General features: G+C 53.3%; 3 protein-coding genes across 3 annotated transcripts; 2 read left to right on the forward strand and 1 right to left on the reverse strand.

Annotated features, from left to right (window-relative positions):
• The first annotated feature begins 3060 nt into the window (after positions 1–3060).
• LOC130017955 (uncharacterized) lies at positions 3061–3354 on the forward strand. Its single transcript, XM_056108735.1, has one exon. The coding sequence runs from the start codon at positions 3061–3063 to the stop codon at positions 3352–3354; it is 294 nt and encodes a 97-aa protein (XP_055964710.1).
• An 18182-nt stretch (positions 3355–21536) lies between these two features.
• On the reverse strand, positions 21537–59312 carry OPN1LW (opsin 1, long wave sensitive). The gene is made up of 9 exons (XM_056108736.1): positions 59298–59312; positions 57987–58078; positions 30323–30372; positions 29667–29720; positions 27034–27330; positions 25290–25458; positions 23909–24074; positions 22902–23141; positions 21537–21730 (listed from the first exon to the last, which is right to left on the reverse strand). Exons 1-9 carry the CDS (start codon positions 59310–59312, stop codon positions 21620–21622), a joined length of 1194 nt encoding a protein of 397 aa, XP_055964711.1. The 3' UTR covers positions 21537–21619.
• A 9749-nt stretch (positions 59313–69061) lies between these two features.
• MECP2 (methyl-CpG binding protein 2) lies at positions 69062–110601 on the forward strand. The gene is made up of 3 exons (XM_056108691.1): positions 69062–69217; positions 108781–109107; positions 109412–110601. The coding sequence occupies exons 1-3, from the start codon at positions 69153–69155 to the stop codon at positions 110478–110480; spliced, it is 1461 nt and encodes a 486-aa protein (XP_055964666.1). The 5' UTR covers positions 69062–69152; the 3' UTR covers positions 110481–110601.
• Positions 110602–115408: the final 4807 nt, after the last annotated feature.

Here is a 115408-nt window from a genome sequence, read left to right on the forward strand (position 1 = left end):
ACAGCGGGTAGGGCGTTCGCCTTACACGTGGGCAACATGGCCGACCCGAGTTCGATTCCTCCACCCCTCTCGGAGAGTCCGGCAAGCTACCGAGAGTATTCGATATGCCAGACACAGTAACAACAAAGTCTCCAATGGAGACGTTACTGGGCCCGCTCGAGCAAATCGACGATCAACGGGAGGGCCTTTATTTTTTATTTATTTATACAACAAAATCCTAGAAACAAATATATCTCAATCATAGAATTACTGAAAGTTTGGGCTCTTTGCTTTTGTGAGGGGAAGGGGCAGTTTGAGCCACACCCAGTGGTGCTCAGAGATTATTTCTGGCTCTTTGCTCAGGAACCACTCCTGGCAGTGCTCAGGGGACTATATGGGGTGCCGGGGATCAAACTCAGGTTGGCCGCATGCAAGGCAAGTGCCCTACCCACTGTACCATCACTCTGGCTCCTGCTCTTTATTTTTTAATTTTTTATATTTATTTATTTATTTATTTATTTATTTGCTTTTTGGGTCACACCTGGCGATGCACAGGAGTTACTCCTGGCTCTGCACTCAGGAGTTACTCCTGGCAGTGCTCAGGGAACCATATGGGATGCTGGGAATCGAACCTGGGACCATCTGCAGTGCTGGGGATTTAAAGAGGCCGGCTTCCTCCCAGGCAAGTACATTGCTTGCAGTATCCCCCCTCCTGCAGAACAACTGTAGGGCATTCGCCTTACAAGCGGCCAACATGGCTGACCCGAGTTTGATTCCTCCGCCCCTCTCGGAGAGCCCGGCAAGCTACCGAGAGTATTCGATATGCCAGACACAGTAACAACAGAACAACTCTAAAGTGTAGAAAATATCGACAGAAACAGTGCAAGGCAAACACCCTACCCGCTGTGCTATCTCTCCAGCCCCTGCTCTTTATTTTTTGACAGAAAATTATAATTTAATGAGAAAAGAGCAAATATGTCAGTGCAGTTAGGATCAGAACTATCAAGCTTAATGAAGCAAGCAAAAATCCTCTCAGGGAGAAAAAGAGAATGATTTTGAAAGGTTGCCGAAAGGTCAGTAGGGTCGGTGGGTTAGAGCAAATGGAGAACAGGGGAATGCTGGGATGCGGGCAGGAAAGCTGGTTCAGATGAAGGGGTTTGTATTTTAATCAAGAGCGGCTTCTCCGTGAAATCAGCAGATACTGCTGCATTCAGCGTACTTGCACATCTATCATTTTTGGGTTTGGAGCCCACCCCTGGTGGTGCTCAGGGGCCATTTCCGGCCCTGTGCTCAGGAGTGATTTCTGGGGGTGCTCTGGGACCACCTGCAGTGCTGGGGACCTAAAGAGGCCGGCTTCCTCCCAGGCAAGTACATTGCTTGCACTATACCCCCCCCCTGCAGAACAACTCTGAAGTGTAGAAAATATCGACAGAAACAACAGCTTCGACTCTAACTCCCTGAAGTCATTGGAGCAGATAGCAAACCAGGCAGGCTGAAGGTGAGATTTAGCAGCGAAAGTGTATAAGCTCCGCCTTTTAGAGTAGTTTCTGCCCTGAGAACTAAACCTCCTGTAGAAAAAAAAAACTTGATACCTTCCTGGCCCTCAGGAAAGCGCAAATCACAGTTTGAGACAACTAGAGCCACAGAAATTATAACTTAATTTTTTAAAATAATGAGAGCTAGGAAGCAAGGTGATGGCAAAGTTACAACCAATTTTGTATGTAGACTATTCCTAAATATATTAACTAATCTCTGAATTCCACATGCCCAAGTCAGAATAAAACTTTCCAATGAAAGGCAAAAGAACTGAGTAGACATTTCAGCTTGTACCAGAGACAGATTTTTTTTAGTATGACTTCAACCGAGTTGAAGTGTGAAAATAAATCAAATACATATTTTAGGGGAATAAAATAAATCAAGACTCAGGATAAAATAGATAAATTATTTGGGATATATTCCAAAAATTTTCAACACAAGAATTAGGACATCATCCAGTATCAAAAGAAAAGAAAATTAATATAAATCAACCCTGATTAGAGCCAAATGTTGAATTGAACAAAATAATATTCAACATTTATTGCAATCATATTCAGTAATGGAAGGGAAACTGCCAATAATAAGTGAGCACAGCTGACAGCACACCAGAAATTAGCTCTATTTAAAAAATATATATGTACATATAATTATATATATGTATATATAATTATTAGAAGCAAGATGGCGCCAATGCCTGTCGAACCCCTCGCGCTCTCCCGAACCCAGCTCACCATCTCATTCTGGATGATGCATGACTCAGCGCACCAGGCATGGAGTTCCACGTGTGATCCCTGCTGGAACTTTGTGCATGATTCCTGCTGGACATCACCGGCTGCTTTGCGGGATTAAGACAGAGTGGCGTTGGCGGGATGATGAAATACTGCAGTGGCGTCCGCAGCATCACTGCATCCCCGGGCTGGGCTAAGTCACAACACCATCGAGCATGGAACAGTGACAGTAGCCCGCACAATGACTTGTCCACTGCAGGACGCTGTCCGCCAACCACCGAGTGACTTGGGACTCGGCACAGGTGTTCGACCTGGCACAAACCCTATGCGATGGGGTCTTGCTCTGCAAGCTACTCAACAACCTCCGGGCGCATCCCATCCACCTCAAGGAGATCAACCTGCGGCCGCAGATGCCCCAGCGCTGCCTGGAGACACAGGCAGGTGCGTGTTGTCAGCGTACAAATTATTACAGCAGGCCAGTCACCAGGAGCTTGCATTGGGTAGACTGGGAACACCTGCAGGGATGATTAGAGATCGACCCAAAAGACTCCATCTCTGCCCCAGAAAGCCTGGCAAGCTGCCGAGGATATCCAGCCCGCATGGCAGAGCCTGGCAAGCCACCTGTGACGTACCAAATATGCCAACAACAGTAGCTAAAATGGGTCTCATTTCCCTAACCCTGAAGGAGTCTCCAGCTGAGTTGGGAAGAACGAGAGGGCTCATACTAAGAGGATGGCGTGCAAGTCAACGGGCGGGAAGGCGCCCCGCAAGCAGCTGGCCACCAAGGCGGCCCGCAAGTGTGCCAGCCACATGTGGCATGAAGAAGTCGCACCGCTACCTACCCAACACCATGGTGCTGCGCGAGATCCACAGTACCAGAAGTCCACTGAGCTGCTCATCCTCAAGCTGCCGTTCCAGCGGCTGGTGCTCGAGATCGCGTAGGACTTCAAGACCCCAGAGCTCAGCCGTCACGGCGCTGCGGGAAGCCTGTGAGGCCTACCTGGTGGCGTTCTTCGAGGACACCAGCCTCTGCGCGTTCCCCGCCAAGTGTGTCACCATTATTCCCGAGGACTTCCAGCTGGCGTGCCGCATCCGCAGAGAGAGAGCATAAAGTTTACGACGCTAAAATCTCAGGGCTGGGTCAAATGGAGACGCTACTGATGCCCACTCGAGTAAATCAATGAGTAACAGGATGACAGTGATAGTGATATATAATTTAAAATCGAAAAATGCAATTTAAAAAATTTCTAAACTTCAACAGAATGGAGATAATAAGGAAAGAATCCATAAAGCTGAAAATAGAATCCCAGGGCTGGAGCAATAGCACAGTGTGCAGGACACTTGCCTCGCATTCGACCAACCTGGATTTGATCCATGGCATCCTATATGGCTCCACAAGCACTACCAGGAGTGACTCATGGCTGTAGAGCCAGGAGGAACACCCCCACCCCCAGCAGCCCCGGGTGTGGCCCAAAAACAAAACAACAGAAAAAGAAAATAGAATCCCAGTGATTAATCTCTTTGTTGTCCACATTTTATGACTTTTAGATATTATACTACCTCCATTGTGGAGCAGCACTTTGCTCTACCAAGCAGAGTGGAACAGTCGTCAGGCTTTTTGGGAGACTCAGCTCCAAGAAAGACTGCAGTAGGAGGGGCTGGAGTAATAGCACAGCGGGTAGGGCGTTTGCCTTGCACGTGGCCAACCCAGGTTCCATTCCCAGCATCCCATATGGTCCCCTGAGCACCGCCAGAGGTGATTCCTGAGTGCAGAGCCAGGAGGAACCCCTGTGCATCGCCAGGTGTGACCCAAAAAGCAAAAAAAAAAGACTGCAGTAGGAAATAGTTCATTGTCTAAACCAATACTAAGAGATTACAACATACTATAGTCTACAACACCAACATATTTTCTTATATTTACAGAGAAGTGGGGCTGGAGCGATAGCATAGCAGGTAGAGCATTTGCCTTGCACATAGCTGACCCAGGTTCGATTCCTCCACCCCTCTCGGAGAGCCCAGCAAGCTACCAAGAGTATCCCGCCCACATGGCAGAGCCTGGGAAGCTCCCCGTGGCATATTTGATATGCCAAGAACAGTAACAACAGGTCTCACAACTTGTTGTGAGACATTACTGGTGCCCACTCGAACAAATCGATGAGCAATGGGAGGACAGTGCTACTGTGCTACTGCTTCCATATGAGGTTTCTTTTCCTTTTGCTAGAAGTTCCTGAAGTATCTCTTGGTGGGCCAGTGGTGGTGAATTCCTCTGATGGTTGTCTGAAAAATGATTTCTTCCTCCATCATGTCTGCGTGATAGCATAGCAGGAGGAGTATTCTTGGATGCTGATACTTTCCATTCAGCACTTGCATATATCACCCTCTCTGGTCTGCCATGATAGTTTCTTGCTTGCTTGCTTGCTTGTTTGCTTGCTTTTTGGGTCACACCCAGCAATGCTCAGGGGTTACTCCTGGCTCTGCACTCAGGAATTACTCTTGGCAGTGCTTGGGGAAACATATGGGATGCTGGGAATTGAACCCAGGTCGGCCGCATGCAAGGCAAATGCCCTACCTGCTGTACTATCGCTCCAGCCCCTGCCATGATAGTTTTATGGAGAATCCCACTCTGCTTTTCCTCCAGTAGCTTTTAGGATTCTGTCTTTATCTTTGTTTTCCTTTTTGAGGGAGGAGGCACAGCCAGCACTGGGGATACAGTCCCCAGCCTCATGCCAGTGCTCTGCCCATGAGCACCCCTGCCACGCCCCACACCCCACCCCCAATCATTTATTGGCGACACTCACTTCCTTGTGCTAGTTGAGAATTGTCTAGTTCTCAATTGTATACATTTTAAAAAATTTTGAGGTCATAACTGTCTGTGCTCTGGGTTTACTCCTGGTTTTGCGCTCAAGGATCACTCCCGGTGGGGCTTGGGGAACTATACGCGATGCTGGGAATTGAAATTAGGTTGGCTGTGTGCAAGGCAGTTGCCCTACCACTGTACTGTTCAGTTCCTTCTATTTATTTATAATCTTCTCTTTAATTTATTTGCTAAATGTACATGGGAGAGGCATACCAGGTAGTGAAATGTATATATGTGGGCTGGGGGGATGCCAGGGATTGAGCCAGGGGCCACACACATACAAGGCAAATACTTTTGCACTGGACCAAATCCCCAGCTTCTACCAAGCATTTAAAAAGTTTGAAAATTGTGAAATCTAACACATGTTTCAGGAAACATCAGCATTGGGGAAGTAATGTAGTGAACATACATGTAACTAGTCATTGTCAAGAACCTCCGTCTCCATACTCTCTTCCTGGAAACTGTAAATAAAGCAAACCAAATTCTAAATTCATGACCCAATTTTCCCCACCCTCGCATCACTCACAGTCCTGACATTCCTGATGTTTCGCAGCTGTGCTGGGGATTGAACCCAGGGACCCACACATAGAAGGCCTGTGTTCCACCACTAAGCCACTCCGACCACCCCCCCCCAAGTGCCAGTGTTTCTGCAGCCTTACTTTCTTTGGATCCGTAAAACACCTCTTCCGTGCTTTCCAGGCTTCTAGGAATGGAAACTGTGCAGACTCCCCTGCACCTGGCTCCTTCTGTTCCCATTGTGGGAAATTCACTGATGGCATTCAAGGTTGTAGCTTGTTGGCGCCGCTGTGGGGTGCTGCACTGCTGAGTCACTCACATACGCATTTTGCTATAGGCAGTGGTGGGCTGCTTCTCGGGATGGGTTATTTTTTCTTTTTTAATTTTTAAATTTTATTTTCATAAAGTTGTTCACAGTAATTGTTTACATTCAATATTTCAATAGCAATCCCACCACCATTACATCTTCCCATCACCATTATTTCGAATTTTCCCACCACCACCCACAGGCAGATGCTAAATAGTTTATTTTGTATTGCTTGTTATGAATAGTATGAGATGTCATGCAGCCACTTTTGTGACCGCGCACTTCTGGAATTCAAAGATTTTAAATGTATGGGGTCTGGAGGCATCTCTGCGGTGTACTACGCTCTTCCAAGATTCATTCGTGAGTCTCTGAATCATGGCTGTTAATGCACTTAAATGGCGCCCAGCGGCAGTTCATGGGCATGACTGCCAGGAAACCGGAAGGGCAGGGAGATGGGAGGAGGTCTTCCATTCCCGACTCCGTGAAACCTGTAGTTTTCAGTCACCAGTCAGGTGTACCTGGGTTTTTCAGCAGATTTATTCTCATGTGTGGCAGACTCAGGACAAGCCTGTGAAGGTTGGCTGTGAGCATGGCAGAGATTGGGTTCTGGAGATTTGCAGCTCTAGGGTTCATTTGGGGCAGGTGGAGGAATACACCTGCCCCCTCTGAGGTGCCCAGTGAAGTCAGCCGGGCATGGGGTGGGGCGATATCTCTGTGATGTGCTGCTCTCTTCAAAGATTTGTTTGTGGGTCCTCGGGATGGCTTATTGGAGCAGTAGTGAACCCATCTCCTGCCGGTATGTCTAGTAGTACAGTTTGTGTGTTTTCAACTTGAAAGTGATACCAGAATGGTTGAGAGTGCTTGAGGCTCCATATACTTGCAACACTTATTATTTCCAGTCGAACTTTTGCCAGTTCACTGGAGTGTAGTGGTCGTACATTGTAATTATAGTAATCAAGGTGGGGTTTCCATATGATTCAATATACATCGTCAAGCTACCTATTAGAAATACTCTTGACTTACTGCCAGGAGAGCATTTTCACATCGTGGATGATCATGAAGGCACCTAATTTCAAAGGAGAAATGGGATAGTGGAGCCAGAGAGGCAGTTCAGTACAGGAAGAAAGGCTCTGTCTTGCATATGGCTGGCCCTGTCTTGCTCCTGATCCCCAGTACCATATATGGTGCCCTGAGCCCCGCCAGGAGTGAACCCTGAGCACCACCAGGTGCGACCCTTCCTCTCCTCAATCACTGCTGACAGCTCTCTTCGCAGAATCCCTCTGTTTCACAGATGAGCAATCTGACCCTCTTTGTGGTAGATTGGCTCACTCAGGTCCCAGAGGGGCCAAACCAGGGTTTGAGCAGGCTGTGTTTGTCTCTAGTTCACTCATGCCAAGACTCTCATCTGTGATGTAGTAGCCTGTCCGGCCTGGGCTGGGGAATTATAAAAGGACGGGTCTGTGCCTGGCTCTCTGCCACCTGCTGCCACTCTGGAACTTTGTATGGAAGGAGTGAGCCTGGAAGGATATGCATGACCCTGTCTGCATCTTCTTTTATTTATTTATTTCGTTATAACAGCATGATCTATCAAGTTGTACGTAGGGTTATTTCAGGCATGAAATATTCCAACACCAACCCACCACCAGTGTGACTTTCCCTCCACCAATGTCCCCGCTTTCCCACCCAGCAATGCAGCCTGTTTGCACAAACTAATTTGCAGCCTTGCAGCACAAACTAATTTGTTTTATATTGTTTGTTATAACACAAAGGCAAATGGAATGATTTTATATCAGAGGGCAGGAGTGATAGCACAGCGGGTAGGGCGTTTGCCTTGTGCATGGCCGACCCGGGTTCAATTCCCAGCATCCCATGTGGTCTGCTGAGCACCGCCTGGAGTGATTCCTGAGTGCAGGGCCAGGAGTGACCCCTGTGCATCGCCGGGTGTGACCCAAAAAGAAAAATAAACTTAGATCAGTCTGTAACTGTACCTCACGGTGATTCACTAATAAAAAATTAAAAAAAAAACTTAGGTCAATACGAGTCAATTTGTGATCATTGTTCTATCTCACCGTGATGTTGTTGTCTGAGTTGTTGTCTGAGGATCTGCTGTGTTGATTAGTGCTAGCTGAGCCTTCTATGTTTTTGTTTAGGCTCACTGAGCTTGCTGGGCTTCTTTGCATATTTATTATTTTGTATTAAAGAACTATGATTTACAAAGTCATTGTTAGTTGAGGTTTTGGCACATAATATTTTAACACCAATCTTCGTGGGCTTCTATGCAAACTTTCCAGTCAGATTTGCTGTGATACTACTGGGCTGACAGTATATGAAATCGAGAGGTATCGTACTGCAAGGTTCAGGAGCTATAGCTCTGGAACAATTTGATGGCTTGGCAATTTGATGCGGTTCACTTGTGGAGCTTGGCTGTTTCTATGTTGGAGGGTGTTGGGTGTGTCTGCGGGCTGTGTGCTTTCATGCAGAAAGGGGACTCTGCCACCCTCATTCCGAGAAGGCCCCAGAATTCTCAGCCCAAATCAATCTATCTGCAAAGAGTCGGCAGCGTCGTGTTGGGGCCATTGGTGGAGGGAAGGGCACACTGGTGTTAGGATTGGGCTTGGAACACTTAATACCTGAATTAACTGTACCATGACCAGCTTGATAAATCAAGTGTTATCCGCCCTAGTTCAGTCTCATGCAGTGCAAGTCCGTATCTGCTGTTCTTTTTTTCAGTTTTTTATATTTTATTTTCATAAAGTAGTTCACTGAATGGATGGAGACGTTACTGGCACCCGCTCGAATAAATCGATGAATAACGGGGATTAAGTGATTAAGTGATTAAAGTAGTTCACAATGGTTCATTGCAGATAATATTCAAACCCCAACCATATCTGCTGTTCTGTCTATGTGCCCCTCCCAGGTCCGTCCACTCCTTAGCTTCTTTCATGTCGGTTTCCATCTCACTATCAGTTGTTCAAGCTCTAATGTCAAAGTGATTTCTCTGAAGTGTATATCAAGTTCTCTAGTTTGCATGGTCTTTAGAAAGTCTTTTCTTTTGTTTTTTTCGGGGGGGGCACACCTGGGTGATGGTTACACTCTGCACTTAGGAATTCCTGATGGGGCTTGGGGGAACCATATGAGGTGCTGGGAATCAAACTTGGATGGGCCGCGTGCAAGCCCTACCCAGTGAACTATCTCTCAGGCCCGCATGGTCTTTAGAGATTCTAAGACAGTCTTGGTTGTTGATAAATGCAAGGGTAGAAATATTAGTTTGCAAAGCTATAGCCAGATATTGAAAAACATCAGAATTCATTCAAGTTCACAATTAAAACAATAACAATTTCTCCTCACCTGTGAGGAAAGAGGAAGCGCTGTGGCTCACCGCTGTGTGGATGGAAGTGGGTGGGGTGTCAAGCTGAACTCAGTGTCAGGGACAAGTACCAAATGGTCTCGCCCTTGTGTGGAGTAGAATGAAACACAGGAAGGAGAGAAGGACAGGTTACTGTTGACACACCCCGAGAGCTGGCCTGTAGAACTGAGTTTGCTAAGTGGGGGTGGGGCTGGGGGAGAGATGGGACCGGGAGACAGAGGCGGCAGGTGCCGTGTAGCAACAGTGTGTGCCTGGAATATCCCTGCCTTGCAAAAAAATATTTTAAGTCAAAAAGTTAAAAATTCCTGAGATGCTCCAGTCTGAAGTCCCAGGAAGATATACGGGTCTTAGGGAAACACAGTTTCCCTGTCTCCTTGGCAAAGACTTAGCGAATGATTACATAACATTCACTGCTTTGCAGGTGAAGTTTGGTTCTGGTAAACTCTGGCCCGTCGTTTTGCATCTGTAGAGGAAGAACAGAGGAAACCATGTAAGCTGTTCCCATTTTTCTTGGCTGGAAATGTCACAGGCATTCCAGGGCTACGGGGAATCTGGAGCCGCCTGGCACGTCTCCAGGGTGACAAACTACTCAGTGTTCCCAGAGCTCTTCAGAGGCGAGTCTCCTGCCTCTCTCTAGAGGGTCCCTAAATGTCCTGGGGGCTCTGCTCCGACCTTCCTTTGCCTCCTAAGCCCAGACCCCATAAACAAGGTGTCAGTCTGTTTTCTCTCTGTGCAGAGCCAGAGCTCAGGAATCAACCAGTTTCCAGATCAGCCCCAAGGAGCTACGTAAACAAGCCTAGTGCCCGCCTGGACAAAGACATCCTTAGACATCTGTAGAAAGTTTTCCCTGGTATCAAAGAGAAAAACATATAAATGCCGCAGGGGCTGGGAATGCGGTTCTCCAAGAGCTCACTGTGTCAGAGATTGGAGGTCAAGTCCCGCTGCCTCAGAGGTCCCCTGAGAGGAGCCCTGGGCCCCTTGAGCACCACTGTATGTGCCCCCCACAAAAGAGGAACCATTTCAATTCTACTCAGGAAAAGAGCGGAAGGTTACGATGGGCCAGTGCTCAGAAAGGGGAAAAACGCTCTTTCTGAAAAGCGGAACAGACAAGGCAAAGGGCGCCCCCCACCCCAGCCCTCTGCACCAGCTGCTCCCCGAACCGCTGCTGGGCCCTGGCTTCCAAGTTCCGCCTGTCCTCAGTCTCTTCCCTCGGAAAACGCTTCAGGTTCTAGGAATCCTGTGTTTGCGGGGAGCCCCTGGGCTGCTCTTGGCGATCCTCAGCCATCCAGGCAGGTAGCTCAGTGTCAGGACTGGAGGATCCTGTACTGCTCCAGCCGGGGGGGGGGGGGTGACACCCAGCTCAGCTCAGGGGGACTTTGCGGGGTGGGATTGCACCGGAGTTACCTGTGCCCATCCTCGCCCCCATATTGCCTCCTTAATCCCCAGTTAGTCATTTTTGGAGTCCATTTAAAACTTAGTTTTGTCATTTTATATTCTCCTTCAGTTTCCTGACATATTTTAGAGCAGTCTTTCTTTTTTTTTCTTTTTGGGTCACGCCCAGTGATGCACAGGGGTGACTCCTGGCTCTGCACTCAGGAATTACCACTGGCAATGCTGAGGGGACCCTATGGGATGCTGGGAATCGAACCCGGGTTGGCCGCGTGCAAGGCAAACGCCCTACCCGCTGTGCTGTTGCTCCAGCCCTAGAGCAGTGTTTCTTAACTGGGAAAAACGGGGTGCCTCTGGGCCCCAGTGGGCCCCTGGCATACATATTTCACGGGACACAGGTGAAAATGGCATCAGCAGGGGTGCACAGCACAAGCCTAGGGAGTAAGCAGTAGGAGAGGTGGACTGCCGAAAGTGCGGGGCGGCTGTTGGAGAAAGGCTAGGGAGCACTGTACCGAGGGGACTCATCCATGCACCCCTGCAGGTGGCCGAGCTTCATGGAACCAGGCCCTCTGCCAACAGCGTTCACGCCCAGAGTTGACCAGAGCATCACCATGTCTTAGGAGGACTGCCACCATTTTTAAATATCCATGTTCATATTCACATCTTTGTTAAGAAAGGTAAACGTGGTTCCTTATGTGACAATCTCCACCCCATCCCCGTGCAAGTTCAATAGACTAGTTCGGCCTAATGTTATGTATTCCTCCTTCCAGAAAGGTCAGAATGTTATTATGGGGTGCTTTAGGAGTTCTCCTAAGATTTTCCGGATTTGCTTTAATTCAATTAAGATTTTATTGTTTTGTTAGAATTTTTATTTCCAGGAAGTTTTGTCATATGGGAAGGTTTAAAACACACATTGTTAAGAAGCAAGACTTCGTCACCCATTTTATCAGGTTGACAGGGATTTCAAAAGCTGTGTAGTTTGTCATGGCTGCAAACAAAAGTGGGGTCACTTACTTTCTGGGCAGACTACTCCAACGATTTACAATCTTTTGAGCACTGCCCTAAAAATCCCTTTGCTCTTACAGTAGGTGAGAGGCCCCAAAGTTCGCCTTACACGTGTACGTTAGTGAGGAGGGTTAACTTGGAAGTCTTGTAATGGTGTGACGTAATTAACTAGACCTTGTAGCATTCTTTTCTCTTTTTCCTTGCTTTTGTTTTTGCAGGGAAGAGGGCAACACCCGGCAATGCTCCGGGGTTCCAGGGTTCCTGCTGGCTCTATACTCGGGAATTACTCTGGTGATGCTGGGGGCCCACATGTGATGTCGGGGACTAAAGCCAGGCTGCTGCGTGCAGAGCAAGCGCCTGGCCTGCCGTTCTATTGCTCCGGGCCCATGCTCCTTTCATTTTCGAGAGAGGCCACTTCTCGTTGTAATTGGGGGATCATGTGGCACCAGGGCTCCCACGTGCTCCCTGGCCTTGGGATCCTTTCTGTTTTGTTTTAGCGAGGAGGAACCCCTCCAAGTAGTTCTCTGGGAGCCTGGGGGTCACTCTTGGTTTCTCAGCCAGCTGGCCCAGGGAGTTCAAGGACAGGGAGCTGCTGAGGCCCTGCAGTGCTGGCGGCCAGCAGGGCCACATGGTACACTGTCTGTGTGGTGCAGAGACTGAATAAGGCACCTGCACATGCCAGGTACATGCTGCTGGCCCCTGGCCTAGCTCCCAGTTAGGGAAGACACTTGCCTTGCACATGGCTAACTTGGGTTCGATCCCTGACACTGCATAGGGTTCATCGAGCACTGCCAGGAACAATCCCTGAGCACAGTGCCCATACTAACCCCTGAACACTGCCAGGTTTGGCCAAAAAATGCTTTCTCATAAACTTCTTTCACGGGCCTTTTGCATTGTTTTGTTTAGGGCCACGCCCAGCAGTCCTCAGGGCTCAGTCCTGGCTCTGTGCTTAGGGATCCTTTCTGGCAGCCTCAGTGGACCATACACTTGGAGCTGAACCTGGCTCAGCCACATGAAAGGCAAGCTGTAATATCTCCAGTCCAGCTTTGGTCTTTTTCATTGATTTTTGCCAATGGGGACACACCCAGCTACGCTCAGGGCTTACTCCTAGCTCTGCGTTCAGGAATTCCCCCTGGGGGCCTCAGGGAACCGTATGAAGTGGTAGAGATCGAGCCCGGATTGGGTGTGTGCAAGGCAAGAAGCGCCCTACCTGCTGTACTGTCACTCTGACTTCCGCGTATGTTCCTTTTCTTTATCTGAAAGAGCCCGCTCTGGGCACCAGGAAAGATCCCAAAGGGCTGAGTGCAGCCTTTGCTTGCAGGAGGCGCAGAGTTGATCCCTGGCACCACATGGTCCCATGAGCGCCAAGGCACGTGTAGCCCTTGAGCACCACCCAGTAAGGCCCAAAATTGGAGAAAAGAAAGTAAAGCCCTTATCCAGAACACACGTTCCTTTTCCCTTCTTTTCTCTTCATTATGTCTCATGTACGTTAATTTCCTCCCATTCATCAAAATCCCTGGTTCTCAGTTACTGTTGTCAAAGGAGTTTTTCTGGCACTCTGTGGAATTCGGGGGCCATTCCTGGCAGCGCCTAGGCCTAGCATTGCTAAAGGGCACCGGGGGCTGGGAACCAGGGCCTCACGCCCACACACACGGCGGGAGCTTGTGCTTGGGCCCCACCTGGACCCGGCAGTCTGTGTTTGAAAGCAGCACTGTTCACATTTCTCCCTGCAGTCTCCAGGCACGGGTTCTGGTTTCTTTTCTTCTTTTTCTTTTTGATTTTAGGCACTGTGATTTACAAGCCCGTTAATGATGGGGTTTCATGCACACAAAGTTCCCATGCCACGCTCTGTACCAGTGTCCCCCTGGCCACCACCCACCCTGATTTTGCTTTCTTTCTGGGTATTTCCATTTCACATGACTGATTAGAATGTCAGCTTCAAGGGTCAGAGCAAACACTCATTCCCCTTGTAGGCGGCTCAGGGTGTTTTTTTGCCCCAGGAAAGTGAGTCTGCTTGGCCAGCTGCTCATATAAAGGCCAGGCCTTGGAGGCAATCAGCGAAAGGCATCTGGAGGCTTTAGCCTGGGCAGCTGCAAGATGACGATGATTTTTTGTCCAAATCTAAAGTTTCATGGAGGCATCTGTAGTCCAATACCTAATTCACACACGCAATGCACTGTAGCACTGTCCTCCCGTTGTTCATCGATTTGCTCGAGTGGGCCCAGTAACGTCTCCATTGTGAGACTTGTTACTGTGTTTGGCATATCGAATATGCCACGGGGAGCTTGCCAGGCTTTGCTGTGGGGGCGACATACTCTCAGTAGCTTGCCGGGCTCTCTGAGAGGGGCGGAGGAATCGAACCCGGCTCAGCCGGGCCAGCAGCACGCAAGGCAAATGTCCTACTGCTGTGCTATCGCTCCAGCCCTCACACGCAATCCAAATACTTAAAATAAGGTGTCAAAATGCAGTTTCTTTTTGAAGGGATGGGGGTGGGGTTGGATTTGGACCATAACTGGCAGTGCTCAGGACTTACTGCTGGCTCTGCACCAGGGGTCACTCCTAGTGGGGCTCAGAGGACTGTATGTGGTTCTGATAGAACCTGGGTCTGGTGCATGCAAGGCAAGGACCCTCCCCGCTGTCCTATCTCTCCAGCCCCTTGCCAACACACTTTCTCATGTGCTGGAGTTTTTCCCCTGCTGCTTCCCTTTGTTACTGTTGTGAAGATCAGAGTTGCACTACCCTTGGTCATGCACATTCTGCAGTGCTCACTGGGGGTCACACAGGGCCATCAGTGCTCTCCATGACCACACACTTTAATTTTGGGGCTCGCACATACCTGCTGTGTGCTGGAGAACACACACTCTGCTGGAACCTCCGGGATGGGGGAGCATCTGCCTGCGTGGGAGGTGGTTTGGCCCCTAAGCCATCCCCGGGTCTGCCCGTTACTGTGTTCCTATGTGAAGAGTTGGGAAGGAAGGAATGAGAAGCCCTAGGGGGATCGAGAGGCGCCACCTCAGGGCTCCAATGTGGCCGGCCAGCCTGCTGAACCGTGGGGGCGTCTCTGCAGCTTCGGCCTCTCACTTGTTTCCACATCCCCAGGCAGAGTTTTTGTCTGAGTTTCACTTGCAGGTCAAATATTCCTTTGATTTCCTTTCTCAACATTTTGTCATATTTTTCCTTCCCACTTCAGAAATAACCAGCTTTATCCAGCAACCATTTATTTTCAACAAAAGTTTTTTTTTATGCTTGTCCATGCTAAGAATACAGATTTTGCTTTCTTTGTATTCAGAGAAAGTTATTTTCTTTTTCCATCAACTTGAATTTTATAGACTCTTTAGAAATGTTATACCATAAAAAACATTCATTTCTTTTTATGTTTGTTTTTGAGCCACGCCCAGTGGTGCTCAGGGCTCTACACTCAGGGTTCACTCCTGGTGGGTTTGGGGTGCCAGGGATCAAAGCCAGGTCAGCCATGTGCAAGGCAAGTGCCTTATCTAGTGTACTATCTGTCCAACCCCTAAAATGTTAATGTCTTCATTTCAAAACAATAAGCTACACAAAAACAGCGATACATTAGAATTGTATAGATCGGAGACTTAAACAAAATTTTTTAATTTGGGGGCCGGCACAGCTCAGGGAGTACTTTCTCCCAGCAAGTGGCTCAGGGCTCTCTCCTGACAGTGCTCTGGGGAGCATGCCTGTCTCCCACATGCAAGGCATGAGCTGCAGCCTGCTGAGCTAGCAGCCCACTCTGAGAAATACATTTTTCAATCAAGAACAGATCCTTTCCTACAGGATGATTTTCTAGTTGACATAGACGCATTTTGTTTGTTTGCGGGCCACATCCACTGTGCTCAGGGATCACTCCTGGTGGGACTCAGGGGACGATGTGTGGTGTGGTGGGTTGAGCCTGGGTTGGCCGTGTGCAAGACAAGCACCCTTGCACTATATTCTCAACCAGATTTCCAGATTTTTCTTTTTTGGTTTTGGGGACACACCTGGCAGTGCTCAGGGCTTACTCCTGGCTCTGCACTCAGGGATCATTCCTGGCAGGCTCGGGGGATGATTTAGGATGCCGGGAATCGAACTTGGGTAGGCCATGTGCAAGGCAAATGCCCTACCTGCTGTTATATCGCTCTGGTCCCTCCAGATTTATTGATTTCCTTTTAATTTCTTTGGCAACACCTAGCTGTGCAGGGCTTACTGCTGGCTCTATGCTCAGGGATCACCCTTGACGGCGCTCACTGTATTTGGTGCCAGGATCGAACCTGGGTTGGCTGCATGCACCTTACATACTGTACTATCTCTCTTAGATTCCTTTTAGATTCCTTCTCTAAGTCCTCATGGCAATAAAAAAAACTGTCAGGTGTTCCAAACGTTAGGGAGTGTCCTATTGCACCTTGAAAAGCAAGTGCAGATGGGCTTCCCACCGTCAGGAAAAGAAAGGAAGCAGAATGTCTCAGTGGAACACAACTCTTCCTATTCAAACCTTCTTACTGAGGAATCAGCGAGGGGCCTCAACGTTTTGCCACTGCCTACTGGTCCACCAATGATCGCATACCGAGAACAGGATTTCTGGCTCTGCATGCCGGGGACTTTCCACTCTTGGAGCACATTAACTCCTTCCCAACTAAAACTGGGTTTCTCTGGCCTGAGCAATGGTACCGTGGGAAGGGCACTTGCCTTGCACATGGCTGACCCCGAATTAATCCCCAACCTCCCATATGTTCCCCCGAGTATTGCCAGGAGTAACCCCTGAGCATCACCGCGCATGGTCCCCCCAAACAAAACCCCACAGGGCCAGGTTTCCAGGAGATAAATGTGGCATGTGCAGCCTTGGCAACTGCTTCTGCTTCTGCTAATGTGATCAGGTAAGTCCCGAGGCTGCCCTAGCTGAGCGCTCCTATCCCCAGGGACCAGATGGTCCAGGCTGCCTGGCCCAAATCTGCTACTGAGCAATTTGGTGGCTCCTTGCTAACGGACCAAACATGACAGACAGGAGTCAGTGAGAGCAGAACAAGCTTCTTCAGGTGTCAGCAAACTGAGAAGAGGGTCACTTGTTGTCCAGTCCAGTCATCTTCCTTTTCAGACTGGGGGTGGTTCTTTGGAAGGGGCGGGGGAGAGAAGACTATGGTGGTGGAGGGGGGATCTGGATGAAGTCACTGGGGCCCTCCAGCCGGTTCCTTTCGAACAGAAGATACCAGGGCTGGAAAGATAGCACAGCAGATAGAGCGTTTGTCTTGCATGTGGCCGAACCGGGTTCAATTCCCGGCATCCCATATGGTCCCCTGAGCACCGCCAGGAGTAACTCCTGAGTGCAGAACCAGGAGTAACCCCTGTGCATCGCCAGGTGTGACCCAAAAAGCAAAAAAAAAAAGCAAACAGAAGATACCGCTGGGCAGCGTAGACTCTCAGTGGCCTGCCTAATGCCATTGACAGACGCTCAGGCCTCTTGTTACTTTTCCCTCGGCTGTGATTGGCTCCCTACTGAACACAAAACACATAGTTCACATTAGGGAGAAGGCAGAGATCAGGTGAGCGGAAGATGATTTAACCCTTTGTGGAGAATAAGGTAGGGTATGAGGCGCTTTCTCATGAACACAGGATCGGAGAGGGCACTCCTGAAAGGGTGGAATAACGCTCTTCTCCATATGCAAATACGCATTGGGCACCTTTCTGTTGACTGAACCCATAGCCTGGCCACTCCCACTATTTGTTTTCCTGTGTCCCATTGCAGAAGGCCTGCACCAAGGGCCCACGTGCCCGGACCCCATCGTGCAAGTGCCCGGCACCCAGTGAGGATGGCCGCAGAGTTTTAGAGGGACGGCAGCCCTGGGACTTGCAGGACAGCCTCAAGCACTGCACCCTCCACCTCTCAGAGCAGCTGCGAGAGGAGACGAAAACACCATGGACTACCTGAAGCTCATATCCAGAGCCGACCAGCACCAGGCGCCTCCCATCAGGTGGGCCTTCGAGAAGGTGAACCAGCGCGCCTCTGCCACCATTGCCCACGTTGAGCGCTGCCTCCGTCTGTGCCACCAGCAGCTCCACGGGCTGAAGGACTGCGGCTGGCCTCAGGGCAGTCTGCAGATGCACGAGCCTGCCAAGAGGAGGGGCAGACATGACCTGTGTGACAGGCCTTAGGCTCCAGGACCATTCTGTGTAAGGGACCGAAACCCTGGATAGGGTGCAGCTGGCCCGGCGGGACGGCAGATGCTACAGAAGATGGAGGAGGAGCTGAAGGAGGTCACGAAGCTGCACTCTGACCTGCAGGCGTCCTACCAAAGCCTGTCAGACTTTCACCTGTCACTGGAGACCCAGGCAGGAGGCAGAGGCGGGAGGCGCTTCCAGCTGGGGCTTCCCTGCGGCCATGCCTTGATTCTTCCTTCCTTTTATTTATTTATTTATTTATTTATTTTTTGCTTTTTGGGTCACACCCAGCCGATGCTCAGGGGTTCCTCCTGGCTCTGCACTCAGGAATCACTCCTGGCGGTGCTCGGGGGGCCATATGGGATGCTGGGAATTGAACCCGGGTCGGCCACGTGCAAGGCAAACGCCCTACCCGCTGTGCTATTGCTCCAGCCCCCTTCCTTCCTTTTTAAACATTTTGCATTTATTGTTTTTGTTTGGGGGCCACACCTGGCAGTGCTCAGGGCTTACCCCTGGCTCAAGCACTCAGGAGTTACTCCTGGCGGTGCTTGGGGGTCCATATGGGATGCCGGGGATCGAACCCAGGGTGAGTATGTGCAAGGAGGCACCCTCAGGCTGGACAGTCCCTCTAGATCCATAACTCAATTCTTCCTGCAGGAAGTAGGATGGTGGTGGGGCCACTCAGCTCTGTGTCCATCAGATGGGGACCTCTTTGAGGTTGGAGCTACCCTCTCCCCCAATCCTCTCCCCCAGCCTGGTGCGGCCCAGCATCAGGAGCCTGGAAATGACTGCCAGGGCGCCCCACCCCATGCCACAGACTGCTGTTACTGTGATCTACAGGAGCGCCCAGCAAGGGGCACGTGCCGCCCTGGTCCTCTGGGACCTCCATGTGGGGTTGTGCCAGCCTTACCCCAACTGTCTCCAGTTGGTGCTTATGGTGTGATGGGAAGCCTTCCGGCGGCCACACTGAGGAGCCCCGATTTTCAGCACGCCTAGAACACGACCGTGGGAAGGAGGCAAGCACCTCGGTTCCACAGGGGCCTCAGCTGCATGTGTGATGCCTGTTGGAGCCATCAAGGGCTGGAAGCCCACCAGCAGATATTTTCATGACCAGCACAAATGCCGAGGTGGGGGCCTGGGAGCACAAGAACTGGGGGAACTGGAGGGTGTAGAGGATTTCTCACATGTCTCTGGGATGGACCCCCTTCTCGAATGTTCTCATGCGTGTGGACCTACAGGCCCTCAGCTTTCAAGGCGCACACAAGAGTTGTGCACATAGCCAAGTGGGCTGCACGGGTTCGTTTGCATGCCTTTGGTTGTTGTGCTACGATGTACAGCTGGAGGGCACACTTGGGCCGGCTTCCGCTCCTGGGGGCATGACCGGGGATGGCCCTCATAGCTGCAAGGTGGGCCTTTGTGCCGAACCCCCAGGCTGATTTGATGCGGCATCAGCTTTGCCTTGTTCTCTTTGCTCCTTTCAGATGACTTATCCAGGCAGCTGCAAGAAGGTCCCCAGCCTTTCAGCAATTCACGTCCCCAGCTTCCTAGGTCCCTCCAGTGGCCCTGTCCTACCCCCCAGGGCCAGGCCTGCCTGCTGGCGCTCTCTCTTGTCTCCCTGTCCCTCATTTTCCCTCGGCCCGGGGTACCTCACCCTGACACCAGCAGCAGCGCTGTGCTCGCTGCTTGGCTGTGCCTTCTGCGGCGCGGGTGTCACACTTGGAACCCTCCTGTGGCCTCCTGACTGTCTGTCCCTGTCATGGCCCCCTCTGTGCCTGCTGCCACAGCCTCCCCTGAGGTCCCCACCGCTGTCCTGGCACCCAGCACGTGCGTTGTTTGCTCAGACCCAGGCAGCGTCTGATGTTCCGCAGCAGTAACAAAGCCGTCACAACTTGGAGGATGCTGGGGGGTGCTGAGCACTGTCGCTCTGTCTTGGTCAGAGCACTGTCCAGAGAGGGGTGCTGGAGCAAGGGGATCTCTGAGCTAAGGAGAGACAGAGATGATCCCCACGGAAATCTGACAGAACTAAGTGCATGCAGCATGTGGCAAAAGGCGGTGTGCTGGCACCCGGCACTCTCTGCAGCTCTGAGCCAGCCCGGCCTCATCTGCTGTCTCTGGGCAGAGCTGTGACCATCCACACTCCTTGGCTAGTATCAGGGTCCTCACTACTGGAATATTCCTTGCAAAGCTCTTAGGAATCAGCCGTGGACAAGGGACTTTGGCAAATGACCACTTTGCATCTTAGGGCCCCGGAGAACATTTCTGTGTGGGTGTCAGTCAGTCCTGGGCACAGGACCTGGTGTCCCACTGGGCTACCACACCCAGTGCCTCAGCTGCCAGCCAAGCCCCTCTGCCACTGTGACTGAACTCAGGGGCACCCACTGAGGTGCCTCCTACCGCGTGACAATGCTTCTGACCAAGGGGGGCAGAGAGAAGGGCGCAGCCTGCCTGGATTCTTCGTGATGACCTGTTTGCAGTCACTGTTCGATTTTGCAAGCAAGCTCACATGGGCTGGCTTTGTACGGAGGCAAGGAGGCCCCGGGCCCTCTACCCACTCGCCCCCAGAAACCACCTGGCCCCATGCCCAGCCAAAACCTCATTTCCAGATGCTGTGCAAGTTGTGGGAGTAACCCAGGTTTATTAAGCTTCATTGCCGGCCCTGAAATTCACCCCTTCTCGTACCCACTGCGTGCTCAGAGTGTGCACTGCCCCATGGAACGTCCGGAACAGCTCCAGGCTCACTCCAGGCCCGCTCCGGGCTCTGTTCCTGTCATCCACAGATGCTGAGGCTATGTGGAAGGGAATCCAGCTGGGGGTCTAGTGCGATGACGGTTACAGAAGAGCAGTTGGGGGAAAGGATCTCGGGCTGATGCTGCCCAGAAGGTGGCAGGCACACCGCATCTTGGAGACGGGGGAGGAAGTTGGGGTCTGAACCCGTGTGTGCTACACATGAGCTGGTACAGGGAGACTCGGGACACCCGCTTTGGTCTCTGTCCCCAGAAACCACCTGGGCACAAGTGTCAGTGGAGGATGGGCAGGTCAGCACCTGCAGGGCTGCGTGGAGATGTTGTGCTGCGGACAGACCTTGGTGTGGACCGAGCAGACCATGATGGATCTGTCGCACGAGAGGGCCAGGGAGATCTGGGTGAGCAGGTCAGGAGGAGACACTGCCGCAAGTCTCCAGGCATCTGAGAGACACCAGGGAACCATTACGAGCTGGGCTGGTGAGTGTGGTGAGAAGGGCTCCCTCCTGGGAAAATTGGTACCCGGAGTCCCTATCCTTGGTCAGCTCTTGTCCACCCCCCGCAGTGCCTTTAGCCCCCTCTGACCCCAACCAGCACTGGGGTTTGTTTCCACAGGAGGCCGAGACTTCGCAGAGCCACTTGAGCAAACTGCAAAGCAAGTGCTCATCCCTGCGTGCTGAGGCTGGTGCTCACATTCTCTGCGGGTGTCTCTTTCCAGCAGCTGAGCCCGCACCTGTGCGCCTGCTGGCACTCGGGGTTCTGGAGACTCTTCTCTAGGGACCCCAGGGCTCTGCCGAGCAGGCATCAGCCCACGGCAGCACAGCTCCTCCCGTGGGGCCTGCAGAGCAAAGTCTCGGCCCTGAAGCCCCTGAACTCAGGGACAAAAGAGCAGCTCAAGCCCCCAAACTCTGTGGCCACCTCGCAGACGTGCTGGATCCTTGCCATTTCTTTTGAGGGGTGGAGAAGGACAGGTGGGGCAGGGTGGGCGCTGCGGGGGCTCAGGGGCTGGTAGGTGGCTGACCCTGTGGTGTGGAGTTGCGGGGCTCAGGCAGGTGAGACAGAGGAGACGGATGTGGCCTCCGATTTGGAGACGCTGGAGAGCTCTGAGCCATCATCCACCTTCTTCCCAAAAAGCTGCAAGATGCAGTTCCGAAACTGGAGGAACAGGACAGGAGATGAGTTGGCGGGTGGGGGAGGGGCTGGGAGCTGGGCAGGGCAGTGTGGTGGGGAGGCGGGGTAGACCCCTCCTGACTAGTTCGGCCTTCCCGAGCTGTGGGCAAGTGGGGCCCGAGCCGAGCTGTGTGCGAGGGAAGGGAGTCTGCGAAGATGCAGGGAGCGCATGGTGGGAGCTGACAGCAGGGGGCATGAGTGACTTTCGGTGGAATGGTACTGGCAGCCGGCAGCACCCCCCTCTGCCAGACCTGGGAGCAAGGGTCCCATTCTCCCTTGGTCTCTGATTCAAGCCCCCCAGCAGCAGGGGGTTGGTTTATAAGACAGCCCAGGGAACTAACACAGTGAGCACAGAAACGAGAGCCGAGAGCCCATGCCTGGTTTCCCGACGGAAGCGAGCCCGAGGCTTTGGGCTGCGGAGGTGCCTGCTGTTTTCGGGCTTCTGTGCACTTGGGGGCCAGTGGTCTAGCTCCCCGTACAACCCTTCACCTAGAACGTACTTGGTCCCAAGCGCACCCACTCTTTACAGCTTGACCCCCACTCCATGGCGAGCACCAGGGGCACTCCCCCACTGCCTATAGCTCCCGCCATCCACAGTGCCCCCCCAAACAAGAACGTGATTGTTGTCATCCATAACCCCAAAAAACGGGAAGTGGGGGCGCCAAAGGGCTGCTGACAAGGTTGCGGCCACATTCCTTCCAAGGGATCCCCTGACCCTTGGAAGTGCATATTTCCCTGGAGCTCCTTCCAGAAAATTCTCTCCGAATGTTCCAGGAAGAGAGATCAGTGTGCATCTCCCCTTGGGGGTTGGGCTAGATGGCAAGCGCCTCTGGGGTAGGGGAATAGCCTTGATCGTGGCGCGGTGGGGAAGTTAAGGCAAGTCAAGGTGCAAGGGGACATGCAGGCTGCATCTGCTCTGATCTCGGGTCTCTGCTGGGGCCCGGCATAGCGGCTCATGACAGCTGCCCTCCAACTGCTGCAGCTGATGGAGACACTGGTGGGCCCTCGAGAGGGGAGCCCCAGCCTGACTCTGTTCCCGAGAGGATGCACGAAGGGTCGGCTACAGAGTGTCCCTGCCCACCACCTCAGGCAGAGGCCACCATGGGGCTCTGCCAGGCCAGTTTCTAGTCGGCCCAATCAAGGCGGGGAATCTTACCTGCCGGTTCATGAAGACATAGATGATGGGGTTGTAGATGGTGGCACTTTTGGCAAAGTAGGCTGGCAGGGCGGCCACCAGAGGGTGGAAGGCATAGCCAGGGTGGGCGGCGGCGAAGCAGGCGAAGAAGGTGTAGGGCCCCCAGCACAAGCAGTAGGCCAGGACCATCACAAGCACCATGCGCGTCACCTCCTTCTCCGCCTTCTGGGTGGACTCGGATTCCTTTTGCTGCTTGGCCACCTGGGGGAGATGAAGAGCCATTTCTGGGGCCCTGGGGAGGCTGCTCTGTGCGGATCGCGAGGGCCGGGGAGGGCCCATCCTGGAGAGAAGGGCCTGGCTCAGGACCCCAGCCAGGCAGAAGTCTGCCGCCCTGTGCGTTTGGGTGGGACATGTGGGCTCACAGGTGGCACACAGCTGCTGGGGTATCACAGGCGCTTATGCCTGGTGGGCCCCGTGTGAGTTTAGGAAGGCGCCCAGGATGCTGTTCCCTGCCTGGCCTGGCCCCGTGGCAGAGCACGTTGTCTGCGCTGGGAGCCCGAAGTTGGTTCTTAACCTTGAGCCACGCCCAGCTGCAAGCCAGGAGGAAAGGGGGTTTATCTCAAGCCTTGGCCTCCTTTCTAGAAAGCTCTTTATGCGCGTGGTGATCCGATTGCTGCCAGCTGCCTGCAGCAAAGGCCCGTGATGGGACACACAGCTCCTTTGTGCTGAGCCCCTTGTAGGCGAACAGCCGAAGGGACAGTTCACAGCCAGCAGCCCATCCCACTCTCCCGGGCGTGAGGGCACCCAGTGGCCGGCCAGCCTGCAGGAAATAGGGTGCTGTGCACAGTAGTCTGATGGGGCACATACATGGAGTCCTCCTTGGTGTGCCCAGCCAGGTCTAAGGACCTGGTGCCCCCTAGAAACAGCATAAACTGCCTTGGAGGCCCCTCTGGAGGGTAGGGGCATGGGTCCAAGGAGTGGGATGCAGGGGCTCGCATTGGTTTGGCAGGTGAGGGCATGGGGCTTACTGCGCGGATGGCCAGCCACACTTGCAGGTAGCAGAACAGGATGACGCCGAGTGGGATGATGCAGCAAGTGATCATAAGGACAATCATGTAAGACTGCACCCCGGGGTACGAGTCGCCACTGAACACATCCGGGCCACATGAAGTCTTCAGGCCATGGGGCCAGTACCTGGGAAGAAGGGCCCACAGTCCATGCTGATCCTCGGTGGGGACGCCACGGAATGCCCAGCCCAGGTGCACTAAGGCATTATGAACCATTTTGGATGGAACCACAGGCATTTAGTACACTCACAAAATGTTTCCAGAATGTTCTATCACCCAAACTGAACTGCTCTTTACCAAGAGACAGTGAGGCGCCCAGTTGCTCTGTCTAAGATCTCTTTATGCCTGAGGTCAGCCAGACAGCAGTGACTTTCCCGGGGCTCACAGCCACATACCAGCGTATTTCTTCAGGCTCAGTTCTTGGGACTGAAGACGTAGTGCAGCAGGTAAAGTGCTTGCTTGCCTTGCACACCGTTGACTCGGGGTTGACCCCCCGGCACCCCATTATGGTCCCTTGAACCCCACCAAGAAGGATCCCAGAGCACAGAGCCAGGAGTAAGTCCTGAGCTCCACTGCTGTGGCCCAAGAAAAACAAAAATGTGGTTTCTTTAGACTTTACTAGCAGCACGGGTTTGATTTCTCTACCTATTTTCTTACCTCTAGATCCAGAGTTGAGGGAAAATGACAGGGGTTAAGGCACTGGCCTTGCACATGGCCAACCTGGGTTTGATCCCCGGCACCGCAGATAGTCTCCTGAGTAGTCAGGAGTAGTTCGGCAGCACTGCCGATTGTGACCCCAAAACAAAGAATTTCTGGGACAAAAGTGGCACCGACTGGGAAAAGCTGACAAGCTAGGAAGCAGGCAAGGCAGATGGACTTGCTGCGGGTGGACATGAGGGTCAGATGGGGCTGCCCCCAGCTCTGGCCTCCTCTGGCGGCATGTTCCCAGGTTAGGTAACACCTCGAGGCGGGCGTTGAGGGGTGTGGAGACAGGCCTTCCCTGGGCTGCTTTCCCAGAATGATGGATGTTTCCTGAGGAAAGATGCCGCTGAAACACTGTGAGAACTTAGTCATGGGCTTGCAGCAAACAGAGCCAAATGCAGCCTGGCCTGGACTCTGCGCCCAGCAGCTGAGCCACATCGTCATGAATTGGGTGCTGGGTCAGGGCTCAGAGGGTCTACAGTGCCCCAGAGTTCCACCACCCCAGCAGCCTCAGACTGTTCGGCGAGTTCCTGGGAGTGGACTTGGGGGCCAGGCTACACCCCAGCGCTCCTCACTAGCAGCACACAGGGAAGGGTTGCCCAGCGCTCACCCACAAGTTGAACGCTGGCAGCGGCCTTACCTGCTCCAACCAAAGATGGGTGGGGCCGTCCAGATAGCTGACCAGACCCAGGAAAAGGCGATGCCCACGATGGCCAACTTGGCATCGAACCTCACGCTGCCAAAGGGCTTGCACACCACCAGCCACCTCTCCCAGGAAATGATGGCCAGGGACCAGAGACCAGTGATACCTGGAGGACAAACAGGTGTCCCCTCGGCTCCTCCCTCCCACCAACCCTCCTTTTCCCGCAGTGTGTCCAGGGCAGGTGACTTGGCCACTTTCTTTTCCTCCCACCTGATTCTCAGGGGTCTCCCTTTGGGCTTGGCTTGGCTTAGGCCTTTTTGCCTACCCTGTTTCCCAGCGCCGACCCCCGCTGGTGTCCTCTCGCCTCCCCGTACTGTCGATCATCTTCCCACTGGGGTGGAACTCAAGGCCAGTGTGGCAGGGAGTTCCACTTCCGGAGACCGCCCGCACCCCCGTGGTCCCATACATGCCACACACCCCACGAGCAGGCAGGAGTCTGTGCCCCATGTGCCTCCCACCAGGCCGTGTATAGCTGTAGGATCTGGTAGCCACCCCCAGCCCACGGCCCCCCTCCAGCTGCTCCTGCGCTCTGGAACCCCAAAGGCCCATGCGCGGATATCAGGACGCTCATGGCCCCTGTGTATCTCCATGGCGACCAGGTGCCCCATCTCACTGTGCTCTGAAGTGCCTGCCAGGCCAGATGCCCCCCACAGACACCTTCAACAGCAGGGTTAGGGGGATGGTTGAAAGGGCAGGTGGGAGATCCCGGTTTCAAGGAATCCGGCACCTGAGAAAGTGTGTGGGCGAGGGGCTGGAGAGATAGGACGGTGGGGAGGGTCCTGGCACTATTGAGAGTGCTCGCTTCACTCGCTTCAAGCACCAAGCTGGGGGTAGCTACCAGGTGTGGCCCCCAGACCAGCGAAACCAGAACATACTCAATACTTTCAATACAAATATTTCCATGCAGGACACGGTCACCAGCAGAATGCAATATTTTACTGTGTCCGCTTCCTGGGATGGGGCCTCAGCTTCGGCAGCACCCACAGAGGTCCCCAGAGGTCTGAGGACGCCACTGACCTATGGCACCTGAAGACAAAGTGCTCTCTAGCAAGGCACCCTGACTAAAATATGCTCAGACAGCCACTGAGTGCCTGCAATCCAGGGCACCTGCAAGCCTCAGCTCCATGTCCAGTGGAGCCCGAGGGAGACGGACCCACAACGTCCAGCACCATGCCCAGTGGCCGTGAGCCACTGCCAAGGAGACCGAGAAGGCGTGAGCCTCAGGGGTCTGATGTCGGGTCTACACGAAGCCCTGCCTCTCTGTGTCCTTCCTGCCCTCTTCTGGGTGAGCCTCTGAGAGGCAGCTGGCACCCGCACATCACAGACGCATGCCACCCTGTGTCCGTGCTCCTGGGTACCTGACCCTCCTCGCACACTCCTGGGGTTCATATCCTATTAGGGTGGTCTCGTGGGGTTACTCCAGGGATAGGCCCCCGTAGACAGGACTTGGGACTGCAGCCTGCGCATCATGCACAGAACTGGCCCGTGGACAGAGGAAGTTAGTGGAGGGAGAGGAAGCTGCGCCTCCAGAGAGAACGCCGGGAGGCCTGGAGCCTCCTCTCCCGCCCAGGACCAGGTTCTCTCCCAAGGGGCTCTGCAGGTGCAGGCAGCTGACAACGGGGCTCTTGCTCAGCCAGAAAGCAGAATCCTCGGAGCACTGCCACCGGAGCACATGGCTTACCGCACAGGGAGACTGTGTAGCCCTCCAGCACGCACAGGGGGTGGCCCAGCACGAAGTAGCCGGAGACCTGGTTGACGACGCTGATAGTGCTGGCGATGAGGGTCTCTGCCAGGTCGGCCACAGCCAAGTTGACGAGGATCCAGTTGAGAGGGTGTCGCAGCTTCTTGAAGCGCATGGTGGCTGCCAACACCAGCCCATTGGTGAAGACGGAGGCAAACACCACGAAGATCATCCAGGCGCTGGTGACGTGGTACACCCAACGGGGAGCGATGTGGTAATTGGGGCCTTCAAAGGGGCCTGCGGGCAGAAGGGACAGAGCGGGACATTTGCCCACTCACAACCCCATGCTCCGAGCCTTTGCTGCTCCCCTCCCACGCGCCAGCATCCATCCCCACTCTTCCCTTCTGCATTGCCATTCTCCTTCCAGAAGGCCCAGCTGAGAGCCTCCTGGACCCCTGGGGGGCCCTGATGCCATGCCCATAGGCCCCCACCCCCTTCACTGCTGGCGTACCCCATCTTCCTCCCCAGGGATCGCTCCTTTCTCTCCCACGGCACAACGCATACTCAACGCATAATGAAGGAGTGACCGAATGAATGCACCATGGGTTGATCGTGTCCCCCGGAAGATATCAGTAACCCCCAAGGCCTGAAAATATGAACCTATTTGGAAGCAGGGTCCAAACGGGGGACTAATGTACAATTAGGCCTTTAGGCTGGGCTTTCACCCCATAAGACAGGGTGAGTAAAGGACTCGTGCCGAGTGAAGTCAGTCGGGAGGAGACAGACAGACACGGAATGGCTCACAGACACACAGCGACGGAGCAACCAAGAGCCCAAGGCCACAGATGGGAGAACTGAGCCACACAATGAGGGGGGGTCTAGAGGGAGGGAGTCTTGGGGTTCATGAGAGAGGGAGGGGTACACAGGTGATGGGTGTGGTGTCGGAATTATGTGCATGAGAAACCATGATTAATAGCATTGTGTAGCACAATAAAAAATTCAATACCGTTTAGAAAGGAAAAAAAGACAAGATTCCCTATAAAAAGGGGGATCTGTGACGCTCGGGATGTGGCTGAGGTGTTAAGGGACATGGAACTTGAGGAGTGGCCCCTGGCCCCTGAACAAGCTGCGGCCTCTACAGAAAGGGGTGGGTTTGGACCGAGACCTGTGCCACCTGGTTGGGGGAGGCACTGTTCTGTTGCTGGTAGCAGCCAGTGGACAAGGGGGGGCAGTGCCTCCTTGTCACACTGCGACCCCTTGATGAGCAGGATGCCAGCCGTAGCCTGCCACCCATGGCCAGCAGAAGTCAAAGCCAAACTCAGGTTCCCTCCGTCGGGGCTGGTCCTCACTTGCCCCATTGCAGGGAGCTCTGGGAAGCCCGAATTGCCGACAGCCTTTCCCAGGCCTCTGGAGGAGCAGCCAGACTGCTTCCCAGACAGGCCCCTGGGGGCGGGCCAGGGGTGCTCAGGGTGTGGAAGGCCCCAGAGGAGGGGCACGGCCAGCCGTTCCTGCCAAGTTGCAGCCGAGTTTCACCAGGCAGCAGAAGGGCCGCTCAGCCAAGCTGCAGGGTTGGAAGAAAGAGCAGGAGGGAGGAAGTGCGTGGGCCCAGGCAGAGACAAGACTTCCCGCACATACCTAGGTTTCTAGAGCTTCATCTGGAGCTCTGGAAACGTTTTATCACATAATTACAAAGTCACAGAAAAACGTCAGAAGCAAGAGCCCCAAAACAAATGAAAACAGCTGGATTCCGGGCACGGCACTTGGTGTGTCAGACACCGTGCTGCAGTGAGCAAGCGGGGTGGGGGCGGGGCTCAGGGCCACGGAGTCTGTGCTGAGCTGAGGTGACAGAGGACAAGTGACAGTCTCAGCAGTGGTGGCGAGCAGGGCGCGGGAGTCAGAGCCAATGTGTCACTGTTGTGAAATGGGGACCAGCCAAGGGAAGTCCTTCGCATGCGTACTGCACCCCCAGGGACGCCCATGTATAAAGGGGCCGGCACTACTTTCTCTAAGTAGCCCAGCGAGTGGGCGAGGATGGGGACAGAGACCATGACAAGTCCAGTGGGCTGCTAGCAGTGCTCGGGCTCCATGCGCGCGTCACAGAAGCACAGCTGGGAAGGGGTGGCAGAAGCAGGGCCCCTTCTCTAGGGCTGAAGAGGGTGTCTGCGAGCAAAGTAGTTGCCAAAATGCTGAGGGCGTCCTCACGGCCCACCCGCGGCCCGTTACGCTCTGCCCTCTGCTTTGGGAACAAACGCGCAAAGGGGGCCAAAGGAATTGGGGTAACCCACAAGGCCGGGTCCAGAGAGGGCCCCGTTGTGTGTCTACAGGCACGTTGGCGCTGTGGTTGCAGAGTGATCCTCGGGGCTTTCCACCAGAAGCCCAGAGACACCACTGCAGCGGGAAGCATGTGTCTCCTGACACCTCCCGCCCCCGAGCGCCCCAGCCTCCTGCCTGCGCCCCTGGCCTCCTCCTGAAGCATCACTCTGGCTCCCGGGGGCTGGGGGCAGTGCAACTCAACAGAGGGCAGATGAACAGTCTAGGATCGAAGGCACCACTCGCTCCCAAGAGGCCCCGTCGTTCTTCAGAAGGGGCCCCCACCTCATCAGGGGAGCCGCGCCGGGAGAGCGCGCCCTCACCTCGGGTGGCATTGCTGTTGGTGAAGGTGAAGATGCTGTGCTGGGTGCTGTCCTCTGGGCCTCGCTGCTGAGCCATGGCTGAGCGTGCCCGCGGCTGCGGCACCCGCTTTATACGGCCTACAGGCTCAGCCCGGGCTCCTTGCCCCCAAGGCTCCCCACCCTCCATCATCTCATCTCTTAATTGGGCCCCGACTTAGACGGTCCCTCTCCCTGCTGGCCTCTGGCTCCCGAGGCCTGCAAGGGCAGCTCAGGCGGATTTGCCGGGAGCTAGGCTTGGAGCCTTGGCCTGCGTACCGGCCCTTCCGCTGGCGGCCCAGTGGGGCCCATAGTCAGGATTTGTACATCAAGGTTGGGATGGGCGACGTGCCCCCTAGTCCCACCTGCTCCTGGGAGTCCCTAGAGGTGGCGGTCAGGAGGCGAGGCAGGTCCAGCGCCCGGACCCGCTTCAGTGGGTGCACAGGCTGGAGCAGTGACCTGGGAGGTGGCCCAGGGCATCCTGCTGTCTCCCTCATCCCGGTTCCCTGAGAGTTTCCTGCCCTGGCCAGTGTTCCGTCAGCCTTGTCTGTTTCTAGACTCAGGACCCCAGACCCCCTCCACCAGATCCCGCCTAGCGCCTTTGGGCACTGCCCTGGGGTTGGCCATCAGCTCAGTAGAGCCAGATCCGGGTCTGGGCCTCCCTTTTGGCCTCTGGGCCTGCCCGGGGAGGCTGGTCGAAGGCGCAGAGGGAAAGCCTTGATGACGGCTGACTGCTGGGAGCCCCAGCTTGGCACCTGTAGTCAGTGCCAGCCAGAGCCAAGGGGCCAGGCCCAGGGTCTGCTAGGAAGGGAAGCAACGCCAGGGGACAGCAGCTAGGCTGGCTACAGCAGGTGTCAGCCTAGAAGACAGAAATGTGTCATTCCCAAGCACAGATGAAGCCCTGGGGCAGAAGGAAGCGGGGCAGGCTCACAGTGAAAGGGACCCCGACCTGGGGTAGGAGTTCCCACCGGAAAACGGGGATACTCCTACCCAAGTCGCTGGCATGTGACCCCGCTGACACGAAGACAGCAGATGCATGGGGGCCCAGGACAGGAGGGAAGCGAGTGACTCTCAGGCACAGGGAACCCTTTGTGGGGGATAAAAAATTGTCTAAAATTAGATCGTCATGGTACAGCCGCTCTGGAAAACAGTTTGGCAATTCCTCAAAAAGAAGTAAAAATAGAATTAGCGGATGCGCCAGAATTCCACGGCCCAGGCTGAGCCGACGAGAAGCTCCATGGCCTCATGGCACGTGCGCACAGACACGGCGCTTGCCCTGAGGCCTGGACGCTGCAGCACTTCCGGCCTGGGCGTCCCTCCCAGCTCAGAGACACTAAGTCAGAGGTGCTGGATGGAAGGACCTGCCCTAGGCCCCGGCCACCCAGGCCCTCCTCAACACAGCACCCAAACGGGCTGCCATGTTGCGGGGAAGTCCTTGTGGACCTGAAGTGGGGGTGCAGGGGAGAAGGGCCCACCCTGGCGCAGAAGGACACCTGTGTCTCCCCCAAACTCTCGAGGAGGGAGGCGAGGTGCCAAAGGGGGAGGCAGGGGTCGCCGCCATCTGGACCTAATTGATGATTAGGGTTAACCGAAGATCAAGTCCTGTTTTAGCCGAAAGCAGATTACAGCAGAAAGCCCCACAGCACCTGAGAACACACGTGTGCTCCAGCTCCAGGCCCCCGACATGTGCAAGGGGACTGAAGGGGTGAGCGGAAAATGGGGGTGAAGAATAAGCAGCTGAGAAGGGAGGCGGGGGGCGGGGCCAGTGGTCCTCCTCCCTTCCCCACTCAGCCCCTGCCACCCGCCCTCGCCGCCAGGCTGGCCACGAGTGGTCAGCGTAGCTCTAATCCCGCGCCCGAGCCAAGGAGTGTGGGGGCCTCATTAGGGGCGCTGTGGCTGGCGTCCACCTTGACTGAACCTGCATCACACGTCCAAGAGGGCCTGAAGGAGCCAGAAGTCAGCACCCAGGCTCCGATGCTCTCTGACCCCCAAATCCCAAGTCCTGCTCCCCTCCCCCAGTTCCCCGCCCCCATCTCTGCATCTGCCGGCGATGGAGCCCGGATCACGCAGGATTTCTTCTTTCTCTCTGGCTTATCTTACTTAGCATAATGTCTTCAAGGATCATTCGTATCTCTGATTTTGTATTTGGAATCAATTTACATACATTGAATTTTAATTTTCATGTGGTCCGATGTGACTCATTTCCTCTTTGGTTTCAGACCTTCCTACCTTGTGGGAAAAGTCCCCCGCCCCGCCCCGCCAAGATCCCCCCTGAGACCCAGAAACAGTCACATACGTTATGTACACAAAGCCCAAGGCCAGAGTCAAGCGGTCCCAGTGCTGTCCCATCAGGTCTGAGTCATCACCCTTGGGACCTGGCACAGTTAGATTGTACCTCCCCAGCTGAGTGGCACCCCTTGTGCCAGCCTCCTCCCAGAGTGCCTCCCTCAGGGAGGTTGCCTGTGGGGAATGGGCTGGCCGCTCACAGCCGCCACTCTAGACCTGGGCCCTCGGGGACGCTAGACACAGCCCATCTGCCATGAGTAGGGTGCAGGAGGGGGAAGGGCAAAGAGGAGGTGAGAGGTGGGGGCGGCGGGGGAGGTCTGATTGCTGCTCCCTGTGGCACAGGGCAAGTCTTTCTAAGAATGGGAGGTGTGGGCTGGGCCTGCAGCTCACGGGCAGCCCCTTGCCTTCCATCCCCAGCCCTGCAAACGAAAGAAAACAGAGATTCACCCAGGGGCACAAGAGACAAGCCAGTGGGGAAGGCACTTGACTTGCACTTGGCCAGGTTTGATCCCCAGCCCCTCATACTGTCTCTCACCACCACCAGGAGGGATCCCTGAGCACAGAGTCAGAAGTGAGCCCCGAGCACTGCTGGGTGTGGTTCACAAAACAATCAACCAACCAACTAAACAAACAGATTTGCCCCAAAGATGTGAGTAAAGACTAAGAGGAGTGAGGGCAGGAGCCATGCAAACTTCTGGCGATGGTGTCCCAGGAGAGAGAGGCCAGCAGGTGCGAAGGTCCTGGGGCAAGAGCAGAAAGGGGACCAGAGAACCCACAACAGAAGGATCAAGTGGAGAGAAGGAAGAGGAGGCCCAGGAGGGGCTATGCTAGGCCGTAAGTCCTGACTTTGCACTGCGATCTCGAGCCCAAGGTGACAGGATGTGAAACGACTTCCTCTGGTTGCTGCTGAGTGCGGCAGAAGCCAGGTGGGTTTTGGAGTCAACAATCAAGAGCTAGAAAGTTTTACTGCAAAGGTTAAGATCTACATGGGTTTGGTTTTGTTTTGTTGTTTGTTTTTTGGGTCACACCCAGTGATGCACAGGGGTTGCTCCTGGCTCTGCACCCAGGAATTACTTCTGGTGGTGCTCGGGGGACCATATGGAATCAAGAGGATCGTTCGCGTGCAAGGCAAAGGCCCTACTTGCTGTGCTACCACTCCAACCCCTTGAATGGGTTTTTAATCCATCTTTCTGGGCCGGGATGACTCAAGTGTCAGAGCACATGTCTAGTATGTGCCAGGTTCTGGGCACCATGAGACTCCACAGCAGTACCGGGAGGGCCCCCTCCAACTCGATCTCCCGCTGCTGCTCGCTGTGGTAGCCATGCAATGACCAAAGAGGAGAAACCATTTTGTTTACAATATTCTGACATTTCGTTTAGGATCCAAAAAATGTATCTTCCAGTCATTTTTCTTCCTTTACCAGGCAAAAAATGTGTTTTATTTTCAAATATGATCCATAGTTCAGTCCAGTGCCAAGCCAAATCTTAAAGCTTTCCATTGTAATCTAATTGTTTTTGAAATCATTGCAAGTAAGGGCGACAGGGTGGGGGCGCAGCGTTTGTCCCTAAGAGGTTTCAGGAAAGTCAGTCTGCACAGCTGACGAGCCACTGTAGCATTCAGCTCCAGCGTGGCAGATCCCAGGGCCAGACAGGTAGTGTTGACAGTGGACAGTGTCCATGCGGGTCGCAGAAGAGCTCGAGAACTCTGAGCTGCACCACGCGAAGGGTGCCAACTACTTTGGGCCTTCCCGGGGACCATTGTGTCAGCACTGACTGGGATAGCTGGTGGTCGCTGAGCAGGCTGCAGTGTCCACGATCACGGGATTGTCCCTTCCCAAGAACTTCTGCATGCGCTTACCAGAGTTGGAGAGAAAGCCAACCCTCTGGGTGCTTGGGGCCGGAACGATATAGCAGGTAGGGCAGGTAGACCCAGGCTCGATCCCTGGCTCTCCTTATGGTCCTCCAAACCTGCCAGAAGTCATCCCCGACTACCGCCAGGTGTGGTCCAAAAGTTAAAAAAACAAAAAACCAAACCCAAAGCCCAGGAGTGTTCTGTGTTTGCCAAACTGCAAACAGGCCAACTATGCATTTGGCTGCTAGCTTGGAGCTGCTTGGGACCAGAGCCAGTCACCTTTTCGTAACCCCTGGGGTTTGTTGGGGCAGGGCCTGAGCAGGGAGGCCCAAGAACTAGCTGGAGCAACAAGTGTGAGGATAGTAGAGTGAGCAGGGCTCCCGACGACCTGTGCAGGCCTCGCTACCATCAGCACCGTTATTTTCCAACTAGCTTCCTTTGATTGGAGGGCTAAAGACACCTGGAGTCCGGCTAGAGGCTAGAGAGAGTGCTCAATGGCTGAGCACAAACTTTGCATGCAGGAAGCTTGGGTTGCATCCCTGGTACTATATGGTCCCCTGAGCTCCACAGGAGGGACCCCTGAGCCCAGCGCCAGGAGAAGCCATCAGGGACAGCAGTGAGAGAGGGGAAAGAAGGGTGACTGAGTGATAGTCCAGCAGGGAGGGCACTTGCCTTGCATGTGGCCAGCTCTGGTTCTATCCCTGGCATCCCAGATGGTCCCCCGAGTTGCACAGTCATGAGTAAACCCTGAGCACTGCGAGGTAGGGCCCCAATTTTTTTTAGAAAAAGGAAGAAAACTCCAGGGACTGGGAAGAGAGAGCAAAAACGCTTTCCTGCCCAGGCCTAGCGTTTGATCCTGGCTCTGCATGGTCCCCAGGCCCCCTGAGCATTGCTTGGAGGCTCCCTCCAGCTCGCAGCCCTGAACCAAAGTAGGTGAGCAGTGCCGCCCCGGGTTCTTGCTGTTTTCCAGCTGGGCCGTTGTTTTTAAATAAACGTGCGCGTCGCTGTGTTGAACGTGGGTTTCCCAGCCGGGTCGGTGGAAAGCCGGCTGAGGCGGTCTGTGGGGGCGGGGCAGAATGACTCAGGAGCCAGCTTGAGGGGGCTCCCGCAGGTCAGGTTTCTGACAAATCGAGCATCCAAACGAATTCGGGTGGGAACAACGTCTGTGTCAGCCTGACTTCAGGACGGTAAACAAAGCGTTCGGCTGTTGGCATCTGAACGACTTTGTTTTCCTTACTGCGCCCTTTGAGGGCGGGAAGGGACCACCGCTCGGCCGCGGCCTGACTCTCGAGCGCCCTCTTCTGGCACCGCTGGCGGCTCACGCAAACAAACAGGCTGGCGCTAGGTCGGGCTTCTGGGCCTCCCCGCCCAGAGCCCCAGCAAGATTAGACCAGCCTGAGGAGGTGGGACCCTACTGGTGCCTCCTGGATACCGGTGGGACCCTTTGTTTCTCCTAGGCCCCGGCCACCGTGGTAGCTCCACTCCGAGGAACATGCGGAAGGCTTCGCTTCTTTTTTTGAGGGGAGGGGTTTGGGCCGCACCCACCTGTGCTCAGGGCTGACTCCTGGCTCTGCGCTCAGGGATTACTCCTGTGCAGCTCATGGGAGCCCATGTGGTGCCAGCGATTGAATCTGGGTCACCGTTGTGTAAAGCAAGTACCCTACCCACTGCACTATCCCTCTAGCCCAAAGTGCTTCTGGAAATGGAAAACTTCAGAAGTTTTGCTGCCTTCCTACTCATATCTTAACAGAGATCTCATTTTCTTTTTCTCCTTTCAACTGTTCTCTAAACTGTTGTAAAAATACACATACAAATCGGGGACAGAGAGAGCATACAGCAGGTAGCATGCTTGTCTTGCACGTGGCCAACTTGGCTTTGATCTCTGACATTCCATATGGTCCCCCGAGCACCACCAGGAGTGATCCCTGAGCGTAGAGCCAGGAGTAACCCCTGAGCATCACTGGGTCTGACCTCTCAAAATACACATAAAATTTTAACGGTGTAAGGGACAGATGTTGACTAGACTTACGATGATCAACTCACAGCATGTACAAGATCAAATTACCTTACAATTGCAAAACAAATCTTAAGTGTCAATTACATGTCAATAAAAAGAGGCAGAAAGAGGTGTCCTGGGAGATGGCTCACAGGTCTGTGTTCAGGTTTTGCATGTTGGAGGCCCAGAAGTGGCGCCATCACAATGGATTCCAGAGCAGAGTCAGCAGCAGACCTTGAGCACCGTCAGCTGCCGCCCATATAAGAGAAGGGAAGAAGGAAAGAGGGAAGGAAGGGTATAGGGAAGAGAGGAAGAAAGGGAGGAATGGAAGAGTGAGAAAAGGAAAGAAAGGGAGGGAGGAAGGTGGGAAGAAGAAATTGAAGAAAGAATGAAAAATGGAGGGAGGAAGAAAGGAATAAAAGATGGAGGGAGGGAAGGGAAGGGAAGAAGGAAGATGGGAAGGAGGGAGGGAGGAGGACAGAGAGGAAAGAAAGAATGGACGAGGGCGGGAGGAAAGGACGGACACATAGTACCGAGCTCTACAGAGAATCCTTGAAATCCATGCACTGTTTCTCGAAGGAAAACTCAGACATCACTAGAAGACCAAAGGAGATTTGCAGATGTGGAAAGGTAGAAACACTGTTTGGGGTAAGAATCCACATTCATAGGTGCCGACTCCTTTCTAAATGTGGTTGTACATTAAAATGCACTACAGAGAAACGCTCATGTCAGTCCCTTGGGGTGGGCCACGCAGCTGCGTGGGTGCTCTCCGGGACTTCCTGGCCATTCTCCGACGGGAAGGTCTGGTGACTGTTCTTTTTCGCACCATCAGACAGTGGCCATCAGCAGACAAGCACTGACATGGTAGATACACAATGGAAATTATCCACAGAATGCTTGCCCAGTGCGCTTCCTGTGAACCACTGCCACAGTTGGGCTAAATTCCAAACGCGTCCCAAGGCCAAGAGATCTTAACAGTAGGGGTTTCCTGGAGCCCTGCCTGCCGCTTGCATTGTGTGAATTCCCTTATCTGTTTCACATTCCTGTTGTTTGCCTGTTTATCACTGAAATGCTACAGCCAGAGAAGTGCTTTCCTTGAGGCGAGGAGACCCCTGGCTCCTTCTGGGAGGCTGGTCCATCCGACTAGTCCAGCTTGACCTCTGTGGTGACCTTTCAGGTGGGCTTGGAGGGACAGTGGAGGAAAGCAGAGAACAGCTCTGAGCGAACCCAGTAACTCTCAGAAGAGGCCCAGGCTGGCCAGCAGGAGTCCCTGAAAGGCTTTAGATAGGGGCAAGGGTCTTGCTCTCCGCTCACTGTGTGCCCGCCCTCGCGTTCCTGGCGAGGGGCGGGTGCCGAGCTGCCCGACTGGAGAGGCGGGGATGGTTGCCTTTGTGGTATGTGCACAGTGGAAGGGATGGAAGCTGTGGTGAAAGAAACCAAGACGGCTGGTTTCAACGGGCTGAGCACATGCTTTGCGTGCAGTTGGCTCTGGCTCGGTCCCCGAGCTCAGACCCTGCAGCACCATTGGGTGTGGCCCCTAAGCCAAACTCAATCAAAACCAGAGGCCAAGAGCCCTTTGCACTGGGCCAGCTGGGAAAGGAGACGTCTGATGCCCAGGAGGGGCCTGCCCGCCCCGGCTGGCCCTTCTCTCCCACTCCGTTGCTAGAACGCTGAGCACAGAGGCCTGTTCGGTTTTGGTTTTGGTTTGTGTCCAGGAATGCTCATTCAGACGCCATGAGTTCCAAAGTTGTTCATAATAGAGTTGTCTCAGGCATACAATGTTCCAACACCGGCACCACCACCAATGTCCCCTTCCCTCCACTAACATCCCCAGGTTCCCTCCCACCCTCCAACTTGCATGCATATAACGTTTATTTCCTATTAACTCTCAAGTCCTTTTTCATCTATTGTAAAACTATATCCCTTGAAATCGAAAGTTCCTGAAACTGTTTCAGATCTTTTAGACACATGCTATGCCGTTCTTATTTTCAGCTGTTGATTGTCAGTTTTAATTTCTTTATACACGGTGAGCATAAATACGTTTTATAATCCATATGTGTTAGTTCCCTCTCGGAGAGCCCGGCAAGTTACTGAGAGTATCCCACCCACAGGGCAGAGCCTGGCAAGCTCCCCGTGGTGTACTCGATAGGCCAAAAGCAGTAACAAGTCTCACAGTGGAGACGTTACTGGTGCCCGCTCGAGCAAATCGATGAACAACAGTGTAGTGCTTGTTTAGGGGCCACAGCTGGTGAGGCTCAGGGGATCCTCCCGACTCTAAACGAAGGAATGTCTCCTGGAGGGCTCAGGGGACCATATGGGGTGCCAGGATCAAACCTTGCTGGGTCGCAAGCAAGGCAAGTGCCCTGCCCGCTGTACTATCGCTCCAGACCCCCAAAGGCCTCCTTGGAAGTAGCCGGCTAGTTGCTCCCAAGCTTCACCAGGGGCACTCCTGAGCACAGAACCAGGAATAACCCCTGAGCACCACCGGGTGGAGTTCAACCCCCATGCCCCCCACCAACACACACAAAAGATAATGCATTGTACTGAGTAGCGGGGTATAGCTATACCAACCCCCAGGAAATGTGAAGGCGGATTTGGGACTGGCCAATGAGTAGAGGCCTGGAGCTGGGGGACAGGGAAGTAACAGATGTGAACAGTGTCCCTGCCAGCCACTCTGATGATGCGATGGGGTTGAGAACAGAGCAAAGGTCATTCCCGTTACAAGGGGAGCACAGTTGATCACCCCAACATGTCTGCCTGGCATTGCGACTTTATCTGAGGAGCAGAAAAATGAGCAGAAATCAGCCTTTTGACCCAGATGAGGACTGTGCCTGGACCAAATCTCTGTTCCTTGGAAAGAGGGGGGCCAGTCTCTCTCCCTGAATTCAATCTGCCCCTGAAGCAGATCCCAGGTGTCCCCCAGTACCCTTGGTCCATGCTGAAGATGGAGTTCAAGGAGCTGGCCAGGAGCGTGCAGAGGTTACTCCATCTCGGCTTGTCTTCTCCTGCCCGTCTGGGTTTTATTATGGACCTGTCTCAGCCAGGAGCCCGGAGGAACTAAGGGTGTGTGTGGGGGGTGCAGTTACCGCCTGCCGAGGGCTGCGTCCTCCGCGGAAGGGTCTGTTCCCAAGGTGCGCCGCAGGGCTGAGGCCCCTGCATGCCTGCCACAAGTCCTTTCCTTTTTTCCCTTCTCAACACTCACAGAGTGCTCAGGGGACCTGGGACATTCTCAGTTGAGGCCAAAGGTTGTGGTACAGCGTGTGGGAGTCTGCAGAGCTACCCTGCAAGGTGGCCTCAAAGCCCAGACTGCGGCTTGTCCGTCATGTGAGACATGGTCCCCTCTCCAGACCGCACCCCAAACTGGGAAAGCACCATTAGAGGAGTGGCAGAAGGACCCTGTGATCAGGAGGGTGTGCCCCCAGTGGGGAGAGAACACAGTGGAGGGGTGCTGGCCGTGCACCGCAGACGGTCCCTGAGACCTGCTTGGAGTGCTCTTGAGTACAGAGCCAGAAGTAAGTCCTGCACACTGCTGGATGTGACCCCAGAACAAAATGAAAGGAGGGGAGGGAGTCCCTGTGGACCTGGGCCTGCAGACAGGAACAGGAGCGGGGTGGGTATGACAGGCGGGCACTGCGGAGCTCTGTGCCATCTTCCTCTGGTCAACAGGATGCCTCGGGGATGCCTCCCTGGTGTCAGAGGCGCAGAGAGCATCATCTGCATTCTTCGGCACCATCCCCGCCAGAAGCCGAGGGGCAGCTTGGAGTTGGGACAGCCGCAGGGGCAGGCCAAGGTCGGGGGCTTCCACCCAGGAGAGCTGCAGCAACTGGCTCCTGAGAGCCACCGCGTGGAAGACTCTAGAGCCTTCAGTTTCGATGGTGCTGGCCTTGCGCTTCTTTGTGGTGAGCACTTTCTCTCCGAGCTCTCCTTTGGGGACGGAGCCCTGCCCTCAGCCTGGCCCACGGTGTTTGTTGCCCGGGCTTGGAACATGAGGTTCGTCCGCGGCTGCTGTGGGAAGCCTGGCCCCGTGGGATGAGCAGTGGCCACTCTGCGGGTGACACCGTCTGCTGGTTTCTCCGAGGTGTGGCAGGGAGGGCGTGTGTGGTGGTCAGGAGACTAGGGGCTTCATGGCCAGGGGCCTGCTTACTCGGACCACTGCGCAAGGAGCCCACAGACAAAGTCTGGTTGTCTGACTGTTAGCCAATAGGGACCCGGGGCAAGGCCAGAAATATCCCAGGACAGATCATGACAGCTGGCTCCCCTCATCAGCCCCACTTGTTCTCTCAAAGGCCTTTGGAATTATTCCTTGTTCCTCTGGTCCGGGGCCAGAAAGCCATCTGCTTGGGGACAGGCTTTGTGTAAGGAATCCTCGCCTCAGGCCCACTGCAGGGGGCCAGAGGGCGTTGCAGAACCATGCAGATTTTCTCAGGAATCCACTGTGTTCTCTGAGGCCCAGAGATTAGTACTTGTGCATCACGACTGAGCTGGGGGTGGCTTGGAGTGTCTGGGCTCCCCCAAGTGGCGTCAGCCACCCAGCCCCGGAAGGAGACTGTTCTCTGCCACACGGCGTCCTGTCCTCTGGGCTCATCCCCGGCTCCCGGAGCCATGAAGCCTGCAAGTCACTGGCACTTCCGCCACATTCTGTTAGTGTAAGCAAGTCACAGGGCCAGCCGTAATCAGAAGGAAACTGATTCATCCCTACGGGGGGGGGGGGGGGGGGGCTCATCACACCACCCAGAGACAGGAGTGTGGCTGCCCGGCCAGTGTTCCCCTCCCCCCGCCGGCCCAAACAAACCCAGGGGCCAGGAAGAAGTCAGGAAGTAATGTGCACTGAGGCCTCTGTTAGGACAACGCGTGCGTGCGTGCGTGACACGGGCTCTGGGGTCTGTGTGTCACTTTGCCTGGGCTCTGTGTGGTCCACATAGTTCCTATGGAGCCTGCACTTTGCCCGCGTGGCCAGAGGGCTCTTGCCGGAGAAGGCCAGCCGGTTCCACTCATCTGGGAAGGCTGGCAACGAGCAAACCGTGGAGTAAGGAGGCGAGGCCCTCCAGGGCAGCAGTTCCCAGTGGCACTCAGCAGATTGGCGATGTTGTGCAAACATTGTCCGAAGCCAGTAGGTTTGCAGTATTGTAAAACTTTGCCGCTGCCCACCCCGCGTCACGGAGCAGGCCCTGGCCACGCGCTTGCGGGCGGAAGCCTTCTTTCGGGTTCTGCGGATGGCCCCTTCGGCTGTTTCCTTCTCCAGCACTCTGCAGGCTTAGCTGCAGGCACCTAGGTGTCCCGCCACTCTGTGCTGTGGTGAGCCTGCTACTCCGGTGAGCTCGTACTCTGACAGCGCCGCCTTCAGAAGCCACTAGTGCGGTGCTTTCTGACCAGGCCTCGCTCCCGACCCCCTTTTTCACAGTGGGGCACCCTGCCAGGACTGTGCGAGGGGCAAATCAGACGTAGTGTGCCCAAAGGCGAAGCTGGGGAGAGGGCTCTTGGCAATGCTGGCGTCCGTCTGCAGACTGCTCGGCCCCAATGCCTGAGAGGAACGAGGAGTCTGGTGAGTGGCTTGATAAGACCCAGAAATAAATACCCATGGCCTTGACAATGGAACAAGTATCTCGAAATGCGGTGACTGCCCCCAGGACAGCGCAGGAAGCTCAGAAAGGTTCGTGCTGGGCGGCAGCGGGAGCCCGTTGAGTGGGATGAGCACAGCCCTCTACACGCAGGGCCGCAGTGCCAGTGCCGAACAGATCATGTGCCCAGGTCTCCACGCTGACACAGCAGCTGAGACCTTGCGGGCTCGTAGGTGTTTATGCACGTACACATGTAGGGAATCCAAAGGCCAATATCATTTCCGTAGGACTTGAGGTGGGAAAATACGGGGACAACAGTCACAGCTTGATCACTTGATCACTTGACTTCCCGTTAATCGTCGATTTGCTCTAGCGGGCGCCAGTAACGTCTCCATTTGTCCCTGTCGCGTGCTAGTGTAGCCCAATGGCGTCTGTTCGCTCTAGGAATATGAAGAGCCTCAAACCGATCGTTCATGATCTTGATGAAGAAGTCTGACCATCTGGTAGGTGGGCGGCCACGCGGCCTTTTGATATCCCGAGGAATCCAGTCGGTAACAGCTCTAGTCCAGCGGTCGTCTTTAAATCTCATTACGTGATCAGCCCATCTCTTTGATTCCACTGTTCTTCCTGCATTAACATACGCCTCAGAGACCTGGGCCCTACACAAACAAGATGAGAATGCTATTCGGGTCTCCCAAAGAGGTATTGAAAGAGCTATGCTTGGAACATCACATTTCACTCAAATGAGAGAAAGAATCCGGAGTTCCGACCTCCGTTGACGATCAAGAATCAGGGACGCTGTCTCGTTTGCCAAGGTGTCAAAAATCAGATGGGCTGGTCACATAATGAGATTTAAAAAAAACAGTCACAGCACAGAATGGTAAAAGTACAATGATTTTTCCAATCAAGCTTAAGTGTTAGGAGGGGTAGTTTGGTTGAGGTGACAGGGCTTTCCAAGAAACCCAGCACCGACGCACCCCCACTCCTCTAACATGGCCCACTGAGCTCGTCCCCCGAGGTCGAAGCAATTCTGTTACTATGCAAACAAGATTATACACGTGGGCCATATCTGGATGGCTGAATTTTAATTCCTTTGGACGCTGTCCAGGTAGAGAATAACTTGCTAATCACCAACATTTGGGCCACATCTGGCTGGGATCAGGGTGCACTCCTGCCTCTGAGCACAGGAGTCACTCCTGGCGGGGCTCAGGGGATCTAACCCAGGTCAACTGTGTGTAAGGCAAGTGTCTTGCCCACTGTACTATCCCTCCTGTCCCTAATGAGTTCCGTATATTATCCTCCCAAGATCTCAAAGTGAATGGATTTTAGGGAATCATACGAATTATAGCCATCTGAGGGAGTGAAGCGATAGTAGAGTACAGTGACTTTGGTCCCCCCCGTGAGGGATCCCCGAGCACAGAGCCTGAAGTAAGGCCTGAGCATGGCCTGGTATGGCCCCCAAATTTTTTATTTTTTTTAAATTTTGATTAGTGAAACATCATGAGGTACAGTTGTAAACTTACAATTTTTTGTGCTTGGGTTTCAGTTATACAATGATCGAACACCCATCCCTCCACCAGTGCCCATTCTCCACCACCACTGATCCCAGACAAACATTTTTTAAAAAGGAAATCATAGTCATTTGAAATTGAAGGCTAACATGATCACCACAGAGAGCAAATGACTGGCGTCACAGGATGGAGGAATCGGTGGACGTGGAAGGATCAATAGGTAAAATGAAGACACTAATGATTGATGTGAACTGACATGAACCGAACTTGCTTCGCACCATGGGGATTACGTGTTGAAGCCATAACCTTCGGCGCCTCCAGAACAGAGGCGTGGGGAGCACCGCGACTCCATGTTTCTTGGATGAAGGTAAGGGGCCAGGCAGACAGCAAAGGGGTTAAGGTTCGATCACTGGCACCACATGGCTCCCCCAGCACTACCAACTTTATCCCTGGAGGCCCTGAGCACAGCCCGGGGTGACCCTCCTAGTCCCTGTCACCCACCTCAGCTCCCTGGCAGAGAGCCACAAACCCAGTGGGCAGAGACTCGCTGTGAGGAGCCCCTGGGCATAAACTAACAACAAATGTCTCTACCGTTGCAAAAGCACAAAATGGTGTCATTGCATGACATTTCATACTGTGACCAAAGTGGGGAGAAAGTGGAGCTATTGCTTTCAGTCGGCGTCACCTGTGGCAGAGCGCCACGTCCCAGGCTCACGTGGTGGCACTCAAGGCAAGCACTGTGCCTGCCGTACTGTCTCTCCAGCGTCTATGGAACACATCTCTGCAGGGGCCTGCCACACCGGAAGAAGCACGCTGTGCAGAGCCGCCGCCGCCCCGGGCCCGCAAAGCTTTGGTTGTATTTGTTGTCTTGTCTTGTCAGGATCGCACATTTGGGTGGTGTGGCAGGAACCACACTTGGGAAAGTAAGTCCTGGGCATCTGAATAGCACCCTCAGGCCTGCTTTTTCAATAACAGGCAACAAAAGAATCTCATCTATTCAAGGTTTCCCCTTGCATAAAAGTACTGAGTGAACTGAAGCTTTATCTTGGTTTTAGCTTTTCAAAGAGAGGACAACGTGCCCCAGCTGGCTTGACTGGGGTCCAAAACCTTTCATGAAGGAAGGAGGGGGCAGGGCTGGAGCACCGACAGCAGGGAGGGTGTTTGCCTTGCACACACGGCTGACCCAGGTTCAATCCCCAGCAACCCAGATGGTCCCGCAAGCCCTTGCCGGATCGATCCCTGAGTGCAGAGCTGGGAGTAAGTCCTGCACACTGCCAGATGTGCCCCCCACCCCAACAACAACAACAACAGCAAGTGCCACGCCGTCAACGGTGTCGCCCGCGTAGCAACCAGCTAAGGTGGCCTGGGCCTGGCCCAGGTCCCGCGGGAAAGGGAGGTTCGCGACCTTCGGGTCTATGCCTCCGGCGCCCCCTTTTTCTTATCCTGCTTTGTGTGCTTCTGTGGCACTTTGGTATGTGGCTCTTCTGCATCCCGGATGGAGTTTATAATGGTTGCCTGCCAATTTTACTTATAAGTTAGGTATTTAGAATTAATAGGTAGAAGCTTTGTAGTTATAGTTTGCTTTTAATCATTGTGAAATCTGTAGGAAACTAAGGAGATGTTAGGTTCGACAAAGGACAGGAGTCATAGTGAAACCAAACAATAACAGGAGCCAGAAAAACCGCCAAATATTGTGGCTGAAACAATTAGATCCTTAGCATACAGTACAGCCCTCAATTTCAAGCAAGGGTGCCTAACATAAAAGAAAACAATAAGCTACCATATGAGAGAATGAGGGACATTGTGAAACCTCTATCCCCCCATACAAAAACTGATTCAAGCACATACACCCTGGAGTTTATTAACAGAAAAACAAAGTGTTGCAAACCAATATATGGGAAGGTCCAAGACCCTTCCTGGATTGTGATGTGTGGTTAAGACCCTGTCAGATGAAAACATAAGTTGCTGAAGAAAAACAATGATAAAGAACTCTGTAAACAGGGGAACCATGGTTAGACATTAAATCCTGTGTAATCACTGTAAAGAATTCATAGGTAAATGTTTTGTCCTAATTTGAAGCAGGAAGTGTATTAAGAAAGTGTTTTTGTCCCTCGATATTTTTTGGAATATGTCACCAATAAGTGACCACGATATGATGTAATGTCCGATTGTATTCTGGCCCTTTGTTCTATGATTTTGCCTTGACTGTATAAAAAAGGAACTCTGTGCTCAGTAAAATCGCAGCAGCACTCAACCTCACTTGTGTTGGTGTCTGTCTGTCATCGCCGAATCTCCTGCTTTCCTGTAAACCTTCTCCCACGTCCCTCAGCCTGGTGGTTCCCGACCGAGCCAGTCTGCGGAAGGTGGCGCCCAACGCGTGGCGAGAAGGACAGGTAATCTTCTCTTTCTTTTCTTTTCTTTCCAAAGCAGGGATCGGCTCCTGTCAGGATTCCGCGGATCCGCCGGTAAAGGCTCACCGGTTAAGTGCAGGTAATCATGGGTTTGCAAATGTCAAAGGAGGACAAGCTCTTTGCAGCTGTAATCGGGCGCATGCTATCTGAGAAGGGATTGAAAGTGACTAGTTCAGCTCTATCAGAGTTCTTGAATTTAGTAAAGAAACTTTGCCCTTGGTTTCCAGAAGACGGCAGTCTTACTCTAACTGAATGGAGGAAAGTGGGCAAAGCATTGCATAAATACGGTAAAGAAGAAGGGGAGGATAAGCTACCCCTATGCACTTATGCATTATGGTTGCAAATAAAGGAGTTATTAGCACAGACATCTGACCTAGAGGGCTTGGAGGAAGAAACTGCCTCCACGGCCTATGCCTCTGTGGCAGTGGAAAACCCCTCTGAGGGATCAGAGCAGGTGCCCAGAGCCTTGCGGATTGTAGGGCATTTTTGAATCAGATGTAGAGGATGCTGTGAAAGATTCAGAGGCCTTCTTATGAGAGAAAAGCCTCTCGGGCCTCCTCTCCCATGAAGAAGCCCATATCCCAGTGCCCCTTGGTTACTATCCCCATGCCTGTTTCCGAGGCTAATGTTCCTCATTTATACCCAGTTCTTAAGGACAATCCCACAGATCCACCCTTTGCTCCCCACCATGACTTCCCTTCTGTCCTATCCCCAGAGATGAGGCAGACCTCCAGCAGGAGGCTGCCCAATATCTAGAGTGCAAATGGCCCCCACACCTCCCTACCTTTTCTTCCTGACCTCCCCCTTACAACCCTAAAATGTATTTGCAAGAGAAAATTGACCTCTCTTTGGCTGCAGAATTCCAGAGTTATGCACTGCTAATTAGTAACTTGATCTGGAAAACCTGGCGCCAGGAGAAGACTTGGAAGAACTGAAACCTCAAAAGTGAAAATCATGTACACGCCCTTCGGGCAAATTCAGAAATCTCTGTGTGACTGGTGAGTGTGGTGCGCACCCGTGTAAGTGGAGGACCGGTCCGAGCAAGTGTAGGAGTGTGATCTGTGCGTGTGTTCCTAGTGTGTGTATTTTCTTAATATCTTTCTCCTAGTTCTGTTAATTAAGATTGTTTAACATGGGTCAGAATCGAACGACCCCCAAAGCTTTAATTCTTAATCACTTCTCTGAGATCCACAGGAAAGTTCAGGATCTGGGCTTGAGGGTCAAGAAAGTTTGGCATTTATTGTTCATCAGAATGACCTTCTTTTGATGTGGATTGGCCCCCACAAGATTCCTTCTCAACAAACCATGTGGCTCCAGTAAAAGAGGTAATCTGTAGAAAATCTGCTGTGAAGGTATACTCCCCTGGAAATCTCTAGGGGGCATGGGGAAGGAATGTGATAACCTCTGTGTGAATGGTCTCTGCAAAAGAGGCACCCCTTCTTTGCCTGTTTTGTGTCACCCTCCACTAGGAGGAAGCCCACTAGTGAGAAAGACTCTGGGAAACTAAGGCAGGCCAATTTCCAGGCATAAGATCCTTTTTCCCACCCAGGTCTAACTAGAAGATAGAGGTCAATTGAAATGTTAATGAAGACAGTTCAAAAAAAAAGGGGGGGGGGGGTAAAAGGCCAAAGTAAAGGCCAATTTACAAGGGCTTAGAATCCCCTTGGAGAGGCCAAAGTGACAGACCTGGAAAAAAAGTTTTGCCAAGGAACCATCCTTTTTTTTTTTTTTTATAGATTATTGCTTGCAATTAGAAAAACATCCTAGGAGCCTCCAACTAGGTAGTTTAGATAAAGAGTATCTTGTTGACCTCTGTAACACCTTGTTGCCTGAGTATAGTGGGGAAAGATAGCCAGTAAATGGCAGTTTGCATTACCAGATTATTTTAGAGTCAGATCTTTGCAGGTAAACTAAAGAAATAGGAGTATCAAAGCAGAGGAGGCAGGAAAATGCAACATCTTATGATTAACTGTTTGACATCAGAAACAAAGAAGTGTGTCACTAAGGAGCCAATCCCCATGTCTGATAAGAATCTCCCTGCCTCAGAATTAGCCTTGGCTAAAAAACGGTAACATCTTTGTCATAGTTTATTTTGCCGGCTTATATCAACAAAAGCGCTTTCCTGACCCATTTTTAACAAACAGGAGACTGGCTGGTCAGGCTGGGAAATGGGGAGCAGTGTTTCTCCGCCCTGGGGACTGTCCCTTCCTTTCTCAGACCATCAGTTTTTCCCTGTCATTTTTGAAGGGTCAGATTGATCAATCAATTGCAGATGTGTGCACATGTATGTTTGGTGTTTTAGTCAGTTCATTGTCTGTCTGTCTGTCTGTTTTGTCTGTCTGTCTGTCTATCTGTCTCTGTGAAACACTTGAGTGTTGGAACCAGGCTGAAATCAGAAGTAGAAATTTTAGAGAAGTTAGTGATATGCAACCCAGTGATTTAAGAAATGCAGTTGTTTTTGGAACCTGTTAGACAAGGGTTAATCCTTATCAGAAGGTTGAGCCTATAGAGAAAGCAGAATTCTCAATCTAAATTTCTTGGTAGAATAACATTAATGATTATGTGATTAACAGTTGAAATCCTTTTGATCTTAAGAATCTTGTAGTATCTAGAAGAGCTATGGAACTAGAGCCTGAAGCTAAAGTGAAATAAGAGTTCAGAGAAAGCAAGACCTTATCTTACAAGCCTCAGCTAACTTTAATGAAAAACTAGGCCGCTTTTACAAACTACATAGGTACAAAAGACATTAAGTTTCCTTATTTTCCTAAACAGTGGCAATTTATAGGATAACAATTGGATTTGTCCATTCTCCCTTGACACAAGGAGCTAAGGTTTATCAGGCTACACCCATCACAGTGCTCCTGAGTTACTTCCATTCCTTTGTTTTTCGTAATCACTTCTATATCTATATGCTCTCCTCCCCAACCAGCTAATCAGCTTTCCCCCTAGTCAGAATCTGTTAATTTGTAAGATCAGATCCTTCTAGGACACTGAACTTGTGTTGTAAATTGCGAGTCATCTGCTAAGTGAGAATCTGTCCTAGAAGAATGTTCTGACTAGTTTGGATGAGGCTAAACATTTTTTCCTTTCAAACAGCCTTAAGTAATAATCTCAGTATACTCCAAGAGGCAGCTTCCCTTATCTCACAGAAACCTTGCTGTTAGAGGCAGCTTCTCTTATCTCACAGAGCAGATCTCAGGTGCTAGCCAGGCCTGATCTTTGGGGTGTAGATGCCAGACTCCAAGCGATGTTGCCTCACCCCACCGATTCCGCCCTGAGCCTGTCTCCGCCTTCACCATCACCACCCTGTTCATCCTTGGCCTTGTGGGCGCCGGCACAGGCATCGCTGCCCTGGCTTCTCAGCACTCTGGTCTAGCCACACTTCGTGCTGCCGTGGATGCCGATTTAGAGTGCCTTGAACAATCCATCTCTCACCTCGAGGATTCTCTGACATCTCTTTCGGAAGTTGCTCTTCAAAACCGCAGAGGACTGGACTTGCATTTTATGAAAGAGGGGGGATTGTGTGCTGCCTTGGGGGAAGAATGTTGCTTTTATGTTAACCACAGTGTAGTGATTAAAAACTCCATGCGAGAATTAAGGGAAGGTTTAGAGCGAGTCTTCTAGCTCTGGGTGGGCCCTGCATTTTTAACTGAATTACCGCTTTTGTTAGACAGCAAATACACTTTGACCTTTTTGCTTAATTGTTGCTTCTAATATGGTGTTATAAGACCGCCCTGGACAGTGGTCAAAAACTACTATCCTGGCTGTGAGAAGTTGTGTTTCTTATCCTTATGCTGTGTTATTAGGGTCTTCAAAAAATTTAGCTATAACTTCCTTTGGTAACAATTCCTATCATGTGTCTTGCATTAATTGCATCTTAACTAATTGTGTCTCTCCGGAACAAAGGAATAATGCAACAGTCTTGTTATTGGTACGGAGGCCATCCTTTGTGATGTTACCAGTACATTTACCCAATATAACTTGGTATGATAATTCAGCTATGCAAGTTCTTGAAGAGTTAACAGCTTTAATTCGACCAAAAAGGTTTATTGCTGCATTGATTTTAGGAATCACAGCATTAATATCTATCATTACCACATTTGCAGTAGCCACAACAGCATTGGTCCAAGAAATTCATACAGCCCATTTTGTGAATAACCTAAACAAAAATATTACGTTTGCTTTATCTGAACAAGTTATTATTGATAAGAAATTAGAAGCAAAATTAAATGTATTGGAAGAAGTAGTGTTAGCCCTTGGTCAGGACGTTAATAATTTAAAAAGAGTAATGGAAACCCGTTGTCACGAACAATTTAAAGCTATTTGTGTTACTCCTTTGCCATACAACACCTCTTTAGATGGGAATAAGTTAAACATCATCTCATGGGTGTTTGGCAAGACCAATCCATTACACATGATCTTGAAGGAATGCAAAGAGATATTGCAGCCATGAGTCAAGCGTATGATAAGACAACGGAATTAAGTGACCTGGCTACTAGCCTGACTGCTGGAATCAAAGCATTAAACCCATTAGATTGGATCCAATATGTTCTTATATTTGCCTTATTAGCAGCTGTCATAGGAGTTATTTTGTTCATATTTCCTTGTTGTTTTAGAGGCATGGCACAATCTCTCCAACGGGTTAAAGAAGATCTGTATGCCGAGCGTCTAAAAAATAAAAAGGGAGGAATTGCCACGCCGTCAACGGTGTCGCCCGCGTAGCAACCAGCTAAGGTGGCCTGGGCCTGGCCCAGGTCCCGCGGGAAAGGGAGGTTCGCGACCTTCGGGTCTATGCCTCCGGCGCCCCCTTTTTCTTATCCTGCTTTGTGTGCTTCTGTGGCACTTTGGTATGTGGCTCTTCTGCATCCCGGATGGAGTTTATAATGGTTGCCTGCCAATTTTACTTATAAGTTAGGTATTTAGAATTAATAGGTAGAAGCTTTGTAGTTATAGTTTGCTTTTAATCATTGTGAAATCTGTAGGAAACTAAGGAGATGTTAGGTTCGACAAAGGACAGGAGTCATAGTGAAACCAAACAATAACAGGAGCCAGAAAAACCGCCAAATATTGTGGCTGAAACAATTAGATCCTTAGCATACAGTACAGCCCTCAATTTCAAGCAAGGGTGCCTAACATAAAAGAAAACAATAAGCTACCATATGAGAGAATGAGGGACATTGTGAAACCTCTATCCCCCCATACAAAAACTGATTCAAGCACATACACCCTGGAGTTTATTAACAGAAAAACAAAGTGTTGCAAACCAATATATGGGAAGGTCCAAGACCCTTCCTGGATTGTGATGTGTGGTTAAGACCCTGTCAGATGAAAACATAAGTTGCTGAAGAAAAACAATGATAAAGAACTCTGTAAACAGGGGAACCATGGTTAGACATTAAATCCTGTGTAATCACTGTAAAGAATTCATAGGTAAATGTTTTGTCCTAATTTGAAGCAGGAAGTGTATTAAGAAAGTGTTTTTGTCCCTCGATATTTTTTGGAATATGTCACCAATAAGTGACCACGATATGATGTAATGTCCGATTGTATTCTGGCCCTTTGTTCTATGATTTTGCCTTGACTGTATAAAAAAGGAACTCTGTGCTCAGTAAAATCGCAGCAGCACTCAACCTCACTTGTGTTGGTGTCTGTCTGTCATCGCCGAATCTCCTGCTTTCCTGTAAACCTTCTCCCACGTCCCTCAGCCTGGTGGTTCCCGACCGAGCCAGTCTGCGGCAAGCAAGAGCTTTTGTCGTCTGGAAAAGGACATGATGCCTCGTGCTTCCCTCAAGAGGGACTGTCGCCTATTCACTTTGCTGTTCCCTCCGGCCCCAAGGCCTCCTCTGCTTGTCTCTGCTTTAGGTAAAGCCCTTTAAATACCCAGAAGAGTGTTCAGCACAGAAGAGGTTCCTGAAGCTTCTTGACTGTTGACATTTGGTCCGCCAGCAATGTGCCTTTCAGTGTTCTTTATCCTGTAACTTAGCAACCAGGACATCACAGCAATTAAAGAAAACAAATCCACTATTCCATTTTCTCTCATCCATAAACTTTGTTTGGAGAGAGTGCATTGAGGAAACGAGCTGGTCAGTCTCACCTAGTCATTTGTACACACTTTCTTCTTCCTTATTAGAGTATAATAACCCCAATTATACATTCGCTTGATTAGTTATTCTTCTGCTTTCTCAGTATTTACAAGAACCTTTCTGCATGGGAAAACATGCATTTGGTGGGGGGATAGTTTGTTCTCTTCACTTCGGGAGGCCAAACCCCGTGGTGCTGGGTGCTACTTCCTGCTCAGAGCTGCAGGGTTGCTGCCGGCACTGGGGGGAGGGAAGGGGAACGGTGTGGTGCTGGGGTGGCGGCTAGGCCTCCAGTGTGCAAAGCATGTGCCAGCCCATCGAGTTCTCCCTCCAGCCTCCTCAGGTGCCTGCACTTCTAGAAATTTCCAAACAAGTCTACCCAACGGCAGAACCACGTGCGGTGTGGTACGGAGACTGCATTTTTCGATGCTTGTCGAAGAAAAACAATCCCAAGTTGGTTGTCAAGTGTCCAGTTATTTAGGCAAGGAAAAGACTCACATGCTTTCCAGCAGAACGCTCTTACTCTTCTCGTGATCTCCGCATTGTCTCCTTATTGCTCTCTGGGGCCATGCTGGCTCGGAATCCTCTTTCACTCCCCATCTTTCTTGGCCACCTGGTCGGGCTCTTGCTGTCCCCGTGACCATCCTGGGAAGCCAGGTGGCTGCAGCCTCCTCCCGTGGTGTCACAGTGCCTCTCCTGTAGGCCCAAGGCAGAGCCCAGCTACCTAATGTACGCCAGCACCCACCCGAGTCCTCAGCTAGGAAACGGCGTCATGAGCGAAGGCTGGCCATTTCAGACGCCGGGAAAGCAGCTCAGGCCCTAGCAGCTGGCCCTTGACTTTGGACATTTCTGCTGGAAGCGGAGGCAGAAGTGGCCAGAGGGGGTGGCTGGGGGAAGAGAAACAGCCTCGTGCTCAGCAACATGTGGGAGCGCCCTGGGACCTGGCCTCTCTGCGTGTGGCCCCCTCCGAGGGCAGGGTCTCGGCAAGAGGGGACCTCCACAGCTGGGGCCCTGCTTGCTTTACATCCCTACAAGGTTCAGCCCCGTGTCCCCGGCTCCAGGTGCACTTGGCTCATTTCCAGCCCCTCACGAGCATCTCGCCTAGTGCCCTCGGCCGAGGTCTCCGGGACCAAAGGCCAAGGGCAAAGACTGCAGGACAGTGGGGACAGGGGGAGGCTGCTGGCCTTGCACGTGCCCCACCCGGGTTTATACCCTGCCACCCCATATGGTCCCCCAGGCACTGACAGGAGAGTCAGGAGGAACCCCTAAGCATCTCCTGGTATGGCCCCAAAGCTAGAAAAAAGAGACTACGGGAAGGGAAACAGGCTGAACCAGTTCTGCCACCCGGGGCAGTGTAAACAGACCCCTGCCTGGCCCAGGGGAGGCCCACAGGGGGCAAGCGGGGCACCTCTGTTGCCAGCACACCCGGAGGAGCAGAGGAGGCAGAGGGGCTGGGCTTGAAGACTGCAGCATATGGCACGGCCCTGGGAGAGGGACCTTAGTGGAAGGGTGGGGACATTCAGGTGGCACACAAGCTGGGAAGACCCTCTATGTGTACGTGGCCATGTCAGCAGCGAAATACCAACGAGCAAGGCAGCAGGTGCAGAGAAGAACGGAGGCGTTGTTGGCTTTGTTCAGTAGGTGCAAAGCACGCTGGTTTCCCCAGGGCGCCAAATCTGCCATGTCTTTACGAGCTGTGTGGGTTAAGCCTGGGTCATGCTAACCCAGACACATCTCCAAGAAATGCCACCTCACAGGAATCTTTGTGGGGGATAACAAGTGAGAGAGTTGTGAGCTCCAGTCAAAAACGCTGGAAAGTCTCCTGGCGACATTCTGCTGACAGTGGGAGAAATGACACTTTCTCTGAAGTTTGGAACCAAGTGCCCTCGTTTGTGGGTGGGTGTTTGTGTCCTTCCCGCCTCGGATTCCCATCTAAAGCGTTGTCGTGAGGCTGACACAGCGGCTGAGGAGCTAGAGGGCTCTGGGGAGCAGGGACCAAAGCAAAGCATCCAGCAGGGGAAGACCCTAACTCTGACAAACACCATGGATAGAGACAGCAGAGAGGAAAGCGCCCCCCCCCCCCGACAGCATCTCCTGTGTGGGAAAAGCACATCAGCACATCATCACGGGCGCAGAGAGATTTCCCAGTCTCGATCTGAAGACCTGCAGGCCCCCAATTGAAATCAGCAAATTCTTAGAAAAAGAGATGTTCCCTACTCAAGGAAGGGCAGGAACAGTGAATAGTCATGTGCTCATCAAATATTCTGCTATGGGGATCAGAGACATAGTAGAATGGGTGGGTGCTGGTGCTGGACATGGCGACCCCTGTGAGCACTCCAGAAATGAGCTAGGAGTAAGCCCTGAGTGTCGCAGGGTGTGGCCCCCAAAGAAAGTAAAACATATACACATGTGGAAAAGTGCCAGGCATGTGCACCTCTAGGGCCTTGATTTGGTTCTCTGGTGCTTCTCTGGTACTCACGACTGTCTGAGCACAAGTGGGAGTGCTCCAATCGCCACTGGCCCACGCCAGGCCATGCTTTGCCAGGAATGGTCCCAGGCCCCTGAGACACAGGGCACGGCTTCTCTAAAAATGAACTTGCGAAAGAAAGAAATGGGTCAGAGAGATAGTACAGTTAAGACACAGACCTTGCATCCCAGCAACCCCGGTTCGAATCCCTGGCTCCACATTCAGGGTCCTGGGCATCACCAGGTTTACTTCTCAATACAGAGCCAGGAATAGCTCCTAAGCACTAAATGAACCACAAAATGGAAAAAAATGATGAGCACAGTACTGCCATCACTTGTCAGCATTGTTCTGATGGCCAGTGCCTAGGGCGAGCAAAAGGAGGGAGAGATAAAGGCAAGGAAAGAAGGCCTGCATTATTCATGGGCTTTGACAAGCATTATCAAATGCCAAAGAATCTAGAATGAAATTATTAGTTACTAAGAGTGTTTGACAAGATTCCTGGATACAAAATCCACAGCTAAAAATCGTTTGTATTCCTACAACAGCCAACAGCTCAAAAACGAATCTACCGTTTACAATAGCATTTTTAAAAACACAAAGAGCTAAAAATACATTTTTGCAAAAGACTCGCGAGCCTTTGGGGAGGAATGAGCAGCACTTTGTTCAATTTGGGGAGCACCGGCCATTGTCAAGGCCTCCATATGCCTTTACCACAAGCTTTTTATTTGACAGTGACCACAGGCACTGTGCAACTGGCCAGCACCAAGCAAGTGCTTCTGCCGTTCGTGAGCAAGTGCACTGCATCCGGAAGGCATGAGGGTAGTGGAGCCGCACCCTCCCAGATAGTGGCCGCATTCCAGGCTCCGGAAGACAGCCCAGTGTGCTTTGGGGACAGGCTGGACTACATGCTCCAGGAAGAACCCTGTTAATCTGTGCATGCATGCTAGCCCCTGCAGCTGGGAGAAATGAATGAACTCTTCAGTGAGTTGTGTGCAGACAACCGCGAGAGAAGGCAAGGACAAAGACACCGATGTGCCTCTGTGGGAGGTCACAGGCTTCCAAGGTTGAGGCTCTGTTCTGTCCCCAGCACCCAAAAAGCCCAGTTGTGTCCCTAAGTCACACTAGATGCTAAGAGCGGAGTTCTGGAGCCAGAAGCCTGAGTGCTAGGAGCAAAAATGGCATTGACCTTGGAACTCTGCACATAGGCATGTCTCTGCTACTGGGGATAAGCAAGGGGAAAGAGAGAGAGGGAGAGAGAGAGAGAGAGAGAGAGAGAGAGAGAGAGAGAGAGAGAGAAGGAGAGGGTGGGAGAGAGAAGGAGAGAGAAAGAAACAGAGAAAGGGAAGGATGGAAGGAAGGAAGGAAGGAAGGAAGGAAGGAAGGAAGGAAGGAAGGAAGGAAGGAAGAAAACCCTAACTACTAGGGCAAATCAAAATGGGTGAGCATGAAAGAAAGCCCTTGAACTCACCAGAAACCCCATAGAGGCCTGGAGATGCCAGGCAGAGGCAGAACTTCTGTCTTGTCTGCATAAGAGCAAACGTTCAATCTTAGGAACCAAGCACATGACTAGGTGTGATCCTTGGTACCACAAATGTACAACCCCACTGAGCACCTCAATCATGTGTTGCAGACCTATCACTGTGCTACTACTAACAAAAACTGTACCAGAAGGCGAAGATGCACAGATAACACCGCGGGACTCACTGGTCTTGTGTGCGGCCAATCTGGGTGTGATCCCCATCACCCTACATGGTCCCCTGAGCTCCACCAGGACTGATCCCTGAGTGTAGAGCCAGTGGAAGCCCCTGAGTACCTATTGCCTAAATGTCCCTCCCCCCAAAAAACCCTGACACTGCATATAGTCCCTGAGGCACATTCAAGAAGGCTGTCTGGGCACAGAGCCAGGAGTAGCCCCTGAGCATCACTTGATATGGTCCCCAACCCCTAAAACAAAACAACAGGAACCAACAAAAGCAGGAAGGAAAGCAAACCCAATGTGTCCCGAAGAGAATGAAAGTGAAGCCACCAAGTGATGGATCGTCAGTGCTCCAGTCACATGGAACTCAGAGAGCAAACAGGATTTCCACTCAAGGAGAGGATCAGTGACCCCACTGACAATGGGAAGGAACTTGAGAAAGCAAAACTGTAAACGCACCTCCAATCACAGTGACAACTGGCAAGGAGAAACTGTCCCACCCTGAGACACCTCAAAACACCCTCCAGCTTGGTAAGAATGAAAGTGTCCTGCCACGGCAGTACCAAGAATTAACAAGAACCTGCTTGGAAGAGGAGCGCTCAAATATTGCTGAGGAGACTGTCACTTGGTCCCTTGGATACACTGCCCTAGCAATTTCCCTCCCGGGGTGTCACACGAACACGTGGAGTTGGCGCCAAAAGAAAAAGATTGCTTTGCTCTTTGTAAGAAGCAAGACTTGGAAGCCACCCACATGGCCATCCAGAGAATGGGTGCATCATGGCAGCGTGCGTACTTAGAGCTGAACCCTCACCATGTGCCTGCAGAGCCAGGCCTTCAGCCTGGTGTCCAAAATGGCTTCCTAGGCGAGTAGGATGCCACTGAGCTTTCCGGCTGCTCTACCAGGATCCAGGACAGGAGCGGTCAGATCACGAAGACAGCAGGTCCACACATGCAAGACTGGGGAACTAAGGGAACATTCGACAAGCTTTCAGAATGAGAGGCCAGCGTTGAGACTCAAGAGTCAGAAAAATAGCTCCAAGGGCTGGAGGGAACACTGGCTTTGGAGGCAGGCGGCCCCACAGACACTGGTCTCCCAAGCACCACTGGGAATGATTACCTAGGATGCTCTGAGCACCATTGGGTGTGACCTAGAAACCAACTCCCATTTCCTGTCATTCTCAACACGGGAGCTGAAACAGTGGAGAAGCTGGACAAAGCTGCGTTTGCCTCAGATACTGATGGGAGAGGCCCCAGGGGGAGCAATAGTACTGGAGAATGCAGTTCAGTCAACTGACCTTCAACTTGACCCTGACATGAGCCAGATGCAAGGCTAGAATCAGGGAGGCCCTGCCCTCGAGGTGAGCACCTTTTCCAGAACCCGTAACATTGGTTGCAGGTCCCGGGTGGCAGGGGTGGCTCTGTGGCATTTCAGCAATGGACTCCAATTTCCTTGGCAGTAGAATCCAAGATCACTCTGTGTAACTTTCTCATTGGAAACAGAAAACATTAATTCTCTGTGGTGTACACAGTTTGATACATAGTTAGGCAATCAACATCATGGATTATCATTTCAGCCAACTTTATTGTAAATACTTCAAGCTTTTTCTGGACGCTATGACATTTTCACATTCTGGAAACACATTTCTGTGGGGGAAGAGATTGCCCTTCCAGGTGCTAGCCAATTCCTGGAGACAGTCAAGCTCCTAGCTGGGAACATGGCTTTGATATGCAAAGCAGCCCATTCTCTCAGGCCCCTGCTTCCCAGAAGTGCAGGAATCACCCCAGGCCAAGTGCCAGGCTCTTCGGGACACCCACTGCAATGATTCCAATATGCCTATCCTAGCCGCTCCTCCTGCCTGTCCTGGCACTTCCGGCATGGGCCCAGCCTGGTATGGAGAGTGGGAAAGATAATCCACTGCATTTTCCTCAGCCCCCGGCTCCTACCCAGCCACAGCTGATAATTAGTCAAAGAAAGAACACAAAAGCCTAACCGAAGTCTTTCTCCTCGGAAGCCAGTTAATTATCTTCAGACTCTTTTGTCACATCCTACTAGTGCTGTTTCCACTCTTTTGTGAAGGGGACCCTGAGAGCAGATGTGGCCCTGAAGACTCCAGCCACTGCCCCACCGGTGCAAAAAAGCTCGCACCTCCAAGGCACAAGCCAGTGGGCCTGGGCTGCTGGTGGCAGGCCCATGGGGCAACCAATTGGAGGCTGCTGGAATCATTCCATCTTGGAAGTGGGTGATTATGTGAGAGAAAGAGTTCTGAAATCTTGGCCAAAGCGTTTGAAGTCAGGGACTGGGGCGATAGGCCAGCAGGGAGGGCATTTGCAGACCCAGCTTCTAACACCAGCATTCCCCATAGGGTCCCCTGACGCCACCAGGTGTATCTCTGAGTGCAGAGTCAGGAGGAAGCCCTGAGCATTGCCAGCTGTGGGCCCCAAACAAACCCCCAATAGTCCTCGATGATGAAGCTGTAGGAGGGGGACACTCCACTCACCAGGAGCAGCTCTCTGGTGTCATCTGATGTGGCCAGGAAAGTCTAGAACCAGAGGGCAAAAAGTCATTCAGGAATGGCATCAGGGAGGAGGAAGAGGAGGTGAGAGAAAGTTTAAGTTGCCTAATTTCCTGATCCTTCCACAAAAAGTGCCCTGATCAATAAGCTATTGCCAGGTGTTAATCAGTAGTCAAAGTTTGATTATATCATTGAAAGTACAAATCAAACCCTAGTGTACCTCCAAGTAGCACTGTAGCAGTGTCCTCTCATTGTTCACCGATTTGCTTGAGCGGGCACCAGTAACATCTATATTGTGAGACTTGTCGTTATGGTTTTTGGCATATTGAATACGTCACGAGTAGCTTGCCAGGCTTTGCCGTGAGGGCGGAATACTCTCGGTAGCTTTCCGGGCTCTCCGAGAGGGGCGGAGGAATCGAACCCGGGTCAGCCGCATGCAAGGCAAATGCCCTACCCACTATGCTATGGCTCTGGCCCCGTGCCTCCAAGTCATAATAGAACTAGAGGGCCAGAGGAGTAGAGGGCGGTGTGGGGGGGGGAGTGACTAGGAGGGTGGAAGCTGTTTCACGATGTTTTACTGGGGGCGGGGTGGGATGGGGTTGGGTGCATCAGCTCCTGGAGGAAACCCGCAGCTCCATTCCAGATCTTTCCAGTGCCCCGAGGTGAGAGTGGCCAGTGGAAGACTGTTGTGGAAAGTGGAGAGGACCAAATCACGTGGCCAAACAGGAGGCCTTGAGAACCTGAGTCAGGAGGCCTGAGGCCCCTGACATCCTGCTAGAAAATGAGAACGAGGCTCCAGTCCGTTGTCGAAGCATATGCAGAGCACAGAACCCAGGCTTTAGCTCCCCTCCTGAAGCCCCAGACACCGAGTAACTCAGACATCCCTTTGCTGCATAATGAGATGACACTAATGACAATGCAACACATGTGAGCGTTTGTTATAGTTCTCATCTGCAGCTTTAGGGCCACCCACATCACGCTACACACACCCCTTAAGTAGGCTCTCCCCCTTAGTGAACCAATTCCTTTAAAATCATCACCATGGGGCTGGAGCGATAGCGCAGCGGTAGGGCGTTTGCCTCGCATGCGGCCGGCCCAGGTTTGATTCCCAGCATCCCATATGGTGCCCTGAGCACCGCCAAGAGTAATTCCTGAGTGCAAAGCCAGGAGTAACCTCTGTGCGCCGCCGGGTGCGACCCCCCAAAAAGCAAATAAAATCATTACCAGGAGACTTGCTGCATCGTACCTGGAGGATGGCCATGGCCACAACTTGGGAGCACATGCTGATTTACTCTCCATCTGCTTCTGTCCACTCTGCCTTAGCTGGAGTTCTTTCTGACCATCAAGAACAGAACCAGTGCTCCTGACTTCCTTCCTCCCCCGCTTCGTTCCTTTCCTACCTTCCATCCTGCGTGTCACAGTGGTGCTCAGGATCTGCTCCTGGTTTGGTGCGTGGGGAGCCATGTGATGCCAGGGATCAAGCCCAGGGCTCCTGCCTGCACAGCTTGAGCTCCAGCCCATGGCCCCATCTCCCCGTGCCCTCCCCTCCTTCTCTTCCTTCTTCCCTCCCTGAGCAACAAGAGCAACAAGAGGCTGCCCCGGCCTGAGCCACTCCCCCACCCCCACCCGGACCCAGCTCCCGGAATGTGGGAGATGGGGTCTCCATCCCAGGCGCTGCCAGGTCAGCGGGACTCGGGAGCCGCCTGCTGAGAATGAACCCCAGGCCGTGGTAGCGATCCCCTGAGCCCCCGATATCGCCTTCCTCTCCTCCGCTTCTGACCTCTCTGGGAGTTCCCCGGCAGCATCAGTTTGGGGTCAGGACCCTCTCACATCTCTTTTGGGGCCTCTAATCTCACACTGGTTCCCCGGCTCCCCTGATGTTCAATTCCCAGGCCGGGCAGGGCAAACGGACACTGGTGTGGCCATTCTGCCACTCCGTGTCATTGCCCAGGGAACTGCTCAGTGACCTTCTGCATCTGATCTATGACAAGAGTCCTGAAGAGTGGCCTTCTGGGGCCTCCTGCATCACAAGTCTTCTCCCGTGGCCTTCTCACCTACGGTGACAGTGACTTTCTGCCCACACTGATCCCCCTTACCTTCCCAGTAGCCTTAGTGATCCCTTTCCTGCCATTCAGTAGAAGTGGTTTATATGGTCCTTCAAGGACCCAAAAGGACCAGCTGTCCCTTCGTGATCACAGTCATGGGTGCGCCCATGGCAGCAGTGCCCAGATAGTAAGGCAGAAAGGATTGCTGAGAAATGTGAAAAATTGGAAAAGGAAACTAAACTAAAACTCTACCTTGAGAGTTTCGAATGCCCTTTTAAAAAATCTTCAATTAGGGGGAAAAGAAGAAAAGAAAAAAATTGCAGACTATTTAGAAAACAGGAGTGGGGAGAAATGAGAACAGAAAGTACCAAGTTAGGACACATCGCAGAGAAATAATGAATCAATCCCGGAACCAATTTTTGGAGAACCCCCAAACCTGACAAAGAAGATAAAACAGTAGCCAACTTAAGTAGAGGGGGAAAGAAACAAAATTCGAACAGAAACTGGTGCTGATTAGGAATGTAACCTCTCACCTCCTGAGGCCATCAGCCAATGGTCAGCAGTGCCTGTCCAAGGCCACGGAAATGCGAGTGAAGGGAGTGCTGAGCTACAGAAACAGAGAGACCTCGAACTGTGTCTGGAGCTGGCTGAGCTGTGACACTTTCAGTTCCAAGCCGGTACAGGACACACTGCGGGGTTCAGTTGCCGGAACTTCTGGTGGAGTGAGGTCTCTGGCCACTGCTTCCAGCGCCGTTTCTTCTGAGTCCCGCAATGAACACAGGGGCCGGAGTGTAAGTAGAACTGGCACACTGGCCAAGGGGCAGCTGCCCCATCATGCCTTGTCGTGTCCAGCTCGGTCGGTGTGGTCCTGGTCCACTGGCCTTACCCTCTGTTGAATTTCAGTTGAGTCCCATAAGACTCCGAGCACTGGGGGGAGCCAGTGTGAGGCCCCCATGCCTCAATATGTGGTGCTTCCACACCTGCGTCTCCTGTAGAGATGACCATTTCCGCTTCCTCAGGCCGAGGCTGGGTGCATCGTCCCAAGGGCAGGGTGAAGGGGAGCCAGCACCAGCATTCCGAAGTACCCTGGACTGTGGCCAGGGAGATGGTACAAGGATTAAGGTGCTTGCCTTGCATGCAACTGCCCTGGTTCAATCCCCGGCACCTCGTAGGGTCCCCCAAGCTGATATCACTAGGAGTGATCGCTGAACAAAGAGGCAGGAGGAACTCCTGAGCACAGCTCTCCGTGGCCCCCAAACAACACAAAGCAGTATTGTTCTTAGGGGCACGGCAAGAGGCAGTCAATGTGCCACTTATGGAGAGATCAGGGCCCAGGAGGCGGCTCTCTGGGAAGATGACATGTCTTGAGTCAGGTGCCCTCTTCCGCAGTAGACTCTCAGTATGTCTCTCAGATCCTAGAAGAGTGTGAGGGCCCAGGGCTGCTGAGTTCAACTGCAGGCACGCAGGAAGGGCCACAGACGCAAGAAGGCCCCGTCTGTTTGCTTTAACTCTAAGCATCAAAAGGAAAAAAGTCACTATGCGATCCATATAAGAGTTTCTTGGGCTGCAGCTCCTATGTTACACATAGCTGTTTGGGTTTGATCCCTTGGCACCCCATATGGTTCCGTGAGAAGTGCCAGGAGTGACCCCTGAGTGTAGAACCAGTAATAAAGCCCCGAACTCCACCACAGGGTGCGGTCCCCAAACAAAAACTCCACTTTTCTCTTTCATTTGTTTTGATTTGGTTTTGGAGCCACATCTGGAGCTAGTCAGGGCTTACTCCTGAATCTGCGCTCAGGCACCACTCCTGGCTGAGCCGGGGGACCATGCGTGGTGCCAGGGATGGAGCCTGGTTTGGCTATGTGCAAGGCCAGCACCCCGCCTGCTATACTAGCTAGCTCTGGCCAGTGCTATTTATGCATTTCCAAGGCCAGATAGATAGGATGCGTGCCAGATCACAATTCTATCTTTCATTGGAAGACTCCTGAGTCCTTTGAAGCAAGAGAATTTTCCTGCCTCCAATGCACCAGCCATTGGGGAAATAATGATACCTTTCATTAGCTTCTTATTTTAATCATCAATTTTTGGGTCCATTTGGCTCCAGGTGTTTCCAATGGCTTCTTTTCCCTATATTCTTACACGAATTCCCCATCGTCTGAGGCCGTTTTCTTCAGCCTTCCAATCACATCTAACACGCCAAGTTGAGATACTCACACTTCGAAACAATTCCTGGAGCCCTCTGCCTCCGAACCTGCGACTCTGACTCCAGTCTGGAGTCACTGCCATCAGGCCTGCTGCCCACTTGGCGTCCCTGCTGTTTCCTGTCACTGCTCTCCTGGATTCGATTCACTGCTTTGTAGATCCCACATCTTCCTTTTTCTTGGCTTACACACTTGTTTTGCTGGAGAGCATCCTCAAGGAGCTTCCTAAGAAAATATATTTGAGAGGTATTTTTTCTGGGTTCTTGCATATCTTCAAGCATTTGCCTCCCATGGTTCATACATGATGGGGATTTTGGCTGGCGTTGAATTTTAAAATACCAATCATTTTCTTTTGATGTTATGAAATCATTGCTTTATTATCGTTTTTAATACTGGTTCCCAGCATCTTTCATCATCCCATATTGGTATTTATTCTGACTCCTAGGCCTTTTTCTTGGTTTTCCCACTCAGGCATTTTCGTAAGGGACTGGGGAGGTAGTTCAAAGGGTGGGACTCGTGCCTGGAATCCTGTGTCCTCCCAAGCACCACTTGGGGTACCACTGGGGACCCTAAGTACTCATGGGGAAGGCCTCCCACAAAACAGCAACAACATTTGTTAGTTTCCTGCAGGACTTCCTAGATCACTACTCAAAATTCTTACATTTTCTGTGTTTTGGTCACTTTTGGGGAAAATTCTTCAGTTTTATACTTAGCTATTTCTACCCAAATCCATTTTTCTTTTGGTTTTAGGGCCACGCCCGTGAGTGCTTGGGTCTTCACTCAGGGGTCGCTCCCGGTAGTGCTTCGGGGAGCACTGCACCCATGGGCGCGCTTGGTACTCTGTGCCCATCCTGAGCCTTTCCGGTGAAAGGTTCACTTCAACAATCTCCTTTTCACCTCCAACAATCCGCACTTGTTTCCTGCTCATTTTCTTTGCCATTCAGCTCTTGTTTTGTAGATACAATATTTCTCTTCAGGTTTCTCTGGGGGTGTGGGCTGTGGGGTGTGAGGGGGGCATACCTGGCAGTGCTCAGGGCTTACTCTTGGTTCTGTGATCAGTTATCAGCCCTGGTCATGCTTGAGGGACCATATTTAACCCCCAGGCTCCCTATCTGGTCTCTCCAGTAAGTTTCTGAATATGCTGAGGAAATCTTTGCAGAAGCTCCCTTGGTTTTTAGAGCTTCCCTGCGTTCATTTCTCCCTATAGTTTATGCTTGGCTGTATTTATTCATTTATTAGAATTTGGGGCCACAGTTGGCTGTGCTCAGGATCCCTCCTGGGGGGCTAGGGGGGCCTCAGGTAACCGTCTAGGATGCCGGGGATCCAAGCAAGCACCCTTCGTGCTGTGCTCTCCCTCGAGGCCCTATCAATGACAGCCCCGGACATCTCTGACACTCTTCAGCGCTTGGTGCGCACTACACTTAAAGGGCTGCTTAGCTGGTGTGGATTTCATCCGCTTTAGGGCAAAACATTCCGTTTTCTTGCTAGAACTCTGTGCCGGGCAGGACGCGCTAAACACTCCCCCCAAATGCTAGAATGAGGAGACAACGTTCCAGGGTGCCGGCCTCTCTGCTGGAAGCTCTGGTTCTCTACAGACAGTTCCTCCCATTTCTCTTGAGAACTGCCAGGTGTTTTTCCCCGCAGGCCTGTGCCAGCTGCCGGCTCAGCCGTCTGGTGGCGAAGCAGAGGTACCGCGTGGTGCCTCCCTCGGTCCCGAGGCGCAGGTGCTTTCTGCCATTCCCTCGGATTCTCCGGCGGCTGCGCCCCCAACGAGATCTCTCCGCTCATTGCTGCCCGTTGGACTCAGCACCGCGAATTCACCCTCTCTGCAGCCCCCAAGTGATGGCAATTGTCCATTAAGGAAAACCTTCCCCCAGTTTCTTCACTGCCAAAGGTTTGTCAGTTGTCAGTCTCCTCGCTTCAGGCAGCTCCTAAGGGGAACGAAGGAAAACCTGTCGGTCTGTGTGAATTCTGGCAGGATGGCAGGAATCGGTCTGGTTTTCTATCTCCTAAGGCGACTGATTGCTCTAGATAACTTCTTTGGCCACACAACAGACATTAATGAAAAGAACTCTCATGTTGATCATTTCTAAAATGTTCGTTTCTATCTCCCCTTTAACTAGTGAGTGATTGTGAAATTGGTTTGAGAAGTTCCAGGAGAATAATTGCATTTTTAAAAGACTTTTGCCCATCCTTTTGTTTCGAAGTCTTCATTTTGCTGTGTTGCTGCCAAAGGCTGTTAACTGCATGAGTTCATGAGTTCGACATTTTGGAATTTACCGGGGTTTTCTGAGGGGTCTAATTTATAAACAGCTCTAGGAAGCTTTCTACAAGTGTTTGAGCGGGTTTGTCTTTTTTAACCTTTTGTGGTTGCATCTGGGGTGTTAGCTCTGAATGAAAGGTTGGGCTCCTTTACCCTTTTCATTTTACATTTTACATTTTTGTTTTCAATTTGCTTTTCTAAAGCCATTTCCCCTCTGTCAGTTGAAGGGATTTTTAAGCGAAGTAGAAGCTTGCACTCTGTCACATTAGCAAAATCCTCCTGGCTGCTGGTTTTCCAACAATTGCTATATGGTGTTTTCCTTTTAAAACTCGTCCACGGGCCCATTTTCACTTTCCATTCATTTTCTTTGGGGCACCTCCCGAGTAGTGTTTAGGGGATCAGGGACCACTGCCAGCTGTGCAGGCCCAGCAGTGCCCCCAGAGCCACACACGGAGATACTCAGGCAGGTCCATTGTTAAAGGAAATCTTTTAGAAAATATTACAGTTCCATTTTGAAGTGTACCATTTTGTAATTCTTCAAGTAAATACCTTAATCTCTAAGATATGTTTTTCTTCTTTTCAATGGCAAGAGGGAAACTTATATCAAGTTAATCCCATCAATTCAATCTAAGGCATTTCACAAGACCCTTTTCACTGGTTTCTCTTTTGAAATTCTTTTCTAAGCTTCGGGCTCTTTCTTTCTTTCTTTCTTTTTTTCTTTCTTTCTTTCTTCCTTCCTCTTCTTTCTTTCTTTCTTTCTTCCTCTTCTTTCTTTCTTTCTTTCCCTCTCTCTTCCTTCCTTCCGCTTTCTTTCTTCCTTTCTTTCTTTCCCGCTCCCTCCCTTCCTTCCTCATTCTTCTTTCTTTCTTTCTTTCTTTCTTTCTTTCTTTCTTTCTTTCTTTCTTTCTTTTTTTCTTTCTTTCCCTCTCCTTCCCTTCCTTCCCTCCTTCCTTCCTCTTTCTTTCTTTCTTTCTTTCTTTCTTTTCTTTCTTCCTTTCTTTCCTATTTTTCAGTCAACCTGGCAGTGCCCAGGACTTATCATGGCTCTGCACTTAGGGATTTTCTAATTTTAAAATGAGAAAATCAGTAGCCAGGGAGGAGACTCAGAGACTGGCGCACATTCTTCCCATGCGAAAGAGCCCTAGTTTCTGCAGGCAGTGCACAGCCCTGATGGCCCCAGCAGCACGACCCAACAAATAGTGCCGAGAGTGGCTCCCAGATCCTCCAACCTTACTGAGAAACAGCGAGCCAGGAATTCAAAATAGAAAGTACCACATTCCCAGAAGGGAAGAGTCCATGTACCAAAGATGCCAATCTTGCACCAATTCATTTAAAAATGATCTGCCTAAGTCGAAATCCAGGAGTGTGGATGGACTTTCCAGGTTCATACTAGCTCTGTAAGAGTAAGTGTTCAGGATCCAGAGAGGTAGCACAGTGGGTAGGGTTCCTGCCTTGCATGCTGCTGATCCAGGTTCTATTTCTGGCACCCTGTATGGTCCCCGGAGCCTTATCAGGAGTGGTCCCTGAGGACAGAGCAAGGAGTTTTTGTTCTGCTTCTTTTAAAAAATTGGTTTTTAGGCCACACCCAGTGCTACTCAGGGATTACTTCTGGCTCTGTACTCAGGGAACACTCCTGGCAGGCTCAGGGGACCGTATGGGGTGCCAGAGATTGAATTCTGGTCAGCCGCATGCAAAGCAAACGTTCCACCCTCTGGACTATCGCTCCAGTCTTGCATAGAGCCAGGAAAGCCCTGAGCCTACTGGGTGCGACCCCAAAACAAAACAAAACTACCCTAAAATGATCTGAACTCATAGGGGCCTCTGAACTCATTGAATCTATCTGTTTAGTTAGTAGAGCAGAGAAGGTACTGGTATTGCGCCCAGCCGGCCTGCACATTGCACAGGCCCGCCAGGAATAAGCCCTGAGTCCAGAGAAAGGTATGGTTCCCCAAACAAACAAACAGCAACCCCCAGCTCTCTGTATAGGATGATTATATACGTGGTTACTTCTTTGCATTTCTAACGCCACTTCCTCGACTCTTTTGTTTTGAGACTGAGCTTGGTCGATGGTCTCCCCTCACTGCTGTTGAAGGAAGGGTCAGTCCTGCTCCTGCTAAGTTTGGTCACCCCTCTGATGCCCAGGAGCATGAGGGCTAGTGGTGCTCAGGAGGCCGTGCAGTGTCAAGGACAGACCTCAGCGCCTCTTGCACTTGAACTATCTCCCCGTCCCCAAGAGGGTTGGCTTTCTCCCCAGCTCTTCAAAGAACAGGCTTTCAGTGTTTGAGGGCTACACCATTTATGTGCTCAGGGGTCACTTCCAGCAGTTCTCAGGGGACCATGTGTTGCTGGGGATCAAACCCAGGCCTCCTGCTTGCATAGCCTGCATTCTGTCCTTTGAGCTCTCTCTCCAGCCCGTCAAATTAGTTCCGACTCATCCTTAGAGTTCCCCTCTGTTTTGTCCAGCTTTTCTCTGCAGCCTTTTTAGCTGCTTCTCTAGCTGGCCCATTCTCCTACTCAACATCTCTATTTGTTCACGTGATTGGCAAATTTAACATGGCTAAAATGGGATTATTTCTTTATTTTGAGGGGGAGCCACACCCAGCGATGCTTGGGGGGTAACTCTTAGCTCTGTACTCAGGAATTACTGCTAGCAGGGCTTGGGACCATATGGGATGCTGGGGATTGAACCGAAGTTGGTTGCGTGCAAGGCAAGCGCACTACCGACTGTACTATCGCTCCAGCCTGTTTGTTGTTTTTGTTTGTTTGTTTTGTATGGGGGCCACACCCTGAGTGCGTAAGGACTGCTCTTGGCTCTATGTGAGGAGATCACTCTTGGCAGTGTGGTCAAGGAACCAAACCATGTGGTGTCAGGGCTCAAACCCAGGCATCCTGCAAGCAAGACATGCGCTCCATTCTGTTAAGCGCTTTCCTCTGGTCTCCAATATGGAATAATTGATGTGAACTTGCAAAAAATAAATGTACTTTTCCTACACTGTTCTCCAGTGTTGGTGAAAGGCACCCATCCACTCAGTTGTTCAAGCTAAAAACTCAGGAATGGTCCTTGTTTTTTCGCTTTCTCTGTACCCTATACCCAGTCTTTTCTGTCTGAATCAGAAAATATTGCCTGAATCACAGAACTTCTCAGAATCGGCACTGCACCGATGGTCCCCATCACAAAGTGGCAGCTCCCAGTCCCAAACCCTCCAAGGACTTCTCATTTCAGAAGAGCTCAGGTATTCCATAGGTGACCCTGCCTGCCTCTTCCACCACGGGCCCTTCCCTCTCGGGCGCATCTGATCCATCGGCCGCCCCATCCACGGCAAGCATAGCTTTCCCTCGGTACCTTCAACTTCACCTGGCATGTTCTTTCCCAAGATAGCCAGAGTGGGGGAATCAGATGAGGGTGAAAATTTGTGACCGTGTAAAAGCACCCAAGTTAGTTGGCTGTCTCTTTTCTCTTTCCATAGTCCTGTGCACCCAGAGCTTGGAAGAGCGACTGGCACATAGCCGGCATTTGACAAATGAATCGGAAGGGTGGAGCGCCAAATCCGAATCAGGTTTCTGGTTAAACAGAGAGCTAGTACGGGGGAACCGGATTGATTGAGTGATGACGGGAATCAGAGCAAGGGTGGCTTGATACACACGTCTGCCCTAAACACTCCATTGGCTAAAACTTTCCCCATACATTTAAGTATTTTTCCCAAACGGAATTTCTAGATGTTATCTTCCCGGACAGCTTTTCATGGAAGTTTCCCGTCTTGCTTCTAGGTGGAGCCAAGTGTCCGTTCTGTGCTGCCAGGTCCCCTCATCCACACCTGCAAGGAAGCATCTCTTGCAGCGATGACAGGTCTCTCCCAAGCTGGCCACGCACGCCGACCAAGTTTCCCGAAGGTCAGGCTGTGATTTACTATGAGTTTATTCCCTGCCCCGCTGAGACGGGGGAACACCGAAGGTTGAGAAGAGAGAATTCACCCTCAAGGCCTCTTAAGCTCAGGTCCCCGAGTGCAATGATGTCAGGTTCTGGGGCCGGCAACTTTGCGGCTTCCAGCGAGACCGGTGAGACTGACACAGTGACAAGAGGCAGGTGCAGGTGCGTCGCTCACATTGCAGCGTACTGAGCTGCGTTCGCGGACAGGGGTCGGAGAGCTGGGACCGCGTCACAAACAGGAGTCCCGAGCCTAGGCCTCCGCTAGCCCCAGCATCCGCAAGGGCCCATTAATCCTTAACATTCAAATTCCACCCACTAAACCAGCCCCTCGGCGCCCAAACCGCCTCTTTTTCCCAAATGACGGCCGACAGCAGCCAATCGGCGGCCCCGCGTGCGGGTCCGCCCCCTTTTCCCGGGCCAGAACGGACACGGAGTGCCGCCAATGGGCGGCGTCGCCGTCGAGGCTCCGCCCCGGCCCGCCGGCGCCGGCCAATGGCGGGCGTGCTGGCGGCGGGGCCGGGGCGGGGCGCGGGCGCGCAGGTGCAGCAGCGCGCAGGCCGGCCGGGAGGGCGGGGTGCGACGTCGGCCGTGCGGGGTCTCGGCGTCGGCGGCGCGCGCGCTCCCTCCTCTCGGAGAGAGGGCTGTGGTAAAAGCCGTCCGGAAAATGGCCGCCGCCGCCGCCGCTGCCGCGCCGAGCGGAGGAGGAGGAGGAGGCGAGGAGGAGAGACTGTGAGTGGGGCCGCCGCAGCCGCGGGCGGGGACCCCTGCCGGGGGGCGGGGGCCAGGGGCGGGACGTGGCGCGGGAGGGGCCCGCGGGGTCGGGCGACACGGCCGGCGGATGGCGTCCCTCCTCTCTACCCTCCCCCTCCACCGCCGCCGCCGCCGGCGGACCCGCGCCCCGGCCCGGCCTCGCGTGCGGGGTGACCGTCCTCGGCCCCGGCTGCGCGGGGCCGCCGGCGCCCCCCCAGCCCCGCCGCGGCCGCTCGCGCATCCCGGCCGCGGTGACGCGGGCCCCGCCGTGGGCCGGCCCGGGCCCGGCGGGCGCCGCGCGCGTCGTGCCGTGTGCAGGGAGCGGGACGCGGGGCCCACGGCCCCGGCCTCTCCCTGGCCCGCGCGCCCCGCGCCCTCCCGCGCGCCCCCTCTCCCGTTACTCGCCCCCCCCCCGCGGCGCGCGTGCGCAGTCGGCCGGCCGTCGGGAGAGTGCGCCACAAGGGCTCGTGCGCGCTCCCCCTCTCCGCGGGCCCCCTCCTTCTCGCCCATTCCAGGACTTTCTGCCCCCACTGCCAGCGCGCCGGGCCCCGCTCGCCTTCCCCCGAGCGAGCGGGAGCCGCTGGGTGGCAAGCGTTGCCCGCGACGGGGACTAGACGCCGTGTGTCCGCTCCCGCAACTCATCATAAACAGGCGGTCCGAGCTCCCATCGGGAGCCGGGGGCCGGGGCCGAGTGGCCAGCGGCACCTGAGGCTTTCCGCCAGGGGCTGTCCCCCCTGGAGTCGGGGCGGGGGCAGTGGCCTCGGACGAGCAGGGCCAGCCCATCCTCTCCCCCCCCTTTCGCCGGCGATCTTCCAGTTACATAAGTGGAGTGGGACATAGTATGTAACGGGTTCCCCCGTGGCCCCGATCGAGCCCCGCTCGAGATGACCACGACCGGCCGGGCACGTTCTTCTCTCACAGTGGGCCCTCCCGGTTCTGTCTCAAAGTTCCTTTGCTTTTGAGTTTGGTGATGACTGACTGAGCCAGGCTGAAACGCAGGTGACTTCTGTGGCGTGGCGATGTTGCTCTGGTCTCATGCAAAAGACGGAAAGTCGCCGCGAAGATTCCGAAGAGATGGTCCTCACAGAGGGCAACGGTTGTGACATTGCCGGGAGTGGGGGGGAGTTGCTCTGGCATCCTGCTGTGTTGGGGGGAACTGGTCGCGGCAGACGGGCTTCACCTCAACACCGAGATTCCTGACTCATGGTCAGGCAGATGTGTGCTTCTGCTTATTTTTCCAGGAACAGGAATGGGGTCTGCAGAGCCAGTCACACGTGTGTCTCCGCTGTGTGGGATCAGTACCCCAAATTGTGAGAGGGTAGGATGGGATTCAGGGGGAGGCTGGTGAATGAGGAACGGAACCTGCCTCGGTGCGTGTGTGAGAGATGCTGAGTGGCTTCCACTTGGGAGGACTCGCAAGTTTGAAGCATTTGATCCAGCCGAGAGAAATGAAGCTGTCTTGGGCTTTGCTAGGAAAATTCCCGGCTAGCAGACCATTATCACTCTAGAGGGGAAATTTGGTTTCGAGGCTGGAATTTTCAGCTGGATCTCGGCTAACGGACGAGATTAAGCTGACCTCTCGGTCTTTTGAAATATGCTGAATTCGTCTTAAAAACAAACAAACAGGGTCCGGTCTTTTTTTTTCCTTTTTGGTCTTTGGGGAATTTGCAGCAGAGATTGTGGGGAACAGGCTTATTTGTGGGCTTTTTTTAGGACTTCTTTCTCGAATCCAAGTCAGGAAGCCTAGGAAACATGGGCTTTTATTTCCTTCCCCGGATGTGTTAGAACATTACATGGCACATCAATCCGGTGGAAGTCCGCTTGATTAAATAAGTCGCCGCTGAACACCCGTTCGGGGTTCATCAGCTGGGAGACTGATCACTGGGGTACGTTTTCATCTGCGCAAACAGACACACAAGCCTTCCTTGACGAAGATTCCAAGGTTTGTACGTCAGAGCCTGACGCTCGCTCGACAGACCCGGGGATGCTTCCTCTGGTTTGGTGAGCAGGGTGTTTGCCTCCTTGGGACTCCAGTTAGCAGCTTCTTGTACCGCTGGCCCTTTAAACTCACAGGAAGCTTCCGCCAGGTCATTTCTCTGCACTGTGCCCGTGTCCAGGCGTCTGGAGTCAGCGGATGTGAACAGCTTGAAGATCCCTTGTGTGGGTTTCTTGCTCAAACACGCCTGTCCCACCATCCAGTTGCTGTTCGTGTGTTCCTGTATCGGAGGGCTAGCATACGATTTGTGTGCTGTACTGTTTGTACTTTCCAGCCAGAGTTATCGTGCCCCCTGCCTGCCGTGCCTTCCTGTAGCCGGACCTAGATTGGTAGGGAAGCAGTTGGAAAGGGAAACTAGTTCTTTGGCTCCAGTAGGAAGTTCTCTAGTCCCCCCTCCCTCTACTTTTCCTTTCCCGGGAGGGCGAGATCTGCTAACCTAGAGTGAAGAGGGGGCTAAGACTTCAACTCTTGAAGGATTAGAGCTGCTTTAGGGCTCAGGATGATTTGCATGACAATCGACGTGTCCTGCCACCCACCGTCTTCAAAGGGAAACAGGTGATTGTCTACTCCTCCTGGACCTTGTCTGAAGAGGGGAAAATCTCTGCTGGACCTGAAGCTGCTAGAGCCCTCAGGGCGACACTGGCAGCCAGTTTCCGGGAGCGGGCTTGTTTCTGGTGCCATTACCTTTGGTCTAGCATTATTCCTGCTTCAACAGAAGGACCTGTCCTTGCATTCCTGACCCAGCCCCGACCAGCCAAATCACTGTCACCTCTGCAGCCCCTCCTTCTGCTCTATCCGTTCTAGCCTCTCTCCCCTCCCTTTCTCCCTTCTCTCTCCCTCTCTCCCCTTCTCCCTCCCTCTCTGTCCCCCCTCCCTCCCTCCCTCCCTTCATACCTTCTCTTCCTCCCACCTCCCCCATCTCTCCCTCTCCCCCCTCCAAAAGTTTGATTTGCATGTCATTGTTTGAGTACTTGCTTCCACCACTTTGCTGGTAGGGAAGGGAAGAGGGAGGCATGAGTGGAGGGACCGGCCACTAGAGAGAGAAGCCCGGGCATCTGACTGCGGTGCCACATCTGCCCTCCCTTACCCAGAGCTGGGGTGTGATCGGGAAGAGCCCTCGGATCTCAGCTTGATCGGGCTTTAAGGAGCTGCTCCATTTCCGTACTTTTTTGGGGATTTGGTCTCATAACTGCTGGTGCTCTGGGGTTGGTCCTGCTGGTGTTTCGGGGACAATGTGGGGCTAAGACAGACCCCGCGCCTCTTGCATGCAAAGTCTACTCTCCAAACCAGTTGAGCTCTTGTATTTTATTAACGAAATCTTGAGTAACAGAGCTTTTAAGCTTTCCGAACCGAAAGGTCCAATTCTCCTGTTTCAAGTAAAGAAAAAGTTGCTGTGAGAAGTTGCAACTTCCCAAGCTAGGATAATGCTTTGATTGGGGGAGTCTCCCAGGCGGTGCCCAGGGTCTCTCAGTGATACTCACCTGAGTGCTGTTGGGGCCCAGCAGTGCTTACCGTGGTGCGCCCCCCCGCCCCCCGCGCCAGTTTATTATGTTGCTAAGTGAGGGATGCTGTTTTCTTGACTTCCGGGGTCCGGAATCATTATATGTAAGGAATTCTCAGCTTTTACCCCCATAGATAACTCTCACTGTCATCCTGATAGTTGTGGCCGAGCTGAGCCAGGAAGGACTTGGCTGTCCGCCCTTCCTCTGTCCTGCCCACCTGATCCTTTATGGGGCCGGTGTCTAAGTGGATACTCCAGGCTTCTCGCAGTCACCAGAGGGAAGTGCTACTCTTGGGCCAGCGAGGTCTCAGAGACAAGCTACTGTGGGGCAGTTTAAGTTTAACAAGAAAATGATGACAAAGGTAATGGCCAAAGCAGGTTTGAACATGCGTTCAAAAGCCGTGGGAGGCAACGGCAGTGTGTGCTTGGGGTCCTGATCGGAGGGGCTCAGGCGTGACGGCTGCCCAGCTGGCCGGCGTGTTGTGGATGATGGCTCGGCCTCCCCGACGTGGCACCTGGTTCCCGTGGGTGCTGCTTTTCTCTCTCTGAGTTCAAGCTCCCTTTCCTGGTGTTAGGGCGGCTTGATGCAGCTGTCTCTGGATCTCGCGGATTCTCTGGGGGAATGCCGTTTGGATGTTGCATGTTCTCTCCTCAACTGTTTCTGTATGACATGGTGCACGCAGCACTGAGCAGGGAGCACCACTATTGGAGCGCTGTGGAGTGATAACACTTTGCTCAGAGGTGACCAGACCTGCGATGGCATGGATTTTAACACACGGGCTTTCCCGTTATTTGTGCCAACTACTTTGCAGGTGACTTTGTTTCTAGCTTGGTCGGCTGGGATATAGCACTGTACTTTGTCTGTATGTTTATCTGCAGAGTGTCCTGAATCACCCTGGGAAAAAGGTTGTGCTGCAAATGGGGACTTTCAACTTACGATTTTCTTTGTTTTAGGCTCCATAAAAATACAGACTCAGCAGTTCCTGCTTTGATGTGACATGTGACTCCCCAGAATACATCTTGCTTCTGTAGACCAGCCCCAACAGGATTCCATGGTAGCTGGGATGTTAGGGCTCAGGTAAGTAACCTTCCTTTTTTTTTTTTTAGTATATGTCCTGGTTTGGCCATCTGTTTTTAAAAAAAAAAGGAAAAAAAACCACATCCTACTCTTGGACAGTCCAAAAGTACCCCAAAGACTGAAAACATAACTGTGCCAAACTGTGCCATATAATAAAAAAAAGTCACTTCCCTGAGCCCTGAAAGGTCAGTCTGGGTTAGGGTTACTTGGTAGCTGCAGTCTGTGCCCGGGCGGGCGTCAGATTTGAGCTGGAACTGGTGACCTGCAGCTTCGGTTCACCTTGAAACAGGTCAGCTGCACCGAGAACGGGCCGCTGAGCTTTTGCCCTGCCCTGCGCTCGCGGCTGTGGCCCAGTGGTCTTCAGCATGGTGCTTTGTTCTCTTTGGTGTGGGCCAAGTGACTTGCCGGTCAGCATTGGTGAGCAGGGCTAGTGCATCTGCAGCCTCGAGAACTGGCCCAGAAGAGCGGGGCAGCCTCCTGCCTCCTGCCTCCTGCGGGCCTCGGCTCCTCGGGCCTTTGCAGAGACTGGGGAGCTGAGTCGTGCCCGGCGCTCTGGCCACGACAGTTTCAGTGCCTTCAGCACCATGGGCAGACTTGACTTTTGCAAAAATGAGTGGCTGCTTTTTTAAAAGCTGATTGGAAAGTAGAAGAGAAAGGAAAAGGAACTCCCCATTGTGGGGAGGAACTTAGTATAGAACTAAGTTCAAATGAGTGGTTTCTTATTCTCCACTGCCAAGTCTCAATATTTCGAGCTCTCTTAAAAATCAGGGCCACTTCGTACTTGATGTTTTGACACCTGGATTTCAAACATTCCGTGTATGGTAAGGCAGAATGTTCTCATTGAACTTGGCTGGCTCTGTTCTTAAGGAAAAACGTGCCTTTACACATTGGCCGGCCTTGCCATTCCAGCTGAGACCCCCCTCCCCGCTCCCCAGGAGCACTCTGTTGTATCTGTCCGGGGTTCTCTGGCCCCTGCGACTAAGGCTTTCGGGACAGCCCTACAGAAAACCGCTTTGGGGATGCTCGGAGTGGGGGGTTCAGGTGGAGGGCGCTAGAAGGTGCGGCAGGAAGTAGGGAGCATCACACTGCCTCCACGTCCCAAATTTGGTTCCACTCCTGATCCTGTGACTCGAGCTGTCATTCCTCCTGACTGTTGTGGGGTACACTCTGGGCCCTGCCGACAGGACATTCTTTGTGTGCCACGTCTTGGTGCTGGTGGGAGTTGTGTGGCTGGCGCTTTGTGTATTGTCTCAGGAACAGTGCCGGCTCCGTGTAATATGGGCAGGGAATGGGTTTCTTCCGGTAGACGTCAGGCCAGGGCGGGGGTGTTTTTTAAGAGTCTTTTTCTCAGCTTGCGAGTGAACCTTACGAAGCAGGCATTGCTGACTCTGTGCAGTTTTTCCTGAGAACCGTAGAAAGGCAGGGATGTGTTTTTAAAAAATCTCTTTAGTACTTATGAATGGAAAGACGCGGCCATTTGAGCTTCAAGGAACTTTCAAGGGAATACTCAAAGGACAGAACCTGTCTTTGGTAGATAAGAGCTTGATATCTTATTTTTCTTTTCCTTTTTCTAAAATTCTAAAAAGAATGCCTGCTTTTATTAAAATTCAAACCATTTAAAAGTATATCAAGTGGAAAAAAATGAAAGCTCCCTGCTACTCCCTGCTCCCACTCCTCAAAATAACCACTGCTAACACCTTAGCATAGATCCTTCTAAAGCTTCTTAAGCTTTCCTAGCATGAACTTTTAGTGTTTGAAACAAAATGCGGATGGCATTAGACGTAGTCTGCATCTGTTCACATGCTGCGTTTCTCTCTGGCTGGTGTCTTCCCAGTAGCCAAGCAGCATGCTGGAACCTACTGTCACTCAGGGGTTAAACTTCCTCACGTGTGGTTGAACAGTGGTTCTGCTGTGCTGGCTTCCATTCCATCACCTTCCTGCCGGGGCAAAGGCCTCTTGCCAACACCTGCCCAAACTGATACTCGTTGGGGATGGAGTGATCTGTGCTCCAGTGGATAGGGCACTTGCCTTACACACCACTGATCGGCGCCTGGTCCCCTGAGCACAGCCAGGAGGAACCCTGTGCAGAGTGCAGAGCCCGGAGGAACCCCGGAGCATTGCTGGGTGTGGCCCCAAACCCAACAGACCAAAAGCCAAATTGACGCTTGTCTTTCAGATTTGTGCCCTTGAACCTTAGTAATCATTGGCCATTTGCTTTTGGGTTTTGGAGGTGTTGCTTGGAGCTGCATTCTTCTTCCATCAAGGTATTTCTCTTTTTGCTTTGTTGCTGTTGGAATTTAACCTGGATCACGCGACTGCAAGACAGAGGGTCTTGCGCAAGACCCTTAGGGATCGGTCTTTTCAAGTTGACTTGGAAGAACCCGGAATGTGTTCAGGCTTTTTGGATCATACAGGGATTTTCCCACGTTGTCATTTTTCTTTTGATTCTGCTTGTCTTTTTGGACTCTGAAGTTTCCGTTCAGCTTTCGAATTTTGCTCTTGGAGAGTTCTTAGCCCAGCCTAAGAGTACAGCAATATTCACCTGTATTTTTTTTCTTCCTTTAAACTCGAGGGTGCGCTGTATTCATAAATATGTACTTGACACATGCAAAAGCTCTCCTAGGCAGCTTGTGTGCGGTTTTCCTGCACGCACTCTTCCGAAGATCTGATTTTGTGTGGAGCTGTGCATTGGGGTGAACTCTCCAGTCCGCTTAGCCCGTTGTGTGTTAGCCGTTTGGGGAAGCACTCATCGGCTCTTGACCTTTAGCGTACGCCGACTTCAAGTGAACAAAGTACCTCTTATTTTTTCTTTATGAATTTTTCTTTTGCCAGGCTTGATGGCTGGCCTGTCAGCAGCTAATCATTTATTTATTCATCCACCAAATATTTCAGTCTGTGCTTGGAGTAGGGCAGGGACGGGGGTGGGTGGGCAGGCCTGCTGAGATCTGTGCCATTGTACCAGCAGTGCTTGTCCTGAAGACTCCGGCAAGAGTGAGCTTGCACCGAAGTAGGTTTTAGATCAACTAGGTGGAACCCTGGCGAGGGACGATGCAGTGGGCATGTGTGCGTGCCGGAGTGTGTGATTCAGGTTCTGCTGTCGGAGTTACGGTGGGGCTTTAGGGCTAGACTGCAGCATAAGCAGAGTTTGTTTGCCATCTCATGTAATTGCAGGCTGATTTTTGTCTTGAATTATGATGAGGGCTTTTTGCTGTTGAAACAGTTCTATATTCAGCCAGCTTGGTTGATGGAATAAAAGTTGTGTACTGATAAAAATGGTAATTTTCTTCTATGATGATTTTGAAGCTTTTTGTAATAGCTGATAAAAATAAAGACAGGCTTTTGGTGAATATATTCTGAGGGGAACAAGTGTGATTTTTGCAGCGCGCATCATTTAAATCTAATAAATAACCTCAGACTGAAGGGAATTCGGATTTGCATGGAAAATCTCTTTTACTTAAGGGATGGAAATGACGTGTGACTCAGGAAGAGGCTTTTTGTTGCTATTTAGCCCTCATGGGCGGTGTTCTTAATCATCATGTGTGGATAATTAGGTGGCTGTTCCAGAACGACGGAGGTGGTGTCAGAGGTTACTCCTGGCACCCCCTTTCCTCCTCCCTGGAGGCAAAACCGATTCTAGTTCAGATTTGTGTTTGTTTTGGGGCCAGACCCAATGATGCTCAGAGGTTACTCCTGGCTCTGCACTCAGAGAATACTCCTGGCACTGCTCGAGGGACTAGATGGAACGCCGAGGATCGAGGCTAGATTGACCACCTGCCAGGCAGGCGCCCCACCCGCTGTACTATCATCCTGGCCCCGTAGTTTCTTATGAGTTATTATATGTGTGTTCTGTGTTTATATTGTTTGTCTGTTGGGGGCCACACCCAGTCAGTGGTGCTCAGCTCTGTACTCAGGGAACACTTCTGGCAGGCTCAGGGGACCGTATGAAGTTTTGCAGGTCGAACCCAGGTTGACTGCATGTAAGGCAAACACCCCATCCGCTATACTATTGCTTCGGCCCCTGTGTCTGTAGTTTCAAATTGGGGTGGAATGCGCGCAATTTTGCTGCCGTTCTTGCCATTGGGAAGCATGTCGTTCACTGCTTTACAGCCGTATTCCCCCGTCTATCTCTAGAGCACTTTACAGCGTGTCAAACTGAAAACTGTCGCCATCATCCACTGACTCCCTTGACCCCTTCCCTGCCTTCCTGTCTCCACACTGTGGACTGTTCTCGAGAGCTCGGGACAGTCTGTATTTTTTATGTGCATGTGTTTCTATATTTTATGTGCCTACACATAAGCAAGAGTGTTTGTTTACATCCACAGCCCTACGCTGTGCTCATTTGTGAAGTTTGTTTTTAGTTCGCCGTGGCTTAAAGATTATTCAGTGTATCAGTCTTTATAGTGGGTTCACCATCCACTGACTTCTAGAATATAGAAGTACTACAATTTGTTTAAGCAGCTCTGCTGATTGTGGTTTGGCTTTTGTTTGGGGGCCACACTTGGTGGCGCTCAGGGATCTAACCTGGGTCCACCGCGTGCAAGGCAGGCACCCTATCCGCTCCCTGGCTCTCTGGTGCTCTGTTGGGTTTTCTTCCTCAGTGCTGCTGTGAGTGCTCTTCCATAGACCATTTTGCTCATGACCAGGTTTATCTGTAAGAGAAATTCTTAAAGCTGGCATTTGCCAGGTCAAAGGGGTCTATGTTTTGAACTGGACAGACAGTGCTGAATCAAAGGTGACCTTTAATTGCAGAGTTATAAAGAAAAGACTACATGGAAGTAGATGAGTGCACAGATTCGTGACTGCAGTGCTATTTGCAGAGACTAGATCCCTATTAATTAGGCTAGCGAGAAATAGTTTTTAGCAGTTAGCACTAGAAAGCAAAACTTCCAGAGCTTCCATTTAGTCAGATGTGACCTTGCATGAACAGAGTCTGCGAGGCAATACCCTTTCGTTGATAAGGGAACCGTCAGCGTTTGCAAGGGAGCTGGGGCATCGCTGCTCCAGGGCTGACCTGCGTTGCAGTGGCTCCTGGGGTTTGGGGTTGAAGCGGCTCCCTTGGCAGCTTCGTTGGTGTGGCTGGCCCTGGAGCAGCATGGTTTGAACTGCACGGGGGCACTCATGCCCCAGCTAGCTTCAGTCAGGACGGTTGGCGCTCCCCGGCCCTGTTCCCACATCCTGGATTCAGCCAGCTGCCGCCACAGAGCCTATAGGTCCGAAGGAGGTCCTGGGTCCAGTCCCCCATGGGTACCAAGGTGCGACTCTGGTTCCATCTGGGTTTCCAGCTGGGCAGGGGGCAGCCAGTGGTCTGAGTCAATAGCCCGGAAGCATTCTGGACTAGGCGGTCTCCTCAGCTTCCTGGACACGCTCCGTTTGGCACATCCTGATGGAGCACCCTTTAGACGTCACTCGCTGGGCTAGAAGCTGAGGGCTGTCCCTGTCAGCCGTCTTTCAGTCAAGGCAGCGCCAGGCAAGGAATTGCCCTGCACTTTGCAGCGGGCCCAGTGTTGTGAGGGAGAGGCACCAGCCAGCGAGGGGGCACACCAGCTGTGGGGGCTTGGGGAGGACAGTTCTTTAAAAGTGACCATGGGAGCGACTGCTGGCTGGGCTCCAGGACTTGAGAGTGGCAAGAAGAGCCCAGTGTGCCCCAGGGAGTCAGACGGCCACGGCTGTACCAGTTTCCTTCCCGTTCAGTGCCTGGGCCACAGAAAGCACTTCTGGGCGCTGTGTTCACATTGCGCCACTCTGGAGACCATCTGCCCCAGCCGTCCCCTCCGCTGCCTTCAGTCCAGCTCCCTGACGCGCTGCTCCGCTCTTCAGATCTTCAGCTCAGGTTTTGGCTTCTGATGCTGGAGACCAAACCCTGCTTGGGACTTACTTTACCAGACTGCAGGGTGCAGAGACTGCACGGTCATATCTGTCTTGACGAGTGGGGGCCTCGCTGCCGGGCAGGCCACTTCCCAGCCCTGGTGGAAACCTTGCAAGCTTGTCTCTGAGGTGGACTTGACTCCTGCAGTCCGTTGAGGCCCCGTCAGTGTTTCCAGCCCTCTGCCTCCTCGGCCAGTGCTCTCCGCCTGAGAGCCACCAAGTCCTCAGCCACTTTGCACTTCAGCTTCCCTTGGTCATGTCAGGCAGCTCTCAGGGAACGCGAATGCGACAGCTCTGGCGAAGTCCTTGCCCCTTCTTGCATTGCTGCCCTGCTCCCCCTTTGAAACCAGTCCCCCACGTGATGGCGGTGTTCTCTGCACAAGCTGGGTGCCTGCTGCGCCTTCGGAGGTGATTCTGCAGACACCCTGGGTGGCAGCCTCCTGGGTGTGACGCCGCCGCTCACTCCCGCGCTCAGTGCTGACCTTCGGGTCTCTGCTGCGCTCGGTTTGCTTGCCTTCGCGCCACGACGTCTTGACGACAGGAGCCCCAGCAGCCCTCCGGGAGAACGGGATCACGGGAAACGAGGGTTGACAGCTGCTTTATGTTTATCTCCTTTGGTCCTATTCAAACAAGGCAAAGATATTTTTACTTCTGTTTGTGAAAGCTTTCCCCCCAAAAAAAGGCATCCATTTTCTCGACTTATTAATAGGGCAGTCCCAAGGTGTTATTTTGAGATTGGAAAGAAACCAGAGCAGCTTCTGAGACGCACACGTTCCCTTCTTCCCATCGTTCGGCATCCCACAGTACTAACACACGCCATGGAGCACTCGGGAGCGGGCGCTCGCGTTCGATGTGTGAATGGTTTGGGGGAAGATGAAAGCACTTTGGTTTCTCTGGGGTATCGAGTGGTATTTAAGTTTTGACATGACTTTCCGTTTAATTGTATTTGAAATGTCTACACATTTGTGAGATATAAATTTCTGTGTGTTTCTGGGTTTTGTGTTTTTGTAAACAGCAGAAGGTATTAGTCCATGTTAAGCACTAATTTGCTCTAATATTTTCAGCTGTTTTTGGAATTATACTTGGCAAAAAAATAGACAAACGTCTGCAGTTGTGACAGTTTGTCTTTGTTCCTTTTAACTCCAGAATAAATAACTAGTGAATTTTTTCCCTAGGCTTGGAGTCTTTGTAATACTTAAGTGATTCAGGGAGGTGGAAAGACTTGTGTTACGTCGTATCATCCTATAAAAATGGTGATGTCGCTAATAAATGATTATGTCAAATTTCTTAGACCTTTTCCTGGCTGTTTCAAAGTAGCAGGCAAAAGTCTAGCATTGATGAAGCTCTTTTTCACTCACACGAGTAAAGCCAGTTGAGGAAAGACGTACGGCGATCACCCGGTGGAGGAGAGCGTTGTTTGGAGACTCGAGCTGGGGACTCCAGCAGGACGCCAGTCGTCCCTCTGTTTGCAGTCCACACTTGCCAGCAGTTCGGTCCCCGTGGTGTGGGGGAGGCGCGCAGGCAGTGTGGCGGTGGGGCTCTGTCCCTGGTCAAGGCGGAAACTGCTTTCCTCCGGGGCTACAAATACTTGGAAGTGCCACTTGCGTTCATCCCTGCAGCCAACTCAGGGTGGGTGTTAGACCCAGCTCTAGATCTCATTCCTTGGTGCTGTACTAAAGGAGTACAGATTACTCTCGCTTCGACTCTTGTTGTATGTTGTTAATCAGTTTCTGTGCAGCTGATGCGTAGAAAACATTCCTTATGCATATTTATTCTTCATGCAGATTTCAAAAGTCTTCTGAGGGAAGGACCCAGAGGGTCCTTAGCAGAACCACTGTTCCATCCATGGTACAGTGCTAGGAGGTAAGGGACAGCCAGTGCCTGACAGCTGACTGGCCGGCGGGGGGGGGGGGGGGGGCATAGAAGCCCTGGGGCACAGGGGCCGTTATGGGAGACAAAGGACGTGACCGCTGAGTTCAAATTGTTAACGCAGATATTTTTATCCACGCGCTTAGTGTTCTGCAGATAACCAGGCAAAATAGACTTCAGCTGACGCCCTTTAGAGTCTTAATTTCATGCAAGTTCCTTGATCAGTGATAGTCTAAATTTTCCCATTGCTGTTAGTGCTTTTGGTTTTTTCCCTTTCATTATTTTGGGGGACCACATGTGGTCATACTCAGACCATGTTTCAGTGATGCTTAGAGGAGGGGGACATATCATTCCAGTCGTTTGAATCTCCACCCGCCTACCGTGGTGGCATTTTGTTTTAAAGTGCAGGATCTGTTGGTGTCGGTGGAGTGGTTGTAGTTTAGGTTCTGTGTTTATGAGTGACGCCGCGCGGCGGCCTGTGTGTGCGGGCCTCCTGATGAGCGCTGTCACTGACTTTGTTCCCCATGTTAGTGGCAGTAGATTCACAGCATCCCTTTTCCCTAAGATGAAAATAACTTGATTGTACTTCTAATTATAAAAATAAGGTCAGTTCAATGAAAGACAATTTTAGAAAATATAGAAAAAGGAAAAATAAGCATTGCCCCGTAAATCTGCCATCCGCTAGATAGATTGCATCTGGAGAGTGCCTTTATCCCATCATTTTTAATGACCATATGGCACTCCATCGATGGCTCTGCTTGATTTAATGAGGGGTATTTCCGCGGCTCTGCACCTAGTGTCCAGCCCTCCTCTCGGCCCTGCAGCAGGCCTCCTTTTCAGTGTTTCCACTGGAGTTGCTCATAGGAGTCTCACAGGCGTCTCAAGCTCCCCACGTTCCTCCAGGACTGGCTTCTCCCTTCTGCTCCGTTTCTCATCCTGTCCCTTCATCTCAGCCACTCACCGCCCTGGAGTTCCTCAGTCAACTCTCCGAGTCATCTTTCATCCTCAGCAGCCTCGAACCCATCGCTTTTCAACCCAGGGCCGCAGGGTTATTCCAAGAGGGCGCACAGTATGAGACTAGGGGGCCAGCTGGCCAGACAAGGGGCCAAGGAAGGAAACACGGTCTGAAAGGAACCCCAGGAAGGAAAGCGGTGCAAAACGAACACTGCTCTGAGCCGCGAGCACATTGGAAGGTGCCCCAAGTGACTCTCTTCTGCCCACTTCCACTGCGATCCCGTGGGGCTGCACACTGCAAAGGCGCCCCGAACTGCTTTCCATCTCTACCGCTCCGCCCCGCGTTGCCTCTCAGGTGGATGAAAACACTGACCGGCTTCCTTTTCAGCACTCCTGAGACATCCCATGTTCCTTAAGAACTGTGGGTTATGACACTGCGTTCTGCATGGCGGGATTATTCCGCGGAGCACGCTTTAAGTGCCGCGTTACCAGCTGCTCCACGCTGAAGGTCAGTCTGCTGCTCAGTACACAGTGGAGCTGGCTGTTCGCAGGCGGGGACCGTTGCTCTTGGCAGGAGAGTCGTTGTGTACTTACAGCAGGGCTCGTTGGGACTCCCAGGGCTCAGTGTGCTGGTGTCCTGTTGGGGGCTCAGGGGTCATGCCCCAGAATGGGCAGCCATCGGGAGTGACTGCAGCACTGGCCTGGGCTGAGTCTGGGCACTGGCCCAGATGCAGTGGGAAAGTTGATGAGGACTGGAAGCAGGATTTGGGATGATAAATCAGGCAGTAGGAAACTTGAAGGGTTAGGTACTTGAGGGGAGTTAGATGTGTGGGGTTTGGTGTTCAGTGTTGGAGATTGAACCCAGGTCCAAACACACTCTCTCTCGCATGCAGCATGTACTCTGGCCACTCGATAACGCCATAACCTCTCTCAAGAGAAATGGTGGGTGGTGGAAAATGTGCACTGGTGAAGGGACGGGTGTTTGATCATTGTATGACCGACCGGGACTTAAACTGAAGGGCTTTGTGGCTGTTCTCACGATGATTCAATAAACAAAAAATTTGAAAAAGAGAGAGAGATCCTGGTGGAGACAGCGGTTCACCTCCTCCCTTTCCTGTAGGACAGCTTGTAGCCATGTCTCCAGTCTGGGCATGGTGACTTTCCATGCTAGATTATCCTGATCTGCCCGAGGGAAATCATTGTCTTTACTACTAGTGTTCTTTTGTGTCGGGGGCCACTCCCAGAGAGAGTCGGGGACCTTGTGGTGCTCCTTCCATCTGCAGCGCATGTGGCTCAGCCCACTGAGCCGCGTCTCTGGCCCAAGAGGACCTGGCGGGAACTCCAGAGATGAAAGGATGAGCTCGCGACTCGTGTGGGGGTGCGGGTTCACGTGTGCTCTGGAACTGTGGACAGCGATTCTTGTGCTACAGCCTCCCTCTTCCGGGATCACCCCAGATCCATTTCTGTCTCTTGAGACCTGTCTTCAGATCCTCAGCGTTTGCTCTGCTCTGCCCTGTGGCCACCTGCAGGCGGTCAGTGGCCAAGGGCCCCTCGAGCTGGCCCTCAGCATGCAGAGCTCCGGCTCCGTTCTTCCGGTGTCGTGTCGTGCAGAAAGGGGAATGCCCCGTCCCGGGCAAGAATTCTTTCTTCTGTTCTGGGTGGTTGGGACCATACCCTGGAGCTATTCCCAGCTCTGTGCATGGGGGGAACTTCTAGTGTTCTGGAAGACCACGTGGTACCAGGGATCCAACTGGGGTCAGCCACATGCAAGGCCCGAGGATGGGGATTCTCTGCCTTAGCTGCCTTAATACCCTGAGGCCCGTGCACCCTGCTGTTCTCCATGGCCTTTCGCCTGTCTTTAAGAGTATTCCCGGATCTTGTGGCCACGCTCTTTCTTCCCTACCAGTTTGCTTCCTCCCACCACCCCCTTCTCCTGGACCCCCCGTCCCCTGCTGCCCACTGCCCAAGGACTGGCTCTTCAGGGCGGTACACAGCTGCCACTGTGACCGGGGCGGGGGGAGGCTGTTTCCCAGAACCCTTATCTTATGCTCGGTTAACTCCTTATTTCTGAAATACTTGAAACTCTGGAAATAACTTGAACTTTTGAAATGACTTGCCAAGAAGGGGCGGGGAAATCCCGCGGCCCCTGCTGTTGCTTCCTCCTGTCGCTGCCTCGGAATCCTGCTGTTCCTCGCCTTGCTCCCTATTTCCCGGCCTCCCCGAGGACCCTTCCATCGGGCCACGGGGCATTCCCGGCAGCCGCACGTCGTGTCTCGGCTGCTCACTCGACCGCAGGGGGGGTTCTGAGGTGCGTTCGGGGAAGACCCTGCCTGCCCTTCCCTGCTGGATTGTCCAGGGCTCCTTCCTCAGGAGTGCTGCTGAGGCACAGCTGGGAGGGCCTTGACGAATGGAGTGACACTTGGGTGTTCGGAGCCGCTGCCTGCGTGAAGCGCCTTTCCTCGGGCCTCCTGACTGGCCACCTACCTGGATTTGGGGAGTGGTAGCGCTTTCTGTCTCCCCTACTGGAAGGGAGTTGGGGTCCTCCCTTTAGTGACCCGAGTGTTCCTGAACATGTTTCAGGAGGGTTTTCCCCCTCACTCATCCGTGCTGAAGCTGTTCGATCCAAACAAGTGAGTCCGTTGAAACTAGAAAAACAGCTTAGTGATTGGCGATGGCAGTGTGTGCCCTTGGCATGTATGAAACACTCCCCAGGTGTATGCCCTGGCACCCAAAATCCATGTAAAAAGATGGTAGCTTCTGTCCTACTTCCTATAAGCTCATGAGGGGCTTGTTGCATTACTCCTCTGCCCTGATCTTCTCTTGTATCTCCTCTCCATGTATTTTTCTCTGATTTCAGAAAAACTTTGTAGGCGCTTTGTGGGGGAAGGTGTTGGACCACACCTGGTGATGCTCAGAGATCACTCCTGGTGGTGCTTGGGAGGCTGGTTTCATTGTTGGGATCGAATTCAGGTCTGCCACATGCAAAGCAAGTGCCTTGACCTCTGTGCTATCTTTCCAACCCTAGACTTTTCTTTTTCAGTCCTGTTAAATTCCTTATTTCAGCCAAATGTTTTCTCTTAACTTTCTGTGTCACCTCTACACACTGCCTAGATTAAACAGTTGTCACATTTTGACACATTTCCTAGTCTATATAGATAGGTGCCTTTCTGCACCTTTTGCTGACCATTGGGAAGGAATTTGCAGACACCATGACTTTGTCCCTTACCGCTCCAGCCTACATTTCCTAAAACTCAGGGCATCTTCCACTAGAAGCACAGTGCCCTGAGCGCATCTAAAGAAAAAAGAAACAGTAATTCTCTAATGCTATCACACAGCGATTCTTGATTCTTGCCCCCAGATGTCTCTTACAGCTTGTTGAGCTGCGGAGAACTACTGTTTGCTTGGTCTCTTTGGGGGGGAGGTGCTCAGGGGCTGCTTTCTGTAGTGCTGGAGGACCATGTGCTGTCAGGGGTCAACCCTGGGCCTCCTGCATGCAGAGTGTGCACCCCAGCCCCGCCTTTGTTCCTTTGCAATGGGGTCACCTTCTCTCCTCCGTCTTACCTGTGACATTGAATTCTGGAAGCAGCCAACCCCGTTGTCTTCTAGAAAGCCCACATTCCAGAGATATCTCTTTATGTTTAACCTTTCCCTGTATTTCCATTTTCTCCGACTGCCTTGAAGCTTTTTGTCCCTTACACTAATTGTAAATGCAGGCTGGCTTCGGTAAACGTTGCGGGCAAGGATCTTTCATATTAGCATGAGATCAGGAGGCGTGTGCTGGCTGGTTCTCCTGTGGTTCCTGATGTCACGTTTTACTACTTTGTTGAAGAAGGAAGTGGCTGCCAACCGCTCAGTGTAGCTGGCCTCTTTTCCTGTTGGAATTGACAGTAATCTGTGGTGTGAGGCTTTGGCACTGACCGGAGATCCTGGTGTCCAGCAGCCATTCACCTGATCGGTCTCGCATTCATTGATGATCTTTCGTTGGTTCTGCCGCTGTGTTGGGAGCTTCATGCCCCGGCTTTTCTGTTCTGTCCTCTTCCCTGCTTTGGCAGGAGTGATCTTGTTCTGGAAAGAACTACCCTCTTCAGGCAAGGTAGGAGTATTTCCTCTTCAGAATACAATGGGGATGCTAAGCCTTTGCCATTGATAACTAAACTCCTTTGTAAATTTCAGAGTGAGAGATCCAGTAACAGTCACTTCAAATAATAGCAAGATTTACTCTTGAGTTTTCTCTTTCAGGTCTGTATGAACTCAAGAAGTTTTATAGTTCAGCTATAGTCCTTATTTTTTTGGTTTGGGAGTCACACCTGGCAGTGCTCAGGAATCACTGCCGATGGGGCTCGGGGAACTAACCATACGCGGTGCTGGGGATCGAACCCAAGTAGGCCTCAAGAAGGAGCACAGCGCCATATACCTGGCATACTGTCTTTGCAGCCCCAGTCACTATTTTCTAATGGAATTCTTTTGGATTTGATCACTGAGAATCCCTCGTGCTGGCACTGTGTCCTGGCATGCCCTCAGTAATTAGTCTTTTGGCAAGCCCTAGCTTTCTGGCACAAGACATCTCATCCCAACCTGTGGTTTTGCTGTCCCAGAGCTGGGAGCAGGGATCTGGTTCTTTTTACCGGGAAGTGGGATGTGTGGAACCTCAGATTTGGCTCCTAGCTGTGCTCCTCCTTGCTGGTGTCGATGTTGTGAGTAGGCCCTTTCAGGGGGCAAAGCTACCAATACCTAGGAAAACTTGGGTCATGCGTATGGAATGATACCATCAATGGCAATTTCACATCAGAGGATTTGTCTTTAAGTTACCTGTATACATTTTTCTTACACTGAAAATGTCTGTTCCTAATTGGCGACGATCACGACCATTCTGTTGTTCGTCAATTGCCTCGAGCAGGCCCCAGTAACGTCTCCTTCGTCTTAGCCCTGAGATTTTTTAAAAAGTGCCATATTCAAGGCTCTTTCAGGGTTAGGAGAATGAGACCCATCATTGTTACTGGTATTTGGCATATTGGGTACTCCACGGGGAGTTTGCCAGACTCTGCCGTGTGGGCAGGTTACATTTGGTAGCCTGCCAGTTTGTCCAAATTGGCATACACTTGTAATAGGGAATGGTCGTAAAATCATTATAAAATGCAAGTATTATAATAGAAATACTGAATTGGGGTCTCCTTTATCCTTGGGCTAGAGCTCGCTGAGGCCGGAAGATCCAGATTCCTGTGTTTCCAAGTCAGCTAGGGGATTTGCTGCTGGTGGGAACAAGGTAGCTCATTGGCAGAGAGAGGATGGCCATTCCTCAGGGTGCAACGGGCAGTGGCCGGGGCCGAGCCCCGCTTCCACCGTAAGAGTAGAGGTCAGCCCTTTGTTTTGTCCATCCAGGCTCCTCTGGGAGCCTGTCACTACTGCACAACTCAGCTGGTGCCATCCGAAAGTACCTAGAGAGCACGCAGGTCACAGGTGGACTCCAGCAGGACTGTATCACGAGATGGACTGGGCCAGATTGGTTGTACTTGGCCCCCAAGAGGGAAGGAAACCAGTGATGACCTACTCCAAGATGCTGGAGCAGAGAAGTGTTTAACGTAGCGCTAGAATGGTGCTGTCGTATGTAAAAGAAAAGACGCTCATGATGAAAGGACAAATCTTCGAATGTGTTGTCAACGGTTGAGTTGCTAGGGAGAGGACGGAAGACGTGTTCAGTGGCAGAGATCAGAAGCTGCGCTACTACTGAGGAGGAGCAAAAGCCAAACGAGCTAGGAAAATGCCTCGCCACAAAACCTGAAGGCCGAGTTGGTCTTGGGTGTTCTGTGGAACAGTTATTACCGTGCATGTTACTAGACCTGGAGGTCAGTAGAAACAAAGGCTATGTTGTGAACTGTGTTGTTTAGGAATGAGAGGTAGAATACACACTTAAAAAGCCTTAGATTTGTTTTTTCTTTATATCTCTGTAACTTCCAATAGATTGCATTCTAGCTCCAGGTTGAAGAGCCAAGCCATTTTCAAGAAAAATGATTTAGCTGTACAATTTTTTAAAGCTTCTACATATAATAATTAGGCAAGTTTAGTTTAAACTGTGACTGAAGGTAATTCTAAAGTTCTGATGTTTCATTTTGCTCGAGTTTCATAAAAACCCCAAATCTCTGCATATTGCAGTATATTACTTATCAAAGGGTCTGCTTTCCAGGCACATACAAGCTATTAACATGAGATATGGTCTTTTTTGTTTGTTTTGGGGTTATACCCAGCATTGCTCAGGGATTGCTCCTGACTCCACTCAGGAATTACTCCTGGTGGTTCTTGGGGAACCATATGGGACGGCAGGGGTCGAACCCAGGTTGATTGTGCACAAGGCAAGCAGCAATGTTGCCTGCTGTTCGGTCTCGCCAGCCCTGAGGTATTATCTTTTATAGACATTTGCCTTCTTGCTCTCCTGAATTCAACTTTTGCAAGTCAAATATGCAAATGTAAAAAAATGTCCATTTGCAAGGATTATTCACAGTTACTAAGAATATTCTGGTTTGGGGAGCTGGAGAGATAATGCAGCGGGCAGGGTACTTGTCTTGCATGTGGCCTACCAGGTTCAATCCCAGTACCCCATGTGATCCCCCAAGCCCGCCAGGAGATCCCTGAGTGCAGAGCCAGGAGTAAGCCCTGAACATCACTGGGTGTACCCCCCAAACAAACAAATGAGCATTGTAGTTTTGGGGCAAAATATTATAGTTTTGGGGCAAACGAACTACAATGTTCGTCTGTTTTGGGGCTGGGGACGTAGTCCAGTGGGTAAGGTGCTTACCTTGCCTGTGGACAACCTTGGTTCCAACTCCAGCATCCCGTATGGTCCCCTGAGAACCACCAGGAGTAATTCCTGAGTCAGAGCCCCAAGAAACCCTTGAGCATGGCCAGGTGTGCCCCCAAGCCCCCCAAAAGTAGAGCTGGAGAGATAGTACCGCAGGTAGGGTGCTTGCTTGAGCATGTCCCACCCGGGTTTGATCCCCGGCATGCCATATGGGCCCCCTCTGCCAGAAGTGATTCCTGAGTGCCAGGAGTAACTCTTGAGTATCGCTGGGTACGGCTCCAAAACCAACAATAACAATTTTGTAAGTTTTATATTTGGTGCCAGAAATCGAGCCCAGAGCCCTATACATGTAAAACATCCGTTCTATACCTGAATTACATTCCCAGCCCAAGAATATACTAAGTGCGGGCTGGAGAGAGAAAACAGCATGTGAATGACCTGTATTTGATGCCCAGCACTCCATATGGTCCCCTGAACTCCCCAGGAGTGATCCAGGGGTAAGTCCTGAGCATGTCTGGGTGGGGCCAAAAAACCAAACCAAACCAAAAAATTAGGGGTCATTATTTAGGGATTTTTTTGTGGGGGAACGCCTGGCAGTGCTTGGGAACCAGTCCTGGTGGCGCTTGAGGAATCGGAATTGGAGCCGCCTTGGTGCAAAGCACGTGCTGCAGCCCATTGAGGTACCTGTCCAGGGCCTGGGGGAGCTGCACCAAGGACTGGAGTGCAGGCTGCTGTGCACAGGCTCCGAGCAGCTTCCTGTCCTGCCCCAAGCCCCCGCAGCGTGACAGAGTAGGAGGAAAGTAAGAATTCTCCATGTGCCTTGGGAAAGGAGCACCTAGGAAGGAGGGCAGCTGTGAGGGCAAGCTGAGTCGCTCTTCCAGGATAAGGGTAAAGCTTGTGCCGAGGTTTGGCTGTTTGGAGTGCACATGTAAGAGAAGCTGGTCGTTAAGACATGCAGGCATTTGGAACTGAGAGAAGAGAAGAGAAAGGGCCGAATGATCCAGTTCAAAGCTTCGTCTTTTGTTCGTGATGAAGACAATGAGAAACTTAAGTTCATTCTTTTTTCAGAAAAGGTAACCTCAGCGGCTGGAGTCATAGCACAGCGGGGAGGGCGTTTGTCTTGCGCGCGGCCCGACCCGGATTCTATTCCAGCATCCCGTATGGTCCCCCGAGCACGACCAGGAGTAATTCCTGAGCGCATGAACCAGGGGTAACCCCTGTGCGTCGCTGGGTGTGACCCCAAAAGCAAAATAAATAACCTCAACGCAGAGGTTTCCGAACTTCCTTGGCCCAGTGCCCCTTTCCAGAAACCGTCTGGCTCCTCCTTGAAAATCTGCTTCTAAGCGAGCAGTCAGGACGTGCCCCTTCGCATTGGTCCGTTGCCCGCCACACAGTGGGCAGTATCACCCGCTTTGGGAAGCTGCTTTCGCAGGTAATAAGGCACCGCTTTCTCTAACGTCGAAACTTCTCTGGTGTCAAGTAACTGTTTTGAGGCACTTACTGCACAGTTTGAAAAAGGCAGCTGAAATGGCATAGTTTGAATTAGAATCCCCTTGTATATTTTGAATGGTGGGGGGAGAGAAGGTCTGAATACAAAGTCAATAGAAAATGGAATTGAGCTTTTTGATTTATAGAGAAAGGAATCAAAAGACAGGTGATACCATCAGAGTCTTTAGCTTATAAACTCTGCATTCAGTTTTTTCATATTCTAAGATTTATAATTAATTGATTTTTATCTCTTGCAATTCTCTTTCAGAATAAAATTATTCACATTTTGCCTCTGAAAGAAAAATGACGAGCAGTTTGAGTAGGCTGAAAATAAAAGGGTGCGGGGAAATGCAACATGCTCACAGTAAGCATAGAAAGTGGCCAGGCAGGACTCGGACAAAATACAACCGCAGAGACGGAAGGCAGTAGCAGGGCTGAAGACTCGCACTTGACGGTGCTTAGAGGGCCGGCTCATTGTGAAGACGCGCGCCCCCCCGCCACAGGGAAGGACAGGGGGCAGCTTGAGCCAAGTACAAAATCCCCGAGTGCGGGGGCACAAGAGTACAGCAGGTTTGGTCCTCAGCACCGCATGTCCCCTGAGCACAGCCAGGTGTGACCAAAAGCCGGAAGCGGAAAAAAGAAGGTTCTCTACTCATACGTGGCCGTGTTTAATGCCCTCTCTCAATAATTAACAGAACCAGTCTGATTCAGTAGGATGTGAAGAGCTGAACGTTCTCAGCCCCTTTGACCTAGTCAGCATTTATAGATTTAAGACACTTAACAGCTGCAGGACGTTCTTTTCTTAGATGTACAAGTGTATATGTTACTCAGTAACATACCATTTGCTGTATCATCAAACAAGTTGTTTGATGATTTCAGAAGCTTGGAATCCTACAGATTATGTTCTTTGATCAAAGTGGTACTAAATCAGAAATCATGACAAGATCTAGGGGGAACCCAAGATATTTGAGAAATAAGCAGTTTTCAATAACTCATAGGTCAAAGAAATCACAAAGATTAGAAAAGATTTTAAGCAATACTGGTTTAGGATGAAAAGAAAACATTAAAATTGATAGGACTCGGCTAAAGAATACTCGGAGGGAAATGCTGCTTATCTTTAAATGCATTTCTTTGGGGTTGAAGCGATAGAACGGCAGGTAGGGTGCTTGCCTTGTAGGTGGCTGACCTGGGTGGGGATCCCCGACACTCCATGTGGCCCCTGAGCTCTGCCAGGAGTGATCCCTGACTGCCAAGCCAGGAGGAAGCCCTGAGCACCATCCAGTGTGCCCGCTCCCCAAGGAAAAAGCCACAAACCAAGAAAACGGCATTTATTTGGGGAAAATATATAACATTAATTATCTACTGTTCAACCTGAAGAAGCGAGGAAGGGTAGAGGGAGGTGAAAGCGGAAACCCAGGGAAATCGCTCCTCCTCAGCCAGGTGTGGCCCCCTTGAAAGCTGTAGCCAAGTAGGAAAGGGTAGTGCTGAGCTGGAAAGGTAGTACAGTGGGTAAGATATTTGTTCTGCTTGCAGCCAACCTGGGTTTGACCTCTAGCTCCACGTATGGTCCCCCAAGCCCCCACCAGGAGTGATCCCTGAGCACCCCACCAGGTGTGGCCACAAAAACAAAAATGAAAGGAATAGAGAAAACAAACAAAGCCACCTTTGATTTTTTCACAAAATTGATAAGCCCTTGGCCTGACTGATCACGATAAAAAGGAGAGGCATGGGGCCAGGAGATGGGTCGGAAAGCTGGGGTGTGCTCTGCTGGGGGGGACCCTGGAGCGCTGAGCACTTGTGGCCCAAAAACCAGGAGAGGAAACCAGGGAGAAGCATGTTGGAGCGGAGGCTGTAAGCCAGGGGTCGAATGTGTCTCTCGGTGTGTTGAGACCGAGTTGGACCCCCTACATGGGCTCCTACACTACTTGCACACACGAGAGAGAAAAGCCTGTTCCTTACAGTGTTAGGCATGGAAGAGGGTATGACTGAGACCTGTTTTTTATGTGAAAAATAAAAGGGGATGTTAGGAACAACTCCTGTTGGAACAGTTCTTGTTGGCAATGATTTCATATGATGTGGTCATCAAAACTGACATTTGAACTAGAAAATAGCAGTAGTTCTTCAGCTAATGAAAATGTTAAAGTCATATAGAACAACGCTTGTTTGCGTTTTTGGTTTGGGGGCCATACTGGGTGGTGTTCAGGGGCTGCTCCTGACTCCTTGCTTGAACCCGAGCCTCCTGCCTGTTAGTGGCATGGGGACTCTGGGTGAATGCTGTGAAAGTTAAGGGCAATGCTCATCTCCTATAAACACGAGCTTTCAGAAAGCAGATAACTGGTTTTCCCAGTCCAGCGTGAGCCCAACACCTGATCCAAAGACAGGTCAGAAGTAGGCCCCAAGCAAGCTGGGTGTGACCCAAATGGCTCTCCAAGTTACAGAGCAATGGTTAATGCGCACTTCAATACAACAATATAAAAAAGACAATGCAACCAAGGGAGATAGCCCAGGAATACAAATGTGGTTTCACAGGGTCCAGAGAGTTAGTATGACAGGGTGCTTATCTTGCACTGAGTTGACCCCAGGTTCAGTCCCTGAGATCCAATATGGTCCCCCAAGTTTTGCCAGGAATCAGCCCTGGGCACTTTGATGTCCCCCCCCCAAAAAAAAGTGTGTTTTAACATTCAAAAATCAGTCTAATTTAGTATATTAAGAGAATAAAGGAGAAAGTCACGGTTTCAGTAAATACAGGAATAAGCATTTGGCAAAGTTCGGTGTCTGTGTTAATCAAAACCTGGCAAAGTAGGATTAGAATTCCTGATTCCTATTCTAATCAAGTATGTTTATGAAAGAGCTACAGTGAAATACTGAATACCAAGATTAGAGAAAAGGCAAAGATATCCACTTAATACTTTTAGTCAGCACCGAACAGTAAGTCAAGACAGAAGATTTTGGAAGGATCAAAGTAAATAGATGTGCTATGTCCATGGATTAAAAGACTAAATATCTGCACTGTCAACTCCCCCCATATTGAACTGTAGATTAAATATAATCGCACTCATAACTGCAGGCTTTTTGTTCTGGGTGCCAGAGATTGGGCCTAGAGCCTCATATGTGTCAAGCTTCACCACCAAGCTGCGCTCCTGTCCCCAACTTCAGGCTCGTTTGTTTCTTAGTTTGGGGACCACACCGGGCACGCAGGGCTTGGGGGACCCTCTGGGGTGTTGGGGATCAAACCTAGGTCACCTCTGTTTGAGGCGAGCACCTTAACCCATTCTTCTCTCTGTCCCTCCAACTTCAGACTTCTTTAAAAATTAAATTCTAGGGGCAGAGAGATAGGACAGAGCTTAAGGTCTTTATCTTGCATGCAGCTAATCACAGTTGGATCTCCAGCTCCTCCTATGGTCCCCCCGGCACTGCCATGTGACCCCACCCCCATATTCTCTCGGGGCCACCTCCCGCAGACTTCCAGCGGGAGGGGTGGGATAGGAGCATTTGTGGCGGTGCGCTACGTGGCCTGGGGACCATCAGCACCAGGGACCAAACCCGTGCCTACCGTCTGAGTAAATCTCCCTGTCAACCAGACGACTTTAGGGGGTTGGTGGAGGCACACCTGGCCGTGCTCAGAGCTTATTCCCAACTATGCACTCAGGGATCACTTCTGGCAAGCTGGGGGGACCGTATATGGTTCCTGGGATGGAACCTGGGTCGGCCTCATGCGAGGCAAGCGCCTACCTGCTATGTTAGCTCTCCAGCCTCCGGACTTTTTTGGTAGAGAAATGAGCAGACTGATTCTAAAAGATGGTGGAAGTCCACATATATAATCACCAAGACCATCTTCCACTGTGAGGAGAATAAACACATCTTTCACTGGAATCTAGTAGCCCAGAAACCCAAATTTGTTTTTGTGGTTTTTTGTTTTGAGTGTTTTTATTGTTTATTGTATAAAAGTAGGTTATTACCTTATATAAAAATATTTGACATTGTCATTACACAGAATATACATATAAAGTTTCAGACACTTGTTAATATTAGTGTTACTATTTATAGAGTGAGTTTTATATTTGATGTTTCACAGTTCTGTGTTACAGTCAGTATTATAGTGAGAATGTGAATCTGTGATTTTCTCTCGTCTGAAAGTGCCATGGTTTAGTAGTCCATTCTTTCATTCGCAGGAGCTTAGGTTGTTTGTGGTAGTTTGTTGTTATAAGTAATGCTGTTGTTTCCTTCTTGGAACCTAAGTCATCGTGGAAACCCAAATGTGTATGGTTGGTTTTGTGTGTGTGTTTGTGTGTGTGTATTGCTGTTGATTGGACCCAGGCCCTCATGTGCTCTACAACTGACCTACCTCCTTAACCCTTATCAACATTTGTTTTTGGTGGGGGTCCGGGAGAGAGAGGGGGGATGGTTCGGGTCCACACCTGGCAGTGTCGCAGGGGTTGCTGCTGGCTGGCACTCAGGAATTACTCCTGGCAGTGCTCTGGGAACCATATGGGATGCTGAGGATTGAACCCTGGTTGCTCTCGTACAAGGCAAACACCTACCCATGGTGCTCTCTGTTCAGCCCCTGGTCATTTGATTTTTAACAGAAGTGCCAGAGCAGTTGAGGGGAGAAAGGAAGGGGTTTGCAGTGTGTCATACTGGTTCATAGCAGAAGATACCCATACCAGACAGAAACCTACCATACGTGGACCCACAAGGAATTTCCTAGGCTACTTTGAAAAAGTACCACCAAAGCTCATTTGAACCCAATTCGTTGCCAGGAGCCTCTGCACCTTGGAAAGTTCTTCCTCGCCTCTTCTTAGCTCCAGCACCTGCCTTCACATTGCGTCCTCCGTGCTTTCGCATGTCTGTCTTGTCAGAGGGCTGCAGCGTCTTGCAGTGAGGACCCACATTCCCCCAGTTAAGACCTCCTCTTGGGCACCGGGGTAAGGTCTTAAACATACCTGTTTTGAGGAAGAGATCGTTTAACCCATCACATATCTCCCACCACACATGAAAATGAATTTAAGATGAATTATTGATAGAAACATTGTGAAAGCTAAAAATATGAATCAGTTTCTAGAAGAAAACATACAAGATCTTCACAATCTAAAGATACATGACAGAAGGCAAAAATGAATAAATCGGACTTGATAAAATTTAAAAACCTTTGCTCTTCGAAAACTCCCATTAAGGAGCTAGAGAGAGCACTCACCCAGTAGATTGAATGCAGGCTTTGATGCAGGGGGCTAGATTCGAGTCTTGGCACTGCTTGGTTCCTGAGGCCTGCAGAGCATGACCCCAAAACAAAAACACCCCAGAGAGACCGTCAAGAAAATGAAAAGACGAGCTAGTGAGAAAAGAGTTGTCGTAGAGAAAAATAGAAAGTCATATATTAGAAGAGTTCTTCTATCCGGATCATGGAAAATCCCAATAATCAAAGGGGAAAACATTTTTAATAGCTACTTCATGAAAGAGAGCGTCGGAACGATGACCCATGAGACAGTGCTCTGTGCAAATGCAAGCTCCAGTGAACCCCAGCCCACTAAAATGGCTGAAAACTGACACCACCAAATGTGACTAATAATGGCAAGTGGGAATTTTCTGTGGCCCTGGTGATGCTTCTATCTTGATCTGAGTTTGGCTTTCACTGGTGCAAGCAGTTGACAAAACACATCAGATGCTACATTTGAGACTTGTCATTTCATTGGATGTAAATTTCTCACTTAAAATGAAAGATAAGGGCCAGGCAGGTACAGCAGGTAGGCCACTGGTCTTGGATGATGCCAACCTATTTTGATCCACAGTGCCCCAAGTCCTGCCAGGAGTAATCTGTGAGCGTAGAGACAGGCGTAAGTCTGAGCACTGCCTGGGAATGACTCAAAACCCCCTTATTTTTTCAAATGTAAGAGAATATCTTCCTCCTCCTTCTCTTCCTCCTTCTCTTCCTCCTACTCTGCCACCTCCTCCCCTTCTCCTCCCACACAACTCCCCCTCTTCCCCTCCCCCATATGGGATTCTGAGGATCAAACCCAGGTCAGCTGTGTGCAAAGCAAATGCCCTCTCCACTGTCCTATCACTGGCCCCTGAAAGAGAATGTTCAGCTCTAGTTACACGGACCACTGTGTTGGGGGATGAGGTGTACTCTAGTGTGAACTTTGATATGCATCAGAACAAGAAGGTTGGGTGGATGGTTGTTACCAACAATAGAATCCAAATGACGGGTCTTTGGGTGTTTTTTGTAAAGTTTTTGCACATCTTTTGCATGTCTGAAAGTTTTATAATAAAGTAGAAAAGTTCCGTGTGGTTAGGTTCTTAATGTGCTCCACAGTTAAATTTTCTAGCATATTGTTTTTTGGGGGGGAGTTTCTCTGGGGAGAGGTTTGGCCACACCTGACTACTCAGGGCTTACTCCTAATTCTGTGCAGTGCCAGGATTCAAAGCAAGTTGACTGTCCGCAAGGCAAGCAAGCATCTTCGATGCTGTACTGTCTCTCTGCATCCCCCTCTAGCTTGGGGATATATAATGGTTCCAAAGTTAAACCTAGTTGAATACTCCACTCAGCTTGTGTTTAGCTGCGTTCGTAGCACTGTAGCACTGTCCTCCCATTGTTCATCGATTTGCTCAAGCGGGCACCAGTAACGTCTCCATTGTGAGACTTGTTGTGACTGGTTTTGGCATATCGAATCTGCCACGGGGAGCTTGCCAGGCTCTGCCGTGCGGGCGGGAACAAAAAAATATGATTGCGATAGTGACTATAAAATTAGTGGACTTACACGGAAGCACGCTTTATGCACGTGGAAATAATATGCGAGTTTCCGAATTCTCCTTGTCATATTCGTTCTTTGACTGCAGAACTTCAGTTTGATTTGTGCTGAATCTAGTAAGAGGCTTGAGTTCGGCCACGGCCATGGCTGAAAGGTTCGGTGCCTGAGTGTCTCAGTCCCTGGCCCTGCAAAAGCAAAAGCAAACCAGAAAGTGGCTTGAATTGTTCTCGAGGCAGGCCCGGGAAGCCGGTCGTCAAGGAAGTCCTGTCCCTGTTCGGCACTGTGCGCTGTCTGCGCCGTGCTCCCGTCGCCAGGCCCTGAGACATCAGATGGGGCGCGGGGGTTGGCTCACTCCGGGTGTCTGGCATAACTGTTTGCCTGTCCGGAGTTTCTCTCCTCTCCTTTGTCTCCTCTCTTCTGCCCGCCTCCAGCTCTTCAGCTGGGTTTGCAGTGAGGGAAGAAGATTCCCCGGCAGATGTGGTTGGGGGGAAGCTGACAGGGCTCTGCCCTCGGGAGCGGAAGGTGGGCGCTTCCAGAATCTTCACGCAAAGATCTTGTGGGGGTTGCCAGTGTCCAAACATGGATTGGAACCTGATGGCTAGTGTGCACGTGAGTTTGAGGGGGACCCCCCGCCCCACGTCTGTTGGTTCTGGCGAGTACATGTGCCCGTGCTTGGCGTATGCCCCCCAGCCAAGGGCTTTAAGAGGAACTGGCTGCCAGCGTCACTGAAGGGGGCGGGCTCAGAAGCCCGGGCAGAGAGGTGGCGCCAGCACTGGGGCTGTGAGGAGGCCCGGAGAGATGGGAGAGGCGCGGAGGAGACGGTTTGTGGCTGGGAAGACGGGGACTGGCCCCATGGGGACTGAGTTCCCGGGGGACACAGGGAGCTGCGGACACCCGGCCCCGGGCATCTGTCATGGGGGTCACTCCTGTTGCAGTGGCGCTCGTCCCGGGAGACGCCCACACTCATGTCTGCAGGCAGCCCCCCTGCTCGGGGACCACCATTGGCAGCGAGTCTGGGGATCTGAGGCTGTGCAGCGTGCTGTCCTTGCTGTGACCAGAGGGACAGATAATCCTGTGTGGTGAGGCCAGCCCTTAGTCTCTGGGTGGAAGGGACCGAGGACACAGGAGGCGTTGCTTTAGGGGAACTGCTGCTGGCATTCCCCAAGCAGAGGTAGCCGGTGCGAGTCTGAATAGGAGCCGCACAGCCCCCCTCTTAAACGTGCCCGTTTCGGAGGCAAGTTTGCAGGGGAGGAGAAAATGGATTTCTGAGGCCCTCGGTGCCTCCTCGGCCTGCGACTTCATGTTTGTGTCACAACATTTGTGTTTTGCCAACAGAGGTGCTGTGACAGGGCCCCGCCGGCCCCGCCTTCGTGCTGGCCCACTTGCTGTCACCGAAGCGGCTCCTTGGTGTCCCTCGCCTTGTTTCCTTCCTGGGCCCCCCTTCCTAGCAAGTTGCCCCCCAGTCTCGTGTTGTTCCCTCCCCCCGGCCCCTTCAGCCGATGGCCCCTTGGCGGGCGCCACTGAATGCGACTCATTGTGCTTCGGCTAATGGGAATTGCGTGTCCTGGACACTCCGGGATGTGCCTGTTTTGTTCTGGTCAGATTCTGCCCCGGCTGTTTGAAGGAAGAGGGGAGGAGTGCACTGTTGTGGGAGGAGGCGTGATGCTCTGGACTGTTTGCTTTCATGAGGTTGCGTGTCTGCGTCTGCAGCGAGGCAGTGTGGCTTTGAGTGGGGACTACCAGGCGCTTGTCACATAGAAGGCATATGTGTTGTACGAGTACATTGATCTCCAGAATTCTTGACAGTTCAGAGACTGTTGTTCTGGGCCCCAGGAGTAGGAGGAAAGGCTCTCAGAATTGCTTTGGCCGTCCTTTGGAGAGCCGGAGGTACCATGTGTGTCGGCCTGGTGAGCCTCACATGTGGTGGCTGTGACATTGGCCTTCTGGGTCTGGATACTTCGGTTTGAGTGGAGGGCTTCACCGAGCAGCTCAGGCCTTCCTCCTGGCTTATTGCTGGCTTGGCTGGGGCTGTGTCCCCTGGCCTCTCCTGGCTGTTTCTGCATGGAGACAATTCCCTGTTGTGCAGCTCTGGGCTGCGGGGGGCCAGCCCCCCTGCGGGGTGACCGCCGGCCTCCAGGGGGCCTGAGGCACTGGCCAGCAGCTGCAGCTCGAGCCTTTGGAGGCAGGTGGGAAGGCAGGAGGCTGTGGGGGCCGGGCCAGCGACACGTCACCACTTTCCGTCTCCCTCTCCGCCTCTGTGGGGACAGAACGCTCCAGCAGCCGCTCACTCCGCGGGGCCAGGGCTGGAATCTCCCCTCAGGCGCGCCTTCGGACGCAGGACCCGAGATGTCTGGAGCCAGAGCAGAGTGAGCAGCCCCGCCCGGGAGACCCACGACAGGGGCACGCGGTCTGGGAGCCTGGGTTGCTGGGGGAGCAGCCGCTAGAGGATCCTGCCCAGGAATCCCAGGCTTGAACCCTTTGGGGAGGGGTCCCACCGGGCCAGGCCCGCCTCTCGGCGCTCTGTTCCGGGGGCTGTGTGAGCCTGGCCACTTGAGGGCACAGGCTCGGGCCGCTCAGCTTCCTTCTCCCACCTCAGACCTGGCTTGGGGGTGTCACCAAGCCCTCAAGACCAGAGCGAGGTGACCGTGAAGGCGTCGGGGAGGCTTGGGGCCAGGGCCTGCTCTGAGCGTCTTGATTAACTGCAGACCACCTGCTCCCGGCTTCTGTCCCCCTCAGCCGCCCCGACAACACCGCGCCACTTGACCGGCGACTGAACAGAGGTCTGCCGGGGTGCGGTTCCGCAGGGTCAGGGGGAGTCTGAGTGCTGCAGACGGGTCCCCAGTGAGCATCTCGGGCCGAGTACTGCCTGTGGAGTTTCTATTGCCGACTTCCCTGCTTGGGTCACAGTAATGAACGCAGAGGAGGAACAGGAAGCTCATCAAAGAGATGCAGGTGGCTGATGAGGAGAAGCGAGTGTTCTGCCTTGGAGGTGATCAAAGGGCATAGAGGCACACGGAGATACCATTTGCATTCGCCGACGCTGGAAGGTGAAAAGGCCCACAAGACCGCCGGGGACCCGAGCAGGGCCGAGCACATGACTTGCGTGCACCGGGGCCAGGGTTTGATCCCCAGCCCCGCCCGGCCCCCATGTCCTCGCCCGGCTAGCGGTGGCCTCTGTGCCCCAGCACAGAAAGAGTCCCGGGGAAAGACAGGACCTCGCGTGGCTGAGCGGGAACTGCCGCTGTCGCTGTCGCTGGGGTCACCCCGCTCCCTGCAGGGAGCAGCTGCTGCCGGGGGCGCGGCTGGCCTCCGAGGGGCTCTGTGCGTGGACACACTTGGAAGCCTATTTTTATTTCCCCGCACCTGCTTAGGTGGGGGGGCTCTGGCTTCTGTTACAGACTTGTGTGAGCGCCATGGCCCAACAGGTGTCGTATTGGTGTCCTTTGGTGCTGCCGTGGCCTCGCACCCTCGCCCTTTCTTCCCCGCCACATCTTTCAGGGGTGAATTTGTGAGCATTCTGGCCCCGTATGCGTGGCCGCCTGTTTGCCCGTTCCTTCAGATCTCTTGTTCCCCTGGCTTTCTCGGGGTACTGTCTCTTTCCTGGCCTTGCCTGGTCAAGTCAGCCGATTGATTCCCAAGCTCCTTTGCGAACAGCAGCGTTGCGAGCTGACCTGAAAAACGCTTTATGTCGTGTCCACTGACCGCGTGTGCAAGCAGCAGCACTTTCGGTCAGCCCGAAGGCCCGTCTGCGTCCCTGACGGTCTCTTCTTGGCTCCTTGCGTTGCGCCGAGTTTCTGGTGGCTCTGGAAGCGCCAGGCTGCTCCCCACCATCTTGGCCACGCTGGCTGACGTCTTTCCCTTACTGCTGCCATTTTGTTTGCCACGGCCTTGGCTTTCCCCAGCGGCGTTGTGGGTTTTAAGGCCAGGTTGGCCCTTTCGGAACCGTTTTTCTCGTCCCGGTGAATGGAACCTTACGGCATTCCGCAGCGATGCTCTTGATAATTAGCGGTGCTTTTGCCCGGGAATTTACTTTCTGCACTGGGCGCAGCACTTGTGCGGCTTTTGTTTGGGGCTCGCACCGCTTTGGCCATCTTTGTTTCCCTCCCCCTGCTTTTGTGGGCTAGGTGTGCTCTCGAAAACAGCACGGAGCTGGCTCTGCAGAGATCATTCTGGCCGTTCGGCCCATTAGTATCTATTGAATTCCTGCTGCGTTGGGATGTGTTCTTACCGTACTCTTTTGTAGCTTCATTTTACCATGTTTTCTGTTCTTTATTCTTTCTCCTTTGCTGCCTGTGCTCAGATCCGGCTTGCTTTGTATTTCGCTGTTGTTTTCTGTAATTCTGATAAGATACACGGAGCATTGGATTTTCCATCTTCATTTGATTGACGGATGGATTGATTTCTGGGCCACACCAGTCTGTGCTCAGGGCTCACTCCTGGCTCTGCACTCAGAAATCACTCCTGGTGAGCTTGGGGGACCCTCTGGGCTGCCGGGGACTGGACCCAGGTCACTGCTTTCCTGTCACTCTGGCCCTGCCGGGTTCGTTTTTGAAGCCCACAGTTCTATAACTGCATTGAGTTTTCACTGGCCCCGGCATATGCAGTGCCATACCCCGCTTTCTTGCTTCCTCCTGAGGGTTAAGAGGCACAGGTTCCCATTAGTAGGGACGGGGGATGCTTCTGCCCTGGGGTCCACGGGTGGGGTAGCAGCTGCTTCCAGGCAGAGCAGGGAGGGGGTTTCATGGATTGGCAGACAGCATGCGGAAGCCCCTTGCCTCGCGCGGCCGGTTCAGGGTGCACCCAGGGCACTCGTGGGCTTCTCTCCAGACCAGAGAACAGAGACTGGCCCCGCCCGAGGCCCCTGGGGACAGCGGCACTGTGGGACTCCTGAGTGTGGCAGGTAAGGGCTTTGTCTCTGGAGGGAGCGAGCTGGTACTGTGGCGCCAGGACGCTGCTGTACCCGGGTCCTACCCTCGGCGCCCCACACTGTTCCCTGAGCACCGCTGGCTGTGGCCCATTACCACGCGGGCTGGGTTCGCTCCCCAGCATACCACATGCTCCCCCTGCCCCAGCAGTGCCTGCAGTGATTCCGAAGTGCGGAGCCCAGGACCCAAAAACAGAAAGGAAAAAGGCTTGGGGTGCATGTGCCCTCGGGTGGTCAGAGAGGACCCCAGAGCCTAAGTGGGTCCTCTGGGCTCATCACTGTTGAGAGGCACCAGTGAGTCCCTGCCTCTCTGGACAAATTGTCCCGCCCTGCTACATGTTTCAGGGCCCACGCAGCCCTGAGAGGCATATCTCAACCGCACTTAACCTGCGCTAGATGGCCTCAGTGCGGCTCTGCCTCTCGTTCCCTCCTTCCCTTCCCTCATTCCTTTCTGCAAGGCACATGCCACTGAGCTCTGTCCCTGGCCCCTGCTCTTCGCACCCGCATGTCCCCGTCAGCCGAACAGCGCCTGCCCAGTCTGCGCAGGCCGCTCTGAATTTCCCCCTCGAATTTATTCTGTCGAGACTCGCACACCTAGAGCTTCCTGTCTAGAGCCGCCTGCACTGTTGGCCTGTCTGCTGGGGGCTCCTGTCGCCTGTGTGGCCCCTTTGGCCAGTCTGGAAAGCTGGCGGCAGGATAGGGGTCGAGTTCCTGGCCGACTCGGCTCAAACCTCTTCCGCCAGCCCTTGGGCGACTCTCTGGCCGCCCCCCAGCCTTCATCCTTAGCTTGTCTGTTGCTGTGTTCCAACACCCATAACATTCAGTTGCCAAGTGAGCCATCTGCAGGGGCCAGTTCCACGGGAGTCCGCCTCCGTGGCACGCAGACGTTCCGTCTCCCCGGGGCCAGCGAGAGGGCACCCCCTGCTTGCCATAGCCCTCTGGACAGAGCTGCCCCTGTGACTTGCCCACCTCTCGTGGCTGGCCTCAGACCGCTAGAATGCACCTACCGTCACCCTCACGGGAGTGCACCCCAGCGGTGAGCCCCGCCTCGTGGCACAGGGTTTGAGTCAGGGGGTCCGAATCCTGTGTCTGAGAGCCCGGGTCCCCGTTTCCTCTCCTCTCGGAGGGGAGCACTGACTCCTCCCTTCCTGTGCCTCCTCGGGGTTGTGAGGCTGGCTGGAAGCTGGAGCACGGCGTGTTCTCGGCCACGGCTGCGGTTTGTATCTCTGTGGGCATCGCACCTTCTCTGCCATCTTGGGGCTTCCCTGCCAGGTCGGCGTGAATTCCCCCGTGTGGCTGGGCTCTGTCCCTCTTTCAGCGCGTGTGCAATTCGATGTTCATTTGGCGCCGCGCTTCCTGGCCATGGCTGTGTGTGAGGCTGGGCCTTCTCAGATCTGGGCGCCCAGAACGTCTCATTAGAGCGTCGGGGAGTCGGGGCATCTGTTCTTCGGGGAGGGGGGCTTGACCTTTCCGCAGCCTCCCTGCTTGTGGGTCTTCATTCTTGCCCATAATAGGCTTGCGGCCTCTGCAAGCTGTCTGCTGGCCTCCTGGAGGCCCGCCTCCCTTTTCCCAGGGCACTTTCTCTTTGTTGATTGAAGAGTGATTCCAGGGCGCAGCCAGGCAGGGCCGAGCAGAGCTGCTCCTCCTCACCTGGCCGTGCCTGGGCCCTTGGGTTTGCCGCCAGCTTTTGTCCAGCTCTGTGGGAGAAACCCTCCCCTCAGGTGTTTGTGGTGCGCTGCTTCTTTCTTCACCTGTGTGAGTCCAGCTCGGAGGGGGCTTGCTTAGAGGTCATCGTCGAGACACTGAAGGGGGCTGGGCCTGTGGTCCGGAGCCCCCGGGACTGGTACTCGGTCTTCTGGCCCTGCCACGGCCGCCCACTCACTCCCCTGCTTTTCTTCACCTCTGGTGCGTTTTCAGTGGCAGTGCGTCCGCGGACTCTCATTGAGGAAGGGCAGAGTTGCCGAAAGAAACGCTCAGCAGAGACAGCGCCTTTCTGGGCAGAGATGTGGGGAGGAGAGCCCAGATGCAGACCCTTGCTCTCCGTCCCAGGGGCCCCAAGTGGGACGTCACTCTCGTCCCATTCTGCCCGCTCACCTGTGCATCGGTCTTGTCTCTGGCACCTTGGCCCTCAGGCAGCTCATGGCCCCTCAAAGGGCTTCTGCCAGGGTTTGCACATAGGTGTCCCGGGTGCAATCTCCCAACACCACGTGGTTGCTGGAGCACTGAGGCAGGAGTCATCTGAGTCATCAGGCAGCCTCCAAACAAGAAACAAAAGATGCTAGAGGAGTGTTAGCCTGTCAGGAGCAAGGGGGTGAGATGGACCACCAGCCAGTGCCCACCTGCGCTCCCCAGGGCATCACTTTCTGTCCCCCAGTTAGTCCTATCTAAAGCCACAGTGTTGGAGGCCGGAGGCCGGAGCCATAGTGCAGTGGAGGAAGCACTTACTTGCCATGCACGTCGCCGACCGAAGTTAATCCCCCCAGATCCCGTATGTCCCCCTGAGCCCTGCCAGGAGTGACCTGAGCATTGCCGGGTGTGGCCCAAAATAAGCAAATAAATGAAAATAAAGTCCCAACATTGTTCCCCTTGATTTTGTTTGGGTACCACACCTGGTAGTGCTCAGGTAGGATCAGACCTGATGGGTTCAGGGGACCATATCGGGTGCCAGGGATTGAAAGCGGGTTGACCACGTGCAAGGCAGGTGCTTTCCCTGCTGCACTGTCACTCCAGCCCCCGTTTCCACCATTTTCATCAGTGCCAAAGGCAGTGCCACAGCAAACCATGTGGCGGGTCCTGGTCTCTGGGGTCGCAAGGCCACTGCAGGCACAGACACGAGGAAGGAAGACAGGGCCAGCCATGACTAGGTATGGCAGTGTCCTGGCTGCTGAGCGGGATGTCTCGTGAAGCCCTGAAAGGAGGGGGTGCTCCAATCCCTGTGTGGCCCAGAGGACCCTCGAAAGCTTCCTGCTGAGGACCTAGCGTCTGGCAGAAGGGGCCAGGCTCATGGATGCTGGACAACCCTGCTCGCATGGAGTAAGATCAAGTGCAGTCAGTATTCAGCCGGCAGGCTCCCATGGGGCCCAGGCCCTGGGCGTTTCACCTACTGAACAGCGTCTTTCTCTCGGCCATGGTTCCCGGTTCAGATCTCTTTGGGCACAGTCAGAGTCCAGTCGTAAGGTGCTTGCCCTGCACACGGCCGACCCGTGTTCATTTCCCAGTACCCGCATACGGTCCTCCAAGCCCACGAGGAGTGCAGAGCCAGGAGTTGTCCCTGAACAGTGCCGGATGTGGCCCCCCAAACCAGCCTGCCTGCATGGTGTAGGGGAATTGGGGTGTCAGCCGACCAGTTCACTTTGGGGTGGTAAACCCCGGGATTGAGGTCACTCAGAAGGATGAAGACAGCGCGGCCCCTGGAACCGAAGGGGTGAGCACACGCCCTGGGTGGGGAAGGTGCTGGGTTCCTGCGAGCGTCGCTGAATGTGACTGTCTAAGCTGCCTGTCGCGGATGTCGCATGCTGGGATACCACGATGGGACGTCATGCCCCCTCGCCGTCACCAGACTGGGGCCTCGTGCTCGGATGCACCTCTCTGGTTAACCCGGAGGCTCAGAGATCTTGCAGTGCTGGGGATCAGACTGGGGACTGGTGAGGCCTTCCGCGTGTAAAGCCTGTGCTCTGGCCTGCTTGTACCTCAGCACTCCACAGCACTCTGCACCCCTTTCTTCCTGCACCAGGATTTGTGGGGGCCTGGTCATGTGTGGACCACCAAGTCACACAGGAACTTCGTGATTCAGTTCGTCACGAGCAGCCGGGGCCTGGCAGCCAACTGGGGAGAACCCCCCCACCCCTGTCAAGCTGGCGCGTGCTGCCCTTCTCCACGGCGCAGCTCGCTTGCTTGCCCCGCCTCCCTGCGTGTGTCGGTGTCGGGTGCATGCTGGGAGCAGGCCAGGCCATGGCCCACTCGCCGTCCTGCCAGCCCCATTTACTTGGCTTTTCCAAAGAGGATTCCGCGCATCTTCTGTCAGCGAAGGGGACTGAACCATCCAGGCCACTGCAGTCTTTGAGCTGAACCCCAACTGCTGTTTTGCGCCCCCGAAGCCACTGAGAGGCTTTGCTGCTTCCAGTTAATGCGTATCAGATCTTGAAAGGGGCTGAAGCTGGCAGGTCCAAGTGCCAGTGCCAGTAGCGACTGGCTTCCCACTGAAGCACCCAGAGGTGCCACTTGACACAGGCTGACAGTCCGCCCGGCACAGAGCTGCCCCTTGCCTTTGTGGTGACCACTGGCTGGTTTTCCTGGAGCTCCCTCTGCAGGGGACAAGGCTCCGGTCTTCGGGAAGGAAACCGTAGCTCGGCCGCCAGTGCGGTAGGCAAGCCTTGGGGACCCGGAGCCCACCCCTCGCCAGGCCACCCCGGGACTGGTCTCTGGCAGACTGCCTCGGCCCCCTGGGCACAGGGTGCCTGAAAACGACATGGCTCCAGGACTAGATCAAATGTTTTCTATTCTAGCAACAACGGTGCTGGCATCTTTTCTATCACTCCGGAGCCTTCCCTGTCCGTTTCCGCTCCAGGGGGATAATGGGCACCAGTCCCGGAACCATTCCAGGGTTCAGCAAATCACAAACAACTGAACAGGAGTGCTTATGGGGGAGGGCCGTGCAGGGCACAGCATCGTGCAGTCCGGACGCCCCGCTCCCTAGCAGCGGACCATTTTTCACCCTGCCCCCAAGCCCCCCAATCTCTACTCCCTCCTTGTGAAGCTCCGAGGGGCCCATGGGCCTGCAGTGGAGTCCTGGGCAAGAACCCGGTGGCGGTGACACGCATTGAGCTGAGGGAAGGCTGCAGGGCCTGTGAAGGCGGCTCTGATTGTCAGCAGCACGGCTTCAGTGAGAGTGACGTCATTTCCCCTCTCAAAGATGCCACCACACTGCCACTCCGTGGGACCCCGTTGGCGGCCTTCCCAAGAGCACACGGCACAGCTGCGATCCCACGCACCCCCTAGACCCCTCTGCTCCCCTCTTGAGTGCCCCCCCACTTGTTCTTCAGGGGCTTGAGGTCGCCTCATCCCACATGGGCCTTCCAGCCATCCGTGGTTGCCTGGGGATGAGCTTGTCACTGCGGGTGCCCTCCTCCTGCTCCCTCCGCCGTCCCCCTTCTCCCCCTCCTTTCTCCTCAGTCATCATCCTTCCCCCCTCCTGCTCCCCCTGCAGCTGTTGTCACCGCTGTGCCCCTCCCATCCTCTTTCATCTCTGCCTTCAACCCGTGCGTGCCTGCGTGCATTGTCGTCTCGTCGTTGTCGTCATCATTGTTGTCATCTGCAACAGAGCTGGTGCCGCTCAGAGGCCCTTCTGTGCGACTGGCTTCCCCTCACTGCTCCCCTCTACGGCGCCCCAGCTTACCCCCGGCCCCGCCCACCCCCAGAAGCCTGGCAGGGGCGCCGCCCACGGGAGCAGCTGGGTGGGCCTGCCGGATCTGGAGTCCTAGGCTCACTGGCAGACAGTGGGGGCTCCGGAAGTGCTTTATTAACCGTTGGGGTTGGCTGGGGTTCGCTTGTCACTTTGCCCATGCTGTCCCCCGGCCAGCGCCTTCCTGGAAAAGGAAAGACAGGTGCAGATTCATCCCAGGCGGTGACTGGTGGTTCTAAAGACAAGTCCTGTAACTCATGAGGCCCTCATGAGCCCAGTACCCAGCCTCCCTTCCCACCCCAGGATGGAAGGGCTCCCTTGATGACTGACCTAAGGCCTCAAACCCGTTCCCTTACGCCTCCGTGCAAGTTGGGGCACAGTCGGGCCCCCCAGTTGGTTGCTAGTTGCCACTGAACCACATCTGCCCCTCGTTGCTCTGCCTTGTCCCTGCTTCCGGTGGGGAGGGGCCCCCTGTTCCCTCTCAGGCAGAGGCTAGGTCGGGAGTTGTAGGCTCGCTGGGGGGCGGGGGGCTGCGGGAGTGATTTCCTGCCCTGGAGCATCCCTAGGACATACCCGAGAGGGGTTCGATCAGTAGCACAGCAGAGAGGGCGTATGCCTTATACACGCCCAACAGGTTCGAGCTCCTGCGTCCCAGACAGTCCCCCGAGCACCAGCAGGAGTAATTCCTGAGCTGTGCGCTCCGCTGCAGGCGAGGCTGCTGCTGCACATCCCGGGGTGTGGGGTTTGATTCCAGAAGGACACCCCATCCCTGCCCGCCTGGAACCCTGACTCCGTCCCCCGCCCTCCTTCCTGCCCCAAGTCCTTCAGAAGTGTGGAGGGAGGGCGGCAGTGTGGGCGGCACGCAGATCCCTTTTCAGCTGCCCCTGTGTCTCTGCTGCGAACTTATGTCCTTGTTTAACACTTCAGGGAAGAAAAGTCAGAAGACCAGGACCTCCAAGGCCTCAAGGACAAGCCCCTGAAGTTTAAGAAGGTGAAGAAGGACAAGAAGGAAGAGCGAGAGGGCAAGCATGAGGCCCTGCAACCGCCAGCCCACCACTCTGCGGAGCCTCCGGAAGGCTCCGCGTCAGGTCCGGCCGTCCCAGAGGCTTCTGCCTCGCCCAAACAGCGGCGCTCCATCATCCGGGACCGGGGCCCCATGTACGACGACCCCACCCTGCCCGAGGGCTGGACCCGCAAGCTGAAGCAGAGAAAGTCCGGCCGCTCTGCTGGGAAGTATGATGTGTATTTGATCAAGTAAGTGGGGGTGCCAGCCACCGGTCGTGGGGGCGGGGCGGGGCGGGGCCCACCAGGGAGGGGGGACTCGGAGGTCACGCTCTGAGGCGCTGGACTCCTGGAGACTTCTGCCGTCTCGCGGGTGCCATGGCTCCATGAGCCGGAGGAAGCGGGTTTCCGGGACACAGTCCCCCGGGGAGGGGGCGGGGAGGCTTGTGCCCGCTTGGCCCTCCGTGGGCTCGGGGTGGGGCCCCGCCAGGGCTCGGGAAAGGCCAGCCCCGCCGGCTCCTAACGGTGCGTTGTGTGTGTTCGTTTGCGCCCACAGTCCCCAGGGGAAAGCTTTCCGCTCTAAAGTGGAGCTGATTGCGTACTTCGAAAAGGTAGGCGACACCTCCCTGGACCCTAATGATTTTGACTTCACGGTAACGGGGAGAGGGAGTCCCTCCCGGCGAGAGCAGAAACCACCTAAGAAGCCCAAATCTCCCAAAGCTCCAGGAACTGGCAGAGGTCGGGGACGCCCCAAGGGGAGCGGCAGTGCGAGGCCCAAGGCAGCGGCGTCAGAGGGCGTGCAGGTGAAAAGGGTCCTGGAGAAGGGTCCCGGGAAGCTGCTGGTCAAGATGCCTTTCCAAGCGGCGCCGGGCAGCAGGGCCGAAGCGGGGGGCGCCACCACGTCCGCCCAGGTCATGGTGATCAAACGGCCCGGCCGGAAGCGGAAGGCCGAGGCCGACCCCCAGGCCATCCCCAAGAAGCGCGGCCGCAAGCCGGGCAGCGTGGCGGCGGCGGCGGCTGCCGAGGCCAAGAAGAAGGCCGTGAAGGAGCCGTCCATCCGCTCGGTGCAGGAGACCGTGCTGCCCATCAAGAAGCGCAAGACCCGGGAGACGGTGAGCATCGAGGTGAAGGAGGTGGTGAAGCCGCTGCTGGTGTCCACCCTGGGCGAGAAGAGCGGCAAGGGACTGAAGACGTGCAAGAGCCCGGGGCGGAAAAGCAAGGAGGGCAGCCCCAAGGGGCGCGCGGGCGCCGCCGCCTCGCCCCCCAAGAAGGAGCACCAGCACCAGCACCAGCACGCCGAGCTCCCCTCGGCGCCCGCCCCGCTGCTCCCGCCCCCGCCCCCGCCCCCGCCCGAGCCCCGGAGCTCCGACGACCCTGCGAGCCCCCCCGAGCCCCAGGACTTGAGCAGCAGCGTGTGCCAGGAGGAGCCGGCGCCGCGGGGGGGCTCGCTGGAGAGCGACGGCTGCCCCCAGGAGCCAGCTAAGACTCAGCCCGCGCTGGCCGCAGACAAGTACAAACAGCGAGGGGAGGGAGAGCGCAGAGACATTGTCTCGTCCTCCATGCCGAGGCCGAACAGAGAGGAGCCTGTGGACAGCCGGACGCCCGTGACCGAGAGAGTGAGCTGACTTGGCCCAGAGCGATCGCGCAGCAAACCACCAAGAATCACGGCAGCTGTTGTCTCTTCTCCTATGGGTAGGGCTCTGACAAAGCTTCCCGATTAACTGAAATAAAAAAGATTTTTTTTTCTTTCAGTAAACTTAGAGTTTCGTGGCTTCAGCGTGGGAGTAGGTGGAGCATTGGGGATGTTTTTCTTACCGACAAGCACAGTCAGGTTGAAGACCTAACCAGGGCCAGAAGTAGCTTTGCACTTTTCTAAACTAGGCTCCTTCAACAAGGCTTGCTGCAGATACTACTGACCAGACAAGCTGTTGACCAGGCTTCTTAGGGTACGCCTGCACCTTCCGCCCCCGACTCCCCCCGCGATAGGGACAGAGAGCAGCTGAGGGGACCCCCGGTCTCAGCTCTGCTCTGCCCCGCCCCCACCCGCCCCACGCCCACCCGCCTCGGGACAAGGAGGTGTGAGGCCAGAGAGCCGGCGGCGGCCCCCGGCCCCCGGCAGCCCCAGTCCCCAGGCCACAAGGATATTTCCCAGGACGGGGAAGTCGCACCTGCCGGCCGGCCAGGAGGGGGCTGTCCTCCGAGCTGCCCAGGGCCGTCCTGGAGTGGCGCGCGCGTGCGCGCTCGCGCGGGTGGGTGCCGGCCGGGGGAAGGAGGGGGAGATGTACTTCCAAAACTTTCCAATTCTACCCCTGTAGGGACAGCTTAGAACTATTTGCACTATTGAGTCTTCATGTTCCCTCTTCAGAAGCAACCTGCTCGAGAGCAAAGCGGCTTCAGGGGCCCGTGCCACAACTCCTGGATCTGCAGGCGCTCAGCGCTAGGGTTCCCACGAAGCCCCGAAACTCTAAGTGTTTGCTGCGATTTTATAAGGACTTCCTGATTGCTTTCTCTTCTCTCCTTCCACGTTCGCCTTCCTTCATTTCGCCCGCTCCGCCCCTCCCCCTAGTGCAGCCACCGTGCCGCGCCAGTCAGCTCGCCAGAACCTTCCCTGCCAGCCCCGCCCCGCCCTTGTGAGCCCCGAGGCCGCCCCCTCCTGGCACCGTGCCTCGAACTCTGAAGAGCCAGACAACAGCCCCGCCTCCCCTGTTGGGAGAGCGACCGCCCGCCCCTCCGCACCCAGCACCCCGCACCCGCACCCGGGGCCTTTCGGGGCCCTTCACTCCAGAGGCGCGCGCGAGAAGCCGCGCCGGCGTCGGGTCGGGTCGGGTCGGACCGCGTGGCCCGGCGGGGGCGTGGAGCCACCCTGCCTGCGCCTCCACTCGGCCTGGCGAGCCCCACGTGCCCAGGCCAGTGTCCACTCGGCTCCCTCCTTCCCGAGTCCCTGTCGAAGGGGAGATGGCCTTGTGCTCGCCGCCCGCAGGGTGGGGCCCCGTCCCGTGGGTTCACCGGCGGGGGCGGGGGCTGGAGACGCGAGCACTGCGGCTGTGACGGGGTCCCATCTCTTCACCCTCTGTTCAGGAAGTCCTTATCTAGCTGCATATCTCCATCATATTGGTATGTCCTTTTCTGTGTTTACAGAGATGTCTCTTATATCTAAATCTGTCCAACTGAGAAGTACCTTATCGCAGTAGCAAACGAGACAGCAGTCTCACGCTTCAGAACCCCCTCAGCACGCCCCACGTGAGCTGCTGCCACGGACCGTCAAGTGCGTGTTGTCTTGTGTATTCAGTTCTCGTCCCCTGGCCTCCTCACTGCGGTGTGACCCCGAAGGAGTGAAACACCCTAGAAATGTCTAGACTTTCCTTCCTTGCCAGTCTTTAGTGATCAGGAACCATAGTTGACAGTTCCAACCAGTAGCTTAAGAAACAAAAATCCGTGTCTGTCTCTTCCAGAGTGATTAGAAGCAAGGGAGTTTGCCCCGTTCTGTTGGTAGATCATAGCTGGCCTTTCTAGCATTTTCGTATCTATTTCCTTCCGCTGCGAAAGCCCTCCGGCCACCCCCACTCTGCTGGTGACCCTCCCGGCTTCACTTCTGACTCCTCCCTAGAGAGGGCGGGGGCCTTGGCTGAGGGCCGAGTCCTTCCCAGTCCCTCCTCCAAGGACAAAAGGCCCCCGCGGCCCCACAGAGACGTCCGCTCGGCCACTCAGCTTTCCGTGTGTGGCCCCGGGTGCAGCACAGCAAGGCTGCCGGCTCCCCGTCGACTCCGTGTCTCCGGCTCCCAGGAAGAGGCGTCGGGTTGGAGCTCTGCCAGCCTCGCAGCCTCTTGTACGTCGACTGCCAAAGCTGCAGGTGGCACTGAGGCTCCGTAGGGGCACCTCTGCCCGCCCCTAAGCCCGGCCTTGCCTTGTCCACGGGCTCTGAAGATGAGCGGCATTGACCAAGACTTGTGGGGCGACGTCCCATTCAGTCTCCCCACCCTCCTCCTAGTTCAGTTGCTACCTCCTCTCAGCACAATTCCCCTGGCCCCACCTCCTCGCGGCCTGGCCCTGCCCGGTGATGGCGTGGCCATCCGAGGGGACTTGCCAGCCTTGACACTGCAGCGAGCTGGGGACGCTCGGGCCCCGCCCGGCTCCCTTCTGCTGGTGTTGTGTCCCCCTGTCCAAAAGCACCACGGCCCCAGCCCCCTGCCCCCCCCCACAGCGCCATCTACTCCAGTCTGTTAGGCGGACCCGCTTGCTGGTCTCCGGCCGTCCAGGGCGGCAGCACTTGCGGTCAGCAGCCCGGGCCCAGGTGAGAGTGGAAGGGCCACCCGGCCGCCCTTCAAAGGCACCATCACGTTGCAGTGCTAGGCTCTGGTCCCCGGGTCCACGTGCCCCGCAGCTCCTCCTCGCGGGTGAGAAGGAATCCCTTGAAGCCACTTGGCAGCGGATCCCCATTGGCTCCTGCTCCGAGGGCGGCCCGCTGGGCTTCAGTGCCGTGTGCGTGAGGAAGAGGGGCCGAGCCCTCTGCTGGGTGTGCGGAGCCCCCGCTGACCCCCAAGGCCCGTCCGGACAGAGCCCACCCCTGGCGGTGGTTTGTAAGGGGAAAGCCGAGTTCTAAGAGGCGCTGGCCCGAGCAAGGGGGGGAGAGTGACACCCCACCGCCCAGAAGCACTTGCCCTGCTCCCTGGGGGCTGAGCGAAGGGCGGCCAGAGGCGTCCCCGCAGGCCTCTCCCCTCAGGGCAGAGATGGGCATCAGAGCTGCACTCGCTGGGGACGCTTGGATACGCCTCCCCTCCTGAGCCCCCCTCTCCCCCGCGCCTCGATGCCGCAGCAGCAGGGGAAACTGAGATAAAAGGCCAAGAGGTTCGCCTCCTGCCCCCTGGGCGCCCCGGCCCGTAGTCTGCGTGTCCGTGACAGCGCCCCTTTTTGGTGAAGCTGAGATCCCCCGTACCCGCCAGACTACGCACAGTCGGCTCCTCCATCCTGGGCTTCTGGTTTGCTTTTGAGTTTTGCGGTCCCTTTCATTTACTGCACCGATAGACACACAACGCAGTGGAATTTTGATATATATATCTGTATATTGCACAATTATAAGCTCATTTGCTTGTGGTTCCACACAACAGACCTGTTAAAACTATACCTGTTGCTTAATTACGATATTTCTGATAACCATAGCATAGGACAAGGGAAAATAAAGAAAAAAAGAAAAAAACTGACAAGTCTGTCTGCTGGTCACTTCTTCTGTCCAAGCAGCTCTGTGGGCTCTCCTCGATTCCCAGGGGCAGGAGGCTCGAGACAGCTCCAGCTTAGCAGGACGCTCCCGGGCTCAGCAAGTCCGGGTGTCGGCACCACCTGGTCCCCTCCCTGTGGCCCGGGCAGGGTGACCACGTGGACCTCCCCGCCGGCAGGGCTCACGCAGGGAGCCGTGCCAGGTTAAGTGCCCGGGACTCGCCCCCACACCGACTCCCGTGGGCCTCCTCTCCCGCACCCAGCCCCCAAGTAACTGCATTTGCTTTTGTAATTCTTAACGAGCAATATCTGCTAGAGAGTTCAGCCGGAACACTTCCTTTTGATCATTTTGTAGGTAATCAAAAACACCAAAAAAAACCCAGAAACTCGTTCTTCCAAAGCAGAGAGCATTATAATCGCCAGGGCCAAACGTTCCTCCCCCTGTGTCATTGCTTTTGCTGAGGTCTGACCCCAAAAGAGAATGATGGGGGCCTTCAAGGTGGGGGCGGGGGACAGCTGTGCTCAGTATTAGTGGTGGCTGACCGGGTCCTTCCCCTGCGAACCCGGGGGGCAGGACCCCTAAGGTTTGCCCCCCGCCCGGTGTGTCCACGTGTGTGCTTTTGCACTGAGGGTTGGCCTCGCCCGCCCCTCGGAGCCCCTCGGTGACCTCTAGCCCTGGACAAGCACGCCCCGTCAGTGTTTTCTGGGGAGCCGGATGGTGGTGTGAGAGCTCTTCCCTCGTCCCAAGGCCTCCTTTCCGTTTGATCTGTCACTGCTTCCATCAATGACTGCGTTCCCAAGTCACAGTCGATGACTCTTTGACCAAATATCACCAGGACTGTTACTTACTGTGTGCCCAGCCGTGCTCGCGCTGGGCTTCTGCGTCCCGGGCCGTGTCCCGTGCGTGCTGTGTTTGCTCTGCGCCCGCCCCTCGCCCTCGTCTCTCTGGGGTTTTCCTGTTTGGGTTGAGTTTGGATTTCATTTCTCCTTTTGTGTTCCAAACACGAGGTTCTTTCTCCCGGTCCTCTTACCTGTGGTGTTGAGGCTTATATTCGTGTCATTTTGGTGGGTGAAAGGGGCTTTTGCGAAGTAAATCTCTTCTGTGTTTGAACTGAAGTCTGTATTGTAATCATGTTTAAAGTAATTGTTCCAGAGACAAATGCTTCCAGACACCTTTTCTTTACAAGCGAGAGTTCAGAGCGAGGGGATAGTGACTGAGATGAGGGGAGCGCCCCGGGCCAACCCCGCCCCCCCACCAAGAAGTCCGCCGAGGCCCGTGGACCACATAGCTGGTGTGTCGCCATTTCGGAAGTCAGAGCCAAACCAGGTTTTGTTCCACCCA

This window comes from Sorex fumeus, unplaced genomic scaffold, assembly GCF_029834395.1.
Source record: "Sorex fumeus unplaced genomic scaffold, SorFum_2.1 ptg000232l, whole genome shotgun sequence".
Taxonomy (NCBI): domain Eukaryota; kingdom Metazoa; phylum Chordata; class Mammalia; order Eulipotyphla; family Soricidae; genus Sorex; species Sorex fumeus.

Excerpts from the sequence above, each read along its gene's own strand:
- LOC130017955 (XM_056108735.1), top strand. The coding sequence starts at position 3,061 with ATGAAGAAGTCGCACCGCTACCTACCCAACACCATGGTGCTGCGCGAG.
- OPN1LW (XM_056108736.1), bottom strand. Across the intron at positions 27,331-29,666 it reads CAACAGCAATGCCACCCGAG|GCCCCTTTGAAGGCCCCAAT; the intron begins GTGAGGGCGCGC and ends TTCTGCCCGCAG. Across the intron at positions 25,459-27,033 it reads CTACACAGTCTCCCTGTGCG|GTATCACTGGTCTCTGGTCC; the intron begins GTAAGCCATGTG and ends TTTGTCCTCCAG.
- MECP2 (XM_056108691.1), top strand. The coding sequence starts at position 69,153 with ATGGCCGCCGCCGCCGCCGCTGCCGCGCCGAGCGGAGGAGGAGGAGGA. Across the intron at positions 69,218-108,780 it reads GGAGGCGAGGAGGAGAGACT|GGAAGAAAAGTCAGAAGACC; the intron begins GTGAGTGGGGCC and ends TTAACACTTCAG. Across the intron at positions 109,108-109,411 it reads TATGATGTGTATTTGATCAA|TCCCCAGGGGAAAGCTTTCC; the intron begins GTAAGTGGGGGT and ends TTGCGCCCACAG.